Genomic DNA, 129,877 nt, shown 5'->3' on the forward strand with positions numbered 1-129,877 from the left:
TTTGGAATATCCAGATACACAAATCAAATTGGCATGAGCTGACGCACTATTTTAAAATCATTGGTATGTTTGTGGCAGATGCACAAACATCTTCTCATGTTTATTGCGAAACAACAAATCACGATTCCGGTGGGAAAGTTTGGGCTCATTTTGACGGCTCCTAACCACGCCTGGGAGTCCGTTTCTCCTTCATCTTCATCTTTTAGACCTAAAAACAGAGCGAGAGAATGAGACCACTCCAGGATTAGGGCTGTGAACCATCAAGTGCCCCCAACAGCTGTGAACGGGCCCCCCTACCAGACACTCAGGATTACCCTCACCGGTCTGTATGGTCTACTCTTCGCCCCCCCCTGTGTCGGGGTGCTTCAGAGTAGTTATAAATATGAGCAGCACTTGACAGAGAGTTCATGTTGCTACTGCCACACAGCCAAATTTGGCCCCTGTGTTCAATCCCTGAGGCTTCGAGTGAATCAGCTAAACCAACAGTCACTAATTCCAGCCTGCCCGGATAGGTTTATTAAAGGTCTCATTGCAGTGAGTAGTTGCTTCTCGCAGCCTAACCACTTTCCTCGCTCTCGTGTGACTCAGAACCAGTGATACCAAATCTTCCCACAACCCCCCCAGACAGCATTAGAAAACATCATATGCCCAAATCAGATCCACACTGTAATTAAGATAGAAATACATATGGATCACACATTTAGTTGCAAGGGTGTGTGGTAAAGGTATAATTAGTGTGGGGTTGTGCAAGTTAGTTATTGCTTGTATGTTTGGGAAAGTTTATTTGACCAGTGGAGCAGTGGATGTGTTTATTTCTGGTTTTTGCAAAAAGAAAAATACAGAATTATAGAGATTGTTGGGAAATGTCAAAATTATGAACACAGGTTTGTGGTTATTGCCAAAGAAAGTTTGGCTTTAACAGAGAGAAAACAATGCTTTGTAATAGTTTGCATTGCTGGCTTATCTGTGCAAAACCTCAACAGATAAAGATCAATGAGATTATCATGTAATAGAGAGCAGACACATGCCACCAGCAGACCTTATATTAGCTGGACATTTGAAGTTTCATTGACCCTTCCACCACCTATCAGGTCGTCTTCTCTGACAGCAACTTCAACCTCAAAAGGTGAAGATAACTGTGAGATAAAAATCCAAAGGAGGGTTTTTGATCCTTTGTTCTTTTGGTTAATTAGTATCGTTGATAAGAGAGTCTCAGAGCTCAAAAGCGCAAAAGTGATCGCGTTTTTACCGCATTGGTAAACAAATACTGAGAGATAGGTTAGTGGATGAGAAGAGTCCTGTCCAAAGTTTTTCTTTTAGGGAATCACAGGCTCCTCCTCTTCCAAAACTTTTGTCACGGGTGTGGGAACTCCCTGCTCCATGTATCATGATTAGGTGAGCAGAGAAGGCGTGGGCCTGGAGAGAGGCAGAGAGAGGAGAGAGGACGCAGAGAGGAGCTGACGGAGCATTAATGAGATACTGGCCGGTTAGAGTTACAGGGATGCAGTTTTAGCCATATTCCACCACTGTCTTTACGCTTGCTCTGTGGACTTGAAAATCACGAACAATTGGGACGATTTCGCCATTTAAAAGAAACTTTGGTGGATTTATTTATTCGTAAAAAAAAAAATGGGCTTGGAACGATTTCGCGCAAAGACGCCGGGGACGGTATCCCTTCTCGCCCGCTCACTCCTTTGTATTCTCGGGCTATTACTCACTTTTTCCCAGCCTGTCTGCGAGGCGTTTAACTTGGACGTGGAGAACCCAGCTGTTTACAGCGGACCTACAGGGAGCTACTTCGGATATGCGGTTGACTTTTATTTGGCAGATTCTGCCAGGTGAGTTTCTTTAACAGATAAATAATCCAAATTTCCGAAATTCTCACAGTGAAAAGAAAGAGGGTTGTCTTCTCAGCAACAAGCTCCGGTGCAAAGTTTGAAACATTTGTTTATGATTTTATCTGGGCACTTCACAAAACCCAGTTGTACACAAATATGTTGCGCGCAGGGTGTACTTTCCATTGCACTTTATCGGGTTTTTTTTGCCAAACTTGAGAACACTTACAACTCCCCTGTTAAAGTTACACAGTAAGTTTCCAATAGGAGAAAGACACGCATTTCGTTTGTGGGATGTTGTTTTGGCTCAGACATTAAATCAAGGTTTTATGTCTATTCTGTGCTCTCTAGACACATGCTTTACGCACGGCGCGCACGCCCTCAGTGCACATACAAGTCACTGTAATTGAATTTGATCAGGGAATCGCATTTGTGCTCTAAATGACTGTTATGTATTAAACCGGGAATGGTGCCAATATAAGAGTAACGATTTCATCATAAAAAAATCATTGGAATCACCCACAAATCCTAATCTCATTGTCTTACATAATGACATTTAATTCTGACCTTTTAATCTGCTTTCTCCTTTAAATGCCAGAAAAAGCCTGTTAACTGCTTAGCCATCACATCATATTGCTCTGAAATGCTGCAGCTGATTGTGATGCTTCTTGGCTCAGTGGGGACGTGATCCCTGTGACACTCGGCATGCTACCACTATCTCAGCATTCTTCCAGATGAGCTTTTGGCATCAGTCATTTTGAGGGACTTAAACTCATGCATGACATACCTGTGGTTGAGTCTACCCCAGTAGTCTGTGGACAATATAATAATGTGGGCCATCCTGACTGTCCTAGGAGCATGGAGTCTTTGTATCAACTGGGGTGCATCGAAAAGCAAGGCATGGGTTAATTTAGTTGCTGACAGATCTGCATTTGAGTTGCTACCCATTCAGTACATTTTGGTGAGCCTAGTACCCAACCCTGTAATCGTAATAATCATTAACAAAAGGTTGTGCAGCCGCAGTCAAGGTTTCACTCAGACATAATCAGACTTCCTGGCTGAGTCTGTGTCTGCTGAGCACCAGCAGTGTCTCAGCCGAATGTTCAACCAGCCAGCATGCTGGGATTTGAGAAAGGGCTTTGTGCCGAGTGGGCCGCCAGCAGCAGCTCTAGTTTCCCTGTTTCTCCTCCCCACTTCCCTGGACGGCAGACAGTCAGACATGGGGAGATTTCCCCCCTCTTCCCCCGTCCCTCTCTTTAAAAGCCTACTGCTATTGGTCTTTATTTCTCTGCTTGCATGGGAAACAGGGGCTTCAGGAGAGCGGTATGATTTAGGACGTGAAGCTTGTATGCATGGACCCCTCGTTTCTCTTCAACATCCCCCTCCTTACTTCCTCCAATGCTGATGTCATTCTGCAGGGTTTTTTAATTCATCCATTCCCTAGACCTTCCCCCACTGTCTAGCCTCTCTCCCTATCATCCCTCCTTGTTTCATTGAGTATGAGACAGAATAAACGTCATCTTACTGATGACTTAATCTGAACCTTTCTCCAGTTGAGACACCATGCTTATGGAGGAGGAGACGAGACAATAGTTTGTATGTGCAGAGCAGGAATAATATTTAAGTGTAGCTTCTTACAACCTCACTGCCCTGTAATTTCCCTGTGGATATGTGTTCACAAGTCAAATGTCAAAGAAAACAAAGTATGAGAGAGCTGATTTAAGACCTCGCATTTATCTGCAGACCACATGTATATGCCACCAGTTTCTTAGAAGCCGACACATCAAAACATATGAGTGGAGTCGTGAAATGAGTTTCTCTTATCTCTTGTGTTTGCCATCACATCATCTTTGCCAACGCTTTGGAGACATGGGGAGCGGGGGAGTAGCTGGAATCTCGAGGTGAGGTCAGTCGAGGGTTGCACGGGGAGTTTCTTCTTGTCAGGACGACTTGTACAAAGCTCAGCTTGGAACTTATGAGTAAAATTATTGCTGCTTTTGAAGAACTTTGGCCAAATGGTGTTCATCAGTGCAAGGACTACAGCGGTGCATCGGTAGAAAATGATGGTAGATGTAGATGCAGAGACGAGGGAAGAAGATGCTGTCAGGCCTGCAAACAGACACAAAGGCTTACTTTCTCCCAGTTTGACGCAGAGTTAATATATGCGGGTCTGTCGTGCCCTTCAGCCTGGTGTAATAAAATTAGGTTTGGACACATGCAGGCGGCCCACCATGGAAGAACGCCTGAGGATAGTGTCTGTGAACTGTGTGTGACAGCTCTTGTAGATACACACAGGAAGGGCAAGAGGATATATGGTCCCCTGTTGCGAGTGTGTGTGTATGTTATTCCATGTTGAGTGAAGATTAACTCTTCAGTCTGGCTGCAGTGTGTGTGTATGTCATACCCCATGCATACATCATGGGAAGGACCTCTTAGGGATGAGTCTTTCCTCCAACACTTAATAATCAAACAGAAACTGACTCCTCGTTGACTTTTTCTGGTGCCAGGCGGAGATAAGGGAGTGGATCATACAGAGATAGAAAGAGTCAAAGGTCAGGGGCTGTAAATAATAACAGACCTAGCCTGGAGTGTATGAAAGCAGCTTCTGGTGCATGTCCACAAGTGAAGTCAGTGACTGTTTGTAAAAAAAAAAAAGTATCTCAAGTTGGACTTGAGTGTCAGTGTTCGATGACGGAAGACCCTCTGATGGAGACAGTAATGTGTTCCAGTCCATGCATGAGCTTCAGTGATGTGTCGGTGATGTGCATTAGCTCACAGATGGTTTGGCCATGACGAACATATGCAGAGGTCAGCCGGTCCATGTAGGTCACTCTCCTGGAGTTTACCTCAAACAGGGTTAGAGTTGAACTAATATTGACATTGGACTGCAGTTCTCTTGTGGCCACTAAAGCAGCAATGTTTTCTCTGCGTCTACGCCGACGTCCCTCTCCATATATGATCACTCTCATTTCTGTTAATGTTTTCACTGGTGTCCCTTTCTATGGACCTGTTGCTAAATCAAACCAGTGTTTGATTTGCAGGAGCACAGCTTGTATATTTGGGCTGCCAAACTTTTCTTCATCCAGGTTCTCTTCATCATGTGCAGACAATGGGGCTCTTTGTCTGACAGCAGAAATTGTTTACTGTTTTCCATTGGAGGAAGTCTCAGTATGACTCATTTCTTTCTTAAATTATTGGCCTTCAGAATAGCTGCTTTAATTTTCTGTTGTCAAACTTTGTATACACCTACAACAATCAGGCCAGTAGGTTGGGAACATCATTGTCTGTTGGGATATACTTAGCCTGGCTACACAGCAGTCTGTCTCAAACATAAACTGCCTGTCTAGGTTTTACTGGTCTGTTGGTAAAAGGGGATTCATATAATGAGCCTGTGTGTGTGTTTCACTGGAAAAAGATGTCGTTCTCAGGCACAATGCCTGATTTCAGGCATGGAGCAGTTTTAAATTCATATAATACTTAATTCAATACACTGTACATATTTCCTCCGGGACAATTTTTCAGGCTCACAAATCTTTTCTTGCTTTAATTCCTGTGATATGTTCAGGGGGCCCATGGACCTATCACGTCTGCTGTGTAAGGTTAGGAATGCCCCCGCGACGTCATGTCTACTCTAGAGTTGAGTTGGCCATTGGTCAGGGTCATCCTGACTCATACTTTACTAGATTTAATCTCTGACTGCCAGTAGGCTTGGTTTGTTTTAACCCTCAGGTCACGAAATGACTCACATCTATGGTAACTTGATAAAGACTATCCTTTATATAGCAATAAGCACATGACGCCATCTTATGACAATCTACTAGATGAAATTCAAATTAACCTCAGTTCTCATATTTGAGATGGAAATGAGACGTAATCTTCAGCCATTACTCTGTATGGATCTCTCTGTGTGTGTATGCATGTGTGGGTGCGGCTGGGTTGGGGGTGTACAGACAAAGTGTTTCAACAGCTGCTTCACCCCCCATCCCCACGTTTAATACAACAGCCTCTCTATCCTGAGGTGAGAGGACTGGACCCCCTGGCGTAGGCATTGTGGAGAGGTGTGAAACACCGGCAGTTAAACTCTCTGCAGGGGGATTTTAGGGCAGTTGGGCTATGAAGGTGGTAAGAGGTGGGGTGTATTTGGGGGGGTGGGGTTGGGCAACAGTTTGCTATCAGAGAATGCATAGATTAGACCACAAGTCATTTTGATGTTTTTTTAAGTGGCAGGATGTTTCGAAATTCTCACTTACCATAACTCAGTGAGTTGACATGGTCTGTGGTTTTGACAAAACAGCTGGTGGTTTTAACACATTAAGTGTAAAAACCCCCATAACGATGGTAGAATATGGTTTCAGAATGACTGCTGCTTGCTGAGAGGTCAGAAGTTAAAAACAATGATCGCTAAATCAGCTTGGTGTCGACTTGCTGATTCAGTTACCAGACTAGTAACTCCTACCTATCTGCAAAGTAAAATCATAAACTGTAATTTTAAGTTGCCTTAGGATGTCCACACAATTTTTTGCGTGACAATAAACAACATTGTTTGGCTACTTTGGCTAGCAGCACTTGTAATTTGTAGGCCACCTGTTGCCCCTCACTATTATCCTTTTGAGAATAGTGAGGAAATGGTTTTGTGGTGATGGTGAGATCAGATCCTTGACAGACCGGACTGTTTATCTGATCAACATTGGTTGGTGCGGGTTCAGATCTTAGTGGCTCTTTTTCAAGTTTATCCTGGGATGTGGAAATGTCTATAAATTGCTATAAAAGACATGACTTTCTCCAGGCTTGTAGAGCAAGATACAAATCCTTTATCTGTGACTTACGGTACCATCTGACCGTTAACAAAAAAATGTGGCTTCAGCAAAGCACAGTAGACTCTCTGTACTCAGCACACACACCATCCCAGCAGGCACTGCTACTCTCATCATCTGCAAGCTCCTGGACAGCAGCGCTGAGAACACGTGTGTATGTTATGTGTGTGTGTGTGTGTGTGTGTGTGTGTGAATGAATAGACGATCGTCCATATGGCAGCCGTAAGGATTCAAACAGCTACTGTCTGGCCTTGGCTAGGACGTGAGACTATTTGTATGGCTCCATGTGGTCTAGAATAAGTCATCACACACTACTTGTGCTTCTCCTTTTTTTGTCATTCAGCTGATCTCACTCTTAAGTGCCTATGCACGTTTTGAAAAGTAAATATTGCTGTGGTATGACATCATACAATTACATATTTCATTTGCTGATCATGAACTGTCCACCTCCATATTTCTGTTCCTATCGATCCAGATGTAATTTAATGTTGGTGAGGTGATTCTTCAGAATTGGGGGGGGGGGTTGTTTTTTTGTATTTTGACATGCTCCATTTGTCCACTGCAGGAATGAGAGCAGTGAAGGTCAAGAGTTGCCACCAGCTCAAATCAGGTCACTGCTTGAGTTCCTTTACTGATATGGAACCACTCCAGTGCTTAAGGATGTGTTGATAGCTCAGTGTAAACTCCACGGGTCACTGTACATGTTTTTCTGAGGTGTTGCTGAGGCTTGTGAAGACCAGCTCCTTTTTCTCTCTCCACCCGATCCCCGGGCGTCTTTGCCATAGTGTTCGTTGAGACGTGTTTATGACAGCAGATGGTGACTGCATCTGGCACTGGCAGGCTTAACAAATGCGACTGTGATTCCCCCCCCCCCCCCTTCTTTCTAGCTTAAAGCGGTTATAATAGTGTTGAAGTGACATCAGCTTTGCAGCTGGCTAGAAGACAATTAAATGTGGAATCGGGGAAAAATGTTTGGGTTGAAAAGGAGGGAGCAATGGAGGAATTTACCCTCTGACAACCTCCTTCTGTAACCTCACCATAAACTGCATTAGCCATGGCTACGCATGATAGTGTCACATCAGCAAGTTCCAGCACTCTGCATCGCCCCTAATTTTTCAACCCCACATAAAATAGTGGTTACAGTCTGGCAATTATGGTATGGTGAGATATTTTTGTAGAATGTCCTCTGATTGCTTGGGCTTCAAATGAGACAAACCCCTGTCCTTGGTTAAAGTGAAGCTGTTGTTTATGCATTCCTCACATGCAACCCGACTCCCTTACAGTAGTTTAATTAACGCTTAATTGTCAGCCGGGAGGTGGAGGTCATTAGTGGCTGCTGTATGGCAGCTAGTGGGGTTGGCTATGCTAGACATGGTGAAGGTGCTAATTCTTTTCATCCACCTACTCCACCACAAGGAAATATCTCAGCTCTCACTATTATGAAATGGGTTTGCTATTTGTCCAATGCAACTTGAAGCTGACAAATGAGCAAGTGAATATTGGTTTAATTCTCCAGTAGCCAAAACACTTCAGTGAGCATCACTAAAGACTGGTCACGGCTTTTTAAATGCATGCTGAGCTACATTTGTCAGCATGTTGTGATCCCCACCAAACCTGTGATGGTGCTGCTTTCAATCCCACAATGAACAGTGTTTTTTCTTTAGACTCACCTCAGTCACTGTGGCTCAAAAACAACATGAGCATGTCTGTCCTTGTCCATGTCTGCTGAACAGCTGACGGTTGCTCGCCCTCAACCAATTACATATATTTGCATACCCATCCCAAGAGCCGGTAATACACTCCCCTACCTTTACAAAAGAATTTGTAATGCAGCACCCAGCCGGCTGCAGATAGAGCTACATTAAATGCTAATGATACAAAATCTCTACCCTTAGAGCACATAGCAGATAAAGTGTAGGGGTGGGTAAATGCCAGTTAGTACAATACTGATCCTTGCCAGATAAAGACCCATTAAATGCTAATTCGTCCTCATTTACGGCACTTTCAGATCACTATCAACCTGTGTTTGTGTTAAAATGTATGTCCGCACATTTGGGTGTATCTGTGCAAGGTAGTGAAAACTTGCCTCAATTGCCAAAATGCTGATTAAAGCATGATCTGCCTGTTTTGTTATTTCCTGTATTTTTTTTCCCCTTTGAAAAGCTGCCACCACCAATGATGGCTGGACTGTGTTCAGATCTGATTCAACAAAAGATGCTGCTGCTTCCAATTTCCTTGCCCTTTTTATTGTGTACATGCTCCTCCAGTGGTGTCGTTTATTGCGTACATGTGCTTGCATTCACATTATTTCTAAAAGGTTTTTTTTTTTCATAGAAACATCAGTTGAACTCTGCTCTTCTGTCTGAAAGAAACTTTCAGCCTTGTTCCTCTGGGGAATTTGTCTGAAACATAAGTTTATCTTTTGAAATGTATGTTTCTCAATTAGATTTAGAGGGCTTGCAGCTGACAGGCGTACTGACTCGTTGATGTGCGCTGAAGTGTCGTCAGCTTGTGTTAAATATTTACTGACTGCTTGCATATTTTTGTGCGTGAGTATAAAGACAGGGAGATCTTCAGCTGTCTCATTGTGAAAATCTGTAACCAGGAAGGCTCTGTGATTTAGATTATTGTACAGGTGGAGCTCTGCTGCTCTACTGGGATATTCCTGTGTCTGCATATGTGGTCAGAAATAAAGGGGGGCACGGTTTCTTTCTCTCCAAGTTGAACTGGTTTGTTTCTTTTTCTCTCTTCCAACACAAACTGGGAATTTCTGCTCCACATTTGGAATTGGCGATGTACTGTATCTCCTCTGAGGTATTAAGACCCAGTAATGCTGAGATATTAAACTCAAAACGTCTGCTCTCTGACCTTCCCTTTCTTCTCCCACAGTTGTGTGTTTTCAAAACCATAACTTTGTTCTGACCACCAACACGCCCTGCTGGCCCACTTCTGAGTTTTTCCATAAGCCATCCCATAACTTTTTGCGTTTTGTCATCTGAGGTAATAGATAGGTTCAGTGGGATTAATTAGCATGGATAACAAGGCCTTGGAATATTGCACGGCTAAACTGCTTTTTGACTCATACTGGATCTCCTGTCTTCCACTGGACCCTGCTGAGTAGTTATCCTTGGGGGCAGGATGCTAAGTTTAACCAAAATGTAAACGTTCATGTACTATTGGAAGATCTGGGGCAGGAAAGGGTGTGCTCTTCCTGATTTGGAACCCCCTAGACACCATCAGCTCTCAGTGGTGTCATGCCTCCTTTACCCACATCAATGTCGGCACACTGTGATGTGATGCTTGTCGGGTCAAGTGGGTCCAGAATGAGGTAATGGCTTAGCCACCCACTTAAGACACATTATCTACTCATTTTTTTCCCAACTTGCCTAACTCCTGGTTTTCCTCATTGATGTATCATCGTTTCCGCCTTTTCTTCCTCTCTTTCATCTCTGAGGTCTGTTCTTAGTCGGAGTCACCTGTAAACTCACCGATTCTTTATGTTTATTGAAGTGGTCGGCTGCCCTTCCTGTAGCTGTACAGTGTAGCTCCAAGGACATGGATGTTTGGTGTCACAGCTGTGGAAACAAGAGTGTGACTCCACTTAGCCTGTCTGCTTTCTTGTTTTCCTATTGAATATGTCCCACAGGGGTGCATGTGTGACCGTGCAAGTGTTTCTCCTTGTGAGTCTGACTGCACACAAGCCCAGTGAGCGTGTCTGTGAACATCACGTGTACACGTCGTAGCAGCAATTTCCCCCGGTTGTATGGGATTATGTAACGGTGCTGCAACCTGTTAAAATGTTTTGCTCCTGAGTCAGAATACAGCTTGCTAAGCGGTAAAATGTGCGTACTGCATCATGATTAAAGCTGCCGAGTGGGAGGTCTAGAATGCTAATTTTAATTGAGGCCAGGCTAAGAGCTAACGATTGCGAACCTTTTACAACGGTTTGGTAAAGAGATTCAGGTTCATAAGGATTCTGTGGTTTGGTAAACTTGTAATATTTGATTTACAGCAAGTTGTCTCTTTCTTTCTCTCCTTTGCAGTGCGAGTGTGGTGATAGGAGCTCCCAAGGCCAACACAACGCAGAACAATGTTAAACAGGGAGGATCTGTCTTCTACTGTCCATGGAGCCTCGGCCAATCAGATTGTCACCCCATTGAGTTTGATACCGAAGGTAAGCCTTATGACTGGCATACAAGCAGTGTGTTCACATGCTGTTTGGAAGGCTTGAAATCTGGGACTTTTAGTTAGCTGCCAAAGAATAATGTGTTCACTTATAATTTTGCTTGAGGAGAAATGCTAAAAAAAAAAGCTCTGTTTTTTCATTTTAACTGTGCAGATTAACCAATACTGCCCTTTGTCTTACTGCGTGGTTGTTTGAGAAGTTGAGAGACTGCAGATGATGTTTAAGCTTCTCAGTACACTTCTCAAGCCAGCAGAGCATTTCCTTTTTGCTCCTGTTGTCAGCAGCAGGTCTGGATCAGGCGTCAGTGTTCCACTCCACTGAACTGTTGTCGGCTACATTGGTTCCTGGACACAGGATGATCTCTTTTTCCTGTTTGTGTCCTTTCTTTGGGGATGAAAAGAATAATGGGGTGTTGAATAGGTTTTTGAAGGATACTCCTTCCTTCCTCCAAGTCGTGTTTGTGTTGCCCTGCCCCAGGAGTTATAGGGAGATAAGAAACCAATAAACAAATAAGTCAGACAAAGAAATCTCCTGTTTGTATGACTGGTAAAGCAGACACCACCAGTTGTGACAAAAGGACTCCAGTTATTAGGTAAAGTGGTTTGGGAGAACACGAGGAAGTCCATGAGGTTGTCTAATGAATGGATTCAACTTTCGGTGTGTTGACAGAGGACCCACCAGCCTTTTTTTGCACAATGGAGACATAGCAAAGTGAGGAAAGGTACAATCAGAGTAAAAAGAATGTGTAGTTACTAGCTTTTAGATTAAACCTGAAAACACACACAAACAGGATGAATCACACATGTAGAGGGACAGTTACCACAACACTTTGGCTTCTTTCCTGAGAAATCAAAGCTCAGCACTGTGAGCCAACTTAAATTTACCGTCCATAATGCACAATAGGGAGAAATATTCCACTGAGTGTTTCACAAGCCTGTTTTAACAACATTCTTTTATTGGACCCTGCTGCTTGGTACCCTTTTCTCCACTATTTTTGCACTGTTTTTCTTGCAACATAAAATGTGTTGCACATCCCTGGGTGCTGGCTGGAGGCCACGGCGAGTGATGTCATGTGCAAGCAGCGAGGCCTCACCGTGAAGGTTAGTCCCCTGAGCAGAGAGTGTCCTTCATATTTTGAAGGGGGCTTTGAAGGAGTGCCAGAGCCGGTTCCGACATCTGGATCACAGCGGAGTCGTCGTACAGTGGAGGAACACCCGATACATAGACATCTGTATGCAAATGTGTCTGTGCCAAACAGCTGTTACATTGATGACATTTACTGGTGCAATTAATTTATTGTAGTTGTGACTGTTTTCTTGGCCACTTCTGATAGTAAAAGCTAGAGCAATAAAAAAAAAAAGCAGTCAGTGGTGATGCTGCCAGTCGGAACCTTTCTTTTTAATAACTTTCTTCACTGGGAATGCTTGAATAAAGGAGCGCTACTACATTATATTTTATCTTCCACTAGATAATTGGTACCTAGTGTATTCCTATAACAAAGTGGTGTCAGAGGTCTCCCCTGTTTCTCGGTGTGTTTGAGCCCTGACCCACAGGCCACAGACCCTCTTAATTAAGCCTAACTAATTGGGTCAAAGTGGCCATAGGCACCCTCCCATCCACTTCCTCTTCCATTGAGATAAGAGCCTGTCTATGGATCGGTGAGGAGGAGAAGGGAGCAAGGGCAGCAGGGAGGGTGTGATAGGGGCACATGCAGGATGGGAGGAAGGGAGGGGAGGTGAGAAGGCCAAAGGGAGGGAGGCGACGGAGGAAAGAGGGAGAAACCAGAGCCCTGTTCCTCCATTCTGTCCCCCTCTGTTCTCCTGCTGTCTGTACTCCCACAGGGACAGCTGATGTGATGAGTGAATTTGGCCATTTGTCTTCTGCCCCATTGACACACACAAAAATACACACAGACACACTCACAGTGAGAGGCTGTAACCCCACTAATGGCTGTCCTCTCACACACAGTTCAAAGGCAAAATCGAGTCTATGGATGCACTCCAGACCTCCACGCTCCTCTGCTGGTCCCAGGAGAGACTGGGCCGGGCACACAGCACTAACCGGCCTCCCAGGGGGGACTTCGGTCAGATGACATGTTGTGGTGGCCCGTCTCCGGGTTTCACTCTTATCTCCCTTCTAAATCTCCCCTATTTTCATCTGAGAGCATTTCACGTGACTCCAGCTGGCTGCCCTCAGTCGCCTCACAGACAACAAACAGAACTTTTCATCACTCATTATAGTGACACAGAACTAATGGTGGAACGAATGCTGCCATGTGAGAACTTTACTTGGCTTCTTAAAGCGGTGACGTTGATGTGCGTTCTCTCTTTCACATGCCCAGATAACCGATCACAATTATGCGCTATGAAGCACAAGCAAACTTTTTCGCTCTTACTCCCGGTTGCCTTGGTAACATGATTCAAACATACACAATCCTGCTCAGCTTCTACAGTCCTCTCGTGGTTTTGCGTTTGCCTTATCCAAACAGAGACCCCTGAGTTATGAAAATATTAAGAAGGTGTATGCTTTAAGAACATGCAGCTAAGGCAGATTAGTTAAAGTAACAAGCTTATAAGGAGCTGTTTGAAGTGTGGGTCATGTTATTGCCTGTATGGCTAAAGCACTTCTTTTCACACATAGACTCCTGGACACTTAACACAGTGGGGGCAGGGTTGACTTCTGTCAGCCCATGATGAATTATGTTAGCAGGAAAGCCCAGTGATCGAGATTAAGCAGAAATACAGTTGGGTTATTAAAAAACTCTAATCTCTCTGCTTCCAGTCTTGGGTGAGGGGAGGCAGCACTCCCTGTAAGCAAAGGAGAGAAAGGGCGGTATAGACATGGAGACTTGGACGAGATAGTGTAAAGAAAAATGAATAGGAAGATGGAGATAATATTGAAAATGAAAACAGAGTAACTGAGAGAGAAGTGTGTGCCTAAACAGAGATGACTGGGAGGTTGCTATGAGGAAGCCGGGCTACAGTGTGTATGTTTTCCTTGGACCCTGGCCCCTTCGCTGTTTCCACAAAGACACAGAGCAGGCCTTCACCCCCAGCTCCAGGCTGCCTAGTTGGCTGGGAAGAAAGAGTAGGGGCGGACAGGCATGGGATAGAGAGGCCTGACACACAGCCTGCTTTCTTCACATCCGCATAGGTCATGATCTCTTGCAGTATCTATCAGTCCTCCAGTTCCTGGAGAGATGCTGCTTTGCACTTTTGCAACACGCCCGTGGTTTGACGAAGTATAGAGGGGAAATAAGTCCAAGGCTGTAAAGGATTAGGGCGGAGTGGTTCTTCAACTCACATTTGCACTTCCGTTACAGATGTCAACTCATACACTGGAATGTCAGTGTTCAGTTTATGAGCTATAGGATGGTGATGTGACTTCCTTGCCTAATCAATTTGTTTGCATTTCATTCTCCATCGCAGCACAGATGTAACATCTGTCTTCCAATAAAGTTGTGTTTAAATCTGACTCCCCGGACCATCTGTCACGTCACCTGCTGCTGTCAAGTGTGAAGTGTTGAAGTGGGAGATCAGCGTCAATGGCCAGGTGGTCAAACAGAGCCAAGGGTCAATGAGGTTAAGTTAGGCCAGGCTAGTCCATACCCGGCCAGGCTAAGAGAACTACTATCTCCTGATCTCCTAAACAGTGGCCGTGTAGCACATACCATTCTTTTCAAATTCTCACCCTGATCGTCTTTGCATGAAAAATAGTGTAACTGGAGTCTTAAAGCCTGCTGTCCGCCAGCTGTCCAGATGTTTCCAAAGGCCTGGGAGGGGAAGGCTACTTGAGGTCCAGCTGAAGGAATTAATGTTTTGTTATGTTTTTATAATGCTATCACTTAGTTTCATTTTCTTGTGTCTTTTTCCCAGGGGATCGCACTGCCATTCTCAACAACACAGAACATCAGGTTGATTTCAAGTCCCACCAATGGTTCGGCGCCACCGTGCGTTCCCACGGTGACACAATTCTGGTAAGGTGACCCACTCAAAGATGATTTTGGGGGCTGGGCAGGGAAGGACTAGAGTTTCAGCCCTACCTTTCTCCATTGGTGTTCTCCACTGTTATGATTAGGGCTTTCACTGAAGTCTGTTCTGGCCACATGACTGTGAGAAACTTTCTTCTTCAAATGATGTCTCACTCAGGGGGAATGTGTATGTTCTTTGTCAGAAATTTGTCTCCCAGATTACTGTCCATTAAGTTGTTGTCATTCAGGTCCAATTTTGTACTTCCAGTCTCGACACACCGTAAAGAAATGTTTTGTGCCCTTCCTGTGACATCAAAGTTGAGCCGCCTGTTGTTTGGTCTGATAGTACGGGTTGTGACCTGGGTTGAGTTACGTGGTTACCCTGCTCCAGATGTACCACTGACCTCAGCCCAGGTCTCCTCCTGAGTTCACCCGGGTGTTGTTGCAACTGGAAAAACATCTCCCAACCTAAAAGCTCACCCCATTCATCAACACATCTCCTCCCTCCCACCCCGCCCCCCTACCAATCCCCATCTTTCTCCACCTCCTCTCTACCCCAGGCTTGCGCTCCCCTCTATTCCTGGCGGACTGAAAAGGACACTCCCCATTCTGACGCTACAGGAACCTGCTACCTCTCAGTTCATAATTTCACCAAATTCGTGGAGTATGCTCCCTGCCGCACAGGTAACTGTCACCTCTCTTCAAATCTCCAGTGACGTTAACATTGATCTATTTTATATAGACTTATCTTAATATGACAGCTGAGCTCTATGTGGGAGTTAGATAAGTGTTAAATTTTCTTTTTCCATGATTTTCATCAAATATTATTAGTTGAATATTAATAGTTATAACTTAAATCATTCATGATGCACCACTCCACTTCTGTCTTCTGTTTCAGAGATCAGTGAAGAGGCAGGACAAGGCTACTGCCAGGGAGGATTTAGTGCTGACTTCACAACGGTAATAACTATGTTCCTGTCAGTGAACAACCAGAGATTTATGGGCTAATTTTTTCTTTTTTCATTGTAGTAATTCGCAGGTTTTATCTTTCAGGATGGCAAAGTGGTGTTGGGAGGGCCAGGCAGCTACTTTTGGCAAGGTATTTAGGACATACCAATCAAGCATGTTAAAAATCCTAAAAAACAAGCCTCAAAATGTTCTTCCAAGTTAATTCGCATTACCGTTTTTCTCTTTGTTTTTATTTTAGGTCAGGTGATCTCTGCAGCTAAGGAGGACATTATCAAAGCGTACTACCCAGGCTATTTTATGCAGTCTGTGGGTGGCCAGATCCAGACCAAACAGGTCCAGGCTAAACATGATGACAGCTATCAGGGTAAGGGAGGCTGACTAAAATGTAAACTCTAAGTTTGTTAGCCATGCAAGCTTAGACTAATGTCTGTACTCTTGTGTTGCTTTCAGGCTACTCTGTTGCTGTCGGGGAATTCAGTGGTGATCAGGTGGAAGGTAAGTCCATCAAATATATACCCATGTGGCCAATGTTAGGTGAGGCGTAAAGTAAAACACATAAGGGCAGACACATAGAAATGCAAAGGCTACAGCTGAAATGAACATAAACTCAAGTCAGCTAATATATTTTACATGATTACTGAGCTGGAAACCTTGTCAATAGAATCCTCCTGCTGTGCTTGACCTGCATATTTTACCCTCCCTAAATCTTTGCTTCATTTCTCTATGCACCTCTCAGATTTTGTGGCTGGTGTTCCAAAAGGACTCATGCTTTACGGTTTGGTAAGAAAGCTTAATCATCACTTTCATTTTGGCTCTCGTTTTGTTGCTTTGAGAATGAGAGACCTGGGCTTTAGACTTGGGACTAACACAGGAAAATAAAGGAAAAAAAATAGCCTTAGCGATATTGTCACAACGGGGATTGTTTTTTCAGTGAATTCCATACCAGAGACTATGCTTATATTAGACCTTATAAAAAGATGTTCACCATATGTGGCTGCTGTGTTGCAGGTGTCCATTCTGAATGGTACAGATCTGAAGGCCTTGATTAACTACACTGGCGAGCAGGTGAGTCAGAGAGGTCCTATGTCCGCCCTCTATACAGAAAGATCCTTCATGCTTCCTCTGTGTGTTCATGGCTTGGCCTCTTATGTGAGCTCTTAATTTGTTGAGTCAGTGTAAGCAAAAATAATTTCCTTTCCAATGTTCTCTTTACTAGATTTTGGTCTCTTTCGTGGTTTGCTGTAAAGCTCAATTATTGAGGGGAAAGTGCAGTGGCAATTTGTGCAAATGGTTCTGGGAATAGAAAAGCACTGAGCTCGTTTAAAGTGATGATTGACTCAGCTGAATAAATAAAATCACAATTGAATTTGCTTACATTCTGGCAATTTAGACCGTGTCTTCAGACTGAGCTTCATGACAGAAAATTTAGAAAATGAAACAGAACTGGAACAGAAATGGAACTAAACTGGGCCTATCATGCAACAAACCTGTAAAACCCATCAAGCCTTCATGTTTCCTTCAGGCCTCCCTTTATTCTATCAATGCTGAAAGCTAGTTTGAATTTTGCAATAGCATGACTGTTTGGTATTAAGTAAGAACCAACTAAATCTTTATGATGTTAATGGCTTTTGACAATGAGATTTTCAATGGCCAAACTCATGGACACACTTTTGTTTACAGATGGGATCATATTTTGGCTATGCAGTGGCGACAACTGACATCAACAGTGATGGGTGAGTGGTAGCTTTTTCCCTGTCTGTTTTTCTCAACCTCTCCGTCGTCCTCTGTTTCTCTTTCTTGCTAAGTAATAGTAAGTAAGTAAAGTTTTTTTTACTGTAGCACTTTTCACAGAGCAGGTCACAAAGTGCTTCACAGGAGTAAAATTGTTAAATAAATAAGACAGAAAGACAGAAAAATAGCACAACAAACGCACAAAATACAGACACTAGACACTATGAGGTGAGACAAAGGCCAGTTTGAACAAATGAGTCTTCAACTGTATGTGTATGTCCATAGGAGGAGCATTTCACAGTGGTGGAGCCACCACTTTAAAGGCATGATCACCTTTTGTTTTCAGTTGAGCATGAGGGACAACCAGTGAACCCTGGTCAGAAGACCTAGGTGACCTACTGGTGATATAAGGATGGTCAAAGATGTAGACAGGTGCCTGACCATGCAGGGCTCTATATGTGAAAACAAGAACCTTAAAATGAATCCTAAACTTGATGGGAAGCCAATGTAAAGATGATAAGATGGCTGTGATGTGAGTCATCCTGCTGGACCTGGTCAACATCCTTGCAGCAGCGCTCTGGACCATTTGTAGATGGTCCAAGGACGATTTGCTGAGGCAGGAGGAAAGGGAATTGCAGTTGTCCAGCCAGGATGATATAAAAGCATGAATCATCATCTCTAGCTCATGTTGTGATACAACAGACCTCAGTTTGGCAATATTTCTTAAATTGAAGAAACATGTACGGCTTAGTGACTTGACATGTTGATCAAAGTACATAGCCTGATCAAATATAACACCAAGATTTCTAAGATTAGACTGTACAACTGAAGAAAGGGACCCAATACACTGAGCAACCTTGGAATCTATGCTATCTGAAGCAATGATGAGGACATTGTTAGCCATCCAGTCTTTAATGGAAGTCAGACGATTGTGTTAAACAGCTTGTTTATCAGTATCATCAAGTTTAAAAGAGACATACAGCTGAATATCATCAGTGAGAGATACCTTTCAATTTGCTAATAATATGACTTAAGGGAAGCATATACAGAGCAAATAGCATAGGACCCAAGACAGAGCCCTGAGGCACATCACAGGAAAGAGCAGCAGTTTCAGACATGTAGGGACCAAGAGATAGGAGGAGAACCAGTCCAGGGTGCTCCCGAAGACACCCGCCCACTGCCTAAGCCCTTTAGTCAGGATGCTGTGTTCTACAGTATCAAAAGCTGCACTAAGATCCAGCAGCACCAAAACAGAGCATTCACCCACATCATTATGTCATTGGAGACTCTGAGAAGAACTGTTTCAGTGGAATGCTTCTGACTGAAACCAGATTGGAATTCATCTAAGATGTTGTGTGCAGTCAAGCAGTCAAGACAGCAGTGAGCTGTTTGGCAACAACTTTCTCTAGGACTTTTGAAGGCCTGTAGTTTTTGGAAAGGAATGGTCAAGGTTAGTTTTTTTTTTTTTTTCAGAAGAGGCTTAACAACTGCATGTTTAAAATAGGCTGGGACACAACCAGATTGCAGGGAGCTATTTATAATAGAGACCAGGCATGGACCAATAGACCCAAGTACATTTTTAAGCATGGAATTTGGTAAAACATCTACAGGGCTTGAGGGAGTGTTAATTCAGCCCACCAGATCAGTGAGGTCTTGCAGGGAAATATGAGAGAAGCAGTCCAAAATTGACGGCCGAGTTGGATAGGCATAAAAGGGGGTAGAGGAGGGGATGATGCTAGCCCTGGCATCTCTAATCTTATTCACAAAGAAAAAAGTTGCCGTAATCCTTATTTCAAAATACAGGCACATCAGGAGGTGCAGGAGAGACAATGTTGTTGATGGTATCAAACAGGACTTTAGGATTGCGTTCACTGGAGGAAATTAGGTTGTCACAGTAGGAAGCCCTCACATCTTTAACAATGTTGTTAAACTCAGTTAAAAGGTCTTTGTAATGGAGACGGTGCACATGGATGATGATCGTGAGAAGACAACACTGCGCTTGGGTCAAAAGCTGTAGAAAACCTCTCAGCTGAGAGGTGATTTAATGTTTACTGGGCAGAGAATCTAAATTAGAAGACAGGTTGAACAAAGCACATTCATGGTCAGTAACATGCAGCTCCTCAGAGCAAATAGAATCAATATTTAAACAAAGCGTAAAAAACAGGTCCAGGCTATGACCCCTAATAACTGGGCAGAATCTAGATTGGATGCCACCAGCAACCCATTACAGCTGGAACCTCAGGCGACAATGTGTCTGAGCTTAAATGAGTTTGTGTGATCTTCCTTTCTTGTCTGCAGGATGACTGACCTGCTGGTGGGAGCTCCCATGTTCATGGTCCGGGGCTCTGATGGCCGTCTGGAAGAGATGGGTCGGGTCTATGTTTACCTGCAGCGAAGCCCCCTAAACCTGGAGCTCAGCCTACCTCACCTTACAGGCACTCAGGTGTTTGGGAGATTTGGCAGCACCATTGCACCATTGGGAGATCTGAACCAGGATGGTTTCAATGGTAAATATTGTGATTGCGGAGGGGGGAATTCGGAACATTATGACTCATTTTTGCTTCCGCTTCTTCTTAACTGCATGAACATGAAACATCATGTGTGCAAACTAGGAAACAAACTAACAAACAAAGGCGAAGAAGGAACTCTGAAAACAACTCTCCAATGAGTTCTTTTTTCCGTTTCATTCTACTAGACAGCTACAGCACAGGCCAAGATGATGAGTTTTGTTACCCTATGTGTTTTTCTGGGCTACCATGGCAACAGCCTAACCTGTTTTTTGCCAGACACTAGACGATATTATTGTATAAAATAATTGAGCCACAGTCTGCCAAATATATCTCACCAAGGATCTCTTTGATCTAATGCTTTTCCTGACATTTTGCTCCTTGGCAGATGTGGCTATCAGCTGTCCATTTGGAGGGGATGAGAAGCAGGGACTGGTTTACATCTATAATGGATACTCAGAAGGACTCAGGGAAAAGCCATCTCAGGTGATCACTGGCCAGTGGGCTGCTGGGACTATACCTGCTAGCTTTGGATTTGCCCTCAGAGGTGCTAAGGACCTGGACATGAATGGATACCCAGGTGAGTGAGGTTAAAAGTATGTAATCATTAGCATAAATATCTTTTTTTAGTATGTTTTCTAATTCTCTTCCTTTATTTTCTCAGATCTCATTGTTGGTGCCTTTGGTGTTAATAAGGCAGTCCTCTATAGGTATGTTCTTTTGAATCATATACTGTATGTAATCATGCAGTCTATTTGTTTAAAGGCATAGTATGACATTTTGGGAAATATCCTTATTCACTTTCTTTTTCCAAGAGTTAGATGAGAAGAATGATACCGCTTGTGTGTAGAATAAATATGAAGCTGGAGCCATGAGACGGTTAGCTTAGCTTAGCATGAAAAATATAAACAGGCGGAAACAGTTAGCCTGGCTCTGGAGAAGTGAATACGTGTATTTCCCAAAATGTTGTAAAAATGGAAATTTATTGAGTCTTGAAATTACTTTCTTTTTCTCACTCACAGATCCCGGCCAATAGTTAACACCAGTGCCTCCCTGACAGTTTACCCTACCATGATCAACCCTGAAGAGAAAAACTGCATCGTCACTAATGGAAACACCAGCATTCCTGTTTCCTGGTGAGTGTTCAGCTGGTCCACTACCAACACTCAGCTTCCTGTGACTGTTCTATTGGTATTTGTTTGACCCAACTGCAAAAAAGATGGGTTTCCCCATTCTCCTGCGTGCATAAACACTCCTATCCTGACAGGAAGCTCTGATAAGGAATATCCTCTCTATCAGCAGTCACGGTATTCATTTGTACCGAGCGCTGCTGTTCTCTGACCCATATTCAAAATGTCTTCATATCACACTGCTTCAGCTGAGGAACAGAAAAATAATGTGCTGAATAGCAGCATTGTTAGCCTTTTTTGGCCTCCTCCAAATGTGCACAGTATTCAGTTCCAGAAAAGGGGAGAGGAAACAGACGACGGTTGATCGCTGCTCGACATGGTTGACACTGCACTCATGTGTCTGCTTTCCCCCCCTCTCCAGATCCTGATCCATAAAGGAAACTCTTGTATACACATGTGTCTTGATTACGCTACGTTGCCTGGTGATGAGGAGTTTTTTGTGGGGGTGAAGGGAGCACAGAGGGGATAATGGGAAGGAGGGTGGGAGGGGAGGGGCTGGAAGGTTTTTGCAGTTGCTTTGAATGAGATATTGTTTGGTGGTGGAACACAGCTGGGAAACATCAGGACACGTAGACTCCCGTGAGCGTGCGCACACAGTCTTGCAGAAACAGGCAGACACAGGAGCGTATACATGAAGTTATTACTACACCTCCAAAGAAATCCTTGTATTCTCTGTCTTTTTCTGTCTCATTTTTCACTTCTCTTCCCTTTCCTGTGTTTTTTTTTGTTGCAAAAGACTCTCCCTTTTTCCTTTCTCACTTCTTACAGTTTCTGCTCCGTCCCTCTAGTGTGGGTTTACTAGTAAAAGGATTGGGGGTTTTGGGGTTGCAGACTTTTGGACAGCAGCACTGTGTTGTGCAGCTGATGTCATGAGAGAGAGCTACAGGCTTATATAGACAGCCATTGACTGGTCAGCATTGAAACCTGAGTCGTTGCCCAATTTCACCCTTCTTAACTCTGCTATTCCTTTGTGTGTGGGGGGCTAAGGGTGGAAACAGAGACACACCGATTTATCAGCCTGGCTGGTGAAAGCAGTCAGATGCCAGAATGTCTCTAAACATTTGGCATTTTTTTCATATTATTCATTGTATTCCCATTACGGCTCTTGCCTCGTAACGTGAACCATGTAAGGAGCTGACACAAGAAAAGTGGGCCATGAGAGAAAGTGAGAGAACAAGTGAGGGTGAATCTTCTGTGTACAGTATATTTATACTGAATCTCTGCCATAAAAGAATATGCTTCCCTCATCATGTCCTTGTCCCTTCTGTCCAAAACAGTGTCAACCTGAGTTTCTGCATATCCGCTGATGGGAAGCACCTACCAGGCATCCTAGGTGAGCCAATTTTCCACATCTGCACTTTATTACAAGTGAGGAAATTGTCAGATAGTCACCAATGGTAATGTTTTAAATCCATAACAGCCTGTAGGTTTTGTCAGGTGATGTAGCTTTTTAGATTTTGTTATGACAAAAAAGGAAATGCAGTGTGCCAAATATTTTCTGTGATCCAACTTTAATGATCAAACTTCTTCTGTACTCAGTGCCTTTCCCTATCAACCCCTAGTTATTACCTTTAATGAGTCCTTCCTCTATATACAAGTGTTCTCCCTGCCATTATGTTTAAGTTACATTGACTACATTGTGTGTGCTTCAGAGTATTTATGGAGGTCTTTTTTTAAACCTGTCATTACGTGACTCAAGAACATTCATCATGCTATGAATGCTCATTTGTGCGTATATGTGTTATGTGTTCCAGATTTCCAGGTGGAGGTGCAGCTCGATAGTCATAAGCACAAGCAGAAAGGTGCAGTGAAGAGAGCTCTGTTCTTGGATTCCCAGCAGCCCTTGCTCCAGCGGAGTGTGAGGGTGCGCCATGGCGAGCGCATCTGCAACAACACAAAGATCTACCTAAGAGTACGCCCCCTTTCTCACTAATGAAAAAAAAAAATAAGTAGAAAGAAGAAAAGAATAATATGAAGCGATAACTGTGATTATGATGCAAACTTAAGCCATTGGACATTTTTTAACAACAAATTCTTACTTTTTGTACAAATTTCATCTAAAAAAAACCCTGGTATGTGTTTCTTTGCAGGATGAGAAAGAGTTCAGAGATAAACTCTCCTCCATTTATGTGGCCTTGAACTTCACTTTGGATCCCAAAGCTGCAGCTGACTCCCACGGCCTGCGGCCCATCCTCAACTATCAGGCCACCAACGTAATTGAGCAGAAGGTACTTTGACATGCACTACACTTCCCTGATTTCTTATCCTGCTCAGTTAACTAATCCTGGAGTGATCTACAGGGCTTCTAGCATCAACATATAGTGGGGCAATGTTCACTAATAATGTACATCTGGTTCTAAGACTACTTAGACTCATTCTCTCTGAGCTGATGATAAGAATATCCGCCACATTGAGTAATTATTCTCCTTTTCACGGGCCAGCTACTCAGACTCTCTCCTGTCCCTGATGAAAGAGTGAGTCTGTTCTTTTTAATGTAAATTCTAAAGTGCTCTGCTGGGAAGAAGTCCAGCGTGTCTGGAAAGCTGTTTTCAAAATGAAAATGTGAGGCACATGTAGAGTGGAGTGTTTAGCTGTCCCCACAGGAATAACTCTTGGCCTGCTCGGTTGCGTTAAGGTACATAGGTGACTCGTTCCAGAGCTGCACAGGCACAGAGGGTTAGTAGATATTTCAGGGTGGGGCAGTGCCGGGCTATTTGCCCATCTGGTTGAAATCTCTCTTCGTCTTGCCAGTTTTCCTCTGGCAGCATGTAGAGCTGGCTCAACATGTTAACACTTGGGCATCATTTCAGCCGTGGCACAGCGTGCACCATATGTGAGTTCAGCAATAGCCACCAGATTGGAGCATTCAGGGGACGGCAATGAGCGTAGTTTTATCCCCTCTTTCTCAATATCTCTCTCTATCCTGGTGTGTATCTTTTTCCTGGTGGATCAGGACTGAACCCTATCATCGATGTCCTTACTAGATATCAAAGCGGTTTGGGCCTCCAACAGATGTGGTCTATTGCTGAACCGAGACCTTGAGACAAGCCTGAGCTAAAAAAAAATCAACCTTAAACCTAAAAAATCCCCTTTTTGCCAAACATCCAAAGAGGGCAAACCTGATATGTATACGTATGTGTAAAATGGGAGTGGGAGTAATGTCAAACTGCCAACATATTTCATTAATCTTGCTTTAGACTTTGAATATAACGGTGTATAAACAGTGAAGGGTGACTATTATACTGCAGCCTTGGCCTTGATCAGACACATGATGCCCTATTTATTTCCACATATGCTTTGAGAATGTGTGGCAGGCTATGTAACATTTCATCAACTCTGCCAAGTACTTGCTCTCCTCAAACTGGAGTGAGAATGAGAAATGGTTGAGCCTCACTCTCGCTCTCATCTTAACATATTCCACATGTCTCTGCGAAGATTTATGGTATTATGATGGATCTGTTAATTGGTATCATTCTTAGATCGTGAACGAAGGCATACATTTATGCAAAATCAGGAAAGATCAGTTGTTGTCACCTTTTAAGAACTAGAAAACGGCTGCAATTGCGCATCCATGCCCTCATTGTTCTTAAAATAATAACATTTAAATCAAATGATTATGACTTTGATAAATGGATTCCACTCATTTTGCCAAGTTTTGATTTTACTGCATGACGCCTGCCCTCATTATGTCACATGCTGATGTCAGTGTTGTTGTTGTTAAACTGCAAATGTCGTTTTCCCGACCTACACAGACATACAGGCCCAGGAGCACATGTGGCTAAGTTAGCATGGCGGTTACCATGGTGTCCATAATTAGAGCCCCTGGATGGTGTAATGACAAGGGAGGCGCTTGGCTCTCTCTAATCTCCTCCTCCATTTCTATTTATTATCCTCATCGTCATGAGCATCATCACACTGTCACGGTCACAGCGGGATGCAATTTAGCAATCCGCAAGGCTTTCCCTGCCGCTGCCCTGCCACACGTTCAGCGGTCAGATGCTGTGTTTCTGTTCCTTTCTTGTCTCTCCCTCCACTGTAATCTCTGAACCCCCCCACTTCTGGTTTTCAGGTCAACAGAGATATCCTATGTCTCAGTAAGTTACTCTAGGTCTTAGGCTCCTCCCTCTCCATATGATCATATAGCATATACTGCTGTGGTTTGCTGGGTGGCATAGCATGTGGTGAAAGCGTGGTTTGCCACATGGCGCTGTGATGTGGGACGCTGGTGAGAGCTGGGAGCTGGCAGCGTTGTCCTCAGCTCCACAGGAGTATCTCCTCTGGCTCGGTCTCTCCGGGCTGGCCTCTTCCCCTCCGTTCATCATTTCCTCCTCTTACGTCGCAAACAGAAAGCATGTGTGTGCCAGGACAGCTGGTTCAGGGGACTGTGTCTGTGCCTGTCATGAGCTCACTGAGTCAGCCATTGTCCCCCTGAGCCACAACACTGTTTTTAACTGTCTGATGTGCGGTGATGATGCCTTGTAAATAAGGACGATTGCGGTCCAGGTGTGTGTGTTAGGTGTTGGATGGTGGTCGGGAGACAGAAGTGGAATGTATTAGTCATACCACATGTCGCATCTCGCTACACTCATCCTGTTGTCTCCCTTAAAAAGATATTTGATTTATCTTGTGTGCCTAATTCACTTCACATGTAAAAGATGTGTGTTTTTAGTCGGAACCTATTGTATGGTCACCATGGGACTGCAGCCCCTATTAAAACTTTTATCACCCCCATTGTGCGTCTTTTAGGCTCAGATTCTGTTGGACTGTGGAGAGGACAACATCTGCGTTCCTGACTTGAAGCTGGCAGTCCATGGGTGAGTCTCTTCATTTCCTTATATTTCTAAAAATCCCAGAGCATGTGGATTTCAGGAAATATACTAAAATGTGGTGGAGAATAAATGGTAAACTATGAGCAGGGTCATAGATGCTGAACTCTTCACCTCCACTATGCAAATGCGACCTTGGATTTGAGTACTAAAGCATAAATACAGCTGTTTTTGTTGCTCCGCTACTTTGTTTGGTTTAGCATACCAGAGAGGGGCTGTTAATAGCCACAGTGTTGCAGGAGAGTCCGGGTACACCGTCCTCTGAAAACAGGAAGCAGCTCTGCTATATAGGTGCTATGACAAGCAGTTAAGGGGAGAAGACAGGGGAGATGAAAGGGATTTGTTTAGAAAGTATGAGAGCTGTGCACCAGAGTCCCAACCTCGCCTGCTTCTGAAGCTGTCAGGAGCACCCTGCCTTCTACACTTTGATTCGAGAAATCTGTTAGCATTTTTCTCAAAAATAACAGCCGCCCCGATACTCCCTACTCCGCTCTGTCATTTTGATTTCACATTCCTATATTTATCTACCATCTGCCTCCATTTTTTTTCAACGTATGGCTGATCCATCACATATGGAATAACCTGCTGTGAGTGCGTGTTAGTGCTGCGCTCCATCCAAGTGCAACCCCCAGAAATTGAGCTGTATAAAGTGTGATTAGTGCAATTAAAATAATAGCTTGATGTTTTTGTCTGCTCTATAGTAAATTATGGAAGCCTAATAGTAGTTGGAAGGGTTAACGGGATGGCCATGATTTGGTGGAATTTTAGAAAAAAAAGTATCCATCATTCCTGCAGTGTTGTTTCTTCTATTCCACTGCCAAAAGCACATAACCTGTTAGACCGAGAGTCCCTCAGGGTAGCTTTTAGGTTTTGTGGTGTTTTCTAATTTTGAGCCTTTGTTTGGTTTAAAAAGTGCGATGCCAGTTAGAATCAGACTATAGTTGACTTGCAGGCCGACAGAGGATCAGCTTCAGAAATCTTCTCTCTCTTGCTCTCCTGCCTTGCTTTATGAGAGTGGCTTGTAATTAAAAGCGTCTGTGTGGCCCTCCATATGGAATTTCTCATTGTTCTTCGCTGTGGAGCAGCATGTGGAGAGAGAGAGCAGCTAAGGGGGAGGTGTTTTATAGGCCTGTGCTCTGTTGTACAGCATGTATGACTTTATTACCACATCGGAAAAGTGTTTATTCAATGGGTGGGGGGCTTCGTTAGATTAATTTGATTGTTTTTTGCTGCCCAATATATACCAAAAATACAAAATATATATACCAAATACAAATCCGTAATATTTCTTAGCTACATTAAAGCAACAACAATATGTTGTCCACTCTGTTTTGCCAGCAACCACAAGTCATTCTTTACTTACAACATCCTAACACAACTTTACCCTTCATTTATTTGTCTGAGGAGTTCTGACACTAGTTAACCTAACTGTTGACCTTATTAGTAATCACATTTTTCTATGGTTGGGTCCTCAGGGACAGGAAGGAAGTCTACCTGGGTGATGACAACTCGCTGACCCTGACTTTCAACGCCAGGAATGAGGGTGAGGGAGGGGCATACGAGTCAGAGCTGTACGTGGTGCTGCCCCCTGAAGCTGATTACAGTGGTATTGCCCGCAATAATGAGGTGAGAGGGGATTGAAAACACAGTGAAAACCAACAACTTCCAGGAGCTAATATGTCCCTTAAGACATGATTACAGTTGTCCTTTGCTGTGGTTTGACCAATTTGTCCTTATTTGTCCCCAGAGCCTAACCCAGCTGACCTGTAGCTATGAGACGGAGAACCAGACCAGATACCTCAGCTGTGATTTGGGAAACCCGATGAAGTCTGGTACCAGTGTAAGGACACCTCTGTCTTTTGGCTGTTCTTTTATTTCCTTCATGATGAATTTAAGGGTTGTAGGATACAGTAGATGCTTGTTTAATAGTGGTAAACAGTTGACATAGCATCATGGTTTCCTGCTCTTTGCAGGAAAGGGTTATATGTCATCCCCAAGTTGGGTGTGAACAGCACAGGAAAAGTCAGTATGTGGAAATCTTGTGACAGGAAGTACAGACTCCATCTGTGCCCTCAGGTCCTTGCTGGGCAGAGTTTCCCTTTTTAATGACTGAGTCATAGGCTGGCATGTTTTAATAAGTCTGTGGAAGAGATTGTGAGACATTGGCTGACTTCTCCATAAAAAAAAAAAAAAGATTCTTATAGAATCCACTCATTTTTAATGGAAAATGTTCTGTTTTGGAAACTATTGCTCTAAATGACAATGATGATGATGAATGAATTTTTTTTCTTTGCAGCTTTGGGCAGGTTTGCGCTTCACAGTGCCAAGACTGAAGGACACACACAAAACTGTTCAGTTTGAGCTGCAGATTCGCAGGTACAACTTGATGTGAACACACACAACTGAGACAGTTACCGTTTATGGAAAATGTTCTGATTCTGATTTAGCAGCGCTGCTCTCCACAGCTCTCAAATGACATCAGCTAATCAAAATCTATTTCTTCTTCGTTTCGTGTCCGCAGTAAAAATGAGAATAATTCCCACAGTGAGGTTGTGCCCTACAAGCTGGAGGTGGTTGTTCAGGCTGATGTCATTCTACAAGGGTGAGTTCAGTGTTACGATTCCCTCATTTGAACTTTTGGAGCTTCATTAAGTTTCTTCTGAGTCCCCACGCATATTCTCACTCTTCCATTCTCTGTTTAGTGTGTCTCGACCAGATAAGGTCTTCTTCCCGCCAGTCAACTGGAAGGCTACCAAAAGCCCCGGGGTGGAGCAGGACGTTGGGCCTGCCGTGGAACACATCTATGAGGTAACCGGCCATAGCTGTGCAGACTCACTGGAGCTGAGCAGATTGGGTTGGAAAGCAGATCTTACTGTTCATAAAGCGAGGCGAATCCCCAGGGCAGCAATGAGGGAAAAACAAAGAAACATACCCCAGATTACACAGTGTGATTTATTCTCAGGCTGTGCAGATCCACTTTCACGTGGGTGAGATTCAACAGTGCTCCACTTTCAGTGGCCTATTTGTAGATTAAAAAATATGTCAGACTCAGCATGGGAAAAAATCTGTTTCAACCTCACAGCTACACTGCTGCTACAACTAAAATATGACACGATCAAGCTGCACTTGAAGTTTTCTAATACTTCACATACTAAAGTTTCCTATTTCATTTCCTCTCTCCAGCTGGTGAACAACGGGCCCAGTCGGATCAGCCAAACCGTGCTTGAGCTGCGCTGCCCCCTCCGTATTCAAGGTCAAAATCTCCTTTATCCTCTGAAGTTCTCCACAGAAGGCCTTATCAACTGCACCTCAGACAAAAACATGAACCACCTGCACCTAAAAGTGAGTGACTCTAATGCACACAGACACATACCTCTCAGGGTCAAATGAGGCGAAATCACACTGTGAAGATCTCCCACCGATTCCCAGTCAGATGTATGATTAACAGTTAGGTCGTCCTGCTAGCTGGCCCACACCCACCTTCTCCTCCCAGCTTCTCAGCCCCACCCAGGACACTTACCCTACCACTGCTTTGAAGTTCTAGCTCTTCCCTATGCTCAGCACAGCTTGATGAACCACCTCAACCCAGCATTACACTCACTCATCTTTGACATCTAGCGACACGCCCCCCTTAGACCAAGTTATAGCTTTTGGATTTTGTGGGCAAAAAATTTCACTGCAGTTGTTTGTGTTGACATTCGAAGCTTGACAGATGTTTAGCAAGGCTTTAAGTGGTCATCTGTCTTAGCTGTGATCGAATGTTTTTTTTCCCCCTGGTGAATTGCTAAGTAGGGTGTATTTCCACGGGAATCCATGTGGAGTAGAGCTCACATGCTTCTGATTAATGACATAAAGCCTTGGGGTCACGCTAACATTAGGTTTTATATTGATGGTGTGCTCTTCTGCATGGTGAGGTCAGTGTGTGTGTTGTGCTAATGGTTGGTGTTTGTACTTGTGTTCTCGTTTCCCTTAGCTGCAACAGACATCTACAGAACCACCTCATCTGGCACTGAAGGCCCATGAGCACCGTGTCGAGAGGAGGGACGTCCACAGGAATCAACTCGGTCATTTGACTAACCTGGTAAGAAGCTTAGATCAGAATTGTCACTTTCTATAAATACAACGCATTGTATGTATGAGTGAACATCATCAGGCCAAAAGGTGAACTCTAATGTAAAAGGTGACTGATTGGTGACTTGAAAGTGAGAGAATGAGGAGCTTGAGTTCACAGTTTAGAGTAAATGTGGTTACGTAGTTAAAACCTTTTTGTGTCACTTACACGGCAGGTCACGACTAAAAATTAAGACTCAGTCAAACAGTTGACACAATATATTTAGCAGCATTGTAAAGCGTGCGGGTCTGGATCTATTTTGTTGACACCGGTCCTGCTCTTACACAAGGCTCCTGGGAATGGGTAATTAGGTTATGATGTCGTTAAAAGGGAGGGGTCAGAGGGCACAGGCTTGTCTCATTGTGGTGATTAACATTAAAGAGCCTTTAGTAGTGGTGGAGGGGTGGAGAGGCCGAGAAGACACGGGACATGGGAGACTTTTTGTCAGTGATGCACTGGTTACTTCACAGACTGCTCTGTAATTTTCGGCTCTGGGTGTTGTGAGGCCCCCTGAACCCCCCACACTGGCCCCATTAATCCACCCAGCCGCAGGTAGCTGCTCTCTCTGCCTCCGTCTGTGGATACCTGCCTAAACCAAAGAGGTCTTTGTCTGTGCCTGTCGCTCCTAACTGTGCTCGTTTATCAAGCATGTCCAATGACACGTTAGTATGAAGGAACCCATTCTCCCATTTCCCCTGTGTCGGCACTTTTGTTTTTTACGCTCGAGAGGACAGACATCTCTGTCTCAAAGTGTCTCTTGATGAAAGTGTGTTAGTGTTTAGCAATGCTTGATTGAAGCTGTCAGCCTAGGTCACAGTGTGAGAATTTAAGATGACCTGCCTTGTCTTTGAAGAGCTGAGCTATGCATTAAGAACAAAGGATTGGCTGTAATTGCACTAATAATCGAAAAATAAAAGGCATTTCCTAATTACTTCTTCAGTATTTTCATTGTGTTGTAGTGCTTTAGTTAATTTGAAATACATATATCATGGTAGTTGTTTTGCAATTATTGCGTGCATGATGAACAGCTAGTTTGGACTCGACACGTACAAAATTTTGCCAGTATTTGTGAGTAGTAAGTATTTGAAATTACATAGAACATTAATATCCACAGATTTTAGAGTCTGGGTCCAGCAACTGTTTGGCATTTTTGCTTGATATGTTGCATTTATCAGATTTTCTGCAGATGCATTTTCTGTTGATCAACAAACTGATTAATGGACTAATCATCCAGCTATGTCAAGCTATGCAGGGCCCGTGCATACAGCAGCTGTGTAGTCAGCCCAGACTGTTATTTTATGAAGTTGTGGGAACAGCCTCCATGCCCCAAGCTCCAGATCTTGACCACATAATCCCACCGGGGAGGATATGTGGGACTTGGGTCTGAGGCATCTTTGGCACTGGACCATGCTCATGTCATTTCCACAAACCCTCGTGGCCCCGCTGCCCTGGGGCATCAAGGAGGTCTACCAAGAGGAAGTGGACTGATATGCTCCCTGTCTGTCTGAATACCCTCATTAAGTCTGGCTAAGATTGAGCCTGAAGGAACTAGGCGGGTACTCTCTTCTCCTCCTGTGTTTGCCCTACTCGGTATAATAAGTAAACTAATGCGCTCCCGCAGGAAACCGCCGAAACCTCTCAGTCTGGGGGTGGTCTGGCTACAGGATCAGCTCTAAAACACTAGTGTGTGTGCATGTTTTAAAATGTTAAATGTACTATGCTGCATTATGGGGATGTAATTAAGATAGTGTATTCTACAGTCTTGAGAAAAATGGGCTGGTTTTAGTGGTTGGGCAATAATTTGGAGAGTGGTGCATGCAGCATTTTTACAGTCTCATGACATTCCTTCAATCTAATTCGAAGCAGACGTGGAATAGGGATCATAACATTGGACTCTTTGTTATATTTATTGGACCTGCAGCATTAATGTGGATGATATTTGTCTCTCATATCTGTTCTACCAGTTTTCACATTTGCCTGTATGACCTTCACCTGCATTTAATTTAACTATAATTTGGGAGAAAAACATTTTTGTAGATGCTATCTATACACGAGAACAACACTTATTTAGCACTGAATCAACATCTTTCTAACTCCTTTCTTTCTGCCTCCGTAGTCCTGCTCTAATGTGGAGTGCTGGACGCTCCAGTGCAATGTGGGTCTTCTGGAGAAGGGGACTACTGCTGTCCTCAAAGTGTACTCCCGCGTCTGGGCTGAGACCTTCATTGAGGTTTGTGGGAGATGAACATTGCCTTACAAAATCACTAGACATGTACCGTTGATGAACACATGTCTCCACCAGATGACAAAGGCATGGCAGAGGAAAAGGCTGTGCACTATAGATTAATCTTTTCCCACCGGTGCCTGTGTATTTTCTCATGTCAGGCTTTGGCAGGAAGTACGTAGTCATTACTCATTAAAGCATCAAAAAGGCAAACATTGAACGTCAAAACCTCAAATGTGCGGCTGGCAAAGATGAATAGCTGCAGTAGTCAGTCTCATATTTGTTTGTGTTGACTATGCATCAGCTTTGGTTCTGGATCGACTCTTAAGGCTGTCAGTATGTGCAGTCTCACATATTTGCCTCAACAAATGGGACAACAGTTGTTAGCTGAGTATGTAGATTGCTCCAGACTGGTTGCAATTTCTACCAGTGTACTAGCTTTTTCTCTCTACTTGCCATGTCAGAGCTACACACAGACTATTTATCACCCCCTGCATGCTGTAACCCAAGGCATATATGTGAATGTATTGAAAATTCATTATCTGGTAGTCACAACTTCTCATAGGATAGGTATGCAAAAAGGATTTTCTTTGGAAGCGACACATGGTCTATGTCGCCATCTAGTGTATAACTTGTGGATTGCATACATTTTGTATCTGATGTAGACTAAGTAACTTCTGGTGTTTCTCCCTTCAGAGAGCTTACAAGCAATATGTGCTGGAGTGCCTGGCCAGATTCAGTGTGAAGAAAATGCCTTATGCCATCCTACCCAAACAGTCTCCCAGTGGACACAAAAAGGTATTCAAGATCTTTATTCGTTCATTGGTCTGTTCATTTCAACAGGCCCACTGTATGCAGAGTATCATCTTAATTTTCTTTGTTGAATTAAACTGAGATGAAGACAAATAGAGCTGCAACAATTAATGGATTAGATGATTTTTCTCAATTTGGAGAATTTGTTGCTCTTCTTGGTCTTTAATTACTGTAATTGTAATATTTTGGGGTGGTCTGAGGACATCACCTTTGACTCCAGGATGTTGTGATTTTTTTCTCATGTTTCATTGGCCAAATGATTGTTAGTTGCAACCCTAAAGACGAACTGTGCCCTCATCCTCAGGTGGTGACCCCAGTGGTGTGGAACAAGCCAGATATTGAGAACTCAGTTCCTCTGTGGATCATCATCTTGGCCATTCTGGCTGGTTTGCTGCTTCTGGCTCTACTCATCTACGTCCTGTACAAGGTCAGTGCTGCCATTAAACAAAGCATTTTAAAACACTAGTATACTGGTGATGGGTTAAGAACATGTGTTTAAACTGATTAGGTGCATAGTCATTTCTAATTTCTGCTTTTTATTCTTTTCTTGCAGTTTGGCTTCTTTAAACGATCTTTACCTTACGGCACTGCCATGGAGAAAGCACAACTCAAACCACAGGCTGCTTCTGAGGCCTAAATGACAACCAGAGCTACCAGAACCACAGTACCTGGCCATATGATTGCAACTGAGAAACCCGAAGGAACATGTAGAGTGGATCAGAAAGCAGTTGAAGAGTTAGGCGAAAGAGAGACCACTGGAACTCCACTGTGCTGCACTAGAGGAAGACAAAAATCCAAAGATCTCCACGCCAAATGAATGTTATTTTTTCTTCTTTAATTTATGTATTGTTTGTCGGCAGGTTGGGATTGTTACCAAATAGAACTTTTCTCAATGCCTCAAGGCTAACATCAGATTGAACTAAAAGAAAGTGACTGCAAAAAGCGCCGGCCTTCAGCCTGTGGATGCAGCAAGATGCCTGTTGGGTTCCCTTTTGTGGATTCTTGGGATGAGAGTTGTGTAATACCCCTTTTACTGCCTTATTTTGGTGCTAATTATCTTTTGTGTTCATTGCCTCTAACAGGATATGGTCATATGTTGCTTGTGGCAGCCAGGAGGTATGAATCATGCTGCCTGTCAGGGAGAGTATTCATCTGATATCTCCTGAACACATATTTTTATTGACAGTAGATCAGTTAGCAGGTTTCAGGTGAAAACATTAACCTGACTATAGCGTGGGCAAACTAAATCTTCTCAATAGCTCAATTTTTATTACAGAAGTTAAGTATTTTATATAATTTGAGCCCTGACCTGTCCGGGGTGTTCCCCTGATTCTTGCCAAATGCATGCTGGGATAGGCACCGGCACCCCGCCACCCTGAACAGGATAAGCGGGTATAGATAATGCATGGATGGATGTTTGTAAACTGTTCATGAAAATGATCTCTCTCTGCCTCAGGTTGGTGGACAGTGCTGGGTTGAGTTGTTTTTGCACTCAAAGGAAATCTACTGATTTTAATTCCAAAGACGCCAAAGACTGACTGACCTTCCTTTGAGTTCTGATTTTGACTCCTACTGATCACTTTGTTTAAATCCTGTTTGTTTGTGTGCAGAGTTACCAATGCTGGCATCGTCATTGTTATTGTAGTCGACTGGGATGGGACTGGAAGCACCACAGACCTGAAACCTCACATTGGGCTTGAAGCAGTGTGGTGTCTCTGTTAAAAAAAAAAACAAAAAGAAAAAAAAAAGTGGTGTTCTCCTAGAGAGCATTTTACTGTCTTTTACTCCTGCTCGGTTTGTGTTGGGCTCATTTTGTACTCAGACCATGTGCAAGCAAATGACGCTTAATGGAAACCACAGAAGTAATGGCCATAGCGTAATGATGTCTTGAACCAAAGACATGACAATCAGCAATGTTGTAGCCTTGACAGAGACTTTTACTCTGAGAGCAGGCAGGGTCGTCACTCTTTGTGAGTGTGAAGGATCCGTTTTCAGCTTACAGTGTGTATTACTGTGATATACTGTATTTTTGATTGTCTTTTGAGTAAAAAAAAAAAAAAAAGCCCATGTTTTGAAAGAGAAGTGGCTGAAGTCATCCCACTACCAAAAGGCTACAGGGACAGAACATTAAAATGCTTAGTGTTGGTTTCTTTTATTTGTCATGTACATAGATTTTATGTGCCTTAAATGTAAATACTCAATGTCTGAGTTGGAGTTGTGTTTGCTTGCATGTATACATGTGTGACTTCATGCATACATGCATTTGTGTGAATGGTATATTTATGAATGTTTGTTTTGTGTATGAATTGGTTATTACCTTTCCCACTGCTTAGTCCTGGTTATCCCTATCACCTCTGTAGCTTAAGATCATTGAGGTTAAGCCATTCTGCAATAATATTGATCATGATCGCATAAATACAGCCACTGGCCAGGATGACTTTTTTTTTTTTAACAGCACAGCAGCAGTTAAAATACTTACAACCTCAGTGGAAAATCTCCCCCCAAAGAGTGTAAGTCTACCGTCCAGATGTTGGCGTCCTACAGGATGTCTTGTACCTCTAACAAAGGGATAACAAACTAGGCACTGGGAACTAAATGTTTGGAAGTGCAATATTTATATTCACTCTTTTTTTTTTATATATTACAGTGCTTTCTTTTGTTTTATGTTTTATTTGTGACTGCGTTGTGATAACCCAGAACTTTGTAACATGTAGTGATGCGTGTCAAAGTATGTGATGAGCACATAGACTAAATCTTTTGTTGTGTTCTGGCTTTTCACCTTCACCTGCTTTCTCACTAAGCATTCTTCAAGTGTGTTTCTACTTCAGATGTATTCACCACTTCATTGCTGGACCACTTTTCTGATTGTACTGATTTTTACGCCACATACTGACACAGAAACACAAACCACAAGAACATATCCGTTGAGTTGAACTTGAGTATGTTGACATAGTTTGATGAATTATGTGCTGTTATGGTTGCACCTGTCTAAACACCACCATTACACTTAACCATATGTGTTACATTTGTTTGCTTCATTACATGTGCCCCCTCTCAATGGATAGTGATTTACTATTTGTTAAATGGTCTACAAAATCCCCACTGGTAATTGATTTAAATCTTTTAACATTGCTTACATGAAAATTCTTTACTGAACATGTCAATGCATAATTTATGACAGGGGATCATTTTACTACATCCTCCGTGGTTACATCAGGAGAAGGCACCCCCCTCCCCCCCACCCGTCCCCATTTTTTACATGTCTTAGCCCATTTTCACTCTCCAGGACTTTCAAAAAGAAGTTGTATATATTTATGACAAGGAGAGTATTTTGGAATTCAAATGATAACTGATTTGTTGTGAATTTTTCTCACCCCATATTGGGGAGAACATTTTTGTTAACAGGGAAGAAAAAGGGGGGGGGGGCTATTTGGAGGTCAATTTTTACCTGTTACGGTTTGTACTTTAAATAAAATATTTCCCTTTTTACAAACTGTGGTGCTTTCATTGAATACACATTACTGAGAAAATAATTTATTTAGAAAACAAACATTGTATGAAATGATATGCATGTCAGTCAGTGGCCTGGCTGCCAAAAATGATCTGCAATATATTAGTTTTAAAATACAAGTGCACAACAACAACTGACCTAAAGTGATTAGCTATAGCAAAGATCTGTGTGTGTGTTCTTATGACCCTTTTGTGAAACCATCAGCATTATTCAATCTCACAGACAGCAGTATATAAAATGTCACATAAATGACTTTTGACACAAGACACAGGCATACTTTGCTTAACTGTACATGTTGTAACATTGTGTGGTTTATGTATTTGAGTGGCATCACCACTGGATCAGTTCCCACTGCGATACACACACAACAAAATGTATGTATACCAGTGCGCTATAAGGCTTTTTGGATAAAAAGCGTCCCCTGAAGACTCATGGACACAGAATTGGACTCTCTGGTTTGGTATTTGATGTGATTACTGTGGAAACTGCTTATTTTCTCTCTCATCGCTGTGCAGAAAGCTTCTCCATGAATGTCCAAGCCCCTTCAATTCGATTGAATATCTGTGGCACTCAGTCACTCAAGCAACACCTCCAGAGGTCCATCTTTTTTTTAGACAAGTGTGGAAGTTTTGTTCATCCAGCTACAATCCGTTCTCTGGTTCAGATTTAGGCTACAGTTATACAGTCTTTGTACATTTGCAGGTTGGTGTCCTAGCATTCTGCTGTTCTCGATAGCTGTGTTAGCTTGCGCTGGTTGTCGATCACCTTTAGGTTCTGAATGTAGTGTCGGATGTTGCTGGGACTACGCAGAGGCAGGGCGTGGTCTGAGTCTGGATGAGAGGGATAAATCATGTTTGACTCAGCAGACATTTAAGTGTTTGTACTGGCAAATCTTCCCATTTTTTTTTTTTTAATTATTTTTTTCTGGCATTTTTTCCCTTTATAAGATAGAGGATAGTGAGGTGGAAGACAGGAAACAAGGGGAGAGAGATGAGTAAGACATACAACAAGGGTTACTGGCTGGAATCGAGCCAGGGACGTTACGGTTATGTTGCATGCACAGGTACCATTTGGCAGAATGTGAAATTTAAAAAGGACAAGTGTGAAAACAAGTGAAGTGGTGAAACAGTAATCAGGCTGCGGAGATCATAGTGTTAAAGATATTGATAAAAAAAAACTCTGATTATCATAAATTACACTCTTCATCTTTCAGATAATACAACTGGTCACAACAATTAATGATATGGTAAATGTAGCTTACATGTAGATATGCGAGTAGCAGGCCCTTCCAGAAACATCCGATCTGCCAGGCCCCTCTGTGGAGATGAAGGCACTGTAGAGAAGATACAGGAGATTACCTACAGGATATATACTGCATGCATCATTCATTTACTTCATGCATATGCATTTGTTTGACCTTGTGTGAATACATATCCATAGCCATCGTATAAAGTGTATATCTTTGCCAATGCTATAAGTCTGCTAGTTGTATGAAAAGCTCATCTGGATCACTTACCGTAAGGCTGGCTTCTGCATTCTCTTACAATTTTCACTGTCTTGGCAATCATGCGCTGTGACAATGAGAGAAAAAGGAGGAATTACAGATCAATCTCATACTAAAGATAAGATGTGCGAGGAGAATAATTGAGTAACTATCTTACCATCTTCTCAAAATTGATCAATTTGTCTATACAGTTTGGATTTCCCTCATGGATGAATGTCATGTCTGAGCATAGACAGGAACAGAAAAAGTGATTAGTATCCTGGTGATTTTAGTCAATTATGTCATTGATTATCTAAAAGTGACTTAATTTACATCGTATTCATGTGTAGGCTAATGCTGTATGGGCAACACTGCTGGTTATTGTTACCTTTGAGCAGCAGAGGCATGAAGGGGATGTAAGGAGGACTGAGTTTGGCCACAGCCAATCTGTAGGCCCTGTGGTTGCGTGAAGGATCCTACCAGAAGCAGAGAATAGAGTAACACTTTATGTTAGTACACATAATTAACAGGACATACTATAAGCTGCCTTTGAATGTGAAGAAGTAGAAAACTATAGAGAATAGTACAGTAATAATGTTGGAACATTTATGAAATTTACACTGTAACTTACCATCAACCTCTCGTATGCACAGTAAACTCTTTTTGTCTTGCTGGGTATTCTCTGTAACAGACAATGACAAGCAAAAATGTTGTATGAGTCATTTCCAAAGTTATTGTTCAGTAAATGGTGCCACAACATTTATCATCATCATGACTGTGGTTGTTGCATTCAGGGGTTTCTCACCTCCCAGGTCTTGTAGAGCCTCTGTACTGCACTGTTGCTCAAACCAAACATCACGGCAAAGAATGAATTGAGATTCTTCTGCTCCTTTAATCTGTGGCAGAGAGGAAAAAATGGAAATAAACAAATATGTCTCAAAGCGGCAAAATGCTGTTCTTAAAATGAGTTTTGAGTGCAGGTTTAAAAGATGGTTTATATGGAAACGAAAGTCTACAGCCTGTGTGGGTTGTGGTTAGGTGCAGCAGTGCATTCAGCTTAATGCTAACATCAGCACGCTAATATGCTTACCATAACAATGCTAACATGGTGATGTTTAGCAAGATTTAATGTTGACCATGTTTATCGTTTTAGTTAGCATATAACATGCTAACATTTGCTAATTTGCACAAAAGACAAAGTACAGCTGAGGCTGTTGGTAATGCCATTAGTCCAAAGTATTGGACAAAGTGAAATTTGACCTGATGATGGTGGAAAAGTCAGGGGATCACCAAAGTAATTACAATTCATGCTGTGTGGAATATGGATGTTTGTACCAAATGTCATGGCAATCCATCTAATAATATTTGAGACATTTCACCAGAACCACAAATGTGAACCTCATGGTGGCGCCAGAGGAATGATCAGGAGATCACCAAAGTCATTATGATGTATGGTCTGAGCACCATGGATTTCTGTACCAAATTTTATGGTAATCCATCAAGCAGATGTTAAGATATTTCACTGGCTAAATTAAAACTTTGACATGCAGGTGCGGAAAAGTCAGATAACCACCAAAGTACAACTCATTCTGTGAGGAACATCAAAGTTTGAACCAAATTTTATGGCAATCCATCCAATAGTTTTTGAGACATATCACTAAAAACCAGAAATGCAATCCTCATGGTGATGCTAGAGAAAAGGTAATCCAAAATCAGTAGGGGACCATCCTCTGGGGACCATGAATGTCTCCACAAAATTTCAGATATTGAAGTATGGACCAAGTGGTGGACTGACCGATTGACCTTGCCATTAAAACATGGTTGAGGTGTTATATAATTAACTCTTACACTGCAGCGATCTTGATGAACTTCTTGAGCAGAATGGCTCGTTTCACCAGGTCTTCACAGAGACACAGCTCAGTCACCACCCAGTACTGCACCTCATTGAAGCGACGCATAAACCGCTCCAGGTTAGCTGTGATGGCACCTGGAAATTTGTGACGGCCAAATATGTAGTAGATAAGCTCCGCCTGGAGAGATGAGGACAATGAGTCACAAACCACTGAAATGTAAAAATCAATGAGAAGCCTGTTTTTACAGGTGACTTAATGAATGTGACTTGCTTCAGAAACATGTGAAGCATGAAGGAAGAACTGTATCAGCAGACTGCTGCTGTCAGATAAATGGTGGAGAGCAGTGTGACTCAGATACAGTTTCAAGAAAGAGATAACCAGCTTTTTGTTGAAATGAGGAAATCTCTGAGTGCTGGTTTCAGCTTTGTTTTTCTTTATGCATAATAGAGCATTATGTACCTTAGAACTGAATATCCTCTTTCCTCTGTATCATTTATTATTTATTCTTTGGTTTTCCTATGTATTTTTCTATACAATAGTTTTTATGGTAACTTTTTGGATGACTTATGTGATTCGTGATCTATATTTGATTCAACTTTTGAAGTGTTCTATTTCATATGTGCCTGTATAATATTGAAGTTGTTGTTTAAAGTTGTTTTTGCCCTTTTCATAGAGGCATGAGGCATTGCTTCAGCTCTGCCCTGATTGGTTCAGCTTGGGAGCAGATTGCACTCTCAATCATGCAGATCACAATCACCTGAGTGCTGAATGTTTGTGCCTACATATTGATTGTCTTGCTCTGTGACGGTGATTTGACAATGCCTGATGAAGATCTCTGGTAGATCGAAACGTTGCTCAATTAAAATTGCTAGGAGCTACTAGTACAATGTGCGGATCTTTTTTCTGATTTTTGCCTTTAATGTCATATCTGCACCTCATGCATGGCAGTGAACAGTTCCCAATCGTAGTTGGCGAGTTCACTGGCGATGTCTTTAGAGCTCATCTGTTCGAGGATGTCAGTTGTTCCTCGCTCTGGACCCTGCTGCTCCGCCAGGGGTGTCTAGGATAAAGACAAAGAGAGGGACAGACAGAGAGAGAAAGAAAATTAGCAGAGAGAAGGCGGTGGAGTGTATGTTTGATGGCTTTCTGGGCTGATAAGCTGCTCTGAACAAATCCAGCATGTGAAATTTAACTGTATGCACCATAATAAATAATAAACCTAATGAACATATGTCTAACGCGATGAGATTTCATCTTTTCTTTTGCGAGTATGGAGTATGGAGAACACCTATTCCTCACCAGTTGTTCCACTTGACTGCTTGTGCAGATGAACAGTCTTTCGTTGAGTCCCATGGCGGTGTAAACTGCAGTCGCATCTAGCTTTAACTGAGCTCTTTCTGTGAACATTTAATACATCAAAAACTAATTTTCAGCCTAATGAACTGACAAAGAACAGTAGAGAAAATCTATGAACAAGACTAGCACTAGATCAGAAACTGAATTAATAAGCAGCTTTAGATAGGCAATTTTACAGGAACTGCAAATTTAAATGAAAAATATCTGTTCACACTTCAAAAGACAGAATGATCAATCACCTCCCGCAGAGTTCATTTTGACCAGGACGTGATCTCCTCCAGGTTTGACTATTGCTGACATCACATCCTGTACAGACGTGTTCACTGGGAGCATCAAAGTGAGAGGTTTGTTGTCGGGCCTGTAGATCTCGTACAACACTGCAAAATGAAGGGAAAGAAGCCAAAATGTCAAGATATGCTAATTTGATAATTGATGTCATGAGTAATGATGTGTGTTAATATCTATTACTCATAAGCAACACCCACAGATGCTGTACATGAGTTAATGTGAGGTAAACGCAATAATATTGTAATGAAGTCTCACACACCTTTATCTTGAGCTCTGATTGGCTGTAACCTCCCCACCGGCTCCTCACAGTTAGAAAACCAGTCGAACTGCTGGTTCTGTCAATAACATCAGAGTGACTCAGCAGTGACATTAAACGGACAAATGACAACAACATGACATTCAAACTGTTTTCTCATTAAAATGTATCTCTGATATTAATATTCTGTGCCCTGCTGTGATCTATGTGAAGATGCTTACCCTGCTCAGTGACTGATATCCGTTCTCCAACCTGTTGAGATATTAAAAGATGAGAAATAGTGTCATATACTATGCTGCCATAGTTATGACTTATGACTTTTAATAGAAATAGCAGATGTAATAAGATAACAAAGACAATTTACACTTTTGTTCTCCTCCTGTCCCTAAGTTGTTCTTTCAGCATGCTGCACAGACGGAAATCAGCTGCTACCTCCTTCTTCAGCCTCTGTTTCAGCCCAAACACGGTAATTGAAAAAACAAGAACATAATTATTGATTCTCTTCGATAACAAATATTCCAATTCACAGTGTACAAAGAGAAATGGGCATGAATGTGATTAACTTGAGCCTGCAACTTCACCTCCAGGAAGTCTGAAGCAATGGGGTCTTCTTTCAGCAGAAGGCCGTACAGAGCCACCCACTGGCCAATCAGCTTCACTACCTTCTGCTTGGTGTTGAGAACGTAGGAGAGTTTCTCCTGATCTGAGCCCTCAGAGAGCTCTGCCTGGTAGGTGCAATGATCGTTAAGGAATAACGGCCCAACAAGCTTTACAAACAAAGAATCTGAGACTATTATAAGACACAATTACAATTAAATATTACAGTTATGTACTTGTGGCTATCAGAAGAGATGAGATGAGAAAAAAAAATCACATTACATTGACATTGCTCATTTGAACTGCGTCCATCATGATCATAAGCAGCAGAAGCAGTAGCAGTGGCAGTTACACGCTATCCTTTTTAACTGAAGGGGTGCAATTATACGCACATCATGTGGGTTTTAAGGCTATTAAAAACAGCTCCAATAGGAAAAGAGTAAAGCCTGCACACTAATGTTTCATTCCAAGTTGATCAAAATGTTGTTGTGTCCTCATGTTGGAATAAATGTGTGGGTGTTACTCTTTTCCACTTAGTACACACACTATCCTTATCATCATCATCATCATCATTGACACTGATATTAGTTCAATCAGGAGAGACATAGTGAATGAAGTAAAGATAATTGTTTATTATTGCAGATGATGTAGTGGTAATTAAGTCTTGGTCAAGACAGTCACTGGAGGTGGTGGTGGCTGATGACTTCTGCTGAGATTGATAAGGCTGATGAGGTTGATGTAGTGATAAAACTGATGAATCTGCAAACACTAGGCGGTGATGGGGAGGTGGAGGGGGTGTGTCTAACAGCAGCATGAACGCATGAAAGGCAGAAACTTATTAAATGACAACAGCAGGATGATAGGCTAACAACGGAGGTGTGTCGCTGTGCTATTGGATAGATTTGGACAGCTGATTACAGCTGGCAATGACAGCAAGGGAAATTATGACTGAGCATGTGTGAGAGATGTGAGTGGCATTATGAAATGAGAAATATAACTACAGGCATATACATGCAAAAGATAGTCTTCCTGACTGAACTTTCGCTAAAGCGCCATTACTATTCAGGATATTGGTGCTGTAGTGCAGGACACAGTTGACTGGAGGGCATGAAGACTTTATGGGTGAGCAGAAAGTCACCCACACAGGGATCTGCAGGGAGACAAACATCACAACAACACACAGTTGATTAACTAGTTGACTGAGTCATCCCTGGTAATCATCATCAGTAAAACAGGGAAAAGGCAAGAAGATGCCCGCAGGCTCTCACCAATAGCATCATTTCCATTAGAGTCCAACTTCACTGTGTCCAGTAGGTGTTCCAGTATTTTCTCAGGTGTTCCTGACATTACTGTGTACCTGCACAGAGCATTGCAGAAGAGAAAAAGAAGAGGAACAGATCATTTATACTAACATTAAAATCTGATGTGTATTGCTCTGCATGCATGCACTGAGCTTATGTGTTTGTGTGTGTTTAATTAATGCCTTTTACTATAATTGTTCTCCATGCTTATGTCCTATTTTAATAACTAACTAATTTAAAGTCTTATTAAGAGTGACAACATAACTGTCCAGGGACTATAGATGAAAATAGTCTCTTGGCTAACTCTCACACATTACATGAATAATTATATAATTAGAATTGTTTTATCAGGTTTACTGTATGTCCGTTTGTGTGCATATATTGATTGATAACCCCTCCACAAAAGCAGAAGCAGAAAAAAGCCCATGACGTAATCATCGCATAGTTTGTCCAGAAGACTCCAGTGTTTATAATACTTGTCAGAAACATATCACACCTGAGTGGAAAGCAGTGTCGGTCGGGTCAGTTACAGATCAAAAGTTTGCTGTTTAATTAAAAAAGCCATATACTGTGTCTACGTCATAACTCTTTCATAACCAAATTTAGAGGGATCTTTGCTGAATGGTATCAGGCCCAAAAATTCAATACTTGTTTGGTTCTTCAGATAATAAAGCTTGTGAAGTAAAGTGGAGAGAACAAGAGAAGATGGATGTAGTGTGTGTAGGTGTGGAAGTAAAGAGGGAAACAAGTGAACAACTAAAAGGGAGGTCATCATTGAGTTAATTCACTTTTATGTTTGCTAAAACACTTCAAGACTGATAACAAGTCATTCAACAAGGCAGGGTTGAAGTCCATTTCTTTTCTGGGTATTAGATAAAAATACATTAGTAAGATCTCAACGACGTTTGACAAAAAGATCTGTATACTTGTCCCACATTATGTGATGATGACCAATGGCAATGCTTGTGTAATTTTTATGATACAGTATCTGCACACACCCAGGTTAAGTATCTGTGAAGAATTTTAATGATTATAAAGCTGCTTGTAAAGTGACTGTTTTGTCTGAGAGGTGGGTGTGTCAGAGTTTCTCACTTGCTGTTGTTCCCTGCTCCTCCCTGTTCTGCTGAGTCAGCACTCTTCTCCAGTACCAGCACAGCTGTCCCATGCTCCTCCAGTCGCACCGTATTTGCCTCCACATCCTAAAGGGTATGGAGATGGAGACCTACAGCTATAATACCGTCGCATATGGCCTTAAATGCATGGCAACATTTTTGACATCTGACAAAGAAGCCATGGAGATGCACATACAGTAAGTAGGTGATCAGACACACCTTGAGAATGCGTATGAAGTCCTGTTTATCAACACGGAGGAAATGGCAGTTGTCTTCTCTCAAGATGATGGTGGCAGCACGAGGTGCATCGTTCAGCAGCGCTAGCTGCCCGAAGTCCTCACCCTCATGTAGTGTCGTTACCAGACCCTGTTTGCACACAGTAGTTTCATCATTATATACTAGTGTAAAAGCAAGAAGGCATTTATTAGTAACAATTCTGAGGGGTTTATTTGCAACCAGTAAATAGATTTACCTTTCCATGTGTGATCACATTTACAGAGCCTTTCCAGATGATGTACCAGGAAGTGCCTTTGTCCCCCTGGCTGAACACTACATAACAAAACAAGACAGTCGACAACAACACTGGTTATTCACACGTGTCTCTGTGTGAATAACCATCATAATTGCATGAAGATCATGTTTACAGGGTACTTTCATGCAATGGGCATTATTATGTATGTATGACTTTCATATTCAAGACTAAATGGAAAGAGAGATGAGAAGAGTATAAAGGACACATGACTGCCTTCATTTAAGTGATGAATCAATCATGACGTGAGGACTTTCAAATATTGCTGATGGTTTACGTGGTTTAGTGGAGATAATATATCTGAAGGGCATGTTGGGCAGAAGAGGACATTTGTGCACGTTAGAACAACAGTATAGTGAGGTTCAGCTCTACAATGAGACCGTGTGTGTCTATGTGTGTCCACGTGTGTATGTAGCACTGCTCTCTACCACCCAAGCTCAAACGTCAGCAAAGCTGTCACACTCACAGACTGTTCCGGCCTTGGCATGTGATTCAAAGACCAACACAGCTGCTAGTTCCTTCCGTACCTACAGGCACAAAAGAGCAAGAAATGAGACTCCATTGATAACTCCTGTTTCCACTGTGTTATATTCCAATATTTTTTTTGGTCAAAGTACATTATGAAAAAATTTGATTCTGTATATGCAAGAAAAATACTAGCCTAGAAGACAGATTAACAGTTTTAAAGATTAAATTTAAGGTATACTATCACCATCAAAGTGAAGTTTAATAGCAAGACTCTCAATTTCTACAAGCAAAAACATGGGCCATCGAAATAATTTGAAAGACTGTATAGTCATGTAAAAATTTTACACATAGTGGTTTTAAGGACACTGATGTCAAGAGCAGGCAGTAATAGTGACTTACAGAGGTGGAGAGATGAGCAGCAGCCTTGACATGGAGCAGCTCCTCATAGATGACCTCCAGGTCCTCAGCACTCCTCTGACTGGGGCTAGACGCAGAGAGGGCAACAGGTGTGATCAGCCATAAAAACAGCTGATAAAGACATAATCCAACAGTACCGGTTCCTTTGAGTGGTTTTATGAACCTTATATGACTGTCATACATGACATACTGTAAATAAATGACTTCACTAACTAGGTAATGCTTCATATACAGCAGCTACAGAAGCATCGGGCATAGTTGAGATAATAAGTCCAATGTCTCTAAAACAACATCATCATCATGTAGTCTGATAGTGTTTTCATGCATGCAGTTGTTTTATTGGCTTAACATACTAACCATTTCCGCAGAATCATAGTGAGCAAAGCATCAGGACCCAGCTGAGACAGCAGAGACAGAGCTTCCTGCAGCTCATCCTCCGAGTCTTTCTCGTTTGTCATGTGGTTCAGGCCAAACTCGGAGTCCTGGAAGCGGTAGAACTGGGTGTCCTTGTCATGAAAGTTCACCTCATGTTTCACTTGATTGAGACAGAACACAGGAAAAGGAAAAATATTCATGAGATCTTAATGTAACTAAGGGTGACGACCTTTTGAGATATGGTGATTACATAAAATTTATCATTTAAACATCCCCTCCAGAAATGTTTTGTTGATGAATAAAAATACTTTGCTTTGAATAATTTTGAGTGGAACGGGACTTAAAGTAGAACACAACTCTTTCATACACAGATTAGTTAAAAAAGACAGAAACAAATAAGTACATTTTGACCTTAGAAGAGAATTTTGTTGTCACATAGTAACTTTACAAAACTCAAGAATGACAAGATAAATGGAAATAAGTGCAAATCTATTCTGAGCGATCCCCTTCATTTGATGATGAAGCATTTCTATTCTGATTGGAGTGGTCTCTTCCAGAAAGACAATATCCCGTCCAGAGAACATAAGTGGTTAGTGAAGACTTGACTGAGTGAGAACTCATTGTTAAACATGTTCCCTGGCAGACTAAGTCACCAGATCTCAAGCTACTCAAATGCTAAGGGGAAATTCTTGAGTGCTGCTTGAGACATTGAGACATCATTATCAGAATATATTTTTAAAAAATTGCCAGAAAACGACAGCATTTCCTGTCAAATACTTATATAATCTTCTACAGTCCGTGCCGAGGTGTGACCTCATGCAACACCTGATAAATATTGTTTTATTACTCTTTACTTTGGTTGTCAGCCAAATGTTGCTGGTGTCACATGCAAACAGACAAGAGGAATTGGTACGTTTTACTCGAGACATACTGTATTTCCTCATTTCTTACCATGAACAAGGATTCCTTCATCCACCAAGACCTGCCACATTCCAACAGCCTGGCTTCTTGATTGGAGGCAGTCATTTTGTTTCATCAGCCAATCAACAAGCTCCTTACCAGAACAACATTGTCTGTAAGAGTAATTTCACATGTCAATTTGCATGTAATTTGCAGAGTTTGTCACTTTTTTTTTTTTTTTGACACAGAAGAAATGTACAGTGTGGGTACCTGTATGATTTGAGGTGATACTTTCTATCTCGGATCAGACCGGGGTTCCTCTCGATCATGACGCTGTACACTGACCTCGCTGCCTTCACAACACGATCTGAGAGAAACTTGATAGACAATGAAAAAAAATATTATCAAGCAGCTAATCTATTAGCATCTTTCTATTATAGAGATAAATCTGCCAAGACTAAGTCATGCTCCCTTTTATGATGTGATGAAATAGGGTGAGAACAAGTGAGAGAGCTCTGTGTACATAAGGAGCCAGGATATGCAACACAGTCGGTCTTGTTAACTGAAACACTGTGCTTATTTATGAGTGTGAGAGAGAGAGAGTGAAAGAAAGAGAGACAAGTTTCTTTGCATTTCCCCTCAGCGTTGAGATCATGTGCGATGGCAGGTATTTCTAACAACGTGAGTGGAGATTTCTGTGGGCATCGGAGTGAAATGTGGTGTGTGTGTGGGTGGGTTGCAGGGAGGTGGGAATGTTTTATAAATGGCTATGTTTTGTTCAGCTTTCCTACATCTCGCTGAGTTCTGAGTATCTACAACTCACACACTCTGGCACGCAGCGACAACAAACTTTCCCCTCTCTCACCTCCTTCAATGTGCTGCTTTTCCTTTGAAGTCTCGATTTATTTCCTCCTCACTTCCCCCTCACATAAACACGGCTCACTTGGGTCAGGTCTAAAAACCAGAGAGGTTGCAGACAGGGTGCAAAACCTGTCAGCCACTGATGCAGAAGCAAGGCTTATATAACAAGAATGTGCTGTAATGCGGATGCCCTAATTCAGGTTTTTTCATGCTTTCTGCACTGCTTCTCTTTTGTAAACAAATTGGATCAAACTACCACCCAACAATATTTACAATCTAAATGATTGACAGAGGTAGACTTTGTTATTTGCTTCTCCCTGTTTGACTTCCTCTCTTGCTTCTCCTGCTCCCAGTCTTGTGATTCAACAAGTGACTCAGACAGTTATTTGTTTGTTCTGCAGATTCTTCTTTGGGCACTGCTGTTAGCCCAAGGTGGTGGTCTTGAGATGCACACAGAACCCAACAATGACCATTTCCTATATTAGTATTTTTTTTTGTTGAGCGGACTTGCAGCAAAACGAGGAAGCCGGGGACAGAAACGACCCCACTGACCCCATGCCTCGAAGACACCGACACAACCTTTGCTCTTTCACCTGAACTCGAGGCCACAACACATATTTGTTAGATCCAAGTTCACGCAGGCCTGCTAATTATGATGCACAACTATAACGGACTACTGTGGGTAATGCTGTACAGTACACACTTCAACCTATCATGCCCACATCGGCCTGTTCCCAGACCTGACATCTTCAGAGTAAATACGCCCTGAGACATCTGCTGTGCCCCATAGAAGTTATGTTGTCTAGAGGTCACCAGTATTCCCAGGGGCTATTTTTTCCCCATGGGAATGCCAAAGTCACATTCTCAGGCATGTCAACTCCAAAACTTATTTTCTTGATGAGGCAATTTTCCATTACCTAAGCCAGCCTTTACAAAAACAATATCAAAAGCCATATTTCACTGAGGGAGCCTGGCTCTCGCTACTGAACCTGACAATCATGTAAACACGCAGAAAAGTTAATAATTTCTTCCGTGCGATGTTTTCTATTGCTGCAGTTCAATTGTCTGTGTCCGACTGCGCGTTGTTTATTGTCTGTATGTAGGTCATCTGATCATCTTGTCTAGGAACTATAAGCCATGTGTTACGTAGGTAATTGTTCCAACTGAGTCGAATTACAGAGTAAACACCTTTCCCACAGGTGCACCAGTCAATGACTCAAAGTACAATGCACACTGTGTATTGGTGTGTAGTAATGTATGGGCCAGCTGTTAGGTTTGGGAAGGCAGCTATAACATACTTTATGACTTGGGTCCATATTGCTGTTGAGGTCATTTTACAGTCAAGAGCATATATACAAAAAGTATCTTAAAACCACTGATCCACAGTATATAAATAACTTCATATTGTTATAGACTTAAGTTGTCGAGGTTATATTATCTCTACTTATGATCCTAAATTACCACGCCTACAGAAAGGCTGCTCTACAGCTTGTACAGTTTACTCAGACGCAGGTTGTAATTGTCTTTATCACTACATATTCATATAACTTCTGTGCATTATCTTTATTCATTTAAATCTGTTTGTGGCTTGTGGCTGTTAGTCATCTGCTCTAGAAGTGTGTAGTGTGTGATTTGGTTGCATGCATTTATCTTGTTGGGTGGAATGATGACCAGTACAGTTATTCTCTGTGTGTTTCATCTGTAGGCGAGACATTTCTCTGTTTCTTACTGTGACCTTGGTGGGCAGTGTTGTTTGAGAAGCAGCTGCAGATGAACACTCTGAGTTGGAAAGGAGCCTTAATGTCGCTGTGTGGTCTCTACAGATACCTGACTTTCCCCCCGTCTCTCTCTACATCAGAAAAACACAAGACCACACACCTACCAGAAACATTTCCATTCTGAAAAATCCCCCCAGAAGATGGGTAAAATGATTTTCACGACCTCTGACAAAATCATTCAGCATCAGTTTTTAGATCTATCAAGTTGCATCTGCGGTTGATGTCACTTCTCACCTACACTATATGCGTTGCACAAACACATTGTCCAACCTACAAAGTCCTCTACCTGCAGAATAGAAACACCTCAACAAAAGGCAAGTGGAAAGTGTGAAAAGTTTTGCAAACAAATATTACACACTTTCCATTAGCTGCTTGGAACATGTCAAACATTTTAGCCATTCTGATGGCGGGGCTCTGGGGATTGCAATGTTGATCTGTTGTTCTGTTGTTCCATTACTTTGGTCTAAACTGAAATATCTCAACAACTGTAGGATGGATTGCCATGAAAATGTGTACAGACATTCACGGTCACCAGAAGATGAAGCCTACTGACTGTGGCAACTTTTCCTGTAGCGCTACCATGAGGTTAACATTTTTGTTTTTTACCCAAATACCCAAATACTGAATAGATTACTATGCGATTTATCATCAGGCCAACATTTCAGTTTGTCTAATACTTTGGTTTATCTGTCTAACAGGGTTACCTATCTTACAGTCTCACAGATCCGCTAGCATGGCTGTAGCCTTCTGGTTTCATAGATGAAAATTTTATTTTTAAAATGTGACCAAAGATTAGTAGCTACTAAACTTGTGATCAAATATGGTGAATTCTAGTTCAGTGTGTCTAAAGAGGAAAACTACACATGTTGCAGATAAAAAAGTTGGAGCACAATCAAACACAGCTTATTAAAAACAATCCATCTTGTACAGTGCTATCAGAATGTATGATGCTCATTTGTGACTTCAAGGATCAGGAGCCAGCACTTGCTAAGCAACCAAACAAAGCTGAAAGAGGTTAGCAACACGTGCCTCCTGCAGACTCTCTGTAGATTACCTCTCTATCTTCTCTTTCCAACACAAAACAAAATTCACAGGCATTGATTCTTTGGGTGTTGAAAGATGCTGTTTCTCTCTCACACTGTCTCTCACTGACAACTTCTTCTTTCTGGGGGAGACCAAAAGAATTCCCTTTCCATGTCAAACCCTGTTATCAGTGTTTAAAAGGTTCTCTGGTTGGCATGCTGTTGAAGAAGCTGAGATAAAGCGGTGTGAGGGGCCTGGACTGGGTGAAGCAGGGCTCAGAAGGGTGGGGAGGGTCAATTAACTGTGGGCCCTGGAGTGCCCTTTAGACTCCTTGTGACTACATGTCACGTTAGGAATGTGTTTTTTAAGACTCGCTTGAGTAGTAATGCAGGATATTATAACAACAAAAGAACAAGTTCAGCATTTTAAGAGGATGCAAGCGCTGCAAGTCTAGATGATAGCAGAGGTCAGTGCAGCTTAAAGTCACCAGGAGAGAGAGAGAGAGCAATACAGGCTGCTGATAATTTCAAGACTCACATTCAAATGCTATGCCAACCAAAGTCAATAACTGTTATCAGCTAATTAGTAAAGTGAAAGATAGAAGCCTCGTATGCACTTACAAACCTGATTATGTAACTGTTTGGGAGCACTTAAATGAGAGGATATGACATAAAAGATGCTAAATAATAATTAACCTTGATGACCGATGTAAAAAAAAATCTAATTTTTAACAGTCAAGCTTATTGAAATTTTCCATTTAGTTTGCTTAAGAGCAAAAACATGATGAAAGCATGCTTCTCCTCTGTCACTGTGTCTCTCCTTGTGCTCCTTGTGAGAACATTAGATTACTCTCAGCTGTGAGGAGGTGATGTACCAAAGCATAGTTCACCATCTGAGGTATACACACCTGCTTCATAGTGTCCTTTGAATTCAGGGCCTCTGGCAGCGGAGTCTAAAGGAAAGAGGGAGAGACATTATCACCACTGAGCCATTTCTCCATATCTAAAACCTCTGAAATAAAGCAGATAACTTGCTCTGGAACGGCATTCCACAGGAACTAGCTGGTCGTTGATGATAATCTCACTGTGGTTGCACCAAATAAACAAATATAACCAAGCTGGACTGTCCAGATAGAAAGAATAATTATTTTCTTTTCATTGAGATGAAGGTCAACATAAATACATTAACTCAACCTGCGCTGAGTTACTATTGTCTCCACCGTGGTGTGGGTGGGTATCAAGTGTGTGTAATGAAGTGGGAGGAAAAAGTACACAGACATGAGCTGAAGGAAAGTACACAGCCTGTTGCCACACATTTTGTTGAGTGAAAAGGTTGCTTTTAGCTACTGACTATCCTTTCTCATGAGAAGGCTTTTGAAAGTGTTTAAAGATTAAATGTACTGCAGCAGTTGCCACAGATATATACATTTAATCACATATTATTTCTGGTGACTCCCTTTACCAGAACATGGTCTTATGAGAGTCAGATTAACCCTAACCTAAACCTGTTACCTTGTACAATTATTCAGCATTGCTATGTCCGTACTTCGGCCTAAGTTTTACTTCCTCTATGCTTCTTGGTTTTTATGTTTTTATGACAGCCTTGTGGTGTACCTGTATTCCCGAGGCACTTGCTTTTGCTCTTAATTCAAGTGTCAGAGCCGTATGAAGGCTATTATAGGGATCCCATTTTCCTTCCAGATCTGATAACTTGTGGGTACTTAGAGCTATGTCTGCACGCACACAGAATGAGGGAAAACTGATTTATAGGCAGCACATTTCACTTAGTCTCACTATAGAGTTGTAAGGTTTACAAGGATAAAATATTAGCCGAATGGAATATGGATGAATTTTAATAACATGTACGTTTGTTTCTTTGCACTTTGCTGATGCATCGTATGAACAGATTGCAAAAAAGAAGTTTAACACATGCGAAGTAACCACACGGCATGACTGAAATTGACGCATGAGGTATAGCTGACCTAATTGTTGAGATCAACTCTTTAAATCACTGATATAAATCTGTTAAATGTCTCCACTCCTTGTGCAGACTTTGTGGCATGTTTTGTCTGGTGTGCTGTGCAGCCAGCTATGGTACGTCACATGATTGTCTGAATGGCACACTGCATACTTGAAAAACTCATTAGCTCATTAGCCCCCACTGTGGCAGAAAAGCTTGAAAAAAAAAAGAGTACCTTTTTTCACTGATCATTAAAGAATTTTTCACTGTGTATGTCTTTATAAAATAATATGTGTGGCATTGTTTTGTCAGTTATAACCAGGTCAGAGTGACACATGTGCCCCTTGAGTAAACAAAAAATGTGGATAAACCAGTGTTCTCCCAGGTCTGTAGACAGGCAGATACTATTAGGAACCTTTGTGAATGTGAGGCATTTTGTTCTCTTTTGTCCCCATGTATCAGCACCGGTATGCAGGAGCAGGAAAGACAGGAGGGACTATGCCCTGGCATCTCCTAATGATGACAGCAAAATGAGCTCAATTTTTCCCCCTGTTAAAGGTGATGTGTTAAGAAAAGGAATTAGCTAATGCCTCAGCGCTATTTTAATTGAGCTCACTGTTCATATCATACATCGATGAGAAACAAAAGGGGTTGGATATCATTTTGGGGGAAAAAATGAACACTCATTTATAAAATGAATATTGTTCATAAGGCGGATCTCGCTGCCTTTGTGCCAGTATAGTACAAACACTGTTCCCATTGAAAAGATAATCATGTGTTTAATGTCAAGTTCATATATATTAATGATTCGGGTACTTTTAGTATGTTGTCAACCTGACCTTTACACTTGGGTGTGTAAATCTTTTTTAAAGTATTGGCCTGGCGAGGACATCTCTGTGAAAGTGTTCATGTGTAATTTATTACATGTAAGATAACCTAAATAAACACAAACTCCCCTGACAACCACTTGAACGACTCCTGTGACATTTGAGAATATGTGTAGCATGTTAGATCAAGAGACTATTAAATTTAGTGTGTCCGGTGTCATACTTGTACGTCACAGACCCAAACATAATTGTCAGATATGAATCTTTTGTGTTACTTTACATAAAATATGACTTTCATATTTGGCTGGGAAGAGCAGGAAGTCCAGGATACAGTCTGGAGAGATTTACAGTTGTCTTTGACCTATTGATGCTTAAAAGTCAAGTAAATTTAGAACCTAAGAGCTTCACCACTGTTCTGTGTCTTCCTGTGACCTGGAAACAAAAACTTCCCCTTTGTGCAATCTTCTAAATCTCTTTTGTAAACCGAGCAGGGGTGTTATGGTGGACTTGGACAATAAACAATACACTATTTATAACCCCAGTTTAATAAAAACTTTGTGCTTTGTTACCTTCCTGTGTCCCCACACCCGAACTGCTAACACAATAGAGAAAACTGCTTCAGTCTACTGGAAGCATTCTTGAAATATCTGCTAAACCTCTGTTTTGGGGACCCTCTAACTGTGTCATAGTGGAGCTCTATGAATAGTGTTGCTATCGCTTTATCCACATCTCCTCCAACTTTTTTCCTCAGTTTCAGCACAAAATTAGCCGCATTTTGATCGCTGGGTGGTGTGCCACTTGAACAAAAACTAGGTTTTTTAAGGCTATTAAGCTCTAAACACAATAACAACTACCATTTTTGCAACAAATTATGACTGTACCAGTCTTTCAGTCTGTTCTTGGTCTTTCTGTACCAAGTCACTGCTATCTTGTCTAATTCCAGATATTTCTAGAAAAAAGGGGGCTGGTATTTAGTGTTACAACTCAAGATTTGCAAAGTCACACATAGACAACATAATCTATCTAATTACTTTTAAAAGACACACAACAATTCAAGAAGACAGTGTGAATAATCAAAACAATGGCGCATCACTATCATCTCTCCTCATCATCATCATTGTGTGACACCATATACTAATTCTTGTCTGTGTTACATAAACTAATCCACAGTTATTTCTCTGGAGAAATCATTAAAAGCAGCATACCCAGCTGATGCCCCTTATGGTCGTTCTTTCCACTGAGTAGCGATCCGGGAACACTTGGTAATTGTAACTCCGAAACAGATGCATCTTGACTCAGACCAAAACAACCGAAAAACAACTTTCCCAGTCAGATCTGAACACGGAGTCAGCACCTTCAGACATTATTCACAGCACAGTCGATCAGCTGCTCGTTACTGTACACGCAGCACAACGACACTGCCGCTTCAGGAGCCCGCATTATGTCCCCCGAATCCAGGCAGGATCCTGTATGTCGGTCTTGCATTCAAACCCACGCTGGATACTTCTGCTAGACGTGTTTGCCTCTCAGAGAGGTCGGGCTGTGTAATATTCAGCCATCCCTCGTAGCACAGGCGCACTTTGCTGCTGCTGAGTTGCGTGTGTGTGTGTATGCTCTCTGGCTGGAAGTCAACATCACAGAGAGACGGCCTCCTCTGGCATTTCACCATCTAATTAATGGCCTTTGATTTATTAGGCCTGACGTCGACGTACTCCGTGCACATGTGGGCAGGTGCAGACGTTGCATTTTGTCCGTTTTTTTTTAACACGTCTTAAAATAGAAAATGAAATGTGTCTGTTTTTACCAGGCTCGTACTATAAATACAGAGGTGGCACAGATGCAGATGCACAGATGTATATATGTTTTTTTTTTTTTAAAAAAGACAAAATTTGCAAAAATATCAAACAAACAAAAACATGATTTGCAAAAAAAAAAAAAACTCATATCATGACGTTATTAATTTACATCCTTCACTTCACTTCAACTTAAACTACATCCCTGTGGTGAAAATATATTAAAAAAAACCGCACACAAACACTTGTGAACTACTTGTTTTGCTGTTCAACTGATACTGTAGGTTCAGGAGACTGAGTCAAGGGTAAATTAAAGGAGGCATAATGTTCCAGGCGGGCGCTGCATGGTCTAGTTTGTTCAGTGTAGTCGTTCAGAACAGCCCACATGAGCTGCAGAGCACCGCATACACACTTATCAGGTTGTCCAGCTGTCTGGCTCAACTGGGTCTGTAAGCGCATGGACGCGCAGATAAACTGTTTCAAGGGCAGAAAGCGGTTTATGTTGGAGAACAATACTGGATGTCTCACATTAGAAGTAGTTGTGTCCAGTTCTAGCTTACAGGTGTTTGCCCTTTGCACAGGTGTTAAACTGTTACATACCTATGGTTTATGGATTCATAAAACTCAAATCATACTGCTTTATGTTGTACCAACAGGTCTACTGTAGTTTTCAGCTGTGAATACACTTTGCTAGATAGCCACATTATTCTCTGTGCCTCTGGTTTAGATCCAGTGTGTGTGGTTCAAAGTTATTTTATTGACTTCATTTGTGTTGTTGAACAGAAGCAGATGACTTACTTCTCCTATGTCTGGTGTACGACGTCTAGGTGGAGAACAGATCGTTTTGACCAAGTTCTCCATGGAGAAGATGGCTTGGATACTACCTATGTGAAACATGGAGAAACAGGGTAAGAATTAGTTTCTTTAACAGCCAGGAAAAAAACAAACAAACATGAGAATGCATAGTCAAGCCTGTCCCATCATCAGCAATTAGTTGAAGCAAAGCAGAGATAAGTGATGTAAATCTGCAGACTGTCAAACAAGGACAAGGGAACCCTCTATTTAACTTGATTTTCCATGCACCTCCAGTTATAACTGGATCATGGTCAACTGTATCCTGCAGGCTGGACACGTTATGTAAGACTTGTTTAAATCCCAGCTATTGTTTCAGTGCTGGGCTGCCCTTCCTGTACTGACCTCAATGCCTGAATCAGTTTGCCATGGCTTTCCACAAGCTCCCCACAAGATAATACACCCACAAGAACGTCTACACTGCCCTGCTTTCCATGCTTTGCTGGGTTTTTTCCTCTAGCTGGAAAGCTGTAAGACGGCAATGTATTAGAACAATCTCTTGTAAGAATTATTATTAAAACTCCAGCACCTGTTGCTCCTGCGTGCTATCTCTGTTTAGACATTACTGCCTCTTCCTTGGAGCCCTACTTTATCAGCGTGTGCGGTGAATGAGTGATGTATCACAAATTCTACAGAACTCGCAATGAGTCACAACCTCTCCCAGTTCAACTGTACAACAGTCCCTTTTCCATGAAGCTACTGTGAGGCGAATCTCCCACAGTCTCTCAGAAACAAGAACAGTAACAAATCAAAAACAGTAACTTGCTTCTTACCAAGTATAGATTCCCGTGGAGTCATGAGGATGCTCCAATCACAGCCGTCCCAAAAGAAAGAATTAAAGTAAACAAGCGATTAAAACCGCACAGAAAGTGCTGCTTTAAGTTGTCTGTGCTCTCGCTAAAGTTGTCTGTGCTCTTGCTTAAAGTTCTCTGACTCAGTCTCTTCCAAATGCCTTTAAGGGACTCGAAGATGCCAAATTAAGAATGCTCACAATGAAAGAATCCAGTTGTGCTTCTTATGACCTCCTGAGGGACAGGATAGTTTAGCTGATAAGGAAGAGCACATTGCTACAGTCTGTTTGATAGTATCTGACAAAGTGACTGTGATTGTCTTGTGTGCACAGTACAGCAGCACATCATAGGGTAGGTATGCATAGAGCACTGTTGCTGTTTTGAAAGATTTATGGTAGTTTTGTACAGACTTTAAAAGGGCTTCACCCACAGAGAAAGGAACAAACTGCTTTCTGTCTGAGCTACACTACTTTCTGAAAAGTAAAGACAGAAAAAAAAAAATTCAAAGACGGTAATTGCTTTGTGACCCTGGGACTATAGTGTTGGATGACCTTGTTAGGTTCAGAGCACAGTTAAAACGAACATAAAAATTCATCTCACAGGAGAGATTAAATTTAGGCTGCTGTGACCTTGAACTCCTCAGCTACAAAGGTCTCAGTTAACTTTCCGTGTCTGGCATTTTGAAAATAAATGCTACCCTCTATTGAGAACTCCGATGCTCTGCAACCTGCATCGAGTGTAAAGCAAGCCTCAGTCAAATTCACATACATCTGGAATACAAAGCTACCACAAAATGAAGCAATTAGAGTAGATTTTAGACCCAGAGATTTTTAGAAACTCATCAAGTGATAAACTGATGAAAGAATCTGTATAAATATCCAAAAATTATATAACTGTGAGTTCTTAGGCAGGATATTTATGCCTTTATATCTGATTACACTAGAAAAATAATGTTGTTTTCTGTGTTTTTAGGCGAAAGTCCATCTTTCTTTCTCTCCTTCTTTCTCTCTCTCTCTCCTTCTTTTTCTGTATTTATTTATGTGTTCATGTGTTATGTGCCCTGTTTCTATTTAGATCCCTTGGGAATGGGAGTGGGATTTCCTGCAACAAATCTACGCCCATGGAATGTGTACTTTGCCAACTGTCTTTGTTGTGCCTGCTTGGTGGTACATACACACACACACACACACACACACACAGAAACCTTTCCTTCCTCACCCCTGGCCAGTTAGCAGTGACAGGGAGAGACATATATTATTCGTTTGACCCCGAGATCAAATAAGGACTGAAGCAGAAACTGAGGCAGACAGTAATTCATGAGCGAAGGCATTAAAACAGATGGTGGCAATAATTCTAAACCTCACAACACCTCAAGTTTGTCAACAGCGTTCTCACATATCTACCCCCTGCTGTCAATCATACGGTGGAATTTATCACAGGTTTTAAGTTATAAATACAGAAAAGCAACAAATAACTTTGACATATTTTTTAGAGATTCAATAACTTGCTTTGTCTTGAAATTTGGAATAACTGCGATGTAAAATTATACGTCAAGAACTGCTCGTTAGACATATAATAATAATTTATTAGATAATCATACATTTCCATGGCAAACTATTTAAGAATAAAGCAGTTTTTCATCTGAGGACGTCCCATAATTATAAAATAATATAATAAATCAAACAATCTGTTAGTCAAAATATAATTTTGATAAGTGATCAATAACTTACCAAAGGCAGGCTCTTGTGAGATTTTTCAGTCCGATGGCTTTCACAGATTTTGAGTTTGCTGTGCTTCCTTTTTTAGCCTGTACTCCTTTCATATGTCCGAGGATGATTCCTCTGTCTGTGTCGTTATGCGAACTGTGGGAAGCGTTGCTGGACACAGTTTCCTATATCTCTCTGATTGGTCATGAAGAGAGTTCTCCAGGGCATGGGCTAGAGCAGTGAGACATGGCTGTGTGAGAGTGTGAAGAAGTATATACGCATCTACATGTGGTTTTATAGGTGACATACTTGTCTGCATGCATAAAACCACAGGAAAGCTTCAAAGCTCATCTTTGGTGCAGATTTCATTGCTTTGCATTAACTGTATGACTTACAGTCAGACAAGTAAACAGATATAAAAGGCATTACACAGAATAAACCACAACATTTGATTTAATGTTTCCTGCAGGGAAAGTCACTTTTCATGTTAATATCTTCTTTGTATATGCAACTTTATTTTATTTTTGCTTGGTAAATACTGTATTTTGTTTAATATTTGTTAACCATTACTTTCTTTCTAGCTGACAGTTTGCAATAACACTGATCACATGATTATGTGGTCAGGGAATGCTTTAACATGTGTGCCTGACCTCATGACCGTGTAGACTCATGCAGCATCTTTGTTTATAGATTTAATAGGTTAAACAAAAAAAACCCCAACAACAACAAATTATGTCACACTGAGATATCAATAGCCTTTATTTAACAAACAATGTATGGTCTTATCTTATCTTCATCTTACAGATCAAGTTATATTATTATCATAATGGCTTTAGCAGAGGCTCCAAGGTCTATTATTTGCTGTCCCTCTTTGCACCACTAGGGGCGGTAAGTCGGTGAGTGCGAGGTTTCTTCTGTGCAAAGATATTTTAAGTACAAGTGATAGATGACTTTGTGGCAAGTTGTTAGACACACACCCAAAATATTAGTTTTTTATTCACAGAAAACACCAACATTTTGGTATTTCTGGTGTGGTGAAACAGTGAAGCACATGTAGAGGATAATAACACCGAAGAAATTTGGACCTCTCCGATATGTTTCGTCATCGGCTGAAGACTCCTACCGCCATGGTTGTGTTTTCTTGGTGATAGCATATCATCTTTGCGGTGCTTACCAGATAAACAGTCGATATTTTTGTTGCTGCTTTTTTAGCTAGAAATCTGACGTTAAATTGTGTCGTCGGTGTTTGTTAGTTTTATCAGGCACATCACCTGGCTATTATTGTGCTGTTTCGAAAGCTAGTTTTTGCTAACAGCGACAGGCGACTGGTTGTACAGTCGAGGGGAAGTGCATGTTTTCGTTTTTTCTGCCGTTAGTTCAAGGATATTGCATAATGTGGCGCTAAGCTGGTGATATAGCTTAGCCCGTTTTATTTTAAAAACACGCCCTTTATCTCTTAACGCCCATTACTAACGTTTGAGTAGCAGTAGTTATATTTTATAATGGGAATCAGCAGGATTTTCATTAGCATAGGATATGCTACCTTTGGCACACTGGTGGGACTTTCGGCTTTCTTGGTCTGGAATATAGCTTATAAACAGCCATGGACGGCGGCCATGGGAGGCCTGTCAGGTATGTAAACACACTTAAACATTAACTGTGAATATTAATCACTATTGTGATGTGCAGCTTTGTCTTTTTCACATGAGACTGGAGCATTTATTTAAAGCTGCCTAATCCTAGTCCAGACAGGCCTGCACAGGAAAATCGTTAGCATTTGTGTGTGTGAATGATTTTATGTTTTGTGATAGCTAGCTAAATACTCCTAATAAAAGTCACACTTGTGCATATGACCAGATTTGTAGCTTATCCCCTTCATCAGCATCATATTTAGGCATTAGTGAATGCCACTGTTTTTTAGCATGTATATATTTAATAGGCTTTTAAATGTGATGGTCCATTAATCTGTATGTATTCTCTGTGTTGGCCTACTTTTAATATTCAAGTCAAGTCAATCTTTATTTATATAGCTCAATATCACAAATCATAAATTTGCCTCAGGGGGTTTTACAATTTGTACGACATACAGCATCTTTTAAGGAAAAACTGCTGCTCATTTAGCTACCTTGCATAGAACAGACACACACATGTATATCTATCTATTTATCTACCTATATATACTAAATAAGGGCGTGTGTGTGTGTGTGTCTCTTTTGACAGGAGTGATGGCGCTCTGGGCTCTTGTTACACACATCATGTACCTGCAGGACTACTGGCGTACCTGGCTCAAAGGCCTCAAGTTCTTCATCACTGTCGGTGTGGTCTTCTCAGTTTTGGCTGTGGCTGCCTTCATCACCTTCCTCACTCTCGCCATCACACAGAAGCAATGTAACCCTCCTTCTACTCCTACTTCTTCTACTACTTACTAGTGTTTTTTTTTACGTGTCACAATGAAATATAATATTAATGCAAGTATTAATTACCCTGCCTGTCTTTCCCACAGCTCCAACTGACCCAAGGAGCCTCTACCTCTCGTGTGTGTGGAGCTTCATGACTCTCAAATGGTCCTTCCTCTTGGCCTTGTACTCGTACAGATACCGCCAGGAGTTTGCAGACATCAGCATCCTCAGCGATTTCTAGTCAGCACTGATTTTATAGACTGCGATGGACTTTGAGGGGTTTAGGCTGCCAGCAGGAGCTGGTCAAAGAGCTTTTGCAACAAAGAGGAGGAAAAGCAGACATGTATAGATTTAAAAAGTCATCTGACTTTTAACACATGGAGTTGCACTTGCTGCACTTGCTTAACAAGCTCTGTATTTGTATTGTAACCTGCTCTCCTACTTTTAATGACCCACATATTATATTCCTGTATGTAGTCATGAGTCTAAACCTCTGAAGACTGGAACTGCTTTTGAAAAGTTTGTTCACAGACACTTATGAAGAAATGTGCGGGTGGTTTTTCAGACAGATTTTATCTTGGGATTGTTTAATCTTAAAACGACTAATATGTAACTGGAAACCCCCACCTTAACTGGCTTTTGATCCAATGCTTAGTTTTTAAAATGAAAGTGAAAATACTCGCCGAGCTGATAATCCTCAGAACCAAATCTAAAACCTTTTACTGGAAACCACTCCGCTAATACGAAGCTGACGTTGTTCGTTGGAATGCTTGATTGTTTTTTTTTCCCAAATGAGCTTCTTCATAGTCGCAGTACTGAATCACAGACAGTCGCTGTCTTATCGTCCGTGTAGTCAGTCGTTTAGTTCCCGTCATTATCAGTGAAGCAGTTTCAGGAAATGTTTAAAAATTAAATCACAGATTTAAATAGATGCACTCTCATTTAAACATTTTTTTTTTTTAAAGAGATGTAATGTACTTGGAGAAGATCCCAAGGATGAAAGTGTTTTCTATTTCTCCCCTCTCTTTTTTTTATGTAAAAAAAAAAAAGTGATTGGTTGTCTATCATGCTTGAAGAAAAGGCAGTCCTGTGCAATTTTGTGCTTTTCATCTTTTGTTCCACCAGATGGAGACTTGCTTTGTCTGTCAAGAGTCCGTTTGAAAATTGTTACATTCCTCTCTAGAGAAAACACAAATGGATTTGATAAATATTTGCACTTTAGTCTTTGATATTGATGCCATTGTTTTGCACACTAATCCCAATACAGTGGGGGAAAGAAAATCATGTTCTACACATTGTAATCTCTGTCTCACCCTTTCTAATGTTGAAATACACTATTTATATGTATCATTTATTTTAGCCAGTATGATTTGTGTAAGTCAAGTTTAATTAGGCTTTGTAAGTGACTAGGCTTTGTAAGTGGTTTGGTTCCAGCTGTAGCTTATGTCTACCTTTTACCATAAAACATGTTACAATGTATTTTTTGTTGATGAGAGAATGAATGTGAGGATGCTACATGTATATAGAAAATGATCCCATTAAAGATGCATTTATTGTTAATTACATCATGTCGTCTCTTTGCTCTACACTACACAAACATGGCAGAACTCTCACAAATCAATCATTTAAGTGCTTCCGCTGTGTCTCCCAGCAAGGCTGCATGTACCAAAGTTTTAAAGTGTTTCAGCTTTTTTTAAGCTCCACCCAGAAGGTGTAGAGGGTCTCTCTGTAGAGAGGTGCTTGATAAGTAATCAAACAAGTAGGCAATGCACATATCTGAGCCAAAGGCCTGCAGACGTGCTTCAACAAGAAGGTAAAGTGCTGTGTTTCTTCTGACTTGTACTGTTGCTGTGATAATGTTAACTAGTACAGAATTGGTGCTTTTAAACAAATCATACTGACATTGGACTTGATGTGTTAAATTCTCAACATCAGTTCAGAACTTTTGGACATTGTTGACTCACTGAAAATAATATGTGATGTTTTCTCAGCAGGTGTTCTTTTGTTACTGAAGTTAAATCTTTTGTTATTCCAGTTTTATATCCAGTTATTTGTTCTTGTGTCCTGCCTTAAGTCTTAAAAATGTAACAAACACTTTTTCCTGAAACAATTATGCTTTTTGCTTTAGTTGCTAGACACCCTGTGTGACATCCAAGTACTAGTTTGACCATGTGTTCACTCTTAATAGTAAAATGTCTATGCTTTTAGCCACTAGTATTACACTGTTATTAATATAGATTTTAATCTAAAACATGGAATGTAGTAGATTTACATGAAAAAATTGTCTATTTTTTTTCACTGCATGCAGACTTCAAGACTACGGAGGACAAAGTGAACTTGTGCATGTGCTGTTGTTTATCTGGTGCTGTTCAAATATTTTTGAAGTCCACCTACCTGTTGGCTGATCCTTCATCCTCCAAGGTTAGATTAGGACCTTGAAGTACAGTACCGGTCAAAAGTTTGGACACGCCTTCCCTTTCCCATAAATGAGCGAGTGTGTCAAAACTTATGACTGGTACTTCTGGTAAATGTGAAACAATAATTACAATCTTTAAGATCTTCTTGTTTCCATCAATTAATGGGCCCAGATTTGATATTAAAATCTTGTTTTGTTTAAAGGTGAAACATCAAATTTGCAGACTTGTTTCAAGTATGCTGTTGAAGTAACATGACATTGATTCTGCCTTGACTGTATTATCAGAGATTTAATACAAGATTTAATGACTTAAACTGATGGACAGCTTTTACAGACTACTGTGTAAAGGTGAATTATTTGTCATTTTATGTACATACAGAGAGATTTTTTTAAAATGGGCTTAATATGTTTGAATATGTTGTAGCCATGCACCAGGATCGCCCACGTTATGTGATTGACAGGCCGGCATATAACCTCCCTGACTTCAACAAGGAGTTTGACAAAAAAAGTCGACAGTTCCCTGTTGGAGAGAAAGTAAAGAAACTCTTCAGGTAAAGAATTACAATCTCGCCACACAGTCAACATGAACTACACTTCTTCCTTTGACAAGCTCTGTGTTGTGATCAAACAGTGGAGAGCCTTGTAGCTATGACTCAATACAAAGTTTGGGCATGTGTTATGGACTTTCTCAAAGTAACTACCAGAAAACCTGAGCTCTTCAAAGGCTTTCTCTTGTTTGTTTCTGTCAGGTGCTCTGCACCGAGACTGAAGGGCTTGTTATTCAGACATCTGCCTGTACTGAGCTGGCTTCCTAAGTACAAAGTGAAAGAAAACCTGCTGTGTGATGTCATCAGCGGGGTCAGCGCCGGCACCATTCAGGTTCCCCAAGGTCAGCCAATCCTCTCTTCTCTCTGATGCTTTTCTGGAATACCCTCCGACTGATAGTAGTTCCTGCAGCGTTGGCTCCAACATGGTTTTTTATAGTCTGCATTTTTCCAAATGTTTATATGATTTATTTGACAGTTAAAAAAAGGTGTCTATTCTTTTCAGGCATGGCATTTGCCCTCCTGGCAAACCTCCCTCCTGTCAACGGTCTCTATTCGTCTTTCTTCCCCCTCATTCCGTATTTTCTCATGGGCACTGCTCACCAGATGGTTCCAGGTAAATCAGAGTGATTTATCTACAGCAGTTTTGTATGATGACAGTGATAAGTTGCCAGAGCTACACAGTGCAGATCAGCAGCACCGAGTCTGACTCTGCCCAGTTTGCAATATGGCGAGGAAAATAGATGTGATGCACTACTTTCTATGCGCAGGTACTTTTGCTGTCATCAGCATTATGGTGGGAATCGTGTGTCTTAGGCTGGCCCCGGAGTCGGACTTCAGTCATTTCAATGACACTATTAATGCTACACAAGTGGACACAGCCAAGATGAATGAGGTTCGCCTGGGCATATCTGGAACCCTGGCCTGCCTCACTGCTATCATACAGGTTCTTGTTGCACTAAATTTTGGTCTTTTAAAGTTAAATTTGAAAGAAAAAGTGAGTTTAATTAGTTTATGACATCTTTTTGCTTTCTTGCCAACACTTACATATGTGCAGATTGGGCTTGGCTTCATGCAGTTTGGGTTTGTAGCTATCTATCTGTCGGAGTCCTTCGTCAGAGGCTTCATGACTGCTGCAGGATTGCAGATCCTCATCTCAGTGCTCAAGTACATCTTTGGCATTAAAGTGCCACCTTATAGTGGTCCGCTGGCCATTATATATGTAAGTGACTCTTTCATATTGTGATCAAAGAAAATAAACAACATCAAAAGACTATGATAATATTAATTGCCAATAAAATGTGTAATTTTGATCCTTTGTCACAGACTCTTGTAGATATTTTATGTGGCCTTCCTGATACCAACATAGCCTCGTTAGTATTTGCTCTGGTCAGCAGTGTGGCTCTGATTGTCGTGAAGGAGCTGAGTGCCCGCTACCGCCACAAGCTGCCCTTCCCTATTCCTATGGAGATCGTCATTGTAAGTGACAAAAGGCAATTCTTTTATTTTTCTTGTTTGATGTAGCTGTTAATTTTGTCGATTATTCTTGTCAACATGCACAGTATAAGGTCAACACAAGCGATTGATCTCTGTTCTAAACAGGTGGTGGTGGCCACAGCCATATCAGGCCCTCTGGATCTTCCTAAGATCTATCATATGGACATAGTAGGAGAAATCCCTTTGGGGTAAAGCATACATCAGTGAACCGAGAATCGGTGGCTGCTTTATTAACTGAAATTACTCATGTAATGCATTTTTTAGTATTTAATTTAGTCTCTGTTTTACAGATTCCCAACACCAATCATACCAACAGTTAGTCAGTGGGATGACATGTTGAGCACAGCTTTCTCCTTGGCAATAGTGGGGTATGTTATCAACTTGGCCATGGGCAGGACACTGGCAGCCAAGCATGGCTACGATGTGGATCCCAACCAGGTAGAAAAACTACATCTCTTTTGAAAGTTAGAAATATGTATTTTACTCCCTTTTGTAAACATTGTATGCATGTTCTTGTACAGGAAATGTTGGCTCTTGGCTGCAGCAATTTCCTCGGGTCTTTCTTTAAGATCCATGTGATCTGCTGTGCCCTGTCTGTAACCCTGGCTGTTGACAATGCTGGGGGAACCTCACAGGTGAGTGCTGTGTCGCCTCGCCAAGTTACTGCAACTGTAACTGGGATCCAATCTAACATGTAATGTCATGAAGAAAAAGAAAATAATACCTCAAACCGCTAACTACTGCACCTCTGTTGCTGCCCTCTCATAGTTTGCAAGTCTATGTGTGATGCTGGTTGTCATGGTTACCATGCTTGCATTGGGAGCCTTCCTGAATCCACTTCCCAAAGTAGGTGGACACACGAGTATGTTACTAACACTTTGAAAAATTATACAAAACATGTAAGTAGATGCAAGAGAAAAATATAGGTATGATCAATAATATATGATATCTTTTTTTCTCTAGTCAGTGCTTGGAGCCCTGATTGCAGTCAACCTGAAGAACACTCTCCTACAGCTCACTGATCCCTATTACTTATGGAAGAAGAGCAAACTGGACTGTGTAAGTCAAAGCCGTGCCTTGGATGTAATATTACAGCACATTATAATGTCTTTTGTCCATATTTTATTTCCTTATTCTATTATACTTTCTCTTCCAGTGTGTGTGGGTTGTGTCATTCTTGGCCACGTTCTTTCTTAGCTTGCCTTATGGAGTTGCTATCGGAGTGGGCTTTTCCATCCTGGTTGTGATATTCAAGACACAATTGTAAGTAAACTCAATGTAGAGCTTCTCTATTGGCAACAAATAAAAAAAGACAATGCAGCAGAGTTGTAAAGTATATATAAACATTTTACTCATTATAATAATTTGTCCCACATAGTCGTAATGGTTCGGCAATGGCTCAGATCATGGACACAGATATCTACAAAAACCCCAAGGTGTACAGTAAGGTATGAAAATGAAATATTTTGTGTGTATTTTTCTTATTACACCTAATGTAAAGGGAACTGCATCTCATTATTTTGTAATAACTTCACAGGTCATATCAGTAAAGGGTGTAAAAATTGTGAACTACTGCTCACCACTTTATTTCGCAAATGTTGAAATATTTCGCCAGAAGGTCATCAAAAAGGTACAGTGAACAAATGACCTCTTCTATTGCCACTCAAGATTATCCAGGTTTGAATGAATGTTTTTTCCTGTGGCATGTGAGCGTTTACATAGGCGTGTTTGTGTCTAGACCGGGCTGGACCCTGGCAAACTTATCGTGGCCAGGCGGAAGTTCTTAGAGAAAGAACAGAAGGAAAAAGCGAAAGAGGAGAAGAAGGACAAGGAGACAAGGAGGAGGAAACCCAGCTCTTTGTTTAACATGAAAGCTCAGGTGGGATCAGGGGTAAGCTTTTAATTTACAGGCCGTTAACTATGTAGTAATGTGAAGAAATTACTTAAAATTAATACAGAATGAAGAGGTTTGACAGGTAATTGTTTGGTCATTAATAGTTATAATAAGTGGTGTTTATAGCCCAAACAGGTACAAGATAAGACAATCAGGTTGTTTATTGTGTATAGGCTACTGGAGGAGCTAACAATAATTGGTAGTTACTGAATATTTAGCATTTGCACCACTTATAAATTGTTAGCAGGTAATCCTGTGTGTTTTCTGGCTTCATGTTAATGTTCAGCATGTCTTCGTCATTGTTGCCCAATATAAATGTAGCAGCCACAGTTCCTGTGATATCGTCATCTAGTCTACTTTCAGTGCAATAAACCAACATCTTTGTAATTTCTTATCTTACAATAAGCCAAAAGGTGTGATAGTCACAGCAATAGTTGTTTTCCAAAAACAAATGGTAGCTGTGGCAACTGCTAGAAATGTCACCATAGTTAACCCATAGTTACCTTTCCACTGCCTGTAAAGTGTAGCGTGCATTTTTTCTTTGAAACAGATGGGTACTTTCAACATAAATAAGGACATGGTGAATAAGTAGTAAGACTTTTCACTATATTACTTTCCCATGGCCTGTTAAGTGTAGTGTGCCGATGTCTTTGAAATAAGTAAATAGTTTCCAAATACAACATGAAAACAATGCAGGTCCAACAACAAGTCATCATAATTACCTCTCCACTGCCTGTAAAGTGTAGTTTGCACCCTGTCTTATAAACATACAGGTAATTTCCATATGATATGATATGATAAAGGACAACATGGCAGGTAGGACGATAATTACCTTCACCATTGAATGTCAAGTGTAATAAACTGTGTTTCTGTTAAATAGTTTCCTCATAACCAATAAACATGGGAAATACCAAGAAACCTCACTGTATTACCTTCCTATAGCCTGCATCTTTATTAACTAGTAAATTATGTCAAAAATCATACAGCTACTGTATGGCTCAACTGTTTTTTTGATTGTTTTTTTTTTTTTTTTTTTTTACCATTTTAATATTTTCCCTGCCAACATTTTAACTTTAAAATCATAAACAGGTGAAACATAATGAAATGACTAAGTGATGGCAATAGCACTTGGACACTTATAACCTGTGTTTTTAAGTCTAAAACAATGACTTATTTGTGCGTTACACAAATCATAACCACAGTGAAACATCACTATCAATAATAAAACCAGTAATTATGATGACATTTTGAGGAACTTACTTTGTCTTCATTTAATATTTGGATAATAATTGCTTATTTCAAAGAAATGTGGCACGCTACATTTAACAGGCCATGGGAAAGTAATACAGTGAAAGTTCTTATTACTTATTCACCATGTCCCTATTTATGTTGAAACTACCTATCTATTTCAAAGAAATGATGCTGACTACACTTTACAGGTAGTGGAAAGGTAACTATTGATTAACTATGGTGACATTTCTAGCAGTTGCCACAGCTACCATTTGTTTTTGGGAAATATCTATTGTGGTGACTAACACACCTCTTGGTTTATTGAAAGGTAAGGAATGTGGAAATTACAAAGATGTTGGTTTATTACACTGAAAGTGGGCTACTTGGCTATATCACAGGAACTGCAACTGCTACATATATATTGGGCAACAACAACAATGACATGCTGAATATTAAAAATGAAGCCACACAACTAATGGGATTACCTGCTAACAACTTGTCCAACAAGTGGTGCAAATACTTAATACTCAGCAATTACCAATAATTATTTTAGGTCCTCCAGTAGTCTGTATACAATAAATAACCTGCATGTCTTACCCTGTACCTGTTAGTATAACTATTAATTACCATAAAACTACCAGCCAAATAAAACTCTGCTTTAATTTTACTCAATAATTACCAGATACTTTACAGTAATTTTCAGTCATGCCATTACAACAACTTGCCGTTCCATCAATTTCACTTGGTTTTTTCCAAGTAATTTCTTCATATTACAATGTAGTTATAAAAGTTACTTCTTTCTCTCTCTCAACCCAACCGGTCAAAGCAGATGGCCGCCCACCAAGAGCCGGGTTCTGCTTGAGGTTTCTACCCGTTAAAGGGGAGTTTTTCCTTACCGCTGTTGCCAAGTGCTTGCTCATGGGAGAATTGTTGGGTCTCTGTAAATTAAAGAGTACAGTCTTGACCTGCTCTATGTGAAAAGTGCCTTGAGATGACTTTTGTTGTGATTTGGCGCTATATAAATAAAAATTGATTGATTGATTGATTAATAGTTAACAGCCTGTAAATAAAAAGGTCACTCATAATTCTACTGTCAATATTTCCTATTAATTTTTACACTACAAACATTTCCTGAAAATACAACTTGTGACCTTTTCTGTAAACCTTCTGTATGTCCTCTAAATCTAGACCATATCACAGCTTGACCTGCAAAATGACTTTGATATGAACGATGGCAGTGCCAACAAAACTGAACCTCCCACCAGCTATGTCAACTTCCAATGTAGTGACACTGAGTTGGGCAAGCAGGCACCTGACGAAGAGCCACCCAGTCCCACTGCTGTCACACTGGAGTCCCAGCCCATGCCCTTCCACACCCTCATCCTGGACTTGGCAGGGGTTTGCTTCATAGACCTAATGAGCATCAAAGTATTGATAAAGGTTATAATCTTATTTGCAGCACTTCTAGATTTGCTCTTAAAACAAATGATTCTATAGTGAACTTTGTTAGGCTCTATTTTTTGGTACATACATGGCACTCATAAAAGGATCAATATAGAACCATTTTACAGGGTTCTTTATAAGCATGACAATTTTCTTTTCTTCTTTTAGATAACAGAAAAAGTTAACATCGAATTAAATATTAATAATAATAATTATGATTAATAACACACAGTACAGGAACATTTTCTTCTCAAGACCACAAGAGGGGTAATGTTAGCAAGAGAAGAGCAGCATTCAGAAACAAAGACAGAGAAACTAAAATAAAATGGCTAGGCTAAAACTGAGCCACATGAACTGAAAAGTTAAAGATTTTGGATTCTGACTAATATCTAACGTTATGTAGCCATGCCTTTGTTTAATGCTACATATTTTATAGGCTATAATTTAGGCTAGGCTATGTTTTCATGTTTCATTCCTTTCAGTCAACTTTGAATAACGTGTGTCATAGTAAAATGAGGGAATACTCACGTACTAGCTTCATTGGCTTACCCAAACAGCTAATGTTAGCTGGCATTAACGTTAGCCTACCATCTTGAACTAAAACACATTTTATTTAAACTGACAGAAGGCATACTTGTGGAGTCATTTCTTCATTACTATAGGATACTTACCGTATGCTACTTAGTAAACCTAGTTTATGTAATATTAGCTTGAAATTTTCAGTTGATGTTAAATCTCAGAATGAGCTAGCTAATGGTTAGCTTTAACATTTAACTGACAAATCTTATGTTGAAACTTTTTGTGGCAAAGGTTTATTTGATTTGGGAGTTTGAATCCGGGGGACCCTTATTGACCCTTTTAATGAGAGAATTGGAGATACATTCACAGTTTTTCTAACATGTCCATTAATGGCCCTCTTTCCTTTATTTCACACACAGATGAACTCAAGCTATGAGATGCTGGGCATTAAACTATACTTGGCCAATGTTCAAGGTAAAATATTGACTAAAGTGCATTTCACATTTGTTGGTTCTCCTGAAAAGTTGGCATGGCAACAGAGACTTAGTCATTCACACAACATTGAGTCCATAATGTCTATGAAGGATGCTGGGAGAAAGAACGTACACAGAGAGTCATAGGGTGCATGTGTTCTTCTATTGGCATATAGTATGATCATTGTATTTCTTTTTAAATGCCACATGAGAAACTGGTAAAATAATTGTGTACATGCTCTTGTGTGATATTTGTTGTCTTGCCGCCTGCAGCCCAGGTGTATGAGGAACTGGAGGTCGGAGGAGCTTTCGATAACGGTAATATTGCCCGCAGTAATCTCTTCCTTTCTGTCCACGATGCCGTTCTGTTTGCTCAGCAGACCTCTGGAGAGAGGGGAGTGTCCGCAAAGGTAGGCCCCACTGTTTAAAATAACGTTATCATACAAATCCTTTTCATAACATCACATACAAACCTGCTGTTTAAAGGTTTTAAGGTCAGGGATATAGGGAGAGATTAAGAGGAGTAGAAAAGCAAGATTTATTTTCTGAGTAATAAGTTCCTCTTTTTAACACAGCTTTTGTCACCTTATCTGGTTTAACAAAGGTAAACAGAGATATCACACAGGTTTTTGTGACACAGTAAGTGCCACAATAAACAACCAACACCAAGGTCATATTGCGTATTGTATGCTGTGTGTCTGACTTTGTCTTTTTTTATTCTGCCTATTCACTGCCTAATGGGCATAGGCAACTTTTTCAGTTATCTGAGAGGACCGACAGCATCTTCAATAGGATTTTTAACAGTTAATATGCGTAACATGGTTGCAAAACAGACCATCTTTAATCTATAATATTAATTAAAGGATAGATTCACATTTTTACAAGACTGTTTTAAAACAACAGGCAGGTGTCTATATGAACAATGGAATAGGTTTTACTCGCTGTAATCATTTCTCCTGTTCATACTGACTATTACAAGATCACTTTAAATACATTTGCAATGTAAGTGATAGGGAATTAAATTCATACTCTTCGTTCTGTGTAAAAACAAACTTTAGTTGAGGGAGTTTATGAGGCTTCAGCAGTCTGAGTTAGACAAATCAAGTGAGTGAAAGTTAAAGTCTTTTTAGTATTTTTAGACATTCCCTCTTTGTGTTACTATCCCTCCACAGCAACTCAGCGCAGACACACTGTCTGTGTAAACATCAAGAGGGGATTTTGTACTAAGTAGGCTGTTACTTTCGGAAGATCCCCACTTCATTTAATAAACTCAGACTGCTGAAGCTTCATATAGCTTAGCTTCAAGCTATATGACAGCTTCAGTAAATAAACTTCAAACTTCAGCTTCAATAAATAAAAACATGTTAGGAAGGGATCTTTTTATGGCCGGTATGAACAGGAGGAATTATTACAGCAAGCAAAAACTGTTTAAAGGGATAGTTTAGAGTTTTTGAAGAGGGATTGTTGAGGTAGTTATCCATAGTCAGTGTATCACCTGCAGTTGATTTGGGTCGACACCCCCGCGGTTTGGAGAAGCAGGCAGCTGTTTGGGTCAGAAAGTGCTGCTGCGGCGTAACACAGTGTGTGACACGTGTCGGGATATGGAAGTTCTACGGTTGGGAAACTGAAGTGCCAAAGTAAAGGGCTGTCTGACAGCAAGGTAAAGTGGTGAAAATATTCTAAATATAGCGTACACTTAAACTGATGTTGATATTTTGAGGTGGCTAAAATACGTTTTGCTGCTGGCCCTGTCCACAGCAGTACATTGATTAGCTTCAGTGCTGGTACTCCTGTCTGCTTCTCTAAACTGGCGGGATGCCAACCCAAATCTACTGCAGGTAATACACTGACTATGGATGAGTACCTCATGCAACCCCACTTCAAAAAATCCGAACTATCCCTTTAAAGGCACAAATGGACACCTGACTATTGTTTTAAGATAGACTTGATAGAACATGAATCTATCCTTTAATGCATGTTATGTGTGTGTTGCTGATATGAAATGGGAAATAAAGTCACACTTTTTTGGTGAATACTTTATCCTCAAGAGCATGATTATTTTAAAGATCACTTTAGAGTTGCTTTACCTATAAAATGCCTCTAATACCTGGCAACAAGCAGATAAAGCAGAAAGTACACTACTACCACTAACTTTATCGCATAGGGAGCAAAATCATGTCAGTGTTAATAACATCACATTGTGTACATGCATGTTTGACTTCATGTATTGTGTATTCACTTTGTTGGCTGCAGGCAGAGATAGCAAAGCAGGAACTCGCCTTTAACATTAATGAGGAGAAGGATCTGGAGCAGGTACACAAGTTTGCCTGTACAAGCTGATACAAAATGACAACTTTTCTTACTCACCTGTATTCATCACGAAGCCATTATTCCATATCTAAGAGTCGTTTTTACTTTTACAGGAAATGTTTTGAACAGCAGCTGCTGAAGTGAAGATGTGCGGAAGAAACATAACGAAGATACAAACAATAATCTTCAATGTCACTGTAATTTATGGAAATTTATTGTTGTCAAATATTGCTTGATATTGCATCTCTTTGCTGACTATCAATTATCCAAATAAATGTTTAACTTTGTGGTTGAGTACAGTAATCAGTACTTGACTCCACTGACAGGGGGTGGTAAATACCAGCACAAAAGACCACCGACAAGAAGTCAGAACTGAGCGGATAATGAGGGAAACTCAGCGGCCGTTCGCCCACCCCTCACAATAACTGTGGAGTGAACCTGCTGACTGCGCAGTCATACAGAAGTGGTCCTGTAATTAACTGAGAGTGTGCATGGCCACAGCTGTGAGGTACAGCCAGCTGAGCAGTCTGGCTAAGTCCCTGTGGAGGCAAGACACTGAGATAGGCCAAACACAAATGAAAGGAGAAATACGTAGCATCAGCAGTTTCATCGCTTTGTTGTCTCACAAACTTTATTGAGGTCCAGAGTTTCAATCATTTTCCATAAGGCAGAATAAAGCTACAACAACCAAAATAACAATTCTAATTGTTGCCAGTTGCGACGGTAGGGTAACTGTAACAAAGGGAAATATGTGGGCCAACTAACTTGTGTGAAGTGTAGCAGGTGCTTAGAGGCCTGTGGTGTCTAGCCTAGCAGCAGGCTGACAGTGGTGCTGGTATGCCTGTGATGCATGAATGGATTTATGAAGCTATTAAGAAATCATCCTAAGGTATTCTGGCACACATCTGCTCCTCTGCTCTCCTTCCTCTCTGCAGCAATTTGGCACCACAAGTGATTACAAGGTTTCTATGGCCATCAGCTTTAATTTGGAGCTCTGGGAGAGTCTCTCATCACGTAATGTGTGTGTGTTTGTTTGTGTTTGTGTGTACCTGTGTGTTTGTGTTTAATTTCATTACCTGCATCTCTTATCTTTCTTTTGTCCCTCATTGTTTTCAGGCTGATTGTAGCAGCCATTTGCTTGTTCCTAAATTAAATAAATTCTAATCAGGGAAATTTTCTGATTGAAAAATAATTAGTTTGAACATCGTTTGTCACATGGTTATAAGGCATTGTATCATTCTGACCTGCTTTTCTTGTCTTTAATTGTTTGAACGTATTAGAAAAATTAACTGACTTTTTTTTTCACATATTATGTCTGTGTCCCAAATGCATCTATGTAAAACTTCTTAGCTTAGGTTTTAAATATGTGGTGTTCACAATGAAAAAGTGACAAAATCAAGTATATTCAAAATAGTCCGAGCACATACTAAAATATATATATTTTTGGGTGTGTAAGCTACAGAAAAGTCTTTGGGAAGAAGAAAAATGAGTAAATCTTTGGAAAAACATTTTGCATACCTCACTGCAGTCTAATGGCCAGCAGTGGACGACTCCACTGGCTCCAAAAAGAAGTCAGATTGTATAGAAGTCTATGAGAAAATGACTTCTCACTTGATTTATTACCCCAGTAAACACTTTCCTAATGCATTTATGGTCTCAATCGCTAGTTTTAAGTCTTCTTCAATACATCATGATGTTCATTTTGTAAATTATGGTCCCATTTAATATAAATTTGATGATAAAGCAGGGTATGCTTTACGGCGTGGCTACGTTGTGATTGACATGTCGCTACCACGGCGACAACGTTGGTTACGTAACGTAACCATGGCGTAACTAGATTCACAGAGTATAAGCACACTGAAATCACTGTGCTTTCAGTTCATGAAAGTTAGTTGAAACATTTTGTTTGCCTAAAAAAGTCTTGTTCGGCGTTTGGTTGTACTAAAAGACCCTCTAAGGAGTCGGATATTCAGTTTTTCTGGTAAGTACATTTTGTTTTAATGGTTTTAAACCCGTTAGCGGAAATTAGCATTAGTATTTTCATTATCACTGTTCACCATAGACCGTAAATGCACCATGCTAACCCGGCTAACAGCTAGCGCTATGGTCAGCTCCACACTGTCGTAATAAGAGCTCTTATAATATATCCATGCTTTTGGCTCCAAAAATCCAAGATGGCGACAGTCAAAATGCCAAACTCAAGGCTTCAAAATGCTGGCTACGTCCATCAATTTTACACAGGGACACATGTTACCGTCTCTGTGCATGAACAGCAGGGTGAAGCACTTTTGAAATTGTGTGGTTGCCTTGCTCAAAGGCACTTCACAGAGACTGAACACCAGCCTTTAGTTGCCAGCTCACATCTGGCATACACCCACCCATCAGTGCTGGGCAACTATTTGCTACTTGCCCTGCCTCTTTACCTCTCCCTGCACTCAATACATTTAAAGTTATGGTGCTGCTTTCACTCTTTTCATTTATCAAAATGTATTATAAGCTTTGACCTATTTTACTTTATAATTTGACCTTCTTTTAAAATTTTTATTTTTTTATTTTTTTGACCTTCCTGATACTGTGCCATATAATTACCCCTTATTGGTGATGCCATAGGTAGAAAAATCGCTAACCTTTCTGGAGGTCAAATGATGATTACTATGAACTATGAAATGCATCTAACTAAATCCTTTTTCAAATGAGATACTTTTATAATGGACTAGCTTCTCAATCCCTGTAATTACAAGTTCACATAAAAATTAATTTTACACCCCTTGCACATTCATTGACCATGATGGTTTAATTAACAAGGTCCCTTTTAGAAATTTGAGACGGAGAGATTTATGTATTAAATTTGTTTACACGCCCAGTGGTTTCATACTATTGAGACTAATTGCATGGTGTCAGAGGGTATCTCCTCGTTGAGTCATGGGACCTTGTCATTTAGCGCTCGCTTGCTTTTATGAAGAGCCTTCCCTGAGAAAATATTCAGCTCTGACCTTTCGGAATAAAGATTTAAATTTGGAGCGCTTTAATAAAGACGCAGGAAGCCAAATTTTATTAAAAGGGCGGTTGCTCAAATAGGCTGAGGGTTTGTCATTGTTTGAGGGAATAACAGAGCAACCAAATAATTGGAAATGTAAATAATAGGTGTTTGACATTGATCAAGAGACAGCAGTTGGTGCTTTGCATATGCATTTTATAGACCTATGTTTGGAGGACCATTCCGCTTCATTAACAAACCACTTTGCAGCCAGAGATTCATAAATCTTGATTGTGCAATGTAAGCAAATTGTCTTTGGACAGGGTTTGTTTACAGAGTTACTGAGGGCAAATCTGACCACTGATAGCTAGTATTAATTAATGTTGTGTATTGTCTCATTCCAGTAGTTCAACACAATTAAATGCACCAACAATGGAACGTTCTCTGGTGATTAATTATGGCATAAAATTATTGAGTCTGCATCTCTTACGGGGAGGGGTGGTTAATTACTTATAGTTAAATTAAGCCACAACCCCATGTCTGATGGAAAATACTGCTCAACCTGCTTACCATTTTTGTGTTTCTCTCTAGCAACCTGTACAAGTAATAAGTTCTTTCATTTCACGGTACCATTATTGCATTAAAAGTAATCACTACGTTAATTATTCCAAAAGACATTGACCTTTATGGAAAGATACAAACACCAGAGTCTGAAATTGAGGCTGCGGAAAACCCTGAAAGTGTTCGAGATATCTGTGTTGTTTTTTTTTTTTTCTTAATAGATTTTTGTAGGAAAGGAAGGAAGGAATTAATTTAAAATTCATAAACAGTATCACAAACCGAAGCTGAAGCAAGAAGATAAAGTGTTAATAAGATAAACAAATTTGACCTTCCCACAAAATATGCCATCAAGACAAAGACAGATTTGCAGCTATCACGTCGGACAGATACGCGAGTGAGTGCCATCAGTGCAGGGTTTTATCATCCCATCAACTCATTAAACGGAGCGGCAGGTACTATTTGCTCTCGTGTCTTCTTATTAGATAAAAACCACAGTGCGATAACTACAGATACTAGTTCCTTACTGAGCCGTTCAGTATCAGCGGGGAAATTAGACAAGACAATGCAAAACAACGCAGTGTGGTGCAACGCTAGGGGAACTCATTAGAACGCTAAAGCATGGGGAGAAGCCCCATGATGCTTTGCAACATGTCACCCGGGGTGTTGTAGGTGTTATTATGCAATCATAATTTGATAGCTTGTGCACAATTACTTCATTAAATTTGAGAATCTTGCATGATAAACTCACAGGCCAAGAAAAGGTTATTTGTGTTTTGAATTAACATATCGGGAGGGGGGGGGGGGGGCGTCATTTCATTTTGCTTGGGTTTTTTTTTTTCCTTGCGTCAGTATTTAATTTAATTAACGCCTCTATATTGACAAGGTGTCCATATAGCTGTGAATATACAAGTACATATCCACAGCAAACACCATACCAGACCACTTCAAATGTCTACAAGAGCCATCGGTTGCACTGCAGTTACATCTTTACATGGTGACAATCTGTATTAAAGTCAGGCTTGAAGAATCGAATCGACATGAGTGTGGCTCAGCCTGACACTCGAGTTTAGAAACAAGGAACAGTCATGTCTGAGTGTCTACAAATGTCTGTCAGACAGAGCTGAAGGAGACCATTAAACACACATGCATTAGTGAAATCGTGCCCCGCTTTAACTGCATAATACAAGATGTCAGAATCATTAACACAAACATTTGCAAATTAGCTTTCAAGTGAGCTCTACGTGGAGGCGCTCCATACAGTTTTCCGTATTGTACTCATTAACCTCAAAACACAATGCTTACAAACTGAAAATAAGGAAAAAAAATAGAGACGGGAAACACATCACAGTGGGTTTGAATTTCTTACCGAAAACGTGGTTGTGTTCAGACCTGTTTAGTTTATTCTCTCTTATTGTTTGGCGTCCCATGGGAGCCTGTTACTATCTGTGGTGCAGAGGAAACACACCTGTCTGAAGCTCAGAGGAGAAATGTCCTGCTTTTATCTCAATAAACAGACAAGCTAGGCAGCCATTATCCAAAGGCCTTTACTGCTTTTGTTTACCTCTCTGTCATGACTCACCTTCATCAATTAACATCGGTGGTGATTTATTAACTCTTTTAGATGAGAAGTACATTAAATTCATCCATTAGATGCATGCAGATTGACGAGAGGCTTAACTTTAAACTGTGTGTCATGATATTAGACTATTAGTCCGCAGTTATTATAAAACATGATATTGATCAGTCTTTGATTACTTGTTTCTATTTTGAAGTCATAAACACACATTTCAATACAATGTGCTATATAACCATACAGTAGAACAACCCTGTCAGACGTATGTCACTTTTCATAAGTGAACTGTAACAAAATCATCAACAATAAAACGGTGATTTGCCCTGGAAGTTTCTTTTGTTGCACATTCACATGCATGCAAGTACCCAAGACATTACACATACAGCTTTGGCCGTTTAGCATGTTTAAGCATATGAAGCATTTCCCATTATTGTGACAACAGCACTGCTCAGTGATTTAGTGTGTCTGCTCTCTAAAAACAGCTGTCTAACTGCACCACATTATGACCATCTACTCACCTCTCTCTTGCATTTTAATTGACTTCAACTGCAAATCTTCATGGTGTAACTACTTCTCCACAGCTGCTTTTTGCAGTAAAGCAATAAACAAAACATAGAGTATTGTTTATCAATACTGGATAATGGAGATTTTGAAGTTATTTATGCAAAAGTAAAAATGTTACTCACCAAGTATATTTTGTATTAAACATCAAATTTTTATACACATTTAAACTGCTCACTATTTTGTTGATTGTTTGCTGTAATGAACTGTCATGACCACAAGGTGGCACTGTGGCTTCATCTGTAAACCCACAGAGCCGCATTTGTCTGATCAGCACTGAAAACTTTGAAGAAGTCTCAGATTCCCCCGAGGAAACCATGAAAGACGAAGTTGTGAAAGCTGGAGCTGAGGCGATTAAAAAGAAAGTATGACTTTAAAAGAGCTGGTGTTGTGATCTTGTTTTCTGTGATCCATATATATTGAGCAAATGGAGAGTGATGGTAGAGTGGGGACTGCAGCACCTCAGCGGCCCAGCAGATGAATGAAGATGCAAATGGAGGGAGGAGGAAGTTAAAGCCTTTAGTGACACTAAGCACACCCCAGAGGCCGTGGTGCAGAACGCTCAGCCTCAGCGCATCAAGGACACAGCCTTTCTGAACGTCCCCTTGACATGCATCACATCCCGTCCATCTACATTTTCATCCAGACAAACACTTGACTACTTGTGTCGAGCTGAGCCAATGACAAGAGACAGATGTGCCCTCCTCAGAGAATCCAGTTTGATAAGCTGCTGCTCCACAAACTATTAAATAACCCAAAGAAATCACAGGAATGAAGAAAAAAAAAAAAAAGAAAAAGCCCTATTTTACATGAGAATGGATATGCCTGAAAACCGTACCCACACACGTTGGCTGCGCCTTGCCTGTAAATGTCAATTTCATGTCAGATTCTTTCTCTATTCATCCATGACGTTGGTGATTGCTTCATCCCTTTGCATGAGAATGGCTTGAAATGAACGTTGGCCTATTCTGCAGCTCAGACTTCTGTGAATGAAATGCATCTTGAAGGAGCGGGTCGCAGACAATCACATGATGAGTCTCGGCTTTATAGAATATGAAACTGTGCACCGCGCTGTATATTTCCAAAGTTATGCAGCATGCCTCAACAGGCTCAAGGTGTTTCTATAGTTTTCTTGATCCACTAAGAGCAGCTTCCTGGCGGTTGGCTATACTAAGGAGTGTCACAACCATGATGCAGGCCCCATGTGGCATGTTGTTTCTGGGAGTCATTCAGGCATAAGCTACTCTGGCTTTCCTCTCCACTGGTTACAGAAATACAGGTGAGCCCACAGCAGGTGAACCTGTCATAGTCAGCACCTGCAGGATCTGAACAGCTAGCAGGGGAAAACTGAAGGACAGAGGAAGTTTTGTCGTGAAGAGTGCTGCTGTGCCGCCTGGGAAGCTTAGTCATGAAGGTGAAACATAATGTTCTCGATAAGACACATAGTGAGAAACACAATCCATCATAACTAAGGATTTTAGTTTTTCGACACTTCACTTTTTTTTACTCTATTTTAAAAGATTCAGAGAGAAGAGAGGACAAAAATGCATTCAATATAATATTGAAGAAGAATATGCAGTGTGTGTCAGATTATTTAGGTCATTATTTAAGTGTAAGTCAAAACTCAAATCCATGCCCTCTTGGCCTTTTAGTGCATTGCTCATACAGTTCTGCTTGGCACTATAATTTGTTTAAATGTTGATTTATGAACTAATTGTCTGTAATTGCTGCTTAGTGCCACTGTTAATCCAAGCTGTCTGCCTCCTGAAGCACATTAGGCCAGATTTGTATAATGAAGTAATTAGTTCAATTACGAAGAAGAAAGTAGGGATGGCATAAGAAACTGTGAACATGAAGCTAGAAAGCACTCGAGTGCCACAAGCGAGTTTTCTGTCTTGTTATCACGAAACTGTTTGTTTCAGCAGAATATGTGAAAATTGCCTTGTTGTGAGCAAATTCTTTTTCAAATCTTTTAATGTGGACATTTTTATTCCGTGTGGTTTCGGAAGGCCAGTTTCTGGACTTACCTTGCCGCAGCATCTCATATATCAAGTTATTTCAGCTTGCTAACAATCCTCACACCTTCAAAAAAAAAAAAAATATAGCGCTGTGTTTTCTATTTGGCTTCTGTCATATGCCAGAAGCCGCCATCACAACCAAGAGTGCTCCATTGTCTGCTAGCATTGTCATTGTTATTAGTCTTTTGGATTGCCTGTGGAGGTATCGGCAGGCTCCGGGGAAGCAGGCGCCAGGCTGGATAATTAGTTGTTCTTCGATGCCAGACGGGCACATTGCCGTCACTTGGAAGGGAAATGGAAAGTGGCATCACTATCACAGTAACACCGGAACAACCTTTGGTGTGAGGGCTGGGTTCCAGCGCATCTGTCACACCACTAGTCATCTACCCACTGGCAAGACAATAATGCTTACCAGTCTAGCAATACACAGCATGGATAATTACTTTATCTGAAATGGCATTATTCTTGTCATATTTGTCATAATTAGTTGTGGTGCAGTGGAATCGATATTGAGCTGCATTATTTGTTCTGCCAATCAACGTGGGCAAAAAATTGTGGCATCATAAATCTTCTATAAAAAATACTTATCCAAAAAAACAAACAGAAATAGGACAACATGATCTATTTTGCCTTTAACTATGTATGTATGTACTTTATTTTTATGCCTTCCTAGACAGTATAAACCCATAAGCTGCCTATTTATCAGCCTCTGACCCCCCAGGAACTGCATCTTCCAACATCACATTTCCAACCGTGAGCTTATGGCTAGAACTGCTGGTGACCGTGGGGTGACTGCTCTTCTGGTTTCTACGGGAGATGTGAATGATGAAGAGGAGTATAGAGACGCCTGCAAGCAAGGAACCTCCGAAGCCCAGCAGGATGCCATACAACAGGGGCAGAGCTACATCTAAAGGCCCCTTCTGGTACAGTGGAACAGGAGCCCGCTCCACAATAAGATCCAGGTCACGCCATGTCAGGTCCCTCACTAACACACACACACACACAGAACAGGACAGAAACATTTACTATCTCAAAGGACTGTGGGACCATTTTAGTCAAGTTTTAACTTGAATGAAGCTCTTGGGAGAATTACAAAAATGGACAGGTGATAATTACATTTTTGAATTTCTAGGTGTCCTGGGAAATACTGCTCGTATAGTGAGAGTGTTGATGTTGAAAAGTAATGAGTTGGAAGCATGCCCACGGCCACCAAATCTAATCCGGCATCTCATCTAAACACTTAATAGATTTGGGGTTCAGTGAAACATTATATCGTTTGTCATTCAGACAGTCTCCACAGGGATAACCCAAAAATCTCCTCTTAACATCAATATCCCAACATATTTGGGCTTCGATATGACAACACATGTGAAGTTCTCCATCATTAATTCTGTTCTATAATGTACCAAAATAAAGTGACTCTCTGCTTTAGGACAAATGATCATACCTTTTCTTTTTCTGACCCTGTGTTCTGAATGCTGGTGGTCTTTTGCATCTGGTTGGACCGGTGGGACGTTTAAAGAGCTGACATATTTGTGATAGTCTTCAACGTAGCGTTTCAGGCTCAAGACTTTATCCTGGTTGATGTTCTTCCCCACTTCTGTGTAAAAACGAGCATGAGGCCAATCAAAAGTATTTCTCTGTCAACTCGAGTACCAAAAGTGTGTGTATGGCATCCAACAAAAGGCTGTAAATATGAATTTAATTGTTGTTTTCTTGCCCTGAACATAATGAGTTCTGGCAGGAGAGCAACTGCTGTCCTTCAGTTCAGAATAAAACAAAATGAAACACTCAAGTTTCTACACGAGTAGATCTCTTCAGAACTGCAATCAAGTGTACGATAATTGCTGCATTCTGCATCCACACAGTCTTTTTCATCAAAGCCAACACTGCCCCCCCCTTCATGTCTTATAACTCATCTCTTCCCATCCTCTCCTTGTCTTTTTTTTTTTTTTTTCTTTACTCCAAAGCTGCTGATGAAAGGAGCAGATGGTTTGTTCTGTGGCTGGTGTCAGCTCCACTGAGTCCTCTGTCAGATCATTTACACCTCCTTCTATCCAACGCCACTCGGCTGTGGAGTTGTGTGCACACTGGACTGCAACACATGCCAGAGACTGGCAGTGTGCAAAATATGCCACTTTTGAAGTTCCAATTAAAACGTATCTCAAAGTAATGAAGCAATTAGGCACTGTTGTTAAAGTCTTGTGGAGGACTTCTTGACCGAAATAAACCAATTTTGAAAATACACTGCCATGTACCCAAATGAGGCTTTGTTCCAATTTCCTTTTGTCAAGGGACATGCTGTGATGTCTGCTCGTGAGAACAACACGCTGTACTGTACATAAAAAGTTAACCGTTTTAATTTGAAACCCATTACATTAGTCGCACCACACGTATTCTATTTAAAAAGAAACAATTTAATGATACTGCAGGCAGGATCACGTCATGTATTCTCTCTGCCTGCGTTTTTTTTTCTCACCAATAGCAATGTCTGTTCTGCCGATGTGCTGCAAGGCGCGAGAGAGCCTGTCGTAGTAGGTCTCCTCGCCGTACCTCAGCAGCCAGTCTGTCAGGGCCGTCCGGCACTGAGCCTCGCTATCTAGTAAACATAAAACATATGGTCCTCAGACAGACAGGTCTCTGACAGTCAGCTTGCTGCCAGAAACTCCCCAAGCTGAGCTGGACGTGTGAGAAACAGACAGGTCTCAGGGTGGGCTTCAGTTCATTTCCTTATTACAGCTCATAACAGACTTGCCGTTGTATAGTCATCAAAATTTAGCTTTTAACCTTAATGCATACATAAGACATCTATTATTTTTGTGCTCTAAAGTGCAAAAGGTCTCAGGTAGGATGTGTGCCAGATGACAGTGAGTGCTAACCAGCAGCAGAAGTGGTGTCTCTCTTGGCTCGAGGCTTGAGATCAAGTTGATTTCTTTCTGGTGAGAGGCGTTCAAGATGCTGGAAGATGTTCTCCTCTGGGTGAGAGAGGGCAAACAGAAGGTCCTCGCACTCCTTAGATGTCAGCAGCTCCACCAAACGCTCCAACTGATGGGCGCCGATGTCTTCCGCCACTGAACAGTCAGATCACATACAAATTAAAGGTGATGTACAAACTACAGGAAGAGCAGCAATTTATCCAGAGGATCCGATAGTAAGACCATAGCTTGTATACAACCGTCACATCATGAAGGCATGACTGTACAATGTCAATTCCAGTTAATGAAGCAAGGTGCTGACACTACACAACATGTCTGCAGCATGGTTGTGCTCTTTCAATTAGCAAGTGCAAGCTTGGATGACATGAAACTGTCATATTACCCTCCTCAGCTGCAGAGAATAGAAACTGCATAATCAACACTTCTATCATCAACAGAGCAACCAGCAAATTCATACATACAGTATGTTTTTTTTTCAGGTTAATTCTTATTAGCACGCTCACTGCTGATGTAACTGCACCTGCTACGGGAACATGTGCTCTCACCTGTGTCCTCTCCAAGTGTTGAACTCAGAAGAAGAAAGAGCAGGAAGGGAGAGAATTTCCAGACTTTCATGTCAGTGGAGGTGGTGTAGACTGAATACATGCTGCTAACAATCAATTAAGCTTATTTTCAAAATTGACAAATGATCTAGAATTTATTGAGTTTTGAAACAGCTTGTTTTGTTTGTTTTCTTTTGGAATAGCGGGGTCACCATGCAAAAAACATTCATGAAATTCAAGAAATATGTTTTATGCAAGCAACTTTTTCCAATTTGTGACTGGTAGGAGAAGCATTGGAATGGAATTTACTGCAACAATTATTCTCCTCACTAACTAGTCAATTGATTGTTTAATTAATGAAATAATTAATTAACAAAATGTCCAAAATCATAACCAATTCTCATCACAAACAACTCATTTAGTCTAAAAACCTGAATACTGTTGAATTTATAATGATATGAAATGGTTAAAAACAACAAATGTTCACATTGAAGAACCTGGAGCGAGCTTATGTTTGGAATTTAAGGAAGTCTGTGCTGAAAAGGTTCAAAGACCAGACACTGTTGGGAGGTGCCCTGGTGTTGAGATGGAGGTTGAAGGTGTTAAAGTTCTTTGTATCCAGGATACTGGCTCACAAGTTACAGAAACAGGTATGCCTTCCTTGAATTCAATTTAGGAAAAAAAGGCTTATGGGTGATTTTTTGCAATCAATTGGCTGTTTGGAATTTTATTTGTTAAATGAATTAAACACTGATTATCAAAATTTTCATTGATTTCCAGCAGTCGTTTTATTTGCTTCTTGAAACCAGAAGTTAGAAGAGCCGAGGCATCATAAAACTTTCATTAATGTGGTAATGTGAATATTTATGAAATAGACTGCAAAATATCAAGTGTTATTTATTGAACAGAATTATTATATCAGTGTGTGTGCGACGGCAGCTTTGGGTAATACAGCCGAGCTCATGCTGTGATGTGCATGCCGGTTGCAGGTTAACTAGACCAAACAGATAGGGATAGCTTCTTTGTATCTCAGTTTTCACACGGTGTCTACCTCCCAACTGTGTTTTTGTTTTGTCTGAGAGACTAACATTGCTCGTAGCGATGCATTAATGCACTTAAAAGCCTAACATTGTTAAGATAGAAATATAGTTAGAGACCATTTGGGGAATAAGTCCATTCTAACCAACGAGACTAAGAAGGTGCATGAGAGTATCCACATACATAACCATGGGCCAAAAATATGTTGGTTTGCTCTGTAGTTTTATTATTTCACATTTAAAACAGTCTTCAAATATGGTGAGGGAACCAAAAACAAAACAGACAGTAAAGGGGCATGCTCACAAACCTCCAGATGCAATGCTGTTTTATTCAAAATTCTATTGAACTTAAAAGCTTTATCCAGACCAGGTCTGGTTGAAAAACCCTGCAGACTTTGCAGACTTTGAGCTTCATAAAAAACTACAAAGCTTATCCTGCATATGGAATCTGTATCACTTGAATTGCAGAGTGGGTAATGCATATATTGTGGGGTTGAAAATGAAATTGTAGCAACATCGAGGTATGTTAAGGTAAAACAGCCAAGACTATTATGTTTGTCTTTCCCTTTGATGTGCACTACTGGAGAGAAGTGTGCTGGGAATAGCTGAGATGCATCTCTCTTGCAGGGAGAAACATGTTTAATGACATTATTGTGTGGGCTACAGTGAGGGCATGTTTTAAATTGTTAATAAGTTTCATTTGCCAAACAGTAAAGGTTGTTTGTGTGGGCTGAGTCTCAAAGTCTCGGTGTTGGCTAATGAAAAAAATCATGCTTTGGGGCTGAGAACCACAGAAACTTGGGAGTGGGTGGTATAATGGCTCTGTAATGATTTGAGATGTTGAACTTGTTGAAAAAAAAAAACAATACCGGGCACAAGGTCAGGAAATGTATCCATATTACTGAGTTGCTCAGTACAGTATATTATTGATGAAAAAACATGCATAACATATAATGTGCTACACATAAGAAGAAAAATACATACAATACAAAACAACAGGATCTTTTGAGAGACAGTGTTCAAAACTAGGTCAACAATTACTTCATATGGCTGCAGACGTTGAAAATGTATTCAAAACTATAGAATAGTCGGAACAAATTGAGTTACTTCTTTGACTTGTGACTTGGATGAGTCCTTGTATTGTGACTGTTAGCTTGTGAAGCCGTATCCCCATGTCTCTTACACTTCACACCACTGAAATCTGGTTAAATACAGATACAGACTCCGGTGGAATGAAGGATAGAACACATGGAATATTCTTGCAGAAAGTGTCTGAAATAGAAAAACAAACGAACATCAAATGTGAATGTCAAAAATAACACAGTCTTGTTCATCTCCAATCTCAGTATTTCATTCTGATTCATCACAGTTTTCCCAAAGTGATACACCACAATAAGTGTGTTTTTTTTTTTTTTCAGGACGACTGAGTGTACTAAGTTACATTAAGCAAAGCCTCAAGCTTTACTTTCAATATAACTTTCAAGATGGTGCAGAGCCAGGGATTGGGACTGTATGATTTATGTAGAAGCCTCCGAGGTTGAGGGGGTGGCAGTGAGTGCAGCGGGAACTGGATGTTGGCCTCTCCCTTTTCTTGAGTTTAAGTTTGAGCTTGAGCCTGAGCCTGAGCGAGACCAGGCCTGCCCTGCTCTGTGGCTCCAGGGTTTCAGGCTGCTGTTGAAATCCTGGGCTCTGGCACGTTATCACAGGCCTGAGCTAAAAGACTGTTTAGTCATCAGTGATGCAACCCCACCACAGCCCTCCCTGAACCCACCACTGCCACCAGACACCACGGCCAGCCTTGCTATCTGCCCTCCTCAGAGTCCCGCTCCTGGGGAAACACAACACCAGCTCAACACTTTGCTTATTCCCCCACACCTGAAGCTTTCTGATAGCCATACTATCCCATCTTTTATGCACTTTCACACAACTGCTACACACGAAATATCTCTGCTGAATCTTAAAAGCAAATGCTGCTTCCAAGCACATGATTTCTCCAGGTGATCTTATCATTTTAATAAGTTCACTACAAGTACTTTTAGTGCAGACTGTTGGTTATGATAGCTGTAGCTCTAGAAAAATCTACTGTCTAAAGTATTTGCATTTAAATTTTTGCATGTTTCTGTGAATAAATGAATGACTTACCTTTCTTAAAATGCATTACTCACCTTATTTGCTCCTTTAGTTCCCCAGTGACTCTACGAATGCGATGTAAATCAAACAACAAAAATGCTCAAAGCAGTCTTCATGAGGGACTGACGGTACAACTGACAAGGTGTGATCTGTCTTGTCTCTGACTTTTTTCTCTACCTGATTCAGGTATTGGTGTTTTAGAGGACTGCACCGACCAATAAGATACAAGCACCTGAGAAGGACCACCCACTTCATAAAATGCTGCCACACCCTGCCATGTGGCGTGGGTTTATTGCCAAGAAGAAAAAGAACTAATAAACACGGATATGAGAATCAAAGTAAAGGTAATATTCCCTAAACTACTGTGACCATACATAAATATTAGTAAAATCATCAAATGTTACATCTCTTATTAACATAACAGACACAACATCTCATCCACTTCAAAGGGTTTGAAAGAAGACTCCAAGGAAGGCAGAAATGTACAAATGAAATAAAGGGAGTTTCATGTAATACTCATCTAATAAGGGCCTGGTGTTCATTATTTGATGAGTCTCTGCTGTAATTTGCTCATCTTTGTCTCACTCTCTAGAGTAAACCACATTCTTCATTAGACTAGAGCATCTCTGAAGCGTTTCAGAGACCCTTCAAACCCATTTCCATAAAAAAATATTTGAAAGATAATTTGCAAGTGTGACAAGAAAAAAAAAATTAGCCTTTGCATTTAAATATCTTGCTGCATATTCCACCTCCTGAGTATCATTCATCCCTAAAACCACTTTAATCCACATGGTAAAATATTATCAAATTCAACATGCAATTAACTGATTTTTCATGTAGGCCATATTACAGCAAGTGCACTTTGTTTTCTGTCAGAAAAAGCACACAACACATACATACACCCATATATTTCTTAGCAAGAAACTTTGCAGCTCTGCTCTCTATCTACAAGTACGTATCCCCCTCTCAGCCTTAAATGAAAAACAGGGCGACACCCGACATCACTCACTGTGAAAGGACCAACTTTTTGAAAAGCATTCCTTCCCCCTCACAATGGCAGGGTTAGGGGGGGTGGGATGGGGATGGGTGAGGAGGAAAAGCGCGGACGCATTCCTGAGGTAGAGACCTGCACCAAGCCTCACCTGACAAGATATTTCTCTGGAGAGCACATTCATTTGAGCCCAATCTTCTTTATATGTGATTTTATTGACAAGGACACCAATATCTTTGAGTTATGAGCTGTTGATTTCTAGAGACAGACTGTGCTTTACTTCTGTGTTCTGTGTGGGCCAGATAGCTCTGGACAGTGTGACTTGTTCAGGGTAATCTTTTGGACCACTGGAAGGTGACAGGCTGAAAAACGAGCCTCTAAAAACACTCCGCTCGAAGGCAGCACTGCGTCTGGCTTACTAACCACACTGAGAAAGACTTTGCAGGAGAATTTGTTAGCTCTACTGGCTGTGTTGCCTCGCACTGTAGACCGTCTGAACTAATAGTCTTGTATACTTTAAAAAATTTATGCAAATAAATACATAATAAAACCTGTTTTTCTTCTCACAGCTAGACTTAATAGTGGCAGCATGTATCAGTGAGTATCAAACGCATCAGTTTATGTCACCTCTAAGTCCCTGAGAAATGTGTGTGCTGTTTTTGGGGAGCTGCCTAAGATTAGATCAGAAGCCCTGGTATTACACAGCAGCTTTGATCGACAAAAAACATTGTGTTTACAACACTTTTATTGATATTACTACAACAAAATTGCAAAAATACAAACATCAAACACAGAACAACAACAAAATGTATAAATTTGATTTCTGCAGGTTTATGCTTTAGATCAGATCAGGTTCATACACTTAATTTCTTATTTTATACACTTGATGGCCATCAGTGTTTCTTAATTGCTTAATTTTTCAAAGCAAGGTTCACCCAAAGGGTTCCATTGTTCAGAATAATATAACTAAGAATTTTGTTGTTATGGGCTTAAACTTGTATTTTTGTCCCAGAGGGTGATATAACTCAAAAGTCAACAGGTTGGTCAACAGAGTATTCGGTCCTGAGCTCTCTAAAAACCTGCACCTCCATGTTTTGCTGGACTGAACAGGCAACGTAACTAGTAAGAAACACGGTCATTGAGAGATGTTTTGGGGTAAGCGCTGAACCTTAGACAGAGAGATTTGTTGAATGAAGAGGTGCTGTATTTCAGCACTACACTCCCTGAAGGCAGCAGGCAGAGTGAAGGCTTCGTTGGGACACGTCACTGTGAGGAATGCGAGCTTCAACACAACATTCAGAGTAGAAAGTGTCTTGTGCTCTTCCACCGACGGCTGAAACACTGTATTATTATATGTCATCTTTTCTTGCAAATTCATACCTAAACAATAATCAGTAAAACAGATTCATTTCTCAATTATGTGGTTAACGAGGTCCCAAACTGAATTTCAAACAAAATTACTAATATGGGGTTAGGATTAGGGTGTTATGTCATAACCCTAGTAGTCTCCACTACTTTGCACTTGAGCCATTCAGCCTTATTGATAAAAAAAAGATATGAAAAAATGTTATAGACAAACTGCTGTATGATGTAGGAGTGTAACATCACTAGAGAAATGTACATCAGCATTAACATTAAAATGCAAATTATGTTGGACTAAAACACTTAATTCCGTAATTTGTTCACAAATGACAAACGTAAATGTTACATAAACATATCACAGATGCCAATTGTTTATTCACATATGTCTCATGTAACATACTGCATTATGAACCTATATCGTACGTGCCGTCCAAGCTTCATATTTATGTTCTGAATCTTCTACGTCCTTCAAAACTAAATGTACCTCAGACCGATGTACACAGTAAACCTGCCTTTGAATAATGAAACAAAGGCGCTTTTCATTTTTAAATGATGGTATTTGCTTCACAGGCTTTTGACATTTATGGTGATTTGAATGTTTTTGTGTGAGATTCCTGGGTGTCGGCCTTGTCTGCAGGCTCTATAGCCCGAGGCCGCCCAGAGGTTGTCTCTCTACCTTGATACTCCCCTCATCTCTTTCTCTCCTTCTATGACGCCTCATTGGCTGATTCTGTTCTGACTTGCCTGGGCAGGAATGCACCTACCTTCTAATGCGCTTTTATGTTCAAGCAAATTGACAATGAAGAGTGCCATCATTTTGCAGCATAAATATTTCATTCCCCATTTGGATGCAGATTCGAGATGTCACATCAAGAATACAAATGGGATGTCTCTCCCGTGGAAAAATAACGGAGACCCTGTGTGAATATGATTTGTGTGAACTCTAGACAGATATAGTGCAATATGATTAGGTCTTATTGAAAATCACTGTCACTGTAAAAAAAATAAAAAAATAATTAAGTCTGAATCATAATCAAATTCCAGGATTTCACCTATTGGCAGCAGCCAGGAGATGCAATTACCTGAATGCCCAACATTTTTGCAATTTTTCAAAAATCACATTTTAAATGTAATTCTTTTCACTTTAGTCTTCATTAAAATTGATAAAACAAGGCCAAGTGAGAAGAGAACTTGAAAGCAAACACTTGAGGCTGTTTCAGTAAACTTTTTACTTCTGCAAGGATAAACTCAGAGAATTCCTCAGCAAGTCTTTTGTTGACATTTGGACTGTCGTGCAGTATTCAGTGACACTTGGTCATGGTGTGTCTAACAAATACCCTTATTGTGAATGAATGGGTAATTTCAACATGCAGTCTATCAGATTGCACTGACTGACTGTTGCAGATTACAATGAGACACATTCTATTGAACAGAAGTGGAAAGTAAATTCGCTAAAATACCATACTAAAGCTAAGTAACTATTTTGAGGTATTTGTACTTTACTGGAGTACTTTTATATGTTTTATGCTACTTTATACTTATACTTCACTAGATTCCAGAGGGACATAATATACTTTGTACTCCACTATATTTATTTGACAGCTATAGTTACTAGTTATTTTGAAGACTAAGATCTTACACAAATCCCATGATTAACTTAAAAAATATGTATTGTCATAGACTGGGACTCCCAACAGTACACAAATTAGTTAAAATTAGCTTCATTTCAACCAAATAAAACATTAAAATGCTGCTTACACAATAATGAATCAAAACTAATAAATCAGTTACAGGGGCCATTCTGTTTCCTAATGAGTACTTAATTACTTTTGATACTTTATGTACATTTTGCTAATTACTTACTTAAGTAGAGATATGACTTTTACTTTAATTGGAGTATTTTATAATATGGTTTTGCTACTTTAAGTCAACCTGCAATAACTGATTTTCTGGCATCATGCTTTAAGTTGATATGGCGAACTTAGCATACAGTTACTTATTTACACATTCAGCAAATATGGAGTAACATTGGCAATCATTTTAAGTCCTGTTACACTCTCCTTTTAGCTCTGTTTTTAGTCTCCTCTACTTCTGGAAATATCTGGCTCCTATAGCTGCTAAATGCTCCACTATGTTTACCAGCTGGTAGTGAGTAGCTAGTAGGGGTTAACTAATAGCTTGCAGACAAATGGCAGACAGAAAACATTAGCTAATTTTGTCTGCTGTTAGGTGCTGGGCAGGCATACAGTGGGCTTTTAGAGGGGCTGAAAACATAACATATGAGAGCAGGGAAAGTGAATTAAAACATTAATGGTGTTAGCTACAAAACCAAAACAATGAGCTGAAGGAAGTGAATCTCTGTAGAGCAGTAACTGTGGATTTATCACTTTTAGCGACCCCTTTCACATTACACATTGATCCATTGTTATAAAAATATTGATTATAGTCACTTTAAGTAAAAGGGTTAGGGTTAGGGTCCTTAAACATAAATTTAGGGTGTAGGCTGCAGGGCTCTCTGGTGACATTAGTCGCCACTACTGAGTGACTGCACATCATAGACCTCTTAAATGCTTTAAAACAGTTCTTAAACGGAGCATTGTGTGCGACATGTCAAATGTAGCTTCCTAAAATGAATGCGTTGGGGCAGGAGGGTGCTGGATAATTCTCCCATTCATGTGAGAAACAGGGGGTCTGTCAGTACCCTGTGTTTATGTACTTCTCTCACTGACATGGTGTAATGGAACGTGCAGTAATAACAGTGGAGGGATGGAACACAGCGGGAATCATTGAAAATGCTCCCTTTTGCTGCAACATTGTGCATTATCTGAATATTAGTGGAGCGTGAATGGCTAGTCAGTGCCATTATTGCAGTGCGTGGCCCCACAGACACTGGATCAGTTCTTTGCTTGTGTCCGAACCATCAAGAAAACCCATCACTCCTGTTGCCAAGGGGATTTAACACATTAAGTCGCAATAGGAGCCATTGTTTCATTATGTTTGACTTGCATTCGTAGTCACATTTTGCAGGATTTTCTATGCCAAATGTGTTTTCTCTAAGTGAGACCACAAATACAAAAGCTCCCAACACTCCCACATTTTATAATGGTGTACAGCAGCCTCAGTGAATGAGTCTGGGCTTGTTTTTGTTCAGAATACCTGTCTGGTTTTTCACTAAGCCTCTTCTTCTATAGAAACTGGGGACATTCCAGCTGGCTGGAAGTGCTGATTAGTCCTGGTTTGTTTTGAATGAGAGTGTATGGGCTTCTGTGTCTGTGTTGTGGGAGGGGACGGAGGGCAGGCGTAGTTGAGAGGTCAACACTCATCTATTGACAAAGGTGAGACAGACACGACCAACACCCTTTGATTAGCTAGTCCATTAGTTAACCTGGTCAAATAACAGGACAGACATGGAGCACCTGGGTCAAATATCACACTGCTGGAATTACGTCTTCTAAAAAGGTCTGATGGTGATAATTGCGAGTATTCAGGCTTCTGTGAATTTGTGAGTGTGCACACCAGTGTGTGTGTGTTGTGCACTGTTTTCTAAAGAACTTAAATGTGTTGCCTGACAAATATGGAAATAATTTATATCTAATATTAATCTGCAGCTTCACTCTTCAATTGAGCTTTAACTCGAGACATGAATTCCCAACTCATATAATAAAACAAAGTTTATTCAAGGTGTATTTCCTGTATTCTTGTTTTCAAATACACAGATTCACAGATGTATTGATTTTTTCTTTTCCTTCTAACCTTAGAGCGCAGGGTTTGGGTACCTTGACGCAGAAAGTCAATACATTGTCTTATGGGACTGAAAGGGGTCACTGAGAGCCAATTTAGATTCTTCAGCCTCTACAGTCAAAAGTTAATCCAGAGACAAAACAACCATCAGAAAAAGTGAGCAAGGTGTGATTGGGTACACACTGCACTGGTTGTCTCTTTATAAAGGTTATTTGGTCAAATTCTGAAGGCAGCAGACAACAAACTACACCAAGAATAGAGGTGTTCCTGATGAACAATGTGTCTGAACTGCATCTAAAAGCAAAGTGCTCTTTCAACAAAGCCCTGGTTCTAAATTTGTTGTAAGGCATAAAAGTGTGAGATTTAAAATAATGGCGATTGGCAGGTGGTTAATTGAAACGTGCTTAAAATTTAGGGCTTATTTACTTTCTTGCCGAGAGTTAAATGAAAAAACTGATACCACTTTCATATCTGTCTGTTAAATATATGCTCTATAGCCTGGCTCTATTTGAAGGCAGCAAATCTTTCAACCAGTACCTCTACAGCTCATTAATTAACACACTGTATAAACAAGTCATCCAAATTAAACAACCAAATACATTGTTTGACCATGTGCACTCCAGAACAACACTTATAAGAGCGTTTTCTAATCTGGCACCCCTATCAAGTAATTGGCAGGACAACATAATTTGTCTGTGCTTTCCAAATCACTGGTAAACAGTAATTGTTTTCTGATGTGACAATGCTATGGTTCAGGTCTGGTTAGGCACAAAAACCACTATGTTAGATTTATGGAAAGATCACGGTTTGAGTTAAAATGATTTATTTGTTATGGTTAGAGAAACATTTGGTGTGGGTTAAAATTACCACTTTGTCCATTGTTGTCATGGCTACAATAATAACCACAGGGTTATGGTTTGGGGACGACTGTAGTTAAGCTTTTTAAAATACTGGATTGGAAAGTTGATATATGTTTAAGTTTATGTCAAACTGCTAAGCTACGAATTTTGCTGATGACATAAATAATAACCACAGTTGGGCTAGGTTTTAGCAAGGATACAAAGATTTTTAAAACGCTGTCCTGACTCGCGGTTGGAAATATGACTCTTGCGGTTAGAAATGGGAAACAAACAGCGGTTTCTTGTGGCAAAGTCCACTGTTGGGCTAACTTCCACCATCAAAGGGAGCTGGGCTAGCTGTTTCCCCTTGTTTCCAGTCTTCATACTAAGCTAAACTGGTTGTAGCTTCATATTTATCCCACAGATATGAGAGACGTATCAATGTTTGCATTTAACTCCCCAAAGTGACTAAGATATTTCACAAGCTGTCAAACTATCAGAACTGTCAAACACCATTTCTGGCTGGTAATAATAATAATAAAAATAAAAACAATCCTTATCACTCAACTTTTTGCCAAAGTTTGTCATGGATGGCCAGCCAATAAGGACAATCCTATTTGACAGAAACTGGCAATCGCCTTGCTGACAAAAAACTGTGCAATGTTGATCAAATTTTCACTCATTAACTCCATCATCTTGCCAGATATTGATGTGCAGAATTGTAGTTATACAGACTTAAACACTCATTTGTGTTGAAAAGAAGAGAGCTAATTATGAGCAATAGATACTGTACAGTTGTGGTGGCTATTATTTTTCTTAATTGAATCATGACTGTTTCTGTGAAATGTGTGGGAGGTGTGATTGTGAAACCACACAAAACAACTCATCAGTGAGATTTTTTTTTTCATAACTGGCATCACAGAACAGAAGCAGAGACAGTACACAGTACCAGATTATTCTCAAACACTATAGCACAATCTCACCTCAAAATACTTGAAGCTTTCTCATATAACAGCAGGAAAATATAGTGTGAGAAACTGTTAACCTGTTGTCGGCTGATTTTACAGACCTATGTTTAAAAATGAAAAAATCACACAAAACTCTTGTAGCACTCTAATATGCTTGATATGTAATCCTCCTTGCCAACAACTGGTTTCTGTATACCCTTAATGTACTAATAAATCAAAGTATCGTACTTCTTGCAAGAGAAAGTTGATGGTTTAATTGTCAAGAGACAGAGGTCAGTTGCCTTCTCAGATAATTGAATGTTCTACAGAAGGGATACTGAAGTCTTAGAGGTCAAGTTACTAAATTTCCACCAGATCAAAGGTCCAGTAGCCTAAGAGTACAATAAATAATGATATTTAAGTGCACAAACTCCAGAACTCTGTACAGGAATTGCTCAAGTCCTTAATCTTAAGTGTCAAAAGGTGTGATGGCCAGGCGGAGACACTGGTGTGTTATGGGGTATGAGTTCTTCACTGTATTATTGAAAATGTTTGATTCTGCTGGAAGTTTAATATGTCAGTTCCAGCTGGTTCAGTTTCGTGGTTTTTACCTCTGTAGTTTTGGGATAGTTTTGTTCAAAACAGGCATTTTTGGAGTCATAGTGGCATTGTACATTACTCTTCAAATGAATACATATACCAGTCCACTCATCCTTAAATGTTTGGTTATTTGTAAGTTTTATTTTATGAAGCCATTTTACTTAATCAACCGGAGCACCAACCTTGCTAACTGCGGTTACTGACTATCAGGTAGCTGAATGATAACAGTTGAGGTGAGGGCTTAGAGTCAGTTGCGGTGAAATATTGTTTCCGATCTGGATTTGATAGTTATTCTGTCCGGATCTGGACCGGAATCCGCCTATTGAGTATGTATGTTCTACAATGCAGTTAGCACAACTGACCTTCACTAAGCACCACCCTCCTTGTTACTTTTGATTTCCATTCTACAGTTCACAATGATAATGGTGACAGATTTACTCCTCAAAATTCACAGTAATTTTTGAAACAACTCATCTTCCATTTAACACAGAACTAAACAAAAGCAGGCTTCTCATCTCTAGCCAGAGACTATGGATTTTTTTGGCTGAAATGATGACTGTTGCTAGCAGGTTTAATCAGCTGTAGCTAGCTAGCGAAAGCGAATGTTATTCCTAAAACTCTCAACAGCGGACCTTTTATTGTTTTAAACAAGACCGGTAAAAGGGTCTTAAATATGCACATGATGGCTACACAGACATTTTTATTTATTTTGATTGTAACTAGTTAGCTAACGGCCTAACGGCTAGCCCTTTGCCTTAATGTAGGTAGTAAGCAGTTAGCTGGGCATGTTAACGTTTGCAGTTGACAGCTTTCTTAGAGTATTAAAACACATGATTTAATCCATTCCTTACACTTCCTAAACACTCCTGTGTTTTTGGCTTTTTAAAGGCTAAAAAAAGTACACCACCCTCCAAATCTCTTACTCTCTTATTAAAGCCCTACACACATAGTTTAGGCATGTGGACAAATCCAAAGCTTTGACAGGCTTGCTGTGCTTAGTGGTGGTTGCTAAGCTATGATTGGACAATTGCTGTTCAAGGGCCACATTTAGAGAACGTTCAATTACAGTAAAACTGACTTCAAATACTTTAGTTACGAAAAAAATGTTGACAACCTGAGAAAGATTTTTTGGCCAAGGTCAGCAGTAGCTGTAAACTTGGAACACAAAAAATATCCCTGCTGTCACTCTGTTGTTCATAATCTCTAAAGGATTGGTGGACCTGGACACCTTTTAGGATGTCGGAGCTGAAAACAGCCCTTATGGAGCTGTTATCCTCAAAGTCTCCAAATTTCAGCTCTATATAGAGTTACAGGATTATCCAGGCTAAGTCAGCAAAAGCACATTAGTGGTGACACACTGACACCAAATTTTTAGTGTCAAGCCAGTGAGGACGAGATGATCCCACATCAGTCAGAAATAACATGTGGAGGTGGACTGCTATTCTCAATAACTCAGAGAAATGGGAACATTTCTTTATTGTGATCATTTTGTTTTTAGTTTAATTTAATCATCTGCACAGTAACAACTAAACAGCGGCGTGTGTTTCAAGTTCATGTTGTGCCCCAACAGCTATCACTGCAAATTTGTATGTGTGGATTATGAGTTGTTGAATGTGGTGTCGGCATGCACCTTGAAAATGAACTTGTTATTTTTGTGGCACATGATGTTGTTTTTCTTATTGTAACCTTTTTATGTTTTTTCTTTTCTTTTGACGTCTAGGGCTGTTGCAGCTGCAGAGCCTTATCCCAGGGTATGTGCTTCGCTCACCAGGCTGGTGTGAGTGGGAAGGTGCTGTCATCACTGAAGACAAGGAGTCAGTAGAAATATCTTCATGTTGAGCATAGTTAAAGCCAGGCTCATTTCTTTTCACACTGCAAAGGGTTTCTGGGCCAACACATCTTTGTCACAGACTAACACTACAGGCCATGGGCTTTTATTCATTTGTGCCTGTAACAAACTACAATTTTAACATAACAATCTTGAAGATCTCTGTTTCGTTCTCTTCGCTGGCATTTAAGGCAATAAGCGGCAATTGCAAGTGTGTTTTTGGACCTCACTTCTCAGAGATCCACATTGTCGCCTAGCAGTTGGCAACGCTAGCAGAGATGGGGAATAAACAGTATGCGAGTTGAAGAGCAAATCTGTTGCGTTAACTCCACCTACCCTCCCTGGCGGACCAACCACTGCTGGGTGCCGAAAATGTGTCACTAACTGTGCACCGCTTGTGATTTTTCGCAGGAATGTCAACGCCTACACCCCCTTCGTAAAACTGCAAATGCAAGGGCTTTCAACAGTGGGCCATAGGTTTAATCACCATTGTTTTACTTCATTCAACAATAGATAGTCATAACATATTTTATATTAACAATGGATTGACTGAATGTAATGCAATGTAAAAGGGGTCACATGTAGTGACATACCCACAGAGAATTATCACCCAACTCTGCAGTTCCCCTCAGCTCTGCAGAGCATTTTAGCCTCTTTCAGCTCATTGTTTTGGTTTTACAGCCAACTTTACTGTTTTTGTTCACTATGACTGCTCTCATCAAGGACCCATTGTGCACTACTGCCCAGCACCAAACAGCAGACAGACAAAGTTAGTTCACTAGTTGGTGAAGATAGTGGAACATTTAGCTGCTATAGAGCCAGACATTCCCCTCTGGAGTTGATGAAGACCAAGACAGAGCTAAAATGAAAGTAAATATCGACTCTCATTTGAGAGAGAGAGCCAATGAATGCTTGATGTCCAAATAAAGCACTGTTTGCTGACACATTCGCCATATCAATGTTAGTTTATATGGTGATAACAAGTCAATGTTGTGATTACAGATTTCTGCGATGCACCCAAGTCAAGAAAGCAACAGACCCTTTTCACATGTGTGACTGAATTCCATTTGCACCCTTGAAAAGAATGGAGTCATCATTAATGTTATTAGTAACACCTGTGCTTTTCCTGCTATGACAAGTCAAAACGTCTGCTGTGAAAAAGGCCTATTAATGCAAGTTTAAGATCAGTGGGCTATCAGCAAGGTTTCCTTCATCGCTGTTCGTCTGAATTACTTGGCTTCCATTTCAGATGCTTCCTCTTACAGCACTTTTTCAGGTTTGATATTCTCGTCCTCATCAGGGCCATGATCCAAAATGAGATCAAATGCCTCTTTCACATCCTCTCACTTTGCTCATTGTTGCGCTACTACAGAATGACATAAAGGCTTAAGCGGACTTATTTATACACCAAAGCTACCAGAACTGATCAGGTGATAATAATGTGTTTGTCCCCATAACTAACAGTTCCCAGGGGGGACAGGAGTGAATTGTCGTGATGGTGTGACAGAAGTGCTTTCATTCAGAATATTATGCTGGGAATATTTGGTTCCTGTTGGAGGGAAAAGTATTGTAAAAGGGAAGATGTGTGGGAGAGGGGGACGTGCATGTGTGGTGTGTATTTCTGTGTGTGTGCATGCTGGTATGTGTTTCCCTTCTTTTGTTTAAATTGGTAATCATTTCATGGGTTTGGATATCTGCAGTGGATGCCTCATGGCTATCATATAACCGAATATAAATATCTATATATTTTACACAGTACAGTTGTAAATCCATCAAGTTTGACAAGTACACAGCAGGAAAGATAAGTTTGAAATGTTTTAACGATAATAAAGAGTTTTCAGACTACTGTAAGGATATTGAATTATCCCAAAAACTAAAGAAAAAAAAAGGTTGCTAGTGACATCAACACTGTTCTGAATGTCAAACATGGACAGAAGGTGGTTGATATTTAGCCCAGAGACGATTCCTACATCGTTCTATTTCTAGAAGTCATTGGCACTAAATTGAGAGTTTGTAATCTGGCATTGGTTATTTTCCAGCCTCTGCTTATCTGAATAGAACATGAGGAGCAGAATGAGTTTCTGACTTTTGAAAATAAGAGCCACAGCCGCCGGCTTTACATATTTATTTGGTAGCAAAGGTTGGATAACGCAGCTGGGAAACTAAATTATGTATCAACATCTAATGCTGATTCCTCTTCATAGGCCAAGCTCTCTAGATGAGGAGAGGGCAACAAGGATGGCAGATGTATAGCTCTGCAAGTGCCTATTTATCCTGCTGAAGTATGCAGAGCTAGAATAAATACTTCCTATTTTACATGTGGATAAGAATAGTGTACTGGGTTTGGAATTTGATTGAAAGCGGGGCAATCTAATCTGTGATAAATATTCATCCCGTGGCCTTTTTTATTCAATTGTTGTGGAGCCCAGAATTAATGGGAATTTATCTGGTCAGCCCCAAGACGCGCTGTAGATTCATGAGATTTGGATTTCTCTTGTGTGGGGAAGCTTTTGCAGTCAGTGAAGGTTTTGCATTCTATTGTGACCCGCAGCAAGTCAAACCTACTAAGATTTTGTAAAGCTTGCTTCTAAATAATTAGCCATCAATAAAAGTTGTATTTCACAGTGAGTCAAAGCATTTGAGAGATGCATTTTGTCTTTCTTACTGTTCTTTTAAATTCTCCATCCCCCCCCCCCCTCTCTTCTTCTGCCATATCTCAGGTAGGAATTTTCCAGAAGTGTTTCTGCAGATCTGTGGAATGCTGACAGGACAGAGCATGTCGGTGGTTCTCACGCTCTCTGCAGAATATGTCCTGTGCGAACTAGCTCAGGGAAAGACAACTTGACTAAAGTTCACTTTCCACCGAGTGAACACGTTGTATATTAGTTCCATATTATTAAACATTGAAGTGTCAGGGATTGTAGGCTGAAGTCAATGCTTTTGAAATTTTTAAGTGTCATTCATAAGTGCATTATTTGAATATAGCCCCTGGTTATGACAAGTTATAGTAAATCACACATTGGGACATGTTGTAATAACTATATAAGCAAGGCAGATGCATAAATCCAGAGAGGAAGGAAGAAGGAAGAAGGAAGAGTGCTAGGAATTTCTTCGACTAAAACTTCACATGCAACACCATCATGCTGCTGTGCTGATTGGTTTCCTCAAGTGTTTCATATCATATCTCTGAGTACAAATGACAGACATTACTCATGGCATGCCGCTGTGATGAGAGGAAAAAGAATTTGCGGACTTAGGTTTTACCAAAGACTTGAGACAAAGCCCTACATGTACTATAGGCTGACTCACAAATGAAACTTCTGCTGCTCCTCCACCCTCATTCCTCACACGCTGAAATATCCTACTGAGGTTACTGCAGGGATTTGACTGAGTGGAGGATGCCTTTATTTTCTCCTGAACGATGCTGACACAGGGCAACATGAGCTGCAGCTTTGTAAAGCTTCACGTCCTCTGTGATCAGCTCTGGTTAAGTCACTGGACCTGTCTGCCTGTGAAACGTGATCCAGTTGTGAGATTTTCTTTGAAATGGAAAGGTAATACAGTTCGCCTGCCTCAAGCGTAGATAACAGTTAGGCAGTTCTTGACTCTCTCTTTTATGTGGTGAGTTCCATCAAAATGCATCAGTGCAATACATCTTAGTGGGATTGGTGTCCCTGATAATGGTGTACAGTTTGAAACCTCATTTTGGCGGGATAGATAAGCTTTAACACCAGCAACACTTGACCATTATCTGCCTTGATGTTGAAGATAAGGAGAGATCCTTGAATTAGCCAAACATGACCGCAATGTCCTTTAATAAGAAAAATACTTGGTCTTGAAGTTATGTAATTTATCAACCGGAAAAAGAAACTAAAGGGGGTTTCAAATGGACAACAACACCCTCCAGCAGCAGAGCTACACTGATGACCTGCAGGAAGATCATCAGGTATTTGTATTTCCTGGAAAACTGGGAGACTGAAAATACACTTGTGCGCCATCTACTGAAGCAGAGGGGGAAGTATAAGTGGGCAGAAACATTCACCAGAGGCCACAGTGTTGTCACACAATTGACAGAACTCCAATAGAGGTGAAATGCAAGAATACTGTAACTTTTTTTTAAGGCTGCTTTATGAAAAATTAAAAATAAATCAAGAGTCTGAGCTCGGAGAATGGCACATAAGAATGTCAACACCGTTACTCAAATACAAATACCTCGAAAGAACACAAAGGAAAAATTATCAACAGATATTTTCTAACCTCAAACAGGAGCACGCTGAAGGAAATGTGGAGAACAAACATCAAACTTTTTATATGTATTTTGGTCATGTCCCAGGGGGATAAACGTTTGTTGTTGTTTTTCTTTTATAAATTATGTTTGGGAGATTTTCTTGCCAATTAATGGCAAGACTGCATGATGTAGATGTAGATACATGTAGATTTCTTACACTCAAAAAATCACACTTATTACTTATTACACTTATCACAAATAATTTCTGTTTCTATTATGAATCCATCTAATTTATATTATTTTAATCACCTTTTATTTCCCAATGTATCCATTAATTAATTAATGTTATTATTATTATTACTATTATTATTTACATTATTATATTTTCCATTGTTTCCTTTTCCTTTTTTCTGTTTTTTCTTGTTTTTGTTTTTAGTCCCTACAACAACATTTGTAAGATATTTTTTTTGCAAACTGCTACAAGCAATTCAAACAAAATCAAGTTGAAAAAAGAAACTACTTTACTGTTAACATGATGTTGCTCTTGGTGTTGTTATTATTACAATCTATGCCACAGTTCCTAATGATGTTTAGTCTAATATATCTAATATGACAATATCAGTAGTGAGTCTTCAGTTTTTATTTGCAATCTTGTGCCATCTTGTATTCTCCTACTTCATTTCATGTTGTGAAAATGGAAAAATGTGGTTGAAAAAATTAAAAGGGGAACATGGACAAGCCTTGCATAATCATCCCTAGTTAATGTTGTTTGCAGATCTCTTGTGAAAAAGATGTCCAACATCCCCATTTTAAGCTTTTTTTTTTTTTTAAACAAATATTGTGTTCTCAAGATGAAATTTTATACCAATTCTGGACTAACCGACCACCAGAAACTCATTGTGTGTCTTCCATCTTCCCTACAGAGCCGCTCATATGTTTGATAAAGTATCTTATACAAGAGAGTATAACCATAACTCTCCCTTCTTTTTTCAATCTAGACAGTCGGTTGATATCAAACTGTGATGGGCCAACAGCTTTTTTTTTTGAAACCTGACATTCTCTGAAATTTGTCTTTCTACTCTGTCTGATTTAATGTGAGAAACTCTCCTGGACCTTTCATACCCAGACTGTCTGTGGCCTCACTAGAACTCTTATTTGATTACCATAGAAATTCATAGTGTGTCCACAGTCATACGTGCCTGGAGAAATGTGAAATGAGCAGCCTACCCTGCCCCAGTTTAATAGGTTCCAAGTATTTCTTCCTTTTTTTGACATCTAATTTAATTTTGCTCTTTAACTCATCCTAATACACACTTGACACAGAGTGTGAACACAGTGTGAACCAGCCCTGTGATTTCCCACCAGCGGCAGACAGAGGTTCCTTATTATTGTCATCAAACAGAAAAGATTACAGCTTTCAAGTCTTCATTCAGAGAAAGTGAGATGAATAAACAATAAAGACTTGAAATATCATCTGCTATATTTTCAATGTAAACTTTAATACATAGAGACACCACAATGCTGCACAATAAGTCATAAAAGTGTCTTCATTTAAGTATGTTTGTAGTAACTACTTTGGGCCAGTGAACCGTTAGAATACTGTAGATACATTCATACATTTTTTGATGGATGAAATTATTTCAGTATACTGAATGTCTTTTTCAGCATGTAGCCTTTTTTCACTCCTGAAATATTTCTTCTTTTTTTTTTTTTCTTTTGAAACTCAGATATGGATTTTTGGAGAAATGAGCAGAAACTAGATTTTTGTAACTTCTGAAAGTAACAAATGGTTTGTGCAATCTCTTTTCTCCATATGAGAGTGGGCGAGTCATGCGGAGGCATTTTCTCCAGCCGGGGGAGACACATAAAAAAAAGAATGTTGGCAATATTATTTCTGAAACCGAGTTGACGTTATTGCAGTTTTATGTGTCATGGGAAATCATTGTGTCCTGGGCTGCAGCAAATGATTATTGAGAGCTAATAGTGTGCGATGTTTAATATAAGGGAAAGAACAGACAAAATCACTCATAGCACCTCAGGGAATAAATTAAGGGTGAGGGAGAGTATGAGGCATCTACTGCAGAAAGAGAATCTTTATAACCACCTGCCTGGCTTTGTGTTGTGTCATTACTGGGACACAACAAATTTCATACTGTACAGCTGGTTGAGAACTCTATTCCCAGAATCTGCTGGAATGAGCACTGTGTGTGTGTGTGTGTGTGTGTGTGTGTGTGTGTGTGTGTATGTGTGGACTGCAGTATTTACTGAAGCCAATACATCCAGCAAATATTGACATGTGAAATGTTCTGGGAAGCCATAGTGCCTGCAAGCTCCTGAGGCAATCCGCAGCATTTCTTCAATTTCTTTTGCCATATGTTTGACTTAACAAGTCCACTGTCCTTTCATTATACACCTGTATGAAGCCAAACAAGGATGAATTTGCTTTCTGCAAACTAGATCATACATAATTTACTTCCTTAACTCATTGGACCAGTGCAGCCTAGTGGTCTGTGGTGTCAGGTCATTGACTCTTCCCTACATCCTGGTCCCCAGGCAGGCAGAGGCAGATTTCTCTCTCTCTCTGACCTTCTGCAGGGCAGACTGCTGCTCTGTGTTGTGGAGAAAAGCTGTGTGGTCTCAGGAGGCCTGCCTGCGCCTGGGTGTGCTTATCAGCAAGCAGAAGAGAGAAGCTATTTTCCCCTATCCTTCAATGAAGGGCACCTGGAGAGCCTTCAGCACAGGTAGGACTTTAACTCTTAAGTACATGTAGCTTTACAGGCAGAGAGAGAGGAAATTAAATTAATATGCAAAAGGATCGAGAAACAAAACAGAATCATTTATCACGTTTTTTTTCACACCTAATAATGAAATTAGTCTGCCAAAACAAAATGCTGTTTTTAACAAACTCAACACTGAAACATGTTCCAAGGTATGTTTAAGGATTAATTTGCTTTAATCATCAGCCGAACACGCGTGTTATACAGAGCCAGATGAAGTGCCAGCTCTCACGTTGTTGTCTCCAATTTTCTCCTCCCCATCCTCGAGGGCTGGCGTTCTCCTGCACTCAGCTGTTCAGGTGCAAACAGGCGCATTTGTATGTGTAAAAATATCAGCACACTACAGTTACAGTGTCAAACCAGTCTACTGTTCTAGTCCGTTGCAGCCCACAAAGACTTCTCACTCTGTTGTGTTTCTTATTACATCAGCTGCCTCAAACCTACTGTATGAGGATCCTGAGTAAACGCCATAATCTGACCATGTTGCGACACTTCTATATCTATCCTTTATTAATATTCTATTCATCAATATGTGTTTTTAATAGTTTATTAGTTACTCTGCATAAAAGTTGGTGTTTTAAACACTATAAAAGTGACTGGAAATCTGTTAGGGAACGTTACTTTTACATGAATCAAAAATGCTTACTGTAGCTTTCTCCAGTGACTTTTGGCCCACCGCAGGCATTGCCCTCCGCATCATCTCACAGCGCTGGAGGTCTCAACAGAGCAGCAGTGGAGCGAGTGGTGATTAAGTTGGAAGGTCAGGTGGAATTGATTCTTTTCCCCCGTGGTACATCCTTGTAGCACTTAGACTGGAGACGAGTGCCAATTTGTTTTGGGAGCATAGGATTATTTTGGAGACGTACACTCCCCTTCATCCCTTCATTTCCCTCCTCTCTCTCTTGGGGTTTTCATCTGCTCTTACAGGCCCTCTGGTGTTGCCCCATCTCAATGATTTCAGCTGCTTGCTGGAGGTCAGACAGACAGTGGCCAGACATTGGAAGAACAAGGCAAGCCCCACAAAGATTGGCTTAATTGAGCTCAATTACTTCGATGAGATGGCATACTCTAACCCAGAGTGATCTCCTCTAATGATTCATTAGTGCATTAATCACCCATTTAGCTAATGGGAATAACCCTCTCTGTTTTAATAGAAGCTGCAAACAAAATCATTTTCCCCTGGTGTGTAAGGCTTTTCCAGTCTGTGTTGGACAATTCAGCAATGAGACCACCTCACAACTTTAGTATAACAACAGCTTCTATTTAATATGGAGCGACATAATTGTTGATCAATTTGTCACACAAAATGTTCACTTCTTTTATTATTTTTTCCACATCAAGATGTGCGGTCTGTGCGGTACTTTATGAGGGAAGCAAAGGCAGGCGTTATATATTTCATGTCATGTAGACAATATCAGAGCAGCGTAAGCTTCAATCTGACATCTTGTTCTGTTGTCTTAATGCCTCATCAAGCAGTGACAGCACGCTGTAATTTTGGACCGAGCTTCATGTTTTGATAGAGCTGACTGACGCAAAGCTGACAGCACATACAGCTGCCGTCAGTTATGAAGCCACCGACATTGTCTACATGTTCATCGGGCTGAACAGATTCAAAGACACCTGAAGTGTATCAAACAAAATCACATAAAACAAGCCATCCTTTACCATAGTCGCTTAAAAGATGTCACATCACGTAGAAAGGTATAGGAAAACCGGAAACTACATACAGTAAATACACATACAGTAGCTTGAATATAGATTTTTTAATTTATTGTCATTTCAAAGCTCAGGTTCACACATAGAGCGCTACTGTGTGTGAGTACCATTGGCCTTTTGTATGTGTACTCCACATTTATGCGTCTTTGTGAATATGTGTCCATGCGTCTTTGTACCTTTGAGTATGCACTTCATGTGTGTATGTGTGAATAAGAGAGAGGTCCACCGAGACTAGACGTTTTTCTTCCCTTCTTTTTAACAATTCATCCTTTTCCCCGTACAGATTGCTGTGCCATTGCTGCAAGTCAGCTGGCTGCTCCCCACCTTCGTGGGTGGCGGATGGAGGCACTCTGACTGTGGAGAAGGGGTGTAAAACGTGCTGCTGCTAAGCGCCTCTCCACACATCCCAAGGGAAAAGCAGACACTGCACTCTTCCTTACCTTGCTTGGTTACATACATAGGATATAGGAGATGGGGGGGTGGTGTGTGGAGTGGTGGTGGAGTGGGTGGTTGGGTGGAGGGTTGGCAGAGCAACAAATGCAATCATGACGCAGGTAGTGACTGCTTGGAATAGTAATGCTATTATAATGATTTTGAGGGAATGTCTTCATAAATGTCTGCTCTCTGGGGAAGGAGAGGGGGCCCTTGCTCGGATGGGCTCTTTTAACCATGAATAAATTCATGTCCACTCCTGTGCGCTGGTGCAGCCTCTGTTTGCTCATCTTGTATGCAGCCGGTTGTGCGGCCCGTCCCAAGAGATGAAAGTTTGTAAACATGAATAATAATTAGGAACAGGTCGACGGGCAGGTAATCTGCATGTGGGTTCCAGAGGCATACTTGCCCAGTGTGCAGCCATTTGGGTGGCCTTCCATTAGCATTTTGTTTGCACAGAGACGCAGGTAACGTTTGATCTCTTATCAAGGTAAACAGAATAGATGTAATTTCTAATTGCTTTTAAAGGAGATTAGACCTTTGGCTGGCAAATACATTCTATGACTTCTCAGCTTCTTTGATTTTTGACTAGACTTTGTTAAACATTTATTATAGTTTGTCATCTCTCAGCAAAACTGCACCCACACAAGTTTTAGACCTATTTGAGTTTAAATAGGAGACAAACAGTGAGTCTGTCTTATCAGCGGGATGTATATACACAGTAGGTTTATGCAGCAGAGTTTGTATGGTAACCCTCTGTTTACCAGACAATATACCTGTCCCATTTGGTTATAATTTTCAAACATTGTCTGGCCTCAGTGTTGAAAAGTGGTGAATTGCATAGGAGCAGAACAGCACACGGAGCATCTGGGGGACAGCTAAATTAGAACTCATGGGTTTTATAGATTTGATAAAGCCTCTGGTGGCACCAGGTTCCTGGCTTGTTAATATAATGACAGGATGCTAATGATTAATTATGAACTTGATTTTCATTATTACTGTGGCAAGAGAAAGGTTTGATCTTGAAGTGACTTTGGAGCAGGAAAAGAAACTGAGCCTTTTGCTATTCTGCAGCCATACCTTCTCCTGGCACTAACAAGCCCCTGACAGCAAACAAATCTCTGACAAGTCCCCCTCATTGCCCGGCCCCTTTTTATAGATAGTCTTAAGACTTTAATCCGGATCCAGTGACAGACTCATCCTCAGTCAATAGGGTAAAGAGAAGCTTGTGCTAGGGATGTGTGTCCAAAGGCTGGTTCGAGTGCACATGCTCCGAATCTTAAACTGGAGCTCACCTCAAATGAAGGGTATTGAAGGAGGGATTGACATATGTTTTGTAAGTAAGGCCCTAGTTTGATTTTTTTTTTTCCAATTCTATAGAATTTCATCTCCTCGAATCTCAGACTTTGAAAGATGCCGCCTGGAGGAAGCTTGAAAAAGATGCTTTTAAATTAACATTCATTCAAACAATATAACAATAACTTCATCTTTGTCCACTGCAACCAACTCCTTGCCATGCCTTGCCAGGCTTTCTGAACTTTTAGAAATATATATACTCCCTTGTGCATGTCCCCTGTGTTTTTATGTGTGTGGTATCTCTATCCTGTCAGCGGTGATCCATGCACAGTCACATTTCAGAGCTTTAAGCTGAGTGTGTGAGAGGATCTGCTGGTTATAGCCATGTGCCCTGCAGGTCCCAATCTGTCTTTGTTAGGCCTGCTGCGTGGCCTATCGCACCTGCCTTGCCTAAGACTGATTACCACCATCTTCACCAGCCTGTGCAGCTGCAGCTAATATAACAATTCGCATGCACTTTGTAATCGTCACAAGTGGCACTTTAACTCTGTCTCTTGTGTATAGTGGCAACCTCCACCTTCACAAAATACACTGCAATTCATATTTGTAGGTAGATTTATGATGTTCATTTACTCAGGTACTGTACATAAGTGCAACTATACAACTGGTATTGACTATTTCAGCTTTGTTAGACTTTATATTTTACTACATTAGATAGGCCTCTTTCACAGTAGACATAGTAACAATGGCTTCAAATTCTATTGACGTGCCCCAGTAAGCCATGACAGTAAGCTAGCATGAACAATACCAACATCCTGAAACTGGAGATAAATAACATTCAGCCATCATAAATTTTAGTATTTACATCTGTGCTTTTCCAAAATATCTTCTGTGGGAAATGTCTATTTCCATCCACTTTATTTAACAGAGCATTATTTAGCTGTAGGTGTACTGCTACTTTGCAGAATAACATTTTATAATGTAATAATAACAAAATAATGGATAAGCTCAGACAGTGTGGCACAAAAGTACATAAAGAACAGTACATGTTGTGCCACCTCAACCACTTACGGTGCAGAACCACATACTATTTACATGTTATGTTACTATTTTAACACTTGTGGTATGTGCATTTGTTTACCTAAATACATGAATAAAGTTAATTTGAATGAAGTATAATCTGATTGTAGATTTTTATTGGCTTATTATTTGTAACACCTTCATTTGTAATAGAGTAACTTTCCATTGTTGTACTGAAGAAGGCTTTTCTGAGTATTTTTTACAACACTAATCAAATAGTGAGACGTTTTTAAAATCATAGTCTTTGTGTGTAATCCCTACTGTTTTACTGTTGGCCTTTCAAAATACCAACTTTGAGGACCCAAGAACAACTTTATTTTTAGTTAATCTTCAATGCATTAAGACAGATGTTTCTGTTTAAACCAAAATGATTTAAAACGCAATTTTGAATTAAAACACACGAGAACTGGAGTTAAAAAGATTTCACTTAGCAACTATATGTCTATATGAGGCTCTGTTATTTATAGTTCTGAAAGACTGAATGAAACAATTAGATCTGGATAAATTATTCGCCAGTTGCCCCTCATTGTTTAAACATAAAGCGCCTCTATATTGACTGGTTGTTAACTTTATCAGGATGTCAATAGTCATTATTGCTTATCTTGTCTTGATTATCCTCTGAGCTGTAAAATCAATTAGGCATAATCCAATCCCATTCTGTAGGTCAAAAGTTCATCCTTTATGATGATTCACTGTACAATCTCAACCTTCTTATGAATTCAACTCCCTTATATATGTCTTCCCTTCCTAAGAGCGGCAGATATTATTACATTTTCTGAGTACCTTGGGAATAAATCTAATTTACTAAATAATGGCATCGCTTCACCTGTTTCTCAGTGGGAGCCTACAGGTCACGTAACACTAATCACAAGGCTAATAATGTTGGATACAGTTGTAAGCAGGAGCTACACAGAATGGCAATGATCAATACAGATGAGCCAGTAAGAGTGGAGCTATGCAAAGTATTCAGTGCAGAGCGTACAGGTGGAAAGGTGGACGACGTGACCTAGCTGTGTTTAGCGGCTCACATGGGATAATTGTGAATTTCCATATTCAAGGACAGACTTTCTCCACTCATACACCACAGCAATGAAAACCTCTTCAGGTTATTACTCTGTAAGCTCTGTGAATGACTCCATCTTTCCTTGCCTGATTACATGTTCAAATACAAGAGTGACAAAAAGCAGTATACAGAAACACAACACTGAAGTAGTAATAATCCACTTATTTCCCCCAGCAAATCCAATTTTAACAGCATATTGTGGAAAGATAGGTGTTCATCCTTGACTGAATTTGATGGAAACCTGCAATAACAACATGTGGGCATGCCTTAGATAATGCAAAGTGACATTGCCACGAGTGGCTTTGTTTTCCACATTTCTCTCCTGATATAATTTAATGACCCATAGCTGAGTTAGAAATCAATGTGATTAAGAAAAAAACACCCTAACAGGTCATAATAATAAACGTGTAAATCAGTTACACACTGTGTAACGTTAAAAACACAAAGTAAAAAACAAATGCATGTTTGTCTATTTGAATAATCAACGGACTGTAGCTTTCATGGGGTGATGAAAAGCTGTAGGTTATTGAGGAATTGTCCCTGCTGCAGCCCTGGCCTAAGCCCTCCACGTCTCTGGATCAGAGTACACTAATTTGATTTCACGGCATGCCGTTGAAGATGCATTAATCTTTCCCAGACCATCGCATGCCCCTGAGCAGCTGGAGAAAGAGGGTGAGTGAGACACAGAGAGGGAAGTGGGGTCGGAGCGACGTGCCGTCCATACTAACAATGTTCTCCTGCCAACAGAAGCGCATCCCTCTAGGCAGGCCGTGTAAACAGCGCACACCATCTCTAAATCACATTCACACCCTCAGAGACTTTCTAGGCTCTGTGTCCCTCTGCTTACCTCACTCCCTCTGACTGAGGGCTGAGACAGCATGGTCAGTTGGCTCCTTTTGGCGATGCCAGTAACAAGTGTTTTGTTTTGTTTTTTTCATTCAAAGATTTTGTCACCTACTTTATTTATTGTTTTATTCTTTGCTTTCGGTGCAGTTTCATAGTAGTTGTATGAATACAAGTGTTTGAAAAATCAGCAACTTGACAAATTTCAACTCATGACTCCAGTTAAATATCCATTGACTACAGTGCTGATAACATTAGTATTTCATCCATTTCCCCTATATAATAACAATAACTGTAATTATATATAGTCTGGACCCTAAAGGTTGTCCCCCGAGACAGCTGTGTGTACTGATAACTTCTGTCACATAATCAAAGCTAATCCATAGCTGTGAGGCAACTTCTCATATCTTACTTTAGAGCAAAGTGGGAATAAAAAGATCCATCAATGAGCAAATGTCCCCAAGTCGATTTTGGTCAACAGAAATCAAAGAGAAAGAGGAAGAAGAGAAGGGAGGAGATAAAGGGGACCACCACAGACTCTTTCTTGCTGTTAACCCCCACCTACCTCCTGTCCCATTGGCCTACCCAACTGTCATCTCACTCTGGGGGTACAGCACAGCCACTGCCAACAGCTTTCTTGTCTTGTTCCATTGATCCATTTTAACACGCGGTGGTGAACGCATCAAACGCCGCGTGCCATGCAGGATCCATACCCCCCTCTTTTCACGGTTTTCAAAGGAAATGATGAAGGCATGAAAATATGAAAATGCTCTTCACAGGGGTCTGTGAAGGAGGCAATTTCCATCATGCCCATGTCTATTTCCTATGTAGAGGAAAATAACACATTTCTCTGATGTTCCTGCACACAGAGCAGCAGTGACTCTACTTCTGCTGAAGCTTACAGAGAGGGTAGAACAGATTGGGGGAGTATTAAATTACTCAGGAGGCTGACATTTTTTAAAACTCTTTATTTGGTTTACACCCCTGGGGTATGTAATCATAGCCACAGCAAATCCTTGGATTGGCTTATTAGCATATTCATATATCCTGAGTTATTTGTTCACATAAAACTTTGTGGTTGTCCTTGATAAGCATTTTTAACTGGTTGTTTGATTACAACAGAGTGGCATATACTGTACACACGGATAAGCAGCACTGTGGAAGCAGAAGAAGTATTGAAGACATTAATATCTTATTTTTCTCAGGCAGGTTTAAGATTCTGGTCTTCGAAATAAAAATAAAAAAAGCAAGCAACATTTATATAAAAATGTACCCACACAGCACAGATAATGCTTACATATTAAGAAAAAGATTTATGCTTTTTATTGAGTTAAAGTGCAATATGTATCCTGGGCATCTACTTCAATAAAGAATGGATTTTATGAGACCTGTTTCTGTTTTCTTCACCAACTTTTCTTCATATCTGCTCCGCCAATGTAGTTTTGGGATATAAGGTTGAAAACAATAGTAAATCTCCTCCATACTCACCCAGATTGATTAGTTCTTTTAAATAAACATAAGACCAAAGAGGGATCATGGTGTCGGGGGTGAAGTGAGGTACTCTTCCAGTAAAGAGCCATTTGCATGAAGGAGACGTGCCCATATCAGAATTTGATGAGCGGCACTTGCTCGGTAAATAAATGAATTAATCCCGTCTATTGTCCTTGAGATTTATTCAGCTGGTGTCCTCACAGGAGAGTAGAAGTTAATTAAGATCATCGTGAGGGATGTGGTTCTAGCTACTCATAAAGATATTGTGCTTGAGTGGAGTAGCAGTCCTTGGGCTGACTGCAGTGTACACAATACACTTTTTTTTTTTAATCAGAAGAATTTTCTCCCTTTTTGAAGATAATTGTAATCTGATTGAAATAATTGAATTCATCATCGCCAAATGCATATCACAGCAAAATAGTCAGAGTTAATGTAAGACTATGAAAATCAACGCATACCAGTGTTTATAAGCCTTCACCATATCGGAGTTAATTTTCTAGTTTCATATCTTTGGGTTATATCTGATCTGTCAGTGGACAAACAATTTTTCAATTATCACTTATCATCTCAAACCAGTTTTTTTTTTACTGAGAATGAAACTGTTGGAAATGTGCTGTATTCAGGATTTTCAAATTATTCATCCCCCTACACAAGTTAATTGCATCTGATGATTCATTTGCCAATGCCTTTGGTAAATTAAAGGAGTTATTTGAAAGGATAATACCAAAACATTTGGGGGGAATTGGAGAAAAATACCTCCTGCTAATATTTACATTGAATTCTGCAATAATATTTGTTCTATTTGATAGGAGGACTTTGACAGTTTCAGACAGAAATTTTTCAATTTCAAACATTATAGAACTATTTATTACCTAACTTTTGTTGCATAGAACAGAAAATACACTGCTATTTCGGTACAGGTAGTTACATTGGAGAGATTAAGTAGTAAGATTAAGTCTTTTTCACTGTAAAAATGCACATACAAGCATCACTTTTTCAAAACGCAACCATACCATTTTTGCACATTTTTCCCCATTAAAGATTGTGCACACGTTACATCACTGCTGACAAATGACTAACATATACATATTTCTGTCTCTTCCAGGCAGTCAGTGAGTCAACAGCAACCTTTTAAATCTTTAACTCATGTTACACTTTTTACATTATTCATGTTTTGTTTTTTTTTCTTCAAGTTTGTGCACCGAGTTTCTATGACAGAGTGTGAATGCAACACTTTAAGCAGACTGTCAAATATCGAAGGTTTCCCACAAGCATTTGAATGCAACAGCGAGTAAAAATCTTTCAAAGCAGTCCTGCTGTCTACTCCATTACCATGCAATGATATTTATAGTAAATATGACAACTCATAAAGGCAACATGATGTTCACTGTGATTACCCCAGTGAGTGAGTATCTGAAAAATGATTTTCACATTGTACAAACCAATGGCTGCCCGACAAGCAGGAAAAAACTATATATGCTGTCTAAGACCTCATTCTGCTGTGAAAAATGGCAGGTAGTAATAAACACATCATTTGCAGTAAATGGACGGACATACAAAGCCATCAATATGTTTTTTTTGAAATTATTATTATTATTATTTTTATTATTATCTGCCTGTCCCTTCTCATATGTGCCATTTAGTATGAGTAAAAGTAAAAGATCTGCACAACAGTAATACATATTGATTAACATGGAGTACTCCATACTGCACAAGTGACAGATAAAAGTTTAATCTTCTATTTTGAAGATTTACAGACTGGACATTTATGCTGTATAAATGTGGTTTATGGACAAAAAATGGACCCAAATATTAATCTGAGGTTTTACAACAAAATAAAGTTCACTGTATGACTGACATGCAACAAATTCACCATTAGAGGTGTAATCATGCAGCTGTCTCAACAATGTGGATGGATGTGTTAATGCTGGATATAGCGTATATATTCAATGTGACACCATTATCTGATAACCCTGACTGAAATTAATGCATATTGTTAGCTTGATTACTGCACGAGCTGTCATTTTTTCCTTTAAGCATACAAGGCAACAGTATATGTGTTGAAATTAATTCCAATATATGGTTTGAATTAACATATTTCAGAAAACAATGTATATATTTTCCACCTACTGAGATGTGATTACTGTCACATGTGACCTCTAGTGCTATGAGATTGTTTATATGAACTGTATAGCCTACCTTGAAATTGATAACTCTCAGCGTAAAAGATCTCTGCTTCTGTCTTTTCCAATTTTCTTTTTTTTTTTTTTTAATTCCTCCAAAAAAATGCAATTATAATATTTAAAACCTAAAAGCTGCCTGGTCCCATTGGTCCTCATTACTGCTAGTATTTTGTAGATGCCTTGTTTTTGGCTTTGCAGAAATTACCAATACAAGATATGCCCCAAGATATTCCAGAACATTACAGTATATTTAAATAATTTTTATTTTTTACCATTACAAATATCTGTCGGGGCCACTGTTGGCTACGGTCCCCCTAGCAGCTATTTATGTGGCTTAATGGCCAGGCGCTGTAACTATATTTCACATTTCTTTTTCATTTATTTCTTTTCTGTGTACTTATAGAGGCACACAGTAGAGGCACAGTGATTGAAGTGAAGCCCTTAGCGGTGACAGTTCCTGCCTTGATATTAATGGAAGCCCACATAATTGCGCATGCCATTAAGGAAGTACAGATGCTATCAGGGAGTGCACACATCGTTATTTCTCAGTGTAACACCTCATTAATATTTGTTGTTTTTTAATTTTTTCCTCTCCACCTCCCTCCCACTTTGCGAGGAGGAGGGCTGGATTGGATGCTGTGCGGGATTGAAAATGACAGAGAGATGAATCTTCCTGACTCCAGGCAGATGTTTCCTGTTCAGCATTCAAATTAGAGAAACACCCCCACAAGAGCCTCAACAGCACACCCGCTGGAAAAAAAGTGAAACATTTCTGAAGATCATAAAAGAGATTTAGGCACCTCCGTCGTGTGCCTGAAACTTCCCCGTATATTTAAAGGTCATGTGGCTGAGAGCGAGGTGTGATCTATTCAAAGATGTAGGCAGGAAGCGTAGCATCCCTCAGTAACCTTTTGCTGCTCAGATCCTTGTTAGGTTTGTCGTGACCTGTGGTTGTCACGGTCTGTAGAGAAATGTTGACCTCGAGTGTTGGAGTAGTAAACATGGTAACACTATCACGTCAATCGTGTCAAATGGGATAAAACCAGCTGAGCATCAACGGTGTGTGAAAGTTTTAGCTTATAGCTCATGTTCTTCACCATTAGCAATTACGGAGATGCATACAGTAGATGATCTTGCATTGCATTTCATGCACAAAGTGAGTCAGGCTTATGATTTGGGCTTCAAATAGGCTAGAACTGATCTAATGTAAAATAAGATATATCTTTTAATTTAGTATTATATACAAAACATGGACATTTATATGCATTTCTACATGAGGAAATTCATTTTCTTCTTTCTTGGGTTTATTCAAAGCCCACAGCATCATTTTGCCTGAACAAAGATAGTACTTTGCATTCCTCCCCCCTCCCCCCCCCAGCTTTGAAATCAACTTTTTCAAACCCACACTTGTGTTTCCTGGAGAAACCTGCAGCACTGCCTTTCCCTCCTGACTTTCTCTTTTCAGCAAAAGAGATTTAAAAAAAAGCTTTTGAGAATCAGAAGTATGGGTATTGGACTTGAAGTCTACATTCCTGTCAACCTTGATTCCATGATTACTTTATTATTCTGTCATATATAGACTTTCTGCAAGGGAACCCATCAGTAAATGTCCTTGTTACAAATCAAATATAATTCTTAAACTTATATTATTCTTCCCTGAATATGAATGAAAGGTATATTCTCCTTTTCTGGTAACTCCACAATCTCCAATAATACCCTATGTAAATGGCCTAGGTTTTCTATTGTTGTAACATTATATGTGCCCTGGATGTGAGGGGATGTTCATTTTATAGCTAATGTTGTCTGTTTAATAGCATTGCTTGGTCATTTTACTTTCTGCAATTTGCCTCACTATATCAGCAGTTCCTAGGCAACCGAAAGAGTTACGCAGCACATTAAAGAAGCTATAGCATAGTCTGACATCGTGGAGGTAGTTACTGTATGTTAATTGCACTTCCTCGGCTCCCGCTGGCACTCGAGATCTATGTGGCGGTTGAAGTAAAAGTGACTGTAAAAGTCACTGAAAGCCTGAATTCAAGCAAAATGACCATGGAGCTCTCTGTGTCAAGATTATAGCCTCCTTGATAGCAGAGTTAACTGTTTGACAGGAACGAAGAGAAAGGTTGCATACTGTTACTTTGAAATTATAGTCAGTGGTTTGTTTTTGCCACTTTTCTTTACAGTGCATGTTAAAAACACTGTTCAACTGAAATGAAACAGTGTGAATAAAGTCAATTTGATTTATGTTTTCTCAGCCATTTATCCACTTAAAAGGAGACGTTACCAATAGCAAACAAAGACTTAAATGTAATGTACAACATGTAGACCACATGCTGCAAATAATTGTTTCCCCACTTATGACCAAGTTGCAGAGGCACAGTGTTCACCCTATAATAACCTCAGTCTGGGTATTCTCAGTGCTCTTGTGTGGCAATCCCACATAGTAACATTACTGTAATATATGGCTTTGTTTACAGTTAGAACCCTTAGTGCCACTACAGTTATTCATCTCCACCACCTTATTACTGTTATTTGCAATGAGGTAACAATTTCAAGGCAATTTTCCTGCATCTAACTAGACCAACTGGGAATATGTTTGTTGAGAATGATATGACTGGGACACATCACCATCACTCCTCCCCATATTACTGTCATGTTAAGGTGCTCCAATATAATTACTGTATATGAATAATGCTGTGCAATATCTCTCTCTAAACGAAGCAGGCCCTAAATTGGCCCCGGAAGGAAATCTAAGTTGTTCAAATTGAGAAAGTATTTGATGAACTGGTCTAAGTTTTCTATTATTTCTACTTGGAAATTCAGTTTCTCTGTGTATATGCTTCTTGACAACAACTAAACTCACTCCACTGTATTTTACAGTTGACTGTGATTAACATAAACCACTGGAATCAGATTAAAATTCATCAATTAGGCTAATCTTTTAATATCGAAATTCACCAGTCAGAAATTTTCATTCAACTCATACATACCTATTACTCTTGGGAATAGCTGGTGCATCTTATTTCATTTTATTTGTCTCCTCTGTACCCTTGCTTGAATCTCTTTCTTGCTCCTCTGAATGGCATTAAGAGAATTGAGATGTCCTTAATGATGGTGCATCAGATTGATCTCCTGGTCCAGTGGAGGACGGAGGACAAAGAAGAAATAAAATGCACTAACGGCTGACAGAAACCAAAAAAAAACAGTTAGCAAAAGTCTTACATCAAATAGCCTTTGTTCCATACCTCCTATTTATTAGCTTAATACATGAAGGTAACTTATATTGTCATCTCAATATGATGTGGAAGTCTTAGTATTATATGTGAAAATAGAGAGAGCTGCCTTTAACTTCTATTGTGAGCATAGGCCCAACGTCCTTGGGGATTGGTTAGACCGGCCTAATGGTGACTTTGGGATAATTATTTGTACTCTTATTCCAGCCAAAATATTTAAATTGTGTTATTTTAGAACTTGCTACTCCCTGAGGAGATCACACCACCTGTGTCTGCTCCTCATTGCCTCAATCCCCTGTGGGCGGAAGCCTTCTCCAAACACAGGCCAGCCAAATGCAAACAGACTAATGAGGGATTTATCTACTTCCCTTCCTTTTAACTCATACATCCCAGCTCCACTTCTGCCCCCGTATTAGCATAGTTTTTGTCCACGGTGAGATCATAATCCATTTGTATGTCCTTGAATGTAGCACAAGGAATCTGCAAAGTCGGTAATTTTCTGTCAACAGAAGTGAAATCATTCCACTGTTCAGTAATCCAATTAAAATTATTCTTCAGCTCGATTCAAATGAGGGCCCTTCTTCAGCGCTACCACCAGATCAGCGATGTGGGGGGTTGTTAAGCATGTATTACTCACTGTGGGTGGTTTGCCACAAAGAGACAGCAAGACCCCATCAGAAGAAATATTATACTGCGCCTCCATCGCCCTCTGGACTAGTAACATTTCCCAGAGCTAATAAGGAAAATACTTTTGGTTTGCCACATTATCCACTCACTTTCCCTCTGTTTCTCTTCCGCTCCCTCTTCATTTTTTTTTTTTCTTTTCAGAGATCCACTCTTTCTAATTGGAGCTGATGAGGATGGGGACTTCATTACCGGCTTGCTATGAATTATTATGTGGTGTAATTGGCCCTCCACTCCCATAGGAGGTGCCCTGCTCCAGCTTGTCCAACTGAAGGCGGCTCTGTAGGCACAGGTGGAGGCCTTTGCACAGCTGAGGTCTAACTTTATCTCCGCAGCAGTCCCATTTATCTCTAGGTCAGAAAGTTACTACAGATTCCTGCTGGAATCATTGGATTTCAGTGCATCGTAAATCCAAAATGGGTTCCGAACAGATGCTGTAGAATTGCCGGTATTCACAGTCGTACTGGTAAAGCCGATGTTGATTGAAATCTCTCCGTTCCATAATCATGAGTTAATTAACATGTGTTAATGACTTCAAAGATTTTAATTGAGAGCCAGTGTTTACACCGCAACAAACGATACATCTCAGGCGGTGGAGGAGAGTTCATGACTGATGTATGGCTGGATAGTGCTGCATGGACCATCGCTCTCTAAGACGTTTATTTAATAAATCATGTCACACTGTCAGAGTGACTGATAATTACCCCAAAGATCATACACTGAAACATTTCTAAAGGATCCTCATATGTTTTCCTCTTTCACTCATTACAGTTACTGCTGTCTCCTCTCCCATTCAAGCAGATTAGCAAGTCTGAATGTGATGTGGTCTCAGCAAAAAAAAAAAAAAAATTAAAAAATCTAATGTTGATTGCTAATTGAAAAATTAGAAAGTCAATTAGAGGCTAGAGATCTAATTAAACTAGAATTGAATGGAAATCTTGCTCCAGACTCAATTGCTCTCCCCAATTTATAATCTGCTCAAGACTCTGATTTGCCTGGTGAGTGAATGCAGCTCTCCTCTGTGTGTTGCTAAAATGCAATTGGCTTTTCTAGCGTAGCCATCTGACAGATTGATTTGGATTCAATCACAGTCCCTTCACTGGCTGTGAGAAAGATGAAAATAATAATGTAAAGTCATTACGTGGATGGGAAGTCTCTAAACAAAGACAGACCTGTGTATACTCCTCTCCCCTGAGAAACCCTGGTGGAATCATTTTCTAATTCAGCCCTGAAACTTTACAGGATAGAGAAAGCAGCGGAATCCGTTATGAGCAGACATGCTTCAAATGTCTTAGTTAAGGACATCACTGTTATTCTTTAAGGAATTGATGGCAAAATGAAGATGTCACTCATGACGAACTGGTTCATGTGCTCAAGCTCGCTGCTCATCAGTTATGTTGTCAGACTCTGGGGCTAGCTGTATGTCTCGTAGCCCCGCTCACATCATTGTTTAGCTCTTGGTCTACCTTATGGAAAGGTGTGAGCACAACTGGTTAATTATAAATAACAACAGCCTGGGGCATCACCAGATAATGTATTGACATGCCCAGGTTCTGATGCATGGGAGCTGAACAACAGTTTGCGCAGTTCTTTGACAAACAGCTGAGAGAAAAATGAAAATTGTGTTGGCTAACTGTAATCTATAGTTTTCTTCTGCTTCATTTTGTATTTTACCGCAATATGTTATGGGATTTTATGGGTACTGCTGACTGCTGCAATTTTTTTTTTTCCTCTCCTCTAAACATTTTTCCTGCCCCTTGGCGACGACTGAGATCCATGAAAATGATTGATTGAGCGTTGGGTTGTGATATCTGAATAGATGGAAAGCAAGACACTTATCAAAGCCAGACATGCCACACCAACGCTGCAATGTCTTACAGTAAATGAGGATTCTTAGGGATACTGGACTCATTTACATATTGCTGTTGTTCCTTGAACATTGTATGAAATTTCAACTTTTCATGAGAAAAAAAAGTATGACAACATTACATTTTTGATGTAATCTAAAGAGTTTTAAAAGACTATTTTAAGTGTAAGATTTTTCAACTTCCAATTTATCTGAAATCATAAAAAAAAATCACAGCACTTGGAGATGCATGGTTTTCACTCAACCATGGTGATACATACAAAGAAAGGTTGTGGGAATATTGAAAAGATATCACAAGGCTGAGTAATGTGATACAGATGCTATCTAATCCACAAATGGAACACACATCTCCTGTCTGTGCTTTATTATGTAAAAAAGCTTTCTGCAAACAAACTGAATAGTCATATGTTCAGTTTGGGGTTGGCTCCACTAAGCCATTTATCTCCTCTCATTATCTAAGGCATCCTCTTTCACTGACAGTGAAGGCAAGGACAAACGTTCACCTTCGCTTCTCTGCTTGATCTAGTTTTTCTCTTCAGTTGACAGAGATTGCTGAAGCAGGACAGACTGGATTTTCTCTGCAGCGTTTCTTTATAATCCCACTTTGAAACTTCCAGGATGATGAATCGGACTCTTCTTTGAAAACAGGACCGCAGGTTCTAGCTTTAATTCTTTTTTTCCCCCCCTTATACATATTCTGATTTGAGTGACTTCTTGGTTGCACATTCATCCTGAAGTTCATGTTTTGATTGCTGGCTTGCTGAATATTTGCTGCAATTTTGACTCAATTTCGAATTTTCCTTTCAAAAATTGTTTAAGGTTACAGATTTTCACAGGCACTCAGATGTTTTCCAGCTTGATGCCCAGAACTACCACTAGTCATATTTGCCCACTGCTACCACTATTATTATTAATCATATTTCTATTATTATTATTGTTATTGTTGTAATTGTTATTGTTGTTGTTGCTGTACTTCTCTGTGTCTCTCGCTCCTCTCACCCCCTTCCTCTTTCTCTCTGCATCCAGCCAGTCAAGGCAGATGGCTGTCGCCAAGTGCTTGTACAGTACAGTCTAGACCTGCTCTATGTGAAAAGTGCTCTGAGATAACTTCTGTTGTGATTTGGCGTTATATAAATGAAATTGACAAGACCTGACTTGACTCGTGATTGTGATTGTCATGATTGTGTTATGGTATTAACCATGCTGCAGCATTAAAGGGTTTTCTATTATTTACATACTGATGATGGATATATATGTTAAACATGGTCAGAGTTCCAAAACTTGAAGTGAACGTATGTAGAAATGTTCCCTGCAAGTCAAAAGTCAGGGCTTCAGTCTGCTCTGAACGCTTCGTTTGCAATGGTTCTACCTTGCAGACAAGCTAACGTCAGCTCGTTGTGCGTGCCCTTAAACAGCCGTCTGTTCCGTAGCTTTGGTTGCTAAGGTTGTTGCTAAAGTTTTTCCATGTGTTGTTTGTGTTTTCCAGTCTCATATTTCAGATCAGATTCCGGCTTGAACATGTACGGATGTATTTGAGGAACTCAGCCATGAAGCTAAGTTTCCGGAAGCTAATCAATCAGAACAGAGTGGGCTCACTGGGAGAGAGGGATTAAAGAGATAGGAGCTGAAACTACCTGTTTGAGACAAAGGCTGAACTGAGGGGCTGCATAAAGGGTCAGTATTAGTTAAATGAGATATTTTTTTTGCCTGTAAATCATGCAAAGATATTCCAGTAGAGCCCCAAAATAAAAATATAGATCTGTGAATGTGCATAATATGCCCACTTTAACAAATATATAGTGCACTATAGAATTGGTGCAATATAGGGGACATCCTTAAAACTTCAGATAGGAGCAAATTCAAAGTATTCTCTTTCTTCTCTGTTTCTCTCTATATTCTTTGTTCTCCCTCTCTGTGTGTGTGTGTGTGTGTGTGTGTGTGTGTGTGTGTGTGTGTGTGTGTGTGTGTGCTGGGGTGAGGAAGCTTCATATTGCTTCTCGTCCAGCTATTGTGGTTTTACTGGTATTTTATCTTTCTCCTTACAGGAACTCGGTCCTAAATGGACTCCTAAGAATATTTTATATTTGGCACTCCAGCCTCTTAAGTAGATTGACTTGTGGCTATTATAGAAAAAAATAGCACAGGCTTTCTGTAATAGTCCTTTAAGAAGCCATTAGGGAGTCAACAGTAATAAATTATGAACAATACTGTAATGAGCTTGCAAGAGAGGGACCCCATAGAACTTATTAATGATGACTGGTCACAGACACTTAATTTAAAGCATTAACTCTGATTCATTTGTTAATATTTATCAGAATGGGGGAGTGTATGAAAAATGACTTGGAGGAGATGAAGTGTTATTAGGCTTGGAGCTGAAATTACTTCTGCTGCCTTTTCATGGCACAGGCAACTCTAAGTCCACAAATGAACTCCCCTGCTCGAGTGCCAGTAGGAGTTCGACCTTATCCACTGCCTGGTACTGTACATGTGCTATGAGACTTAGAGAGAAAATGAGAGAAAAAGAATCGGAGTGAAATAGAACAAAAATGTCTCCAAGGGTGTAAGCATGACTTCCACAACCTTGGCAAGGGGTAGAAGGCCACAGACTCGACCTAGGGACAGCCTGAGGCAGATCTGACACCCCGACACCCCCAGCAGAGTTCCAGCACCTAAACATTCAAATCATTTATGGCGCATGGAGTAAGGAACACGGAAGAGACGGGTGACGGAGATAAACAGTAAGGGTCAGAGTCTTATCCCACTTTCTGGTGGCTCATATCCTCGTGTCTGTATATCCTGTGGGTTGACCAGCCTGCCCCCGCTCTCCCCGCTGCGTCGTCCCTGCAGCTGTGGGTGACAGGGCCTGCAGAGAGGGGCGGAGGAAAAGTCACTCCCATCTGGTACAGTCGGATCAGCGTGGTCTGAGATGGGGGTGTAGAGGGTCATGTGTCCCTCTGCATCAGTGACAAAACTGCTCTGCCAGTGATGACACTCTATCCACCGGGGTATAGCCTGTTTTCTCTATAGAAACGGGACAAAGGCTTTTCTTTTTGGGGGGGTATTTATTCAGTTTTTTTGCATAACAATGCAATTAGTTCAATGGGGAGATGAACCCTTGGTAACAATAGGTAAGAGGTTAGCTGGTAAGACTGCCATTTACTTGTCTATTGTGATGATAACTTTTCTAATTATGACTATCCATACACTGCAAAAATCCTTGGTTTTTACCTTTTTGAATGATAATGGCTCAGAATTGAACCTCTGAAAGGTTAGGGCTGCATATGTATTCATTTTTTATCTTTAAATCCACAGTGTCACTGTTTTTTTCTACAATAAGGCAACATAAATACCACACATTTTTTTAATCATGTTAAAGATCCAAGTAGGGCAGATTTCACACTCTTTAAAGTACTAAATATTAACATTCCTCGCAGGCATTCCTATGAATTCCTCTCATCCGATTGTCAGGCCCTCACCAGACCAACAGAGACACCCTGTAAATTACAGACTCTTTGCTTTTTTAAACCAGTCACAAAGAGACAGGCGTTTCTAGCCAATATTTCTGATAACCATTGCTAGCTGTGATTGTGGTGGTCTTTCTACATCAATTGCCATCCGAATGTGCTTTTTCACCCACACAGAAGTAATTTCACTGCAAGCGATGCATCTCAAGAAAATTCTGCCGCCCACTTTTGGAGATAATGGATGGGATGTGTTTGTGTTATGATCCAGCTCACTAGGGGAAGAGGAAGCAACATAAAACCAAATGTAGTTGGTAAAATGACGTTATTTATTTACAAGGAACTTAGATCATTTGTCTTTCTTTTTTTTAAATTATATTTTAGAAGGAAAAAAAAAACAGCAGAGCAATATAAAACCATTACCAGCTGTGGGCTTGACTCAGCTTAGAGACTGTTTTCCAGCAGGTTTCCGGCAGTGAGGACAAAAGCAACAAAAATATTAAACAGTAAAAGCAGATAATAAAAGTGAACAAAGAGTATTCTTCATATATATATACTGAAGATAAACATACCTATGTTTAAGAGTGGATTGTCAATAAAAGAATACAACATTAAGCGCAGAATAACAAGAGCAAACAAATTTTAGTTAAGGGAACAATAAGGTTGATTATTGAGACGTTAGTGGTTACAATTTTGATTGAGAAGAAGGAAATACTTGCTGTGGTGTGGGATTTTGTTCCAAATTTTAGTGTATGTTCAGAAAAATGATTTTAAATCATAGTTGTTATTAAAAGTGGGCATAGGGTGCAGTTCATTTGTAACAGCTCTGGTTATTCTTCCAAGTCTTATGGAGTTATGTCTTGGCAAAGTAGAAGTGTGAATAGAAGAAGGGAGGAGGTGATAGTATAGTTGATAGTACAAATGAATACCACTAAGTACTGTATAATTATAAAAATTTAACTATTTAGATTGCAAAAGTACTACACAGTGATGTGTCCAATGAGAAAGCTTAAGATAAATGTTATAAGCTCTATTGTAGAGTCTCGCTACTGGTTCAATGAGTTCTCAGGTAATAAGAGACAGAACTGGGAGATAATAAGACATTTTAGTGAAAGTATGACAACATGAAGATATGTATCAGAAACAGAGTGTAAGATATGGCCTGATCTGGCTGTAAACATATATCTTCTTTTTTAAAATTATTTTATTATTCTCTGGATATGCTCTTCAAATGTGAGGTGGGTATTGAGATAAACACCAAGGTATTTAAAATTCTGCACTATAGTAATGATCTGTTTGGCCAGATGGGATGGGATGAGACATAGACAAATGTCTCCTCGGGGGAATTAAGTACATTTATTAATATTAAGTACAGAAACAAACCACAAAGACAAAAGGGCCGGTGGGTGCTGGTCAAATCAAATAAACAAATATAACTAAAAGAGGACACTTAAAATATGAGCTACAGCTAAGTTTATCTAAAAGAAACCAAAACGAAAATAAAACCTCACCTTATAATTCTTACTTAACCACAAAAAAATAATCCATTTTAAGCCATGTAACATTTGGACTTGATTACATAATTCCTCACTAAATACTGTACACTTTAAGTAAAAAAAAAAAAAAGTGTTTACTGAAACTCTAAATGTCTGTGCATAGCTTTCACCTTTTTTTGTCATTGATTCTACAACTTCTTGCAGGATTTGAAGAAACAAATATTATTTCAGTTTTCTCTTAGAGCATCCCAGAGACTGTCTTGTGGTCCTATACGGTTGTTCATTGGGTTTGCAGTCTAATGATTATGGAGGTAAAGCCATACAGGTCAGCACTCCTGGCTCTTCTTTAGACTTCAAACAGCTCTGCCAAAGCTTTGTTGCAGCTGAAAAATGAATGATCTTCCCAACATATTTAACTCTTTGGTCACAAAGTTGATCCCGCCAGTCACCAAACCCTTGGAATTTGTGAAATATTCCTAGAAATTTCTGGAGCAGCTGTCCAATCTTTAAACTAACTGGATTAGTGAGGCTATCATAATTATCGCTGTGATTTGTAATTATTAAACGACAGCTCTCAGAGGATTAATTTGGTGGATGAAAAGTCAGACTACAATGAGAGCTACATATCTTCTCAAAAGCAAAAAATGAGAGACACTGATACTCTTTCTTTCTTTTTCTTTTTTTTTTCACAAGACCCGGTTCCTGTTTGCCCTTCATTTCTGGTTCACTTTACCTCCATGTCTAATCCCCTTTCCTTTGGTGATGAGCAGGTCAGTAATTGCTTGATGAGCAGTCAGGGAACATGAGCTACAATTCCACCTTGTTTTCAGGGGGATCCTAGTGTGAAGGGCACAGACAGAACCTATAAGGTGACTTAAATTACTAATTATGCTCCGTGCTTATTAGCTGGAGGGTCAGTGGACCATGCCAGCTGTCCTGCCCTCTGCCCCCCAACTACCTCAGTTGTTAATCACAATGTCACAGAGACTGATTACTTGGCAGCACTTTACTTCCAATATTCACATTGAAGGGAAATGGAATTAGAGGAAAACGTCCAATTTAATGGCATATTTATAATGATAGGAGAGGATGAAAAAGAATATATTCACTGTATATAGATATGCTACATAAATTCTACAAGGAAATAAAAGTGTTATGAGGGTCACTCATGTTGCAGAGAGCAAACTTCAAAGCAATAACGCAGATAAAAAATGAGAAATTTCTCTGAATCTTTATATCTGAGAGTTTAAGAATGTCTCTCCAAGTACTTTTGGAGATGATGACAGAGGTTTCTCAGTGCCATTTCATATAGATGTCTAACTTCTCTGCATGGCCATTCCAGTAAATCAAAGTGAATAACAGTGATGAAAGTGAACAAATGAAATCAAATAAAACAGGGTCACACATCACTGGAAGGGCAACAAATGGGCACTGAAATGGAAGTAATTTTTTTCCCTTGTGTCTCAACAAAAAACGGGAAAAAAAGCCATCAGCTCTGGTCAAACAGCAAGTTGTCATTTTGCCTAAAGCGCCGCTAACCGCATCAACAAAAATATAGGTCTGCGTGGAACTTTGTATGACAGAGGAGGGTCACTCATTTTAATGTAAAAGGACAGTTCTTTTGTGAAAAAGCGCTGAGCGATCCAAATCCCAGGGGAGGTAGAAGCGGTTTGAATAACCTCAATCTTATTCAGTTTGATTTTCTGTTCTGCAGTGGCAGGGGTATTTCAGAAGTCAGGTATGTCTTGAATTGATTTGCTGCCTATGGAAGACTTTTTTCCTTCAAAATGTTTGCATATTTATATTTCAATTCACTATTTATTCCATTAGAGATTACACTGGTAATATTACATTAAATTGAATGGTGTGATATTAAGAAAGAGGAAAAAAATATGTTGCCAATAACCTTGGCTCCATGTGTCAGAGCTTAATGGTTTCTTTATGTTGTAATATTAAATGCAACTTTTTATGTTAGTACAATTATAATGACTGATATTACTACCACTGCTACTAACACTAATAAACTGATAAACAGAATAAAATATAGCATTAAGACGTCATGTTAAATCTCTCTTTGCAGATAAGTTTCATAGTTTCAAAGTTGAGGACAAGACCAGTCTAAAACAAATCAGCAATCCGCTGCTGTAGATAACTACTTCTGACAGTTGTGCAGGAACAGCATTTGAAAAATGGAACAAAAATCATAGATATTGAATCCGGAGAGACCATTGGGAGAAAGACTTGTCCAAACAGAACTGTTGTCTCTTGGCATGTTGATGACATTGCAGTATTCTGCCTCCTTGTCTTAATGTGCACTCATCGTTTTTTTTATTGCCCACATATTGTGAAATCTTTTCACCGTAATTTCATTTTAGAATTCAGATGGTTTACTGCCAATATTAATGTAAATATGAGAGAGCAAAAATCACATCTTGCCAATGTTTATATAAGCTTATTCCCATCAGAGTTAATTTAACACTTCTGACAGTTTTGAACAGCTGCCCCCGAACCACATCTGCTACGAGCAGACAAACAACTATCCAGTCAACTCAAAATATATAAAAAAAGATTAAAAAACACAAATCCCATCATCTCATCCCAACTGAACAATCTATAATTAAAATTTAAAATATGCTGGTTGTATTTTTAGACTCATCTGGCGTAATGTGAATGTAATCAAATTATTAGGATGTTTTTTCATTACAAGTAAAGGACACATGTTTCTTCTCTAGAAATTTCCTCTAGTTTGCTTCAAAGATGGAAACCCTCCACAGCCATCGCCCCGGAGAGCACCGGGATGTGCTGTGCGGCTGCCTTGGCAAGCAGCTTTCTCTAGGGGGGTATGAAACATGCTGGAGCCCATTAAGAGTCAATGGCCACCATGTTAAGCACATAGAAAGTGGCCTCACCTCTTTTATAATGATGTAGATGCTGGCTGACATAGCATTCCAGCACACAGCTTGCATGATGAATCACACGGGTAAACAGTAAGTATTACCTGTCTCACTGTTGACGTACAATTACATGTATGTGTGCGCCTGCGGACATGTACAGACTCGTGGCAACAGTACATATATTTCTAAACTGCAAGGTGTTTGCAGTATTTTTGTGGCAACTTTTGCAACAGGATCCTTGACTTTTTACCATTCTCTCTCTTATCAGCAAAGGGAGTGATGGTGAGGTTTAGTCCATGCCGTCATGTCTTTTAATGTCTCTTTTCTCATTTTTCCATCCCCTCTTCCGCTCTCCATTATTTTCCACACAGTCGCCACTTGTTTCGAAGATTTCTGTTTTTATGTGTGCATACTGACTGACATGCAGTCCTGACAGGTTGTACATGAGTCATGTGTGAGAGAAACAAGAGCAATGGCGGTGGCTGAAGGCCATGCCCCTGTGGGGAGACCAAACTCTTTGCATACTGAGACTCTGCATTTCTCTCTCCTCCC

The 129,877-nt window shown here is 40.3% G+C and overlaps 5 protein-coding genes and 1 long non-coding RNA gene across 10 annotated transcripts; 4 read left to right on the top strand and 2 right to left on the bottom strand.

Annotated features, from left to right (window-relative positions):
• Window positions 1-1,390: 1,390 nt before the first annotated feature.
• Window positions 1,391-35,134, top strand: itga5 (integrin, alpha 5 (fibronectin receptor, alpha polypeptide)). Its single transcript, XM_067593087.1, has 30 exons — window positions 1,391-1,838; window positions 10,693-10,823; window positions 14,711-14,811; window positions 15,366-15,489; window positions 15,704-15,765; window positions 15,859-15,904; window positions 16,013-16,138; window positions 16,225-16,269; window positions 16,511-16,554; window positions 16,783-16,839; window positions 17,455-17,507; window positions 19,804-20,012; window positions 20,401-20,592; window positions 20,677-20,722; window positions 21,035-21,148; window positions 22,480-22,535; window positions 22,957-23,114; window positions 23,293-23,430; window positions 25,949-26,016; window positions 27,504-27,654; window positions 27,776-27,868; window positions 28,325-28,404; window positions 28,550-28,630; window positions 28,731-28,836; window positions 29,212-29,370; window positions 30,002-30,109; window positions 32,256-32,369; window positions 33,060-33,161; window positions 33,481-33,603; window positions 33,730-35,134. The coding sequence occupies exons 1-30, from the start codon at window positions 1,630-1,632 to the stop codon at window positions 33,811-33,813; spliced, it is 3,180 nt and encodes a 1,059-aa protein (XP_067449188.1). The 5' UTR covers window positions 1,391-1,629; the 3' UTR covers window positions 33,814-35,134.
• A 1,560-nt stretch (window positions 35,135-36,694) lies between these two features.
• Window positions 36,695-59,459, bottom strand: rapgef3 (Rap guanine nucleotide exchange factor (GEF) 3). 3 transcript variants are annotated; one of them, XM_067593090.1, is made up of 28 exons: window positions 59,237-59,459; window positions 56,662-56,747; window positions 52,192-52,236; window positions 47,893-47,999; window positions 47,674-47,795; window positions 46,705-46,882; window positions 46,330-46,414; window positions 45,929-45,989; window positions 45,406-45,482; window positions 45,153-45,299; window positions 44,914-45,020; window positions 43,789-43,877; window positions 43,592-43,670; window positions 42,505-42,655; window positions 42,288-42,370; window positions 42,145-42,175; window positions 41,927-42,002; window positions 41,619-41,756; window positions 41,323-41,420; window positions 40,958-41,083; window positions 40,019-40,200; window positions 38,976-39,066; window positions 38,802-38,852; window positions 38,559-38,646; window positions 38,349-38,413; window positions 38,204-38,258; window positions 37,949-38,020; window positions 36,695-37,517 (listed from the first exon to the last, which is right to left on the bottom strand). In XM_067593090.1, exons 2-28 carry the CDS (start codon window positions 56,722-56,724, stop codon window positions 37,399-37,401), a joined length of 2,586 nt encoding a protein of 861 aa, XP_067449191.1. In that variant the 5' UTR covers window positions 56,725-56,747; window positions 59,237-59,459; the 3' UTR covers window positions 36,695-37,398. The 3 variants fall into 3 exon arrangements, with proteins under 3 accessions (XP_067449191.1, XP_067449189.1, XP_067449190.1); XM_067593088.1 differs by lacking the exon at window positions 59,237-59,459 and adding an exon at window positions 57,489-57,760; XM_067593089.1 differs by lacking the exons at window positions 56,662-56,747; window positions 59,237-59,459 and adding an exon at window positions 55,276-55,641.
• On the top strand, window positions 55,827-59,219 carry LOC137184947 (uncharacterized). The gene is made up of 3 exons (XR_010928728.1): window positions 55,827-56,444; window positions 56,691-56,771; window positions 58,581-59,219. It is a non-coding gene; the product is annotated as an uncharacterized lncRNA (long non-coding RNA).
• Window positions 59,460-60,158: 699 nt separating the features above from the next.
• Window positions 60,159-63,174, top strand: slc48a1a (solute carrier family 48 member 1a). The gene is made up of 3 exons (XM_067593091.1): window positions 60,159-60,844; window positions 61,433-61,600; window positions 61,716-63,174. Exons 1-3 carry the CDS (start codon window positions 60,715-60,717, stop codon window positions 61,850-61,852), a joined length of 435 nt encoding a protein of 144 aa, XP_067449192.1. The 5' UTR covers window positions 60,159-60,714; the 3' UTR covers window positions 61,853-63,174.
• A 744-nt stretch (window positions 63,175-63,918) lies between these two features.
• Window positions 63,919-75,130, top strand: LOC137184948 (solute carrier family 26 member 9-like). 2 transcript variants are annotated; one of them, XR_010928729.1, is made up of 22 exons: window positions 63,919-64,032; window positions 64,452-64,578; window positions 64,777-64,916; window positions 65,078-65,188; window positions 65,343-65,518; window positions 65,630-65,794; window positions 65,899-66,051; window positions 66,175-66,257; window positions 66,360-66,507; window positions 66,591-66,704; window positions 66,838-66,915; window positions 67,033-67,128; window positions 67,226-67,332; window positions 67,448-67,517; window positions 67,607-67,699; window positions 67,808-67,948; window positions 70,382-70,633; window positions 71,575-71,629; window positions 71,902-72,038; window positions 73,882-73,941; window positions 74,052-74,135; window positions 74,265-75,130. XR_010928729.1 is itself a non-coding variant. In XM_067593092.1 (21 exons), exons 2-21 carry the CDS (start codon window positions 64,454-64,456, stop codon window positions 74,061-74,063), a joined length of 2,316 nt encoding a protein of 771 aa, XP_067449193.1. In that variant the 5' UTR covers window positions 63,919-64,032; window positions 64,452-64,453; the 3' UTR covers window positions 74,064-75,130. The 2 variants fall into 2 exon arrangements, 1 of the variants encoding a protein (XP_067449193.1); XM_067593092.1 differs by having other exon boundaries at window positions 74,052-75,130.
• Window positions 75,131-82,250: 7,120 nt separating this feature from the next.
• On the bottom strand, window positions 82,251-85,249 carry LOC137184949 (transmembrane and death domain protein 1-like). Of its 2 annotated transcripts, XM_067593093.1 has the most exons (5): window positions 85,110-85,247; window positions 84,508-84,699; window positions 84,108-84,227; window positions 83,076-83,228; window positions 82,251-82,613 (listed from the first exon to the last, which is right to left on the bottom strand). In XM_067593093.1, exons 1-5 carry the CDS (start codon window positions 85,207-85,209, stop codon window positions 82,324-82,326), a joined length of 855 nt encoding a protein of 284 aa, XP_067449194.1. In that variant the 5' UTR covers window positions 85,210-85,247; the 3' UTR covers window positions 82,251-82,323. The 2 variants fall into 2 exon arrangements, with proteins under 2 accessions (XP_067449194.1, XP_067449195.1); XM_067593094.1 differs by lacking the exon at window positions 84,108-84,227 and having other exon boundaries at window positions 85,110-85,249.
• Between the last annotated feature and the right edge of the window lie 44,628 nt (window positions 85,250-129,877).

The sequence above is a fragment of the Thunnus thynnus genome, chromosome 6, assembly GCF_963924715.1.
Source record: "Thunnus thynnus chromosome 6, fThuThy2.1, whole genome shotgun sequence".
Classification (NCBI taxonomy): Eukaryota; Metazoa; Chordata; class Actinopteri; order Scombriformes; family Scombridae; genus Thunnus; species Thunnus thynnus.

Coding starts and splice junctions, on each gene's coding strand:
- itga5 (XM_067593087.1), top strand. CDS start 1,630: ATGGGCTTGGAACGATTTCGCGCAAAGACGCCGGGGACGGTATCCCTT. Junction 15,490..15,703: donor GTATGCTCCCTGCCGCACAG/GTAACTGTCACC, acceptor CTTCTGTTTCAG/AGATCAGTGAAGAGGCAGGA. Junction 33,604..33,729: donor TCATCTACGTCCTGTACAAG/GTCAGTGCTGCC, acceptor CTTTTCTTGCAG/TTTGGCTTCTTTAAACGATC.
- rapgef3 (XM_067593088.1), bottom strand. CDS start 57,513: ATGACTCCACGGGAATCTATACTTG. Junction 52,237..56,661: donor GTACACCAGACATAGGAGAA/GTAAGTCATCTG, acceptor TCTTTCCTTTAG/ACTCCGCTGCCAGAGGCCCT. Junction 38,647..38,801: donor GTGCATACGAGAGGTTGATG/GTAAGTTACAGT, acceptor TGCTTCTGGTAG/GATCCTTCACGCAACCACAG.
- slc48a1a (XM_067593091.1), top strand. CDS start 60,715: ATGGGAATCAGCAGGATTTTCATTAGCATAGGATATGCTACCTTTGGC. Junction 60,845..61,432: donor GGCCATGGGAGGCCTGTCAG/GTATGTAAACAC, acceptor CTCTTTTGACAG/GAGTGATGGCGCTCTGGGCT. Junction 61,601..61,715: donor CGCCATCACACAGAAGCAAT/GTAACCCTCCTT, acceptor TCTTTCCCACAG/CTCCAACTGACCCAAGGAGC.
- LOC137184948 (XM_067593092.1), top strand. CDS start 64,454: ATGCACCAGGATCGCCCACGTTATGTGATTGACAGGCCGGCATATAAC. Junction 65,519..65,629: donor GCCTCACTGCTATCATACAG/GTTCTTGTTGCA, acceptor ACATATGTGCAG/ATTGGGCTTGGCTTCATGCA. Junction 71,630..71,901: donor ATACTTGGCCAATGTTCAAG/GTAAAATATTGA, acceptor TGCCGCCTGCAG/CCCAGGTGTATGAGGAACTG.
- LOC137184949 (XM_067593093.1), bottom strand. CDS start 85,209: ATGTATTCAGTCTACACCACCTCCACTGACATGAAAGTCTGGAAATTC. Junction 84,700..85,109: donor AACACTTGGAGAGGACACAG/GTGAGAGCACAT, acceptor CTGACTGTTCAG/TGGCGGAAGACATCGGCGCC. Junction 84,228..84,507: donor AGACACCACTTCTGCTGCTG/GTTAGCACTCAC, acceptor TATGTTTACTAG/ATAGCGAGGCTCAGTGCCGG.